The sequence below is a fragment of the Mustela lutreola genome, chromosome 4 (assembly GCF_030435805.1).
Source record: "Mustela lutreola isolate mMusLut2 chromosome 4, mMusLut2.pri, whole genome shotgun sequence".
Classification (NCBI taxonomy): domain Eukaryota; kingdom Metazoa; phylum Chordata; class Mammalia; order Carnivora; family Mustelidae; genus Mustela; species Mustela lutreola.
The window spans coordinates 18,203,177-18,325,072 of NC_081293.1; the positions used below are offsets into that span (position 1 = coordinate 18,203,177).

At 38.4% G+C, this 121,896-nt stretch overlaps 1 long non-coding RNA gene across 1 annotated transcript; it reads left to right on the forward strand.

The window, feature by feature from the left end:
- Positions 1–60,199: 60,199 nt before the first annotated feature.
- LOC131830271 (uncharacterized) lies at positions 60,200–113,983 on the forward strand. Its single transcript, XR_009353091.1, has 3 exons — positions 60,200–60,329; positions 62,872–62,914; positions 113,888–113,983. It is a non-coding gene; the product is annotated as an uncharacterized LOC131830271 (long non-coding RNA).
- The last annotated feature ends 7,913 nt before the right edge of the window (positions 113,984–121,896 follow it).

Genomic DNA, 121,896 nt, shown 5'->3' on the forward strand with positions numbered 1-121,896 from the left:
TCTGGAAAGTAAAGAGATTGGCAGAAGATATCCCATATTCTTGCCTAATAATATACAACTCAAATGAGTAGAAGCTGCTCTTATTAGCTATTAGAAGTGCTCTGGAGTTGCCACACCCCCCACTAATCCCTATTGCTTGTTTCACAGACCAGTTTTAACTATCCTTCATTTCCTGCTGGATCCACTAGTCTCATGTGTTTGTAAATCCTGATCCATGTCATAACATTTAACTAACTAATCATTCATACAGCCTTATCATATTCTGGCTTATGTCATAGTTATTAGTCTATGCATCTCATCTCTATAATCAGACTGAAGCTACTAGAAATTTCATATTATTATTTTATATATTCATAGCATAATATGTCTAGATATCCAATGAATAAATAAATTTAATTAGTTGACTAATGAAAAGTAAAATGGGTGGTTGTTAAAAATGTAGCTGGTGGTTCTAGTCTTAGTTGATATCAGAAGACTTCTAAATGCTCATTCTAATGAACTATTATGTCTTCCAAAAGGAGAAGTAAGTCACTAAAAACAGGACTCAGATAGTGGGGTTCTTTGTTGCATAGTAGAAAAAGTTGGACTGAAAATATAGACTTAGATAATGGGGTTCTTTGTTGCATAGTAGAAAAAGTTGGACTGAAAATATAGACTTTTTATTTTTGAAAATCCCATCTTATTCTCAAAATCATCATTCTTCATGGAACTTTTATTTTACAGCTGAAATAATCAGTTTCTGTGGGGTGTTATTACTTACACTATCTTTTCTGTTGAGAGAAAACGTGTTTTCAAAGCACAAGTTCCCAATCTTTCAAAATAAGTCATCTCTAGAAAATGAAAATGTAACTTTAGTATGTCCAAATGTCAGCATATAAAAGGAATACTTTTCCAACTTTTGTAGCTACCTATTGGGAGCTATTGTGGGCATTTCCACAGACCAGCTGCCCACAGGGATGTGTAGAACAGACAAAAGCTTTGAATGGCCCAGACCTAAGGAATGATATAGCCAAAACACAAGATAAACACAAGGAATCTCCTCACTTGTCTGCATTTTTTTCTTTTCTCTTCCATATGACATACTAGAAACATTTTTTTTTCTATTTAAAAAAATTTTAAACATTCGCTTCTTACTGTGGCTAGAAAATGACTGGAATTAAAAGCCCAGTCTGTCTTTTGGGTGGTATAATTTAAGTCCTCTCCTCACAGAGAATTTTCCAGGTCCAGCTCTGCAGTTGAATTCTGAGATCTAGGTAGGGTAGAGAGCAAGGAATATCTCCTTAATCATCCTCAGTGTGCAGAGTCAGACCAGGATGGGAGTGAAGTCGTAATGAAACGCAGGACCAGGAGCAAAGATCTGGCTTAAAGTGGCTAAAGTTTTGGTATAAGCAAGGAGGGTCTAATGATTACAGCCCTGGATATTGTAGCCACCTTTGGAACACAGGACCATGGTAATGGGTACCAGAATGAAAGAAAGCAAGGAGGCATTTCCTGGGACCCTTGGGATCGTCAGGACACTTTCATAACTTTCATATCAAAAGATGGTATAAGGACTTGGCCAATTTGAGCAGACCTCTTGACCTGGTCTTCTCTTCCAGATATTAGATCAAATTTTCCATGACATTTTGGCCCTTACTTATCTGATTCTAAGCTACTTTTACTGTCTTATTATTGATTTCTTCATGCTCACCATTTACATACATGGCAGTCAAACCAAACACACAAGCCCCATACATTCCCCCATATTTTGTTTATGTTTTCTCTTTGGGATGGTTCTTTTCCCCATGGAGTATTCCTGAAATTCACCTTTTCCCTCTGGATTCTCATGCTCATCCCTCTTCTTCCACATTGCCTGGCTCCTAAAGGCCAAGCTGAATCTGCCTGATTTCTTGTGCCCTGCAAGACCAGGCACATGTCTTGACTAGAACAGACACACCAGAAAAGAAAGAAGTTCAGTCAGAATGAAGCTAATCCATGGGGCACCTTGCTTAATCACAATAGCCTGAAATCAAGTGAATTTGGATAATTCTTCCCTTTCTTTTATTACAGTTCCTAGTTTTCTTATCTTTTTTTTAAGATTTAATTTATTTATTTTAGAGAGAGAGAGAGAGAGAGAGCACATGAGCAGGGGTAGGGGCAGAGAGAAAGAGAGAGAGAGAGAATCCTAAGCAGACTCCCTGCTGAATGTGGAGCCAGTAGTGGGGCTTGATCTCAAGACCCTGAGATCATGACCTGAGCTGAACTCATGAGCCAGACACCCAGCTGACCCAACACCCAACTGACTGAGCCACCCAGGCACCCCCCAGTTTTCTTATCTATTAAAGACATTCAGTCCTTCACCTTTTTTCAGGTCTCAGGTTTTCATGCTGTAGACACAGAGCTCTAAACAGTCCAAGGAGGTCTCTAGAAGCCAGCAAAGAAAATGAGTTTTTTTTCCCTAAGGTGCATTTCAAGGTTTTTTTATTTTTTTAATTTAAATTAAATTAGCCCATATATAGTACATCATTAGTTTCAGATGTAGTGTTCAGTGATTTTATCAGTTGCGTATTATACCCAGTGCTCATCACATTATGTGCCCTCCTTAACGCCCATCACCCTGTTACCCCATCCCTCACCCACCTCCCCTTCTTCAACACTCCGTTTATTTCCCAGACTCAAGAGTCTCTCCTGGTTCCTCTCCTTCTCTGATTTCTTCCCATTCAGTTTTCCCTCCCTTCCCCTGTGGTCTTCTGTGCTATTTCTTATATTCCCCATATGAATGAAACCATATGATAATTGTCTTTCTCTGATTGATTTTTTCACTTAGCATAATATCCTCCAGTTCCATCCCCATTGATGTAAATGGAAGCTATTCATCCTTTCTGAATGCTGAATAATATTCCATTTTATATATATGAGCCACATCTTTATCCATTCATCTGTTGAAGGACATCTCGGCTCCTTTCACAGTTACTGTTGTGGACGTTACTGCTATGAACATAGGGATGCAGGTGCCCCCTTCTTTTCACTACATCTGTATCTTTGGGGTAAATACCCAGTAGTGCAATTACTGGATTGTAGTACAGCTCTATTTTTTTTTTTTGTTATTATGTTATATTAGTCACCATATAGTACATTATTAGTTTTTGATGTAGTGTTCCATGATTCACAGTTTGCATATAACATCCAGTGCTCCATGCAATCCTGCCCTCCTTAATACCCATCACTGGGCTCACCCATCCCCCCACCACTTCCCCTCTGAAGAGAGGGTGAGCTTCAGTAACACTTTCATCTTGCTATCTGGGTATTGACTGTACTTCTCCCATACCCAATCCCAAGAAATTAGGCAGATGCAAAAAGTACATAAATTCTCCATATGAATTCAGAAAATGGTTTGAAGCCTCTTTTTAAAAAATTATGGATTAATTGAAATAATCATCACCTTAATAATATCATATGTGAAATCTCACTGTAAGGAAAAGTCAAAGGTAAATTTTCATATAAGATTTGCTGATGTCGTTCTGCAGAAGGAGAAAGAGAGAGAGAGAACTCAGACCTCTATTACTAATGAATTGCAAGCTATTTGCCACTGGACATGACTTAGTAAGGGGATGGATCAAAGAAACTGCAGGAAGGGAGAATACTCTCTCTAACCTTCAGGGTCTTCCAGTTGCACTAGGAATTCAGTTTACATGAGACAGATTAACAGGAGGAAAAATTCCAAAGTCTTGTTATGTGTACACAGAGCCCAGTACTGAAATTGAGACCCAAGAAATGACTGGGGCAGGTAGTTTTTATATATTTTAGACAAAGAGACAATAACTGTGAAGAATTTAGACAATAAGGAAAATAGGTACTTGAGAGCTTTCAGAAGTAAGGAATTCTAAGTGGAATTTGGGCTGAAGCAGTATATTACTAAAAAAAGGAACAAGGTTCATTTCTGCAGTTCTCTCAACTTTAAAGTTCCTATCCCTGGCGATAAAAATGTCTTTTTACTTCTTTAGTACAGGGAGGGTGTTCGTCATATGGGAGATTTGGTTCCTGCTTTCAGGGGGACTGGAGAGGATTTCATAGTCCTCCCATCAGTTGTTTGCCAAGTAACTTCAATTCAAAAAAATCAATATGCTATTGAGGTACATTTTGGGGGCAGCCTGTCCTACAAAGCCAACCCGAGAAAAAAATCATCAAACAAGGAGTAGAAAACAAATATTTTTAAAAGTACACATCATTCAGTTGGACATTAGACTTCTAAAATCTCTTTTTGTTTGATATAAATACTCAATTTCAACCTGATAGATTGTCATTTTGCTTAACGGTGTCCTTGTTTTAAGATGTCTTGTGTTCTGGGATGCATCTTAAAGATAGTCAGCATAACCAAAAGCCTTGTCTGTGCAGGCAGTGTTGCTTTGCTCCATTTGGAAATAAGAAACAATATACAGGTTTGGGTAAAGGAGGAAGTAATGAAAAGAGCATAGACCTCAAAATTCTCAGGTCTGGGTATTGCCTACCCAGTTCTACCACTTGAGATGTGTGGCCTTAGGCAATTTTCTTAATTTTACTGAGCCTTGATTTCAATAAAATAGGTATGCTAGTAACTGCCTTGAAAGATTATTATTATACATGTACACTGTATGTGATGCTTTCTTTTAATTTAATTTTATTTTTTCAGTGTTCCAAGATTCATTGTTTATGCACCACATCCAGTGCTCCATGCAATACGTGCCCTCCACAATACCTACCACCTGGTTCCCCTAACCTCCCACCCCCCACCCCTTCAAAACCCTCAGATTGTTTTTCAGAGTCCATAGTCACTCATGGTTCACCTCCCCTTCCAATTTCCCTCAACTCCCTTCTCCTCTCCATCTCCCCTTGTCCTCCATGCTATTTGTTATGCTCCACAAATAAGTGAAACCACATGATAATTGACTCTCTCTGCTTGACTTATTTCACTCAGCATAACTCTTCCAGTTCTATCCATGTTGCTACAAAAGTTGGGTATTCATCCTTTCTGATGGAGGCATATACGCCATAGTGTATATGGACCACATCTTCCTTATCCATTTGACCATTGAAAATCATCTTGGTTCTTTCCACAGTTTGGTGACCATGGCCATTGCTGCTACAAACATTGGGGTACAGATGGCCCTTCTTTTCACTACATCTGTATCGTGGGGGTAAATACCCCGTAGTGCAATGGAAGGGTCATATGGAAGCTCTATTTTTAATTTCTTTTTTTTTAATTTTATTTATTTATTTGTCAGAGAGAGAGGGGGAGAGAGTGAGCACAGGCAGACAGAATGGCAGGCAGAGGCAGAGGGAGAAGCAGGCTCCCTGCCAAGCAAGGAGCCTGATGTGGGACTTGGTCCCAGGATACCGGGATCATGACCTGAACCAAAGGCAGCTGCTTAACCAACTGAGCGACCCAGGCATCCCTGTTTTTAATTTCTTGAGGAATCTCCACACTGTTCTCCAAAGAGGATGCACCAACTTGCATTCCCACCAACAGTGTAAGAGAATTCCCCTTTCTCCACATCCTCTCCAACACATGTTGTTTCCTGTCTTGGTAATTTTGGCCATTCTAACTGATGTAAGGTGGTATCTCAACGTGGTTTTAATTTGAATCTCCCTGATGGCTAGTGATGATGAACATTTTTTCATTAGTCTGATAGCCATTTGTATGTCTTGATTGGAGAAGTGTCTGTTCATATCTTCTGCCCATTTTTTGATATGATTGTCTGTTTTATGTGTGTTGAGTTTCAGGAGTTCTTTATAGATCCTGGATATCAACCTTTTGTCTGTACTGTCATTTGCAAATATCTTCTCCCATTCCGTGGGTTGCCTCTTTGTTTTTTTGACTGTTTCCTTTGCTGTGTAGAAGCTTTTGATCTTGATGAAGTGCCAAAAGTTCATCTTCGCTTTTGTTTCCTTTGCCTTTGGAGACATATCTTGAAAGAAGTTGCTGTGGCTGATGTCAAAGAGGTTACTGCCTATGTTCTCCTCTAGGATTCTGATGGATTCCTGTCTCACATTGAGATCTTTTATCCATTTTGAGTTTATCTTTGTGTACGGTGTAAGAAAATATACAGTGGAAAAAAGACAGTCTCTTCAATAAATGGTTCTGGGAAAATTGGACAGCTATATGCAGAAGAATGAAACTCCATGTTATTCTTTATGCTCCACAAGTAAGTGATGCTTCTAAAGGAGCTGCTTTTCAGTGAATAATCTTCCTACCCCTCCTCCACACTTCCAAAGGGGAATATGAGATAACAAGAGTTACTAAATCAAAAACAACATCAAGTAAGAACTTCCCATTTTTGTCTATAGATTTTGATTAAAGAATATCAAGAAACCATCTTCATTTCATCTCATGCATTAATTCATTATTGTGGAAAGGGGGGGAAAAAGTGTATCTAACTTCTCCCCATTCTGATCTCTGATCTATGAGCTTCCCCGGATCCAGGCTGCTGTGAAGTTCTGGGCTCTGGGTTCTGGCCTTAGCAAGGTGAATTTAGGAGAGAGTCTACAGCAACTTCAGAGATCCCTAGAGAACTGGAATGTTGTGCATTCTGGGAAAACTTTGGCCCAAGAAAATATGAACCAGAGGTTAATACATTAGTATTTCTGGCATCCTTTTAGTCATCAAGAAGCTAAAAGCACATTGAGCAACTGGATAAGCCTTCTCTGTTTTTGAGGCTGTACTTGCTCAAAGACATGGAGAGCATGGCAGCCCACAGGGCATAAACTAGTTCACTGCCCATTCCTTTCAAGATTGATGTCACAATGTGAGACCTGGTAAGCTAACAAAACAACTCCTCTACAGGGACACAAGAGCCAGGGAAAGAAAGGTCAAATGGAATCAGTATATAGCAATATGGTGCTATGGGACAACAAGGTGAGCAAAACTGAAATTATTTAAGGAGCTTCAGATACAGCACAGAAAAACATGATGAATTCATAAGTTTTAAACTAAAAATTTCAAAATATGAGCTGAATTATCAACAATGACCAAATAACTCAAAAACTTGTATAGACCCATGGCCGCAGAGATTGGTGAAGCATGCCAAGATCTATTGTTGAAAAGGTACCCAGAACAGATGGGCTCAAGAGTGAGTGCTCTTTAACTTAAAAAAAGAAATAATTCTAAAGTTATTTAGGCTTTTCTTTTATAAAAATGGAAACGTTCCCACCTCATTTTATGAAACCAACATTATATCCAACATTCATACCCAGCCCCCAACATTCATACCCAGCCTGATAGATACAGAACAAAAGAGAACTCTGCAGGCTAATCTCAATCAAAATTTAAAATCTAGTAACTCTAAATAAGCTATTAGCAAAGAGAATCTGAGAGTGTAGCAAAAAAACACTACAATATGACTAAAAAGATTTATTTTGGGAAATGTGTGGAAAGTTCAAGCCAGAAAAGTCTCAATATGTTTACCATATCAACTAATAAAGGATAAGATACTTATAAAACTGCCAGTGTCAGATACAGGTATTTGGTAAAATATAAAGTCCTTTCTAAAACTTACTGAGTGTAATAGAAACTAGTTAATGAATCAACTTAAATAAAATACTTCCCCAAACCTAATAACATATAATAGTCTAAAGAGGAAAATAACAGACCATTTATAATAATAACAGGAGATAATACAGTGCCTATTCTCAAGATTATTGATCAACATTGTCTTGACAATTTAAAAAAATACCATAAGAAAATAAGATAATGGATATAAACATTGGAAGAGATACAGCTACCTATTTTTTGCTGGTAATGTGATTGTGATAATGTGACCCAGAAAATCCTAGAGACTGTAGGAAAAATTCTAAAAGTAATGTGAGCATTTGGTAGGCACCTAGATATAAGATAATTACATTCATATAACTAACGCATACACACACATACACACACAAACTGACACACCTACATAAACATATGTGTGTGTATCTCCCATAAGCTGAACTTAATGTCCCCTTCATGAATAGATAAGAGTGGAAGGAACATCATTCCAGAGAGTCATTCAAGGAACTCAGGCTGATAGAGTTCCTGCCAACTCTATTTCAAGGCTCTGAGGGTTGCTTGAGGTATTAAAATCTAAATGATGGCTAGAGAAAGAGAGAAAGCCTGCGATATTTTTGAGCCAGGCCTGAAGCTAGTGAACAACACTTCTAACATATTCTATCTGCCTAAAATCAGTCATTTGGAACCATGCAGATAGCAAGGAATTATAGTCCTTGCCCAGATGGACACCTGTTCCCCAGGGATAACTTTTCACTCTGGAGAGAGAACAGATATCTTCAGGGGATGACTTACCTCTATGTTTTAGGTAGGCACTATTATTTCCATTTTACAAGTGAGAAAACAGAGGCACAGGAAGTTCAAATAGCAAGTCCAAAGCCATCTAGTCAGTAGTAGTAGATACAGGACTTGAACCCCAGCAGTCTCGTTCCAGAATCCATGGTCTTAACTACTATGTTACTTTAGACTATATCATAGGGCTTTTGTCTATTTTAGAAAAAGGCACCAAGAAGTAGAGGTAGGAAAAAAATCATCTGCACTAGTGGAAGAAACTACAAAGGCATATGTTTAATAAAAAAGACAAAGGTCCTGTGTCAAGAAAACTATAAGATGTCACTGAAGGACATAAAAAAATGAACAGATAAAAAAGCACTGCATATTCTGGGATAAAACTTAATAGCATGAAAGTGTTGATTCTCCTAGAATTAATAACCCCAAAAATTGCATTTAAAAAATTAGATAGACATTTTTATGAAATAACAAATTTCTCAATATTAGTCTGCAAAAACACAATACTGGGGTGAGGGGGGGAGATTGCCCTGCCATCAAATTAAAATGGAAATATCAGAGAAATGGGTAAAGTAAAATAGAGAATCCTGGGAAAAAAACTCACTATATATTAAAACTTGATAGATGTTAAAGATAATAGTTTGATTCAGTGGGAAAGGATGAATTATTAAACAATGGTGATAATATCACTGTTGTTCCATGATAAAGAAAATAACATTGGACCTTTATATTTCATCCTCCCTGAAAATAAATTCCAGATGAATGAAAGTCTTAAATGTAAGTAACAGAAAGGTTAAAAAAAAAAAACAAAAACCAAGTTAGTAAAAATCAAAGAGATTATATGTCCCATCTAAAACCAAGAGAAACTTTGTTAACCAAGGCAAGAGATCACAACTGTTAAAAAAACAAACAAACAAACAAAAAAAACCCCCACATACTTGCCTATATAAAAATAATGTGCAAAATGCTTCCTGCATAGCAAAATATAGATCAATAAACAAACTGTGTGGGAAGGAGCAGCAGGGCAGCCAACCAAAAATTGACAACCTTAAATATATGTAAATAGGTCTTACAAATTGACAAGAAAAACAATTTGCTTGAAAAATCAGGTAAAAAAAAATATGAATAAACAGTTCAAAGAAAGAGAAATCCAAATGGCTGGCACACACATTTCAGACTTTTCCCACTTGCTAGTGGTCAGAGAAATACAAATTAAAGTAACATTGAAATGTCATATACCTATCAAACTGACAAAAGTTGTAAAAGCCTCTATTTCTTATTCCTGTTGGAGAATTTAAGTATACATTCATCCATTGCTGATAGAAATCTGAATTGCTCAGTCCTTTGGGGAAAGCAATCTGAAAATATTTATTTAAAAATACACCCTCTGACCAGGCAATCCCATAGAAATAAGCAAATCACGTCTCAAGATATAAGTGGTTCAATCCATCATAAAAATAAAGTGAACTTGTGAGCGATAATATTTTTGAAAAATGAAAATGATACATTTATTTAAGTGATTGCTCTCCTTTTATCAGTGAAGAAGATCTGACAGTCATCAGTGCCATCCTTGTTCTAAGTTTGAAGTGTCAAAACTAGTGTACCTCTGTGGTTCAGTGGTCAGTGCTCCATTAAGGCAAATTTAGGATAGGTCTTCCATGTTTGGCTTAATCTCAAGGCATCTAGACCTCTAGGTCCAAGCTGAAATGATGAGAAAAATGTTTTCCCTGTTAGGTTTGGGACAGCATGGAAGGATGTGTGCAAGGACTACTCTGAACTGTCTCCATGGAAAGTGCCGGAAAGAGGTACATCAGGAGGTGAGAACAATGTAGGAATATTACGATAATAATTTACCTTGCTGTTTGTGGTCCATTGTGGCAGTATTGGGCCCCACTTTGTTCAGACTGCCCTTGGGTAGTCTCCCCCAACACCGACTTTAAGCTTGGTCATGGGCCTTGCTTTGGTCAAGCAAGGAGAGACTTGAAAAATGCTTGCACATTTGGGCTTGCTTTCTCTTGTGTCCCTTGGGAGCCCTAAGACCAACACAGTGTGAATGTGATTGATCCAGTCCACTGAATGATGAGTGACATTTGGCCTTGTTACCCTAACAGCCAGCCAACCACCAACCAACTGCCAAACATATGAATGAGGCCATCAAACACTAGCTGATGAAAGATGCCTGAGTGAGCCCAGATGAGATCATCACAACTGCCCAGGGGGGCACAGCTCAAAATGTCAACCCACTAAATCTAGAGCTAATGAAATGGATATTATTTTAAGGCACTAACTTGGGGAATGGTTTGTTACACCACTAAAGCTGCCATACTACCAATGGGCCAGGAAACAAAAATGTCATACAACTTGAGAGTCTCTCAAACATCCATGTTTTCAAGTGAGAAGCTTATGTGAATATAAGCAAGTGTAAGTCTGTAGAGATGTATGTGAGTAGAGAGATGGTAAAACAGAAGGGAGTTAGGAAAGAAAGGCAAAGCTGACATGAAAATAAGGATATCTAATGACATAACACAACAAAAAAAGAATATCTAATCAAGTTGATTCAACCTGTGAAAGAAAACAAACTGACATATAAAAGCATTGAAAAAGTGTGAATGCTTAGATTGTATGAATAATGGAGTTTGATTATAAGCATATCTAATTCTCTAATATTAAATTAAAGTAGTTATAAAGACATATGGTACACTAGATGTAAAAACAGGAGAACTGAATTATTTTTTTAATTGAATCGTTTTTGTAAAAATCCAAGCAATACCTAATTAGTCTGAATGAGTGCTTATGAAGTACAGCTCGGAAAGAATTGTTTCAAATATGAGGCATATAGCAAGGAGCTGGGGAATGCTGGTCAGTGGAGATCAACCCAAATGAAATCCACTGCCCGCTGAAACAGAATTATCATCATGAATTTCTCCTGAGCTTTGATTTTCGTTGCTGTCATCAACGAGAAATAATTTACTTCTCTACCCAACTCCTTGTCTTATTCTCCAAGGATCACTTTCAAAAGCCTTTAGTAAGTACTTCAGGTAGACTCAGAAAGATAAGACCTGTAGTTGAAGGAATGGTGTCCAACCTGTGGTGGATATGGAATCACACCCTGTCCACAAAAGATTTCTCAGGAAAAACACCACTCTCCAGGGACATGTAGGTCAGGCATTTGAAAGCACCGACAGTATGTTATCTGTGGAAACTTCCTTGACGTCCTGGGAAGGTAGGCATTCTGCCTTTGTGTGGATGAAAAACTTCCGACCCTGCAAACTGGCCAGCACCCTGACTCTTGCCCCCTAGGTGTTAGTGGTTCCAGATATCAGGGAGCTGCTCCAATTGCTAAGAGGCTGGAAAACTTGCTCTTAATTCTTGATTCTCCACTAAGACATTAGTTTGAAAAGCTTGGTGAGAAATTCTATTGCTAAGAGAGGTTCCTCATCCCAGATATCGCCTTTAGAGCCTCCCAGCAGATCCTAGGCTTTCCCTGTGCCTTGAATGTCATTGCAGAGATGTCCCTGCCTGCCCTCACTACTAACTAACACTCTCTTCCATTTTTATCAGTCCACTTGCCCTTGCTGTCCTGGGCTCCCAATAGCTCTATGACAACAAAGTCAAACGTGCACTTTTATAAATCTGGGGACAGTTGTTTTGCTAAATTAATTTGTTCTGCAACTGCAGACCTAAAAGCTCCTTTGAAGGAACACAAAAGAGCACAGAGAGCTGGATTTTAATTTTCAGACACACAGACCATGTTCTCCAGAAATTTAATTTTCTAGATTAATGAATCATATCAGATATTGTAAATTAGAAATTCCTTTTACAGCATGGAAAACAATGCAAATAAATTGAATGTACTTACTGATGAAGACATTGCAGTAGCCATGTGTCACACACACTTAAACATGGCTTTGTATATTTTAGGCTGCGTTGAATTGGTTCTTTGCAATTAGAAATCCCCTTTTGAGCTTCTCATCAGATTAGTCTCTAAAATGACTAGGGTTTCCTCACTTCCGCCCCGCCCTCCCCCCCTTTTTTAGAACCTAGGAAGGATCTCAACTATCTGGAAATGCTGAAATATCCAAAAATCCAGTCCAACTTTACCCAGGCTCTTTACGCAATAACAATAATATTTTACATCTATTATCGTGTCATTTCCAAAGCATGACTACGCATGTGATTTTATTTGGTCTGCATAAATTCCTAAAGCGTGTTCAGAGAAGCAGTGATTAGGAAAACTAGCATTTTATCTCCATTTCAAGAACAGGAGCCTTTAGGAACAAAGTTTATGGGATTAGCTGGCCACCGGTGGAGAGATTGCAGAGGCAGCCTTGTTCCCTCCAAGCCAGTTTACTCTCTCCTACAGCCTGCAAATTAGGCTTATCAGAGTTAATAACTCATTGCAGGGAAAAGAGCTTCCTACCACCTTTCACAAGCACTTCTGCTCCCTATTGGAGAGATAGTGGGAAGTGCCAAGGGCAGGATCTCAGAAGACCTGGCCCCACCCTCAGCCTGTCCTGAACCACCTGTATTTATTTTTAGACCCAATGTCTTAATAAGGAATAAGGTTACCTCCTGTATTCATTAGCTTGTTTTGATGAAAAAAATAAATAATGGATAATAAAGCCATCTGTGAACCATAGATTACTACATATATGTCAAAGGCAGGACAGAAAATCTGGAAGGAGGGGAGGCTTCCTTCTCTGAGGTCCTGGTATAGGCACTGGAGCCAGACAGTACACGGATGTTTTAGAAGTAGTATCTCATTTAACCCTTACATCAGCCCAGGGAGCTGAGTAGTATTAGTATTAAGGCCCCTAATTTCCTTCCTAATTATTTTAAATTATGAAATAATTTAAACATTTTATAATAAAAAATATACTAGTTCAAAGAATATCATACAAACATCTTCCCCACCCAGATCTGCAGATGTTAACATTTCACAAATAGTCTTGAGGTGTCTCTTTTTCTCTCCAAGAAATAAAATGTCTCTTTTTCTCTCCAAGAAATAGACTGTCTCACTGAGAAGCTTGCTTCTCCTTCTCCCACTCCCCCTGCTTGTGTTCCCTCTCTTGCTGTGTCTCTCTCTGTCAAATAAATAAATAAAAATCTTTTAAAAATTAAATAATTTTTAAAAAAGAACTGGGACCACCAGTTTATAGAATGTGAACATCTCCACCTTTAAAAGGTGTTGCCAATTTCTGTCCCAAATGTAATAATCACTCAGTCACATTTCTGTCACCAGGTTTGAGTTCCCACACACCACATCTGTGCCCACACTTGGGGTTATCAGAGTTTTAAATATACATCCGTCTGACAGACATGAAATGGCACTTCATTGCTATTTTAATTCCTCCTCTTTTTCTGTCCACAAAAATTCAAAATTAACTTCTCCAAAGTCTATCTATGGAGGTTCCAGACGATGAAGGCATTGAGAAGTTCAGTTCTGGTCTGATCTAAGTCTTCTGCAGATCCAGGAAAGTCTGGCAAAATGGAACCTGGGAAAGCCCTCACTTACATCTATCTGAAGGTTCAGTGTTACTTTCTCTTCTCAAAGCCTTGAGCCTGATCACCTACTGCCTGAAGCACCATAGAAGCCTCTAGACTGGTCCCCTTGCTTCTAGTCTGTATCACTTGGTTTGGACACAGGACATTCAATGAGTGTTTAATGTAGGCTGAATTGTGTTTCCTCACAAGTTCATATGTGGAATCCTTGATGTGAGGATTATTTGGAGATGGGGCATCTGGGAAACAATTAGGTCTTAGATGAGGTCATGATGATGGGATCCCTACAACGGCATCAGTGCCCTTGTCAGAAGAGACACCAGAGAGCTTGATCTCTCTTTCTCTCTCTGTCTGAGGACACAGTGAAAGGACCCAGTTACAAGATAGGAAAAGAGTTCTCACTGATGGACAAATCAACCCCAATCTGGGTCTTGGACTTTCTAGCCTCCAGAAATGTGAGAAAATCAGTGTCTGCTGTAGTATTTTTGTAGTACTTTTTGTAGTATTTTGTTATGGCCCTCCAAGTGTGCTAAGATAGGGGTTAAGAACTCAGACCCTGGAGCCCGATTAGTTGACTTAAATTGCAGTTCCCCAATTTACCAAACCTGTGTCCATAGGCAAGTGTCTCAAGTCTCCTGGCCTCAGTTTCCTTATCCATAAAGTAGAGATCTTAATAGTTTTTATCTCACAGGATTGTCAAGGTGTTAAAATGAGTACCAAATGTGAAGTACTTAAACCAGTGCCTGGCAGTTTAAAGACTAAATAAATCATACCTAAGGTCATTATTTACATTTTTAGACAGGAGCTTTTGTTATGTGGTTCCCATGCTTAATTACTTCATGTTTCCCCATTAATACACTATCAACCATAAAATCAAGGCTTCCTAGCATCTGAACACACCTTCCTGTCTAGATTTATGTGTCATAATGACCTCCATGAGCCATGTGCCAATCACACCTGTTTGTACACTGTCCTCCACAGTCTGTGGGCTTCTCTGCATTTGTCTTTGAACTTGCCAACTCTGCTGCCTAGAATCCCTTGTTCTTCATGCTTTTCTCTACTCACCTAAGTCCTATGCAGCTTTTGAGAGTCTGGTCCAAATCTCCTGTGTCAGGTAGAATAAGGCCCCCTTTACTTGTCCACGTCTTCATTCCTGAAACCTATGACTAGGTGGCTTTATGCTGCAAAATGTGATTAAGATGAAGGATCTTACAATGGAAATATTTTCCTGGGTTATCTGGGCGGCCCCAATGTAATTAAGTCAGTTCTTATAGGGTGGGAGGGTCAAATCAGGAGATGTGATGACAGAAGCAGAGGTCAAAGTGTCACAAGACCACAAACCAGCAATGTCCGTAGCTTCTACAAGCTGGAAAAGACAAGGAAACAGATTCTCCCCTTAGAGTTTCTGGCAAAAAGGCAGCCATGCTGATCCATTTTAGGCTTCTGATCTCCAAAACTGTGAGTTAAGACTTCTGTGTTGTTTTAAGCCACTAAGTTTACAGCAATGACAGGAAACTAGTATTATCTCTCCTTGACCATGGAGCCTACCCTAATTGTTTCTCTTAGTTCCCTTGGCAAATGTTGTCTTTATGGCTTGATTTGAACCCATGCCAGTCATTTATTTTCAGCCTTCTTTCCCACCCTCAATGCTGACTTCTATGACCAGTAAACAACGTACCTTCGACTCCCTTGGGACTGGGTTACATTCTGCCTATGGGGGTGCAAGGGGCAGGGCACAGGTGGGAAGATGGAAAGTGGCTCTTGGCCATGTCTTGCAGCAGCATCGGGAACCACACTGGTTGCTGGAGCTGTGTTGGCAGTGACAGTGGCAGCTGTAGCAGCTGCAGTCCTGGGAGTTATGCTCAGGCAGCTGAGCTCTAGCAGCAAGAGCTTCAGCAGGACCGCACACTGGCCTCCAGGCTGAGTTTTTGCTCTGAAGATCTGGAAACATCCTTCTTTCTTCCAAATACTATGAGTAACTTAATGTTCTCCTCTTCTAATAACTCCAGCCCTTGAGATACCCTTGAAATCAAATCCATTCTTAAAGATCTTCTGTGCGTCGCCTGGGTGACTCAGTTGGTTAGGTGTCTGCCTGAAGCTCAGGTTGTGATCTCTGGGTCCTGGGATTGAGTCCCACATCAGGCTCCCCGCTCAGTGGGGAGTCTTCTTCTCCCACTCCCTCTGTCCCTGCCCAAGCTCATGCTCTGTCTCTCTCTCAAATAAATAAATAAATAAATAAATCTTTAAAAAACTATCTTCTCTTTAACCTACCCAGAGTTATTTCTGTTTTCCTGATTGGTTCATGATGTATAGTTCTTCACATATTCTTTGATATTTAAGATGTATTTTTGTGTGTGCATGTTTTATATCCTAACACTAGTTGATAAATTCTTTAACAACAGGGACAGTATCTTTAACAACAGGGACATAACAATGAAATGGGAGAGGTAGGATATATGGCGTTAATGATTGTTAGAAGCCACATCATACCCCAAAATCAGAGTGGCTTAATGCTGTAATAAAGGGTACTGTGCCACTTAACGACTAAGGGATTCAGTCTCCCTCAGTCTGTGACACACCATATCAGCATATGCTTTCCATGACAGTGCAGAGAGGCATGAAGAAGTCTCACCAAAGCATAAGCATTCTGGTTCAGAAATGACTCATCATTTCCTGTTCATTTGCCCCAATGCAATGGCAAAGGACTTTAGGAAATATAAGGAACACATTTTTTTTTTTTTAAACTTAATGTCTCAGCCATTTTCAAGCCAGACATATTTGGGTTTAAATCTACATTTTGTCTCTTACAAGCTTGGGTTTAAATCTACATTTTGTCTCTTACAAGCTATGTGATCTGCTTCGGTTTACTTAAACCCTCTAAACATTGATTTTCCATCTATAATAATTCCCAGCCTACAGGGTGGTTTTAAGTTTTCATTGAGGGGATGGCCCGGGTGATAGAAATGATGATGAGGAGGAGGAGGAGAAGAATTGAGAATGCTTACAATATGCAGGCACATGTGCCAATAACTTTATATATATAACCTCATGTCATTCAGTTCTCAAAATATTCCCACAAGATACTAAAATATCCCCATTTTACAGAAGAAACTGGAGTACAATTGTGAACTTGCTTAAGAGCGCACAGCTAGAAAATGACAGCTGCTATTTGAATCATAACTATCTGACTTGAAACTCCTTGTTCTTTCCATGATGCTTAAAATATGAGTCATAAACTCTTAAACTTTTAATCCATGTCAATCTGGATTCTGCAACAACACTCAAAACAACCACAATAATCAATAGTCAATAATCAATTATCACTTGCATAGTATTTACTATGGGCCAGGCATTATACTAAGTTTTATATATATACACATTATATATGTATATACACATATATATACATATATACACATATATATACATATACATATTTTATGTATATATACATAAAACTAAGAATAATGTATATAATATATATAACTAAGAATATAACAAAGTTATATATATAGTTATATATATATACATTTAATCATCTTAATTTAATTATCTTAATTTCCCCATTTGAAAAATAAAAGACATAGTTGAGTAACTTGCCCAAGGTCACACAGCTCGTAAGTGACTCTTACAGAAGACTTAGCAAGACAATTCTACAGTTAATTATATTGGAGAACCACCATTTGCTGGATGCATAATTTTGGAGATTCAAAATTTACAGTAATGTATTTTCAGCTCTCAGAAACCCTGTGCTCATGAAACCCAATTATGTCCTAAACATATCTGTCATGGAATACTTTATCTTTTCTTCTAGCATGTAAGGGACTCATTCCTTGGACCTCTACCTGGGAAAGTCTGGACTAAATTGTCCAAGTCAACCTGTCCTTCTAGTGCTTTGAGGAAAGAACCTGGTGTTTGCTCTTCCAAAAAGCCTCAACCAGAATGAGACCAGGGACGACAGCCTGGGTGACTAGTCACCGTCTCTCTGCCCTTTCTTCTGTACAAGCCCAAAACATTACCTTCTCTCTTTTTCCCAATGACCGTGTCCTACCATTTTGTGAAAACTCAATCCATCCTCCTGACAGGTCAATTCCATGAGACACAGGCCTGCTGTAACATGCTGTTAGCAGGAGTATTCTTGGGTAAGAGGTGATTTGGGGCAGCTCCCGACAGGGTACCCTCATGCTTCTGTGGGGCCTGTAGGGCACACATGACTCTCAGTTTGCTTCAGATAAGCCTGGCCCTGAACTACTGATCATTTCTAACTGCATGTGCCCCTCAGCCAAGAATGAGCATGAGGAGGAGAAAGTTTGCTCAGGACCTTCATCAAGTGGAAGGGCGGGGACTGTAGACATAATAAATGCCCATGCATTATTTATCACTATTATTGCTTATTGCAAACAGCTTCATTCCATTGACTTCTCACTTTTAAATGAGCTGGGAAGAGGGCCAAGGTTGTTTTTCAGATTCCCCTGAGAGAATGTGAGTGAGTCCGTGGCGCTTGTATTTTATTAACTCAGAGTTTTTCTTTTGTTTCTTCCAAATAATACTGGGAGAAATTAGACTCTTATTTTAAGTTGAATTCAGGGAAGCCAGCAGACCCTTAATCATACACTAATTATTTCTTTCACTATAGAAGCAAAAGGAGCCTCTGAAACCAAAAAATCTCAGCAAGGAGAAAGCAGAAGATAAAATGTCATCCCCCAATGCCCCCTGGAAACCAGAATATATAAAAGCAGTGTCATTAAACATTATAAAGGGGGAATTAGTCTTCAAAGTGGGCATGATTCCTTTGTTTCTAGGTACATTTTGAGAAGAGGGATATCAAAAAGGCTCTTTATTGAGACAACTGCAAGATTGTTCTGTGACCATGTTCTGAACCTACAGAATGTAGATTTTGAATATACACTAGAAATTTTTAGGATATTCATAATGTATTCTGATAGCCAGGCAAAGATACAGAAAGTAGATCAGCCAAATGCTAATTCTCCACACATTCAAAGGGATTGGACTTAATCCTCTGAGAAATAAGATATGCATGGATTTTGCAAGTTTAACTATTTGCAAATCAGGGGAAGGAGAAGCCATGTGGCTTGTGGCATGCTGGTCTCTGGCTTTCTAATGACTCCATGTCATCCAAGAGAGTACCCTGGGTACAAAACCCTGATCTAATTAATGGGGGTGGGATTAATGGGGTGGGTGTGTCATAACATGCAGGGTAGGAGATCCCTAATAAATGCAAGAAAAAAGAAAAGAGAGTGAGAATTGGAGGGAAGGTGCCTGCAAAGAGAGTAATAATAGATAAAGGTGGCTGATTCTTTCTGCAAAAAATTTTATGGAGTTTTTGATTTCCCAGCAGTCTCAGGGTATTCCCTCATCTCAGCAGACTCAAAAGAGCTTCTGTGTTTCCCCTTTGGCTTTACACGCCCACAGTACCTGCTTTTGGCTACCAGAACTGAAAAGATGCTGGCGAGAATATACAAATTTTTCCAGCACCAGGTAAAGAACCATCTAGGGAATCTAAAGTGAAGACCAGGGGCCTCCCAGAGGCTCCTAGGCTGGCATCTCAGAGAGGGTATGCTCTGAGACTCTTTCTCTTGACTCAGTTCTGAGTGGCTGAGAGTGTTGGGGAGGCTGGAGAAGAGGCAAAGGGTAGAAGAAGAGGGGTGTGATGGAAAGAGCAGAAGTCCTGTTGCCAGTCAGACTCTAGCCGAACCCCAGTTTCATCACTGACTAGCAGTGGACTGTTTTCTCCTCTGTGAAAATTAGGGCAACACCAGATACCTCATAGAGTCACTCTAAGTTTCTCATTGAAGTGTTTTGTCTCGTTTTAGTTCCAGTGGTTCATCAGTTGCATATAACACCCAGTGCTCATCACATCATGTGCCCTCCTTAATGCCCATCACCCAGTTACCCCTTCACTCTCTACCCACCTCCCCTCCAGAAACCCTCAGTTTATTCCCTAGAGTTGAATCTCTTATAGTTTTTCTTGTTCTCTGATTTCATCTTATTTTATTTTTCCTTCCCTTCCCCTATGATCTTGTTTTGTTTCTTAAATTCCACATATGAATGAGATCATATAATTGTCTGTCTCTGATTGACTTATTTTGCTTAGCATAATACCCTCTATTTCCAACCAAGTCATTGAAAATGGTAAGATTTTGATTTTTTGATGGCTGAGTAATATTCCATTGTATGTATGTATATATATATATACACTTTAAATCACTATGTTTGTATCCTTTGGATAAATACCCAGTAGTGCAATTGCTGAGTCATAGAGCAGTTCTATTTTTAACTGTTTGAGGAACCTCCATACTGTTTTCCAGAGTGGCTGTACCAGCTTGCATTCCTACAAGGAATGTGAGAGGGCTCCCCTTTTTCTACATCCTCGCCAACATCTGTTATTTCCTGACTTCTTAATTTTAGCCATTCTGACTGGTTGAGGTGGTATTTAAGTTTTAAATGAGAACACGTGTAAGTGTCTAGCACAGTATTTCGCAGCGTTAGCCCTGAATTCCTCTCTACCAGCCCACAGCCTGAGTCAGGGCATAGGGGGGTCCTACACATTACAATTATGTTATGTAACAACATAGCACACTGCAACATAACAACCCCCTGCCCAACACTGAGCTTGTAGACTGAGCAAAACATGCAGTCTCCATTCTTACAAAGCATAGTCTGATAAGGAGATAACCAGGCACCACAATCATGGAAATACAAGAGCATAAATCAGGAGAAATGCAATAAGAAGGGTCAAGGTGCTGTCCTGGCCCAGGGCAGAGCACAAAAGGGCTTCTGCTGGCCAAGGGATAGGTTGGCAGGAGCAGGGAAGGGTCTTATGTCCCCAACGATTTTGACCAACTCCTACTATCTAGATTCTCCTTCCCAGGGCTCAAAGACTCTTCTTCCTTAGTCAGCTTTGAAATGCAGCTTGTCCAGGGAGAGGTGAAGCACTGATTTATAATTCCAGTTGAAATAATTTCCTTCCTGGAATCAGTGATAAAGGGACCACATAGGTTTGGGGGTTAGAAGGAAAAAAAGGCAAAAACCAACCAACCAACAGCAACAACAAAACAATTCCAAAGAAACACTGTGACAATTTCAAAGTGCTGAACCAGTCCTTAACTGTCCTCCATTTAAGGCATTTATAGGCTAACATGTGTGGTTCAATCAATATGCCAAGCACTGGTCAACCTATACCAGCTCCAGAGGCCAGTCCTGACCTTACAAAGCATAGAGAAAGATGTACAAAGTGTAAACTGTTATTCAGCACAGTAAGATTTAAAACAGAGGCATAGGGACTGTGTTATAGAAGATTGGAGAACTACTCTAAGAGGGATACCTGAGCAGAGAAAATTCTGGCCACATCTTCTTCTTTTAACCAAAAATAATAATTAAAAAAAAATCAGTGAGATATAGGGATAAGGTTTGAGTACACTCAACCATGCAGCACTTACAAATAAACCCAGGTCTCTATGACTTAGCCACAGATGTTCAGAAAGTTAGGTTCCTTTAATTTTGTAGTGCCTCCATATTCAAAATGTGCCTTCCAAAGTCACCATGGAAGGAAATAGGAGCATTGAGCATGGGAGGTTTTTATGGGCCAAGAGTGGCTCCCACTGCTTCTGACCTCATTCTATTTTATCTAGACTCAGTCATGTGGCCCATCATATCTCAAGGAGTCTGGAAGTAAAGTTTAGCTGTGGAACTAGAAGGAAAATGAAATGAGTTTTGCAAACACATAGCAGTGTCTCTCACACAAGGGACAAAGCCCACACTGGGGAGGCAATGAGGTGTTCTACATTTGAGAATCTACTTGGGTGATTCAGATAAGGCTGATTTGAGTTTGAATCAAGAGTTCCACCTCCTCCTATCTTTATAAATCCAGGCAGTTTCTTTGCCCATAATGATGAGGTTAATAACAATGCCTAGTCCACAAGGTTGTCACAAAGATTTGACTGATATTGTTCCTGCCATGCTCAATCAATTATAGTCATCATTTCACAGTGCAAATTCCTTGCCATGACCTACCTGCATTTACATCAAATGGTTTCTCAGTGTAAATGTACTTGTGATTTTTACATAATATTCTGGCTTCAGGGTGAATGTCAATTGCTTTTCTCATAAGGTAAACCTCTACTCCTCCCAGCTACAGCTAAGACTGTTGAAGTGAGCTTTCTCCCTCCTTCCTGCAGAATCTCTGAAGTTTGTGAAATACTGAATAAAGAACTTCATACATTGGAAATGTAAGCATCTGAATCTCCATGAACCTTAAGCTTTCATGTTTTCATTTAATAGTGTGGAGATATAGATGCTAGATTTTCCAATATAGTAGACTTATCATGATGAGCACTGAATAATGTATAGAATTATTGAATCACTATATTATGCACCTGAAATGAATATAACACTGTATGTTAACTATACTGAAATTAAAATAAAAATAATAAAATTTTAAAAACATTTTAAAGAAATAGAGCATCAAATTTTCTGCTAGCAAAAATCCTGTGATTCTCAGGAGAACTTATCATCATAGAAGACAGGAAGTAGTTGTACCTGTCTCTTTCTTTCCTGGAGAAAAAAGAAGCATCAATGAGAACAATGTATAAGTACAATTTTGTTCCATGCCTAATTCTGTGTTCAAGCAGATGTGAACATGACCCAGTGGTATACTAGAGTATCATATAAATGCTCACAAAAGTGTATCGTGAGTATATTGTCCTAAAATCTTGTTCCATGACTTAATTTTGCTGGAATTGCCTTTACTGTTCTATGTATTAAATAACTGTATTTGTAAGGTTTCTTTATTTATTAACTTGGGGATTATGAATTTTGTATTTTTTAATATGTGAGGTACTATGGTTAGTGGCATTTTGTTAGTAGCTTGAAATTGCCACAGAGGAAGTATTTATACCATGGAAACTGACAAACACTGAAAACTCAGGCTTTTTTTTTTTTTCTTTTCGGACAGGAAAACAGATCTGCTTGTTAAATAATTGTTAAATACTTATTAGCCCATCACTGGTACAGCCCTCCAAAAACCACACACCCCCACTATACAAAGGGGATGTAGCCAGCTAGTCAAAGGGATTTCAAATATTTTGGTGACAAGGTTGATATATCTATGGGTAATTGCATTTATTCGTTATTATGCTCTTTCTAAAAAAAAAAAAAAAAAAGGATTTATTTATTTATTTGAGAAAGAGAGAGAGAATGAACAGGAGGGACAGAGGAAGAGGGAGAAGGAATCCCAAGCCCGGAACCCTGCTTGAAGCTCAATCTCAGGACCCTGAAATCATGACCTGTGCTGAAACCAAGAGTCAGACATTGAACAGACTATGCCACCCAGGCACCCCTTGTTATTATGCTTTAAATATAACTTCTGTTATTTATATCTTTTCACAAAAATGACATGTTTATTGTATAAAAAGAAGAAAGTACAAATTGCCCACAAGTCTACCATCCCAAGATAAGCTGTGTTAATATTTTTGTTTCCTTTCATTTGTGAATAATAACATCAAAAATGGTGTTATATCATACATATGGCTTTCCCACTTTATAAAATATTTTGATCACCTTTCCAGGCAATCATGCATTCTTCTGCAATACTACTTCTTGTGGTTGTTTGGCATCAATGGGGTGTGTATTAATTACAAGCATTATACATAGTGTCAAACTTTTTATTGGAAAGAGAAGTGTCTCTGTTAACTACTGAGGGATGGAAAATTTCGCATGACCTTCTGCCACATTCCTATGGACAGGTCATAATAACAAGCCGAGTGGCACTCTTTTGGCCACCTGACGTCTGATGATTTTTGAGATTTCTCACAGCTGCTTCCCACCCACTCGGCTCAGCCAGAGAGGATAAATGAGAGGATGTTTCTAGGTAAAGAGAACTGCTCATGATCACCCGGAAGGGTTACTTTGCATCCAGAAGAGAGACATGAAGGGAAAATCCACTTCAATAAATGAAGTCAAACATCCTTGAACACAAACACACTTTCTCATCCCACCAGTCAGTTCACCATCTCTCTGATTCTCAAACACCAATTAAAATAATTATTCTTAAATTATCATTTCAATCCACTTTTCACACAAAGCAGCATTAAACATCTGCAGATTCAGCCCAGAGCTATTATCTCTGAGGTGATATTAATTATGATGCTGGTTGGTGAGACTGTCTGAAAGCCAGTTTAAAAGTTGTCACACTCTAGGGGCACCTGGGTGGCTTAGTGGGTTAAGCCTCTGCCTTGGGCTCAGGTCATGATCTCAGGGTCCTAGGATTGAGACCTGCATCAGGCTCTCTGCTTAGCAGGGAGCCTGCTCCCCACCCCCGCCTGCCTCTCTGCCTGCTTGTGATCTTTCTCTCTCTGTCAAATGAATAAAATCTTAAAAAAAAATAAATAAATAAAAGCTGTCACACTCTACCCCTTCCCCCAGGCTCCCAATCCCTTACCCCGATCTCTTTTCATCTTTATTCCATTGCACTTTGATCATTTTCTCACATGCTATGTAATTTACTTATTTATCCTTTTTTTTTTTTTTTTTTTTTTTTATCTTTCCCTCTGCTGGATAGTAAGCACCACAAATGTAGGGAAGTTTGTCCTTCTTGTTTGCTGATGTGACCTCACGCTTAGAAGAGTGGCTGGCATATAGTTGGTGCTCCCTCAATATCCCTTTTAAGAATCTTATGGACCTGATAGAAATTTGGAGGTCTTGTATCATAGCATTTTTTTCCTCTATACCTGTGAGAAAACCTGTGAGTTGGATGTCAACATCAGTCATTAAACAGGAAGGCAGGAGAACTGGGTTCCAGGGTGTCTCTCCTTTTGTCAGGAACAAATATAGTATATTTGCTTTGAGAGAATTAAAAGAAGAGGAGCAAGAGATGATTTCAGAGCCTTCGAAAAAGTCTATCTAGGCCAATATTCTTTTCTCGAAACTGTCTAGATTCATTTAATTCCAATACACCCTTATCATTTGACCCTTCTTTTTTTTTTTTTTAATCTTTTTTTAAATTAATTTATTTATTTTCAGAAAAACAGTATTCATTATTTTTTCACCACACCCAGTGGCTCCATGCAATCAGTGCCCTCTCTAATACCCACCACCTGGTACCCCAACCTCCCACCCACCCGCCAATTCAAACCCCTCAGATTGCTTTTCAGAGTCCATAGTCTCTCATGATTCACCTCCCCTTCCAATTTACCCCAACTCCCTTCTCCTCTCTAACTCCCCATGTCCTCCATGCTATTTGTTATGCTCCACAAATAAGTGAAACCATATGATAATTGACTCTCTCTGTTTGACTGATTTCACTCAGCATAATCTCTTCCAGTCCCGTCCATGTTGCTACAAAAGTTGAGTATTCATCCTTTCTGATGGAGGCATAATACTCCATAGTGTATATGGACCACATCTTCTTTATCTATTCGTACATTGAAGGACATCTTGGTTCTTTCCATAGTTTGGCGACTGTGGCCATTGCTGCTATAAACATTGGGGTATAGATGGCCCTTCTTTTCACTACATCTGTATCTTTGGGGTAAATACCGAGTAGTGCAATTGCAGGGTCATAGGGAAGTTCTATTTTTAATTTCTTGAGGAATCTCCACACTGTTCTCCAAAGAGGCTGCACCAACTTGCATTCCCACCAACAGTGTAAGAGGGTTCCCCTTTCTCCACATCTCTCCAACACATGTTGTTTCCTGTTTGACCCTTCTTGACATCAGATTATAGTCCATGTTCTTATAAGTACCTTTTAATGTACATCAACTAAAGGTCAGGAACTGACCTGGACACTAGACATACAGTAATTATTTTCTTTTAATACTGACAAGCCCAAAGGTATGAATTATTATCTCCATTTTACAGATGAATGCATTGAGACTGATAGGTGCTGAGTAGCCTGTTCAAGATGACACAAGGCAGGAGGACCATGTTTGAGCTGAGCTGATCTAAGTCCAAGACTGTGATCTTACTACTGAATGGCTCTGCTTTGCTACAAGACTCTGGGCACCAGGTTCTTTCCTCCTCAGCTTTCTAATCCATAAAATGAACATAAAACTGGGTTCTCTGAGGGTTTGGATTAAAGATTAAATGAGATATGCATAGAATTTGATTATTATAGTGCCCGATACTCAGTAAGTACAAGTTTCTTTCCATATTTCCCTTTTGATAAACAGAAAAACCAAGACAGAACTATAAAACAACTTAGTACTGCTTACAGTGGTCAGCTGTATGAGATATGAATCCAGGCTCCTACACAGGTCCATCTGTGCTGCTTCCTGACCCATCCAAATCCAAATCCTGACAAATCACAACTTTACAGATTCAACCAGGGTAGCAGGTACATCTTCACTGTGACCATCCTTTCAGATTCATGACAAAACAGGAAAAACACAAAAATAAATAAATAATGCACAGAAAATAATGCCCACAAAAATAAATTTGCACAATAGCAAAAATAAATTTTAAAACACTTGGCTCATTTTCCTAGTGCTGATTAAAGTCAGAAAAAGGAATAGCTATTATTTATTATGTCCCTAACTACTGGACCGCCTTGCTAAAGTATCACACACAGTATGTATTACTTACCTTGTTTTGCAGAATTAGAAACTGAGGCAAAGGAAGTTAAGCAAATTACTCAAGGCCACAAAGCCAGGGAGTGACAGAGGTGGAAAATGAACCTAGCTCTGTCTGGGCTGAACACCCCATGTATAATCTGTATTTTGAGTTGCTGATGGAATGATTTCTGGTTTCATGACATTGACTCCCCAGTGGTACGCTGCTTCCTTGGGAGTTTAGCCGTCTCAGCCATGAAGGTAATTGTGAGTATAAGCCTTTTAAAGATGAGAACTGAGCCGTATTATTACACATATCACGGGTTACACGTACAATGCTTTATTCCTTATGATATGAATAAATATTTTTGGTTAAATAATTCATCCATAAAAGACCTCAATTTGAATCCTTTGGGGGAAACATTGATCACTCAGGGCTAACTCTATAGTAAATAAGACCCCCTACTGTGAGAAGACTAGAAATCAAAAGTTTTGGGATCACATTTCACAAATGTTGCATTTTGTAGTTGATTCTTAATGACAACAGCTTCCTATTTTGCACAAGTTTATTCTAACACTTCCCCCACTTGCTTAATTCCTCCCAGGCTGCAATAGCTCTAGTGTCTACGTAAGGACCCACATGGTACTTCAAGCTCTTTGGCCACCCCAGGAATGTGCTGTGGTGTCATTTGTAGCCATAACCTGGGTGCATCTACTGAGGCGATGACTTTCAGTTTCTGCTGGAGATGCATTTGTCTTTGTTCTGCACCTTTATCTAATAACAGATCCCTCTTAATCATGTTACAAAGACAGACAAAGTTTAATCATGCCATTCATCATGATTGGGACGCAATGTGCTAAGAAGGGTACTTTATTGCATTGTCTAAACTGAGTTTTAATACAACCAATTTTGACAACTAGGAGATGCTATTATTTATCCAATCAGGACATTACTACAAGTACAAATCTGTTGTCAATTCTGAATTGAGAGTAACAAAATGAGTTCTATTTAGTCTCAAGATGGCTTTCTTGAGCCTTTGAAAAGGTTCCTAGTTTTGACAGCCAGGACTGTAGATGAATTCCTCCCTTGGATCTTGAGCTCACCCGCAGATGGAGACGTGAGTCCACAGCTGTATCTTTACCGCTCACACAGGGTCTGCTGTTGGCAGGCAGCGCTTTTGTTATATCATGACTCATCTTTTTGTCACCTTTGTTATTGCAAAAGAGATAGAGAGATAGTAGGGAAATCCTTCTCCTACCCTCATTTCCAAAGCCAGGGGGCTGTGAACCCCAGTAATTCCATTTAGGAATACCAGCTACTTGCTCTGCTCTCTTCATTCTCTCCAAATCAGGAGGCATAAAGAAATAAAGAACCTTCCATGTGGGCCCCAGTAACTGACTGTGAGAGAGGTGTGAGGTCATATTGAACTCAGTAATCACTTCCTGATGTGAGGTCATATTGAACTCAGTAATCACTTCCTGATTATGCAGATTTCAAGGAAAGGGAGAATCATGAACAGAACAATTCTGGAATAACCAAACACAGTCCGGCAGGAAGCCTACCCATTTCTTGGTTTTTATGTGATTCTAATATATGCCCTTTGACCATGGTAGTGATGAAAATGATGATGAGGGTAATACCACCACATATGATGGTGATATGTACCAAAGAAGTGGAGTTGCAGAGACCGCATATTACACGTAGGAGATTATACACATTAGGAGATTATACTTAATCCTTACTCTTCATGTTTCCTAGAGGGGAAAAATTTTTCTCCTTGATTCTTCTCAACCTCTATCTCACTCACTCTTTTCCAAAGTATTGGAAGGCATGTATCCAGCTAGCAAAATTGGGAAGCAGAGATTGAATAGACTGGCAGAAACTGTCCTCTTCTTTCAGAGCACTCCATTGGTGGACTTGTGTATCTGTCTTTGCTCCTAACTTCTCTACATACCAAGGCCAAATCAGGTCCAAGCCTGGCCTTTGAGAGAGAGAGAGAGAAAGAGAGAGCTTGTGGGTTTTTTCTGTCCTTCTCTCCTATGGAAAGAAATGAAGACCAGCCAAATGAGAATAAGCAAAGGCTATTTATTTTAGAACTTGCTACAGCAAGAAAGTCAGTCCCCTTTACATGGTATTTTGGCAGATATTTCAAGACAGGGGAGTGGGAAAGCTTTATACTGAAAAAAAGAGAGGCTCTAGGTGTATTCTGATTGGAGCCTGTTATTGTTGGGAGGCTGTAAGGGCACTAATGACCTAAAAGTAGAGCATCCTGTGTGTTCAATTAGGGAGGCATATTTGGCTTTCTCTGGTCCTAAATTGGAAGTGGAGACAAAAATGGGGAAGCTGTCAATTATTAATCACGTTATGACCACTTTAGGCCAATTGCTACAATTGTTTGGTTTCCTGGTCTGGTTGCTAAAGATAGTGGACTGACTTCCTACAAGTCTTATAGATAGCAGTCTGGTTTCCTGGGCTAGTTACTGTGGATAATGGGTTGGTTTCTGTTCTTGTTGCTACACATTATAGATAAGAGTTCTATTATATATATTGTCTGGCCAGTATCCACTTTTATATTCAGTCTCATTCTCTACTACAGAAGTGAGGAGTAGCAATATGGAATGTGTCTTCTTCTATTTCACACTCTCGGGTAAAATCTTTCCGAGATAATTTCTTGGTTTGAGAGACAAATATTAGGACACCATATGGTGTTCATATATCCAAGCCACATCTTGTAATCAACTTTACTGCTAATATGGCTGATATATTGACTTCCATCTGTCTGACCTCTGGGTTTTTCAAATTAGTACTAAACTCAGGGGTGAAGACATGGATGAGGTCAACAAATAAGCCTCTAGCCCTATGGAGGACTAATATTCAAACAGAATTGAGGAAATATCTTAATGGGCAGAAAATTCTTAAATCCATTCCCTCTCCTTTTGTTAATACCTGAACTATGTATCTAACACACTTTATTTCAAACTTTAATCCCTTTACGTTTTATTTTCATTTTCTTTCCTTTGTGTTTACAAATTATTACTTTAGGGTGCCTTAGGTTACAATTTTTCCCTTTTTTATGACCCTATTGATGGGGATGTGGTTCTTTTTGTTCCTGTATATAAATTACATGTTACTTAGACTTGGGTTACAGGATGCAGACATTAAGAAGACACATAAGGCTATAAAATATTATGGGCATCAAGGTGCCTGGGCAGGGTGATGAGCCTGAGCTCTCTTTTCTTTCAGCTTTATTGAGATATAACTGATATTACATATGTCATAGGTAAATTTAAAGCATATAATACAGTGAATTGATTTGTTACATGTATATATTGGAAAATGATTATAATAAGATGAGGTAATACCTCTACCTCTTTATATAATGATCATTTTTTTGTGGCAGTAACAGAGCTTTTTTTTTTTTTTTTCTTTTTTTCTTTTTAAGAGAGGGAGGAGGGGGAAGAACAGAAAGAGAGGGAGAGATGGAAACTTAGGTAGACTCCATGATGCAGGACTTGATCTCACAACCCTGAGATCATGACCTGAGCTAAAATCAAGTCAGATGCTTAAGTGACAGAACCACCTTGATGCCCCTGGAGTGGCATTAACATTAAAGATCTACTCTTCTGTTACCTTTCAAGTATACAGTACTATACCATTAATTATCATCACCATGCTCTGTATTAGATCCCCAGAACTTATTCCTCTTATAGTTAGACGTTTGTATACTTCAATCAACATCTCCTATTTCCCCCATCCCCATTCTCTGGAAAGCCTCATTCTACTTTCTAGTTTTATGATTGTGTCTTTTTAAGATTACACATTTAAGTGAGAACATGTAGTATTTGTCTTCTTTTGACTTACTTCACTAGTACAATACCCTCAAGTTCTATCCATGTTGTCACAAAAGGCAGGATTTCCTTTTTTATGCCTAATATTTATTATATATATATAATATAAAATATGTTATTATATGTGTATATTACATTTTATTTTATTATATATTATATTATTTTTAATATATTACATTATATGTATATATAAATATTACATTTCTTTAATCCGTTTATCCATTGATGAACACCATTTGTTTCCATTCCTTGGTTATTATGAATAATATTGCAACAGACATGAAAAAATATAGATATCTCTTCAAGATAGTGATTTTATTTTTTTCTATGTACAACCAGAAGTAGAATTGCTAGATCTTATGGTAATTCTATGTTCAATTTTTTGAGGAACCTCAAAAATAGCCTTTACCATAGTGGCTGCATCAATTTACATTCCCACCATGCACGAGGTTTCTCTTTCTCCATAGCCCTGCCAAAACATTTAATGTTTTTTGTCTTTTTGGCAATAGCCATTGTAACAGGTGTAAGTGATATCTCATTGTAGATTTGATTGTATTTCCCTGATGATTAGTGATCTAGAACCTCTGTTTATTTACTAGGCATTTATATGTCTTCTTTGGAAAAATATCTATTCAGATCTTCCGCTCATTTTTTAACCGGGTTGTTTTATTTTTCTGTTTGTTTTTGCCATTGAGGTGTATGAGTACTCTATATCTTTTGGATATTAATATCTTACGATATTTTGGATACCTTATCAGATAGATGGTTTGAAAATAATTTCTCTAATTCAATACTTTGTCTTTCATTTTGCTGATTGCTTCTTTAACTCTACAGAAGCTTCTCAGTTTAATGTAATCCTATTTATTTATTTTAAAAATTATTATTGCCTTTGATTTTGTCATCATATCTGAGTCTAATCTCTTATATATTGTTTTGGGATGGGTGCATTGAAGAGATAAATCTGAACAAGTAAAACACCAAAAACCTTAATTCCTACCCTTTCCTGTCAGGCATATTGGTTATGGCTTATTATGCTGATGGAAGAAAGAGCAGGGCTAGATTGGAAGCCAACACAGAAAGATTCTGAAATGAATTGGGAATCCCATTGAACTTCTTTGTGATGTGAGGCAGACTATGGAGTCATCTACCCTGAGAATTTGTGATTCAAAATTTTCTCACTTACACTAACCTTGAACTCCAAAGATCTATGATAATGAAGGGGAGGGAGCCAGAGAGGACTGCATATTCCTTGATATAGTTACTGAAATAATGTCACATACTGATTAGCTGACTAGTAAATCCTTATCATAATAAGGATTATCATAATCCTTATCATAATCCTGTGAGGTAAAAATTATATCCATGTTTTCCAAACCAGGGAGCTGAGGAACAAATAGGAAAACTACCTTGCCCAAGTCCCCATGACTTTCACAAAGGAAAGAAAAAATGAGAGAAAAGACAGAAAATAGGTAGAATTACTGAGGTGTGGAAATAAAAAGAGTCTAGAAATCAAATTATTTCCACTGTATCCATGTGAAAGGGGGAAACTGTGAATGAGTTAAAGCGGATATGTGAGAGAATCCAAGCTCCCCCCCCCTCCCCTCGATTCAACACTTGACTCCTCTCCAACTCCTACTGCTTCCTCCCCAAATCTTGACCAACAGCAAAGCACTTCCGAAATGCATTCTCAAGCAAACTGTTCTGAGAGCTGCCAGGATGGAATTGTTCCAACAATCCAGACAAGATTTACAAAACCTAGCATGATCTCCGACCAGATCACAAATTTTGTAGGAGTTACAGATGAAGAAAACTGCCACCTAAGCTAGACTGTGAGGACACTATTCCTTTCTCCCCTCGCTCTATGAAACTCCAGTCTTGCTTTGATTCAAAGTTACCTGGTCTTAAGCTGCTCCCGGATTCACATCAGCTGAACAAAGCCTTGAATTTCTATCTGAGTCACTAAAACTGTTCGTATTCTTTGATGAATACATAAATTATTTTTGAATAGGTGACACCAGACTGAGAAGCTTATTTGATTGGGGGAGTTAAGGCTCAAAGGACATAAGGAGACAGCAAAACAGAGATACACAAAAATTGTTCTTTAAGAAACTAAGAGCGTTTTGGAAGACTGCAGATAAATCAACTCAAGAGCTCATGTATAACAATGTCAGAATTAACTTGTACCTCCCCTGAGTGGAAAAAAAATCACCAATTAGATTAAAGTGTTCATGTCTTTTTTTTTTTTTTTTTTTTTTTTTTGGCCCAGACTCTCTGCATTTCCAAAGTTACTTAAGTCAGTGTACCTTTTCCTCCCAAGATTGTTTCATTCATTTCATTCTGCATTCCATTCCATCCCAGGATCCACTGACTTCCTAAGTGATATTTAAATTTTGCCTGTAGTAAAGTCTGCTCTTTCTGCTGTCAGGTTCAATGGGTTTTGATGACCGTATTGTAATGCATATCTGCAAGAGTAGTCTCATCTCCCTAAATTATCTCTTGGATTTCACTGCCCCCTTCCCTCAAATCCCTTAACTACTGATCATTCTACCATTGCTGTAGTTTTTCTGTCTCTGGAATGTCCTATAATTGGAATCATAAAATATGTCCTTCTAGTCTGTCTTCTTTCATGGTATTTATTTAAGGCTCATCCACGTCATTTCATTGTTTGATAGCTCATTTCTCTTTATCATTGAATGGATGTACCACAGTTGGTTTATCTAATCATTTTTAAATTTGTAGTTTCCTCTAGTTTGGGGTGATTATAAATACAGCTCCTATAAACATTTGAGTTCAGGCTCTTGTGTAGACACAGGTCTTCAAATGAATTAGGCAAATGGATAGGGACATGATTGCCAAATCATATGGTAAGGTTGTGTTTAGCACTGTAAAAAAACTGCTAAACCATATCCCAGAGTGGTTTTTCGGTTTTGTTGCTTCCTGTAGTGTCAGGTGTTTTTTACTTTGGCAATTCTAATCGCTGTGTCTCATTCTGGTTTTGATTTGAAGTTTTCTACTGACAAGTGATGCTGATCATCCTTTCATATGTTTACTTGCCAATTGGTACATCATCTTTGTTGAGCTGTCTCTTTAGGTCTTCAGCCCATTTTTTTTTTTTTTTTTTACTGAGTTGTTTTCTTATTGTCGAGTTTTAAGGTATTCTTTGTATATTTTGAATACAAATCCTTTATCAGTTGTGTGTTTTGCAAGTATTTCTCCCAATCTGGGTCTTGTGTTTTCATTATTTTAACTGTGTCTTGCAGAGTAGACATTTTATATTTATTAAATAGTCTAATTTTCTAATTTTTCTATCATGGATTATGCTTTTTGTATTATACCTAAAAATGTGTTGCTAGGCCAAAGATCAAGTATATGCTACCCTCTCTTCTAGAAATTTTGAGATTTTGCATTTTACAGCTAGATCTGTGGTCCATTTGAGTTAATTTTTATGAAAGTCATAAGGGCTATGTCTAGGTTCATTTTTTTTTGCATATGGACATCCAATATTCCAGCACAGGTTGTTGAAAAGAATATCTTGTTTATGTGGAATTGCTTTTGATTCTTTGTCAAAGATTAGTTGACTATATCTGAATGGGTCAATTTCCTGGACTCTCTGTTCCATTAATCTATGTGTTTATTTTTTTTCCAGTTACATGTTGTCTCAATTATTGTAGTTCTATAGTAAGTATTAAGTTGAGTGGGATTTATCCTACAACTTTGTTCTTCAGTATTGTTTTGGCTATTTAGGGTCTTTTGCCTTCTATATAAACTTACGAATCAGTTGGTATCTATGAAATAGTTTGCTGAGATTTTGATTGGGATTTGTTGAATCTATAAATCAAGTTGAGAATGATTAACATCTTAACAATATTGTCTTCTAATCCACAAACTTGGAATATGTCTCTATCTTTTTTTAAATTCTTCTTTGATTTCTTGCATCATAGTTTTATAGTTTTTTTTTTTAAGATTTTACTTATTTGAGAGAAAGAAAGAAAAAATACATGCAGGAGGGAGAGGTTGAGGGAGAGGGAGAAGGAGGCTCCCTGCTGAGCAGGGATTTTTTTTTTAGCCCATGCAAGACTCGATCCCTGGACCCTAGAATCATGACCTAGCTGAAGGCAGATGCTTAACCAACTGAGCCACCCATGTGCCCTGTAATTTTATAGTTTTTCTATACAGATGAGCATATATATTTTTTATATTTATAATTAAGATTATTACCTTGGAGATTTTATTGTAATGATAACTTTTAAATTTTAAATTCAAATTGTTTATTACTGGTAGATATGAAACCAATTGACTTTTGTATATTAACCTTTATTCTGTTACCTTGCTATACTTGGCTGTTAGTTCCAGAATTTTTTTTTTTTAAATCAAATCTTCGGGTTTGTATACAGATAATCAAATTATCTGCACAGGCAATCTTATTACTTCCTTCTCGATCTGTATGCCTTTTATTTTTATTTATTTTTAAATAATTTAAATTATTTTTATTTATTTTTATTTCACTAATTAGCACTTGCAGTATGATACTCAATAGGAGTGGTCAGATGATAAATTCTTACCTATTCCCAGTCTAAGGAGGAAAGCATCCATTTTCTCACCATCAGGTATGAAGTTATTTGTAGGGTTTTTTGTACATATTTTTCCTCAAATAGAGGAATTTCCCTCTGTTCCTACTTGCTGAACAGTTTTATTATGAATTGGTTTTGGATTTTGTTAAATGTTTTTTTCTACATCAATTGACATGGTCATAGGATTTTTCTTCTTGAACCTATTAATGTGGTAGATTAATTTAGTTAATTTTTGAATATCAGGTCAGCATACCTGAAATAAATCTTGCTTTGTAATGGTGTATGCCATTTTATCCATTGTTGGGTTTGATTTGCTCATATTTTATTGAGGATTTTTGCATTCATGTTCATCAGAAGTACTGATCTACATTTTTCCTTTCCTGTAATGTCTTAATCTTGTTTTTATTTCCACTTGTATTTTCTGGAAGAGATTGTGGAGAACTGGTTTAATGTCTTCCTTAAATATTTGATTGAATTCCCCAAGAAAACCATCTTGGCCTGGTGCCTTCTTTTAGGGAGGTTATTAGTTGCTCATTCAATTTCATGAATGGATATAGACCAATCTGGATTAGCTATATCTCCTTCTGTAATTTTGATAGTTTATGTCTTTCAAGGAATTGGTTCATTTCATCTAAGTTATAGAGTTTTGGGGCAGAGAGTTGTTCATACAACTGTTCTGTTTTTATCCCTTTAATATCTATGGGATGAGTGTGATGAAGCTTTTTCATTTCTGCTATTGGTAGTCTGTATTTTCTCTCTTATTTTCTTGTTTAACCTGGATAAAGGTTTATAATTTTCACTAATATTTTCACAAGGTAAGAATGTAGCCATAGCCCTAGACTATCTTCTCCTAGGCTTCTTATTAGATAAGAAAAATTCCAAAGCTTTACTTTGTTTGAGCCATAACTTTTTTTTTTTTTTAACAAGCAGATGAACTTAATCCTTAACACTACCCCCTGCACCTCACCTCTCATTCTTTGTCAATCTACTGTCTGTTCTAAAGTTTAAGAGTTGCACTCCCTCTTTTCTCTTTCTTCCCTCCTCCCTCTTGTATTTGTCCTATCCATTATTTCTATCAATTGGCACCTAACAGGGTAGATCCTAAATAAACACTGGTTGAATTAATGAATAAGTTACCTTGATTATAACAATTTCTAAGCATGTAAGAGGGGTAAGAGCCCACTCACAAGTCCATCTCCAGTATCTGTACCATGAAACAACTCCTAAGAGAAACAGACATGTATGTCTTTACCTTACCTCAAGATTAGAAAATTTCCAAAGCAAAACTAAGGTTTGAATGATTACCAGGATCATTTGTCAAAACAAGTACTTTAGCCAAATACTCAGTCCCCAGCAGGACATATTTCTGCCCAAATTATCTGGATAATTAGTTTAGTCTTCCAGTTGGCTTTTCCGTGGCCTCCTATGGTCCTTGTAAACTCCCAAAGCTACGGTTATGCCAGTGCTTGGCTCAGGGGTAGAATGCAGGTAAGTGAGGGTGGAAAGCACTGAAAATCCAACAGCAAGGTCCAAAGGCACTTTTTCTGGGTAGTCCTATGTTTTGTTTCTTGTGGGGATTTTTTTTTTGTTGTTGTTTTGTTTTGTTTTTTGTTTTTCCCCTGGGAAGGCAGGGGGAAAATGTCAAATGAAAAGAGAACTAACCTACTTAATTGCATTTCTCTTCTTGGCACTTTTCAATATCTGAAGTTATATTTTGTTTTTCTTTAAGTTTGATTTCTTTCCCCTCCCTTTGGTTGTGAGCTCCACGAGGGCAAGGGCCATCTCTGTCTTGTTCTCTTAACATGAAAACTTGGCACATAAGGGATGACCAATAAATATGCCTCAAATGAATGGATGCATCAGTGAATGCTTCAAAAATAAACCAAAAGCCTCTGAGGCAAGCACAGTTCTCTTCTATGGAGGTTCCCCCCCACCACCCAAGAAATTGGTAACTTTCTTTTTTAGTTTAATTTATTTTATTTTCAGTGTTCCAAAATTCATTGTTTATGCACCACACCCAGTGCTCCATGTAATAAATGCCCTCCACAATACCCACCACCAGACTCATCCCACCTACTACCTCCTCCCCTCCAAAACCCTCAGATTGTTTCTCAGAGTCCATTGTCTCTCATGGTTTGTCTCCCCCTCCAATTTCCCCCAACTCCCTTCTCCTCTCCTTCACCCAATGTCCTTGTGTTATTCTTTATGCTCCACAAGTAAGTAAAAACCGTATGATAATTGACTCTCTCTGCTTGACTTACTTCACTCAGTATAATCTCCTCCAGTCCCGTCCATGTTGATACAAAAGTTGGGTATCATCCTTTCTGATGGAGGCATAATACTCCATAGTGTATATGGACCACATCTTTATCCATTCGTCTGTTGAAGGGCATCTTCTATGGGGTTTTGTGTTAAGATCTCTGTTTGGAATCAGACTGCCCAGGTTTGTATTCTTGTACTGTCTATTACCAGCTTGCAACTGGTCTTATTTTCTTCATCACACTAAACTTATATCCTTATCATAAAATGGAAGCAATAATTATGCTCTCCAATATGCTCAATATACTACCAATTACCAAGTCCAAATTTATTTTTGCTCCAAAAATTGTGTTGAAAAGATTCTGAAAAGGAAGTACCCAGGATCAATTTGCAGTGTATAAGACTAGAGATTCATACCTTTGTGCTAAGCATCATGACTTCTAATTAGTCTAATTTCCTAATCCATCATGTCTAAATTATCTCTTAGGTTTCCTCTTGCTTCAGCATCCCATAACTAGGTGACCAGGTGTGCAGTTCTGAGGGCCTTCCCTATGCTACTCCCTTCTCCTCTCCCCAGTGAAGAGTTCCTTGACACGTCTTGCTTTCTGAGAACCCCATCATCTTTCCTCATAGTAATAGGCCCAAGTACAGAGCACATGGTTTCTCTTAACTTTGCAGCATCTTGCAGAGCGTAGAATGTGTTTGGCATACCCAAACACGTTTTGTTGGGAAAGGCCAACAAAACAAAGTCTAATTTACCTCTTCCAAGTCAGTATCAATGGGGCTTGGAGGAGAGTGAGACATTATTGTTTTATGTTCATCAGAAAATACTGAGGCCTGGCAAGGATTATCTTAGTGGCTAATGTAACACAGAAAAACACTGTAACAGTCACTGAGTTGTTCAGAACATATTCATGTTTCCCTCTGTCTGGGCATAGGACTCACAGGTTCCCCATAAATAAAAGGCAAACATAAGTTTCTCAGAACTTGCTCATTTTTATGCAGAGGTATTCCTAATAGCAGCCAATGTTCTGCTAAAACCAGAGGCTTTATAAATCCATTCTTCCCTACTTGCCTGTGCTCTGATAATCAGCAAAACAAGAGTTTTATTCCAAAGTGCCTAATAGTGTTCATTGAAATACCATCTGCACATAGTGAAGTAGTTAGTTGGTGGGTTTTATATTTTCATCCTTCTGGAAAGGACTCCAGGATTTTAGTTGTCTCTATCACTATCTGTATGATTGCAGTATTTTGTTCAAGAATGACAACTCCACCCCCACTGACAATGAATCACAACTTTCTGTATCTATGTTCTTGTATATCTCTCCCTTCTGTGTTGGATTTTGCTTTGGCCAATGGATCATCAGCAAATAGGACTCCAGCAGAGACTCAGTAAGCACTCATACATCCTCATGTAATGGAGTCCAGAGCTGTGTCCTTCAGATTCAAAAGCCATAGGGACAGAGAAGGACAACTATCTGGTATATCCTAATTTAGCCCTGCAGCACTTCTCTAGCTGCATTCAATCATATGAACAAATTCAGGGAAACCAATGGAAAATCCAACCAGCTAACCCACAGAAATGTGAGAAATGGCAAATTATTTTAAGTCCTTGTTTTTTTTCCCCCAATGCCAGTACGATTAATGTAAAATGTTACATTAGTTTCAGGTGTACAACATAGTAATCCAGCAATTCTATGCATTACTCTGTGCTTATCACAGTAAGTGTACGCTTAATCCCTCCCCTTCACCTATTTTACCCAGCCCACCCACCACCTCCCCTCGGTTACTACCAGTTTGTTCTCTATATTGTGTTTTGTTTGTTTTCCTCTTTTCTTCTTTGTTTATCTTTTTGTTTCTTAAGTTCCACATATAAGTGGAATCGTATGGTATTTGTCTTTCTCTGGCTTATTTCACTTAACATTATATCTGTAGATTCATCAATGTTGTTACAAATGACAAGACTTTCTTTTTTTATGGCTTAATAGTATCCCATCATATGTGTGTGTACATATATATAATGTATATATTATACATATTTATTATATATATAAAAATACAATTTAAGTAGTTTCATTTTAATTTTTAAATATAATTAAAATTATATAAATATAATTTAAATGGTATAAAAATATAAATCTAATAAATATAATTTATATACCTATATACATATCTTCCTTATGTATTCTATATATGGATACTTAGATTTCTTCCATAATTTGACTATTGTAAATAATGCTGCAATAACTTTTTCAGTTACATATATATTTTTCAAATAAGTGTTTTTATATTCTTTGAGTAAATATTCAGTAGCAGAACTATTGGATCATATGGTAATTCTATTTTTAATTTTTTGAGGAAACTCCATACTGTTTTCCACAGTGGCTGTACCAGTTTGCATTCTGAACAATACACGAACTTCCCTTTTTCTCCACATCCTACACTTGTTTCTTATGTCTCTTATTTTATCCATTCTGACAGGTATAAGGTAATATCTCATTGTGATTTTGATTTGCATTTCCCTGAGGATGAGTGATGTTGAGCATCTTTTTACATATTTGTGGTTCATCTGTATGTCTTCTTTTTTTTCTTAAGATTTTATTTATTTATTTGACAGATCACAACCAGGCAGAGAGGCAGGCAGAGAGAGAGAGGAAGGGAAGCAGGCTCCCTGCTGAGCAGAGAACCTGATGTAGGGCTTGATCTCAGAACCCTGAGATCATGACTGGAGCCGAAGGCAGAGACTTTAACCCACTGAGCCACCCAGGCACCCCAGTATGTCTTCTTTGGGGAAATGTCTGCTCATGTCTTCTGCCCATTTTTTAAATTGGATTATTTGGGGTTTGGGGGAGTTTTTGTTTTGTTTATTTTTATGTTATTGTTGTTGTTGTTGTTGATGTTGAATAGTATAAGTTCTTTATATATTCTGGATACTAACCCCTTATCAGATATATTATTTGCAAATATCTCCTCCCATTCACTAAGGTTATCTTTTGTTGATTGTTTCCTTTGCTATGCAGAAGCTTTTTATTTTGATGAAGCCACTGGGTTTTGAGAATTTTGGTTATGTATTGACAAGTAGCTGGTACTGTGACTTTGGGCTGGTTTCATAAGCCTTGGAAACCTGAGTTTCCTCTTCTATAAAATGGGAATAATGGCATTCACCCTACAAGGATATTGTGAAGATTAAATATAATGATAAATTTGATTGTCCCTAACACTGAGCCTGGCCCATAGTAGACCATAGGTTTTAATACATTACATATTTTTATTACTACTTTTGCTGCTTCTGTATGTGTAGCAGAAAAAATGAATTGCTTTTTATCATAAAAATTTAGTGTATTTTCCAGAAAAATTATTTTATAGGTACATCAGGGTGACTAATCAAGATGAGAAGTTTCCTTATAAATAAAGGAATTATTTTATTTGAACTTAAAAAAGGGGGGGTACTTTTAGAAGTTGTTTCACTTAAGGAAAAATGACTTTTTGTCAGAGCAGCAACATTCATCTAGCTAATGTTGATTTTTTTTTTTTTTTTGCAAATATTTCAGTGGACTATAAACTTTGACTAGACAGTAACCACAAGGAGAGACTGTGTGGTGATACGAGTTTAAAAAGACATATAACAAACTCAGAACATAATTGGGGGAAAGAGTTTATTCATCTCTGAGACAAAAAACACCAACCATCACATACCTCGATGCTTACCGAAACCAAAATATGGCACAAATGATTTGTTATGAATATAAATCTGTAGAAAAATAAATCTAATGGTATAATTATAGATAAAATCACAGCCCTGTTTATCAGGCATTTTAAACAAAAATTTTCTAAAAAAGTGCAATGGTAGATCAGTATATTTGAAAAGATGATGTACTTTGAAATAGCTGAAGGATTCAGAGTGGTTCAGTCCATTGAAAATAGATTTACAGCCGTAGAAAACATCATTAGGCCCAATGGACATTCATGATGAGATAAACAAAACAGAAAGAATATATGATGATGAAATTACTTTGGACCTTTCAATATATTGTGTAATGGGATTCTCGGGCTATTATTGACTGGAGTTGGTGAAAGCTAGAAAATACATACAACATTACCAAAGAAATTATCAGTATAAAAACACAAAACAATCCAGAAGCTAATTTGGGTCAGACTTCCAGGGAGGTTAGAAATGACTTAAACTATTTTTTGATTTGATATTTTTTTTAGGGGGTGGAGCTTTATTTTGGAAAATTTTTGTAACTTTCCTGTGTTCCAATAATAAATATTTATGATAACTTGGATTATGGATTACACTTTAAAATGCAACAGAAACATGGCAGAGCAGCAAGGGTACATTTCTTGGACTCAGAGGCCTTATTTCAAGTTAATGATTATGTGATTTGAATAAGCCACCTTATTGGATCTAAGTCTCTACATCTTCAAAATGAGGGTACTGGAAGTTAGTTATTAGATATTTTTAAGATCTAAAAAATACCTGATTTTCCCTAATTTTGTGTTTTAAAGTTAGGCATTTGTGTTATGCTAATCAACTGTCCCCAAAGATATCCAGATCCTAATCCTTGGGACTTGTAAATATAACTTCTTATGACCAAGGGGACTTTCCAAATGTGACCAATTTAAGGGTCTTAAGAAGGAACAATTATCCTGGATTATTTGGTTGGGTTCTAAATATAATCACAATCATCCTTATAAGAAAGAATCAGGGAGATATTTGACTACAAATGAAGTAGGAATCATGACAAAAGATGCAAGGGGTTACAGGGGTCATAAGTCAAGGAATGCAAGCATCTTCCAGAAAGCAGAAAAATCAAGGAAACAGATTCTCCCCTAGAGCCTCCAGAGGCTCAGTTTTGCTGATACCTTAACTTTAGCCTAGTGAAACTGATTTCAGACTTCTGGCTTCCAGAACTATGAGAAAATAAAAGTGTGTTGCTATAAGCCACTAAGTGTGTTATAATCTGTGATGGGGATATCAGGAAACTAATACAGTAGTTGAAAACCCTAACACCTCTTTAAGATATAAATGACTTAAATCATGAAATAGTAACTACAGATTTGGTCGTTTATTAAGGGACTTATTTGGTGCCAAGTATGGAACAGATATGAAACCTGATCCTGGGGTTGAGACATAAGTCAGAGTTGTATTAGTTAGGATGTTTTGGCCTTGAGTAACAGAAAACTCAACCCAGGCATGTTTAAACATTAAAACAGATTTATGAACATGAGTTCATGAACTGAAAAAATGCAGAGGCAGGACAGAGTTTGGGAATTGGTACTTTTCAAAAATGGGAAATGGATTCTAGGAAAACAGCCTCTGCAATAGTATTCACAAACATCATGAACATTTGAAGTGGCAGAGACAAAGTGTAATCAAAGAAGTGTAAGATACTGTGATAAACTCTATCCTAAGGATATCTTTTAAAATGCTGTGGATACAATAGCCAAACTGTAGAAAGAGCCCAGATGTCCATCAACAGTTGAATGGATAAAAAAGATATGGTGTGTGTGCGTGCGTGTGTGTGTGTGTGTGTGTGTGTATACACATATATACAATGGAATATTACTAAGCCATCAAAAATGAAATCTTGCCATTTGCAATGATGTGGATGGAAATAGAGGGTATTATGCTAAGTGAAATAAGTCAATCAGAGAAAGACAATTCTGTGATTTCACTCATATGTGGAATTTGAGAAAAAAAAACAGAGGATCATAGGAGAATGGAGGGAAAATAAAATAAGATGAAATCAGAGAAGGAGACAAACCATAACAGACTCTTAACTCTAGGAAACAAACTGTGGGTTGCTGGAGGGGAGGTGGGTAGAGGTATGGGGTACCTGGGTGATGGGCAGTAAGGAGGGCACTTGATGTAATAAGCACTGGGTGTTATATGCTACTGATGAATCACTGAACTCTACCTCTGACACTAATAATACAATATATGTTAATTAATTGTATTGAAATAAAGTTAAAAATTTTTTAAGTGTGGACAAATATAGAAACAATGTGGAAGAATGAAGAAATTTGACTGGGATGCTTTAGGGTCAGTTTCTTGGGGGAGTAACATATAAACTGAATCTTGAAAGATGAGTGAGTTAGTCAGATGGAGAAGGGGGGTGGTATTCCAAGAAAAGAATACAGATCGTTCAAGACTAAGGAAGGATGAAAACATGAGCTCAGTGAGAAGTGCAGTGTGGTTGAGGAGTCCATAGTGGGACTGAAGGGGTTGAAAGGTTAAGAGTGCCATGGGACGTGAAGCAGGAAAACAGGACTGGGGCCAGAACTTACAAATTTTAGTTTCTGTAGATCTCACGGGTCATTGTGAGGAGTTTGGTCTTCATCCTGATAACAAGGGAATCAGGGGCCTTGTTACTGATCTACAGAATAAGGAACTATAGAATAGACAGAACTTTGCAATTCCCGGACTTAGAAGCTAAGGAAGAAAGAGCTGCGTGCGGGATTACTGTGAAGGATCTGGCATAAGTGAGAGATGTTTAGGTAGCCAGGAATGAGTCTGCAGTGTCCCAGACCCTGAGACAGGCATATGCAGTGCGCTGACAGAGCTGTGGGAAGTGTCTGTCTCTCCCTACATGCACGAGGATAGGGAGGTGTGGAGATATAAAAGAACTTGTCCAAAGTCACAGGACAGAAAGTTTCCGATTCTGCCAGATTCACTCAAAAAATATGCAAGATTCAAACCCAGGCCCCCAGACTCCAAAGCTCATGCTTTAAACACTTCTGCCACATGGCTTCCAGTGGCTCTTTCTATGGAGGTTAAATGAGTACTTGTTTTACAGATGGAAGCGGAAGCTCAGAGAAGTGATTTGTTCAAGGCTATATGGCCATTCAGTAGTAAATCTTGGCCATGCAAGATGGCTTTTTTCATTGAAAATCCATTGCTATTTCCATTACAAGGCATTGTCTTTCTGTAAAATTTTGCTCTCCAGGGACCTTTTTAATTTTTTTCTCTAGAACATATACAGGCAATTCTTTGATGAGATTGGATCAAGTAAAAGTCTTCAGAGAGAAAAACAAAATCATACTGGAGTAATTCCCTTTGGCAGTAGAATTCAACATGGGTAGCTCTGATCCCCAGAGGACATTTGGCAATGCTAGGAATGGTCTTTAGTTGTCACAACTGGGTGTGAGTGATGCGAGCATCTAATGAGTAGAGACCAGATGTGGTGCCCAACATCCTATAGTGCATAAGCCAGCCTCCCACAGCAAAGACTTTCCCAACTTCAAATGTCAATGAGAAATTCTGGCCTATAGCAATAATGCTTTTGCTTGGTATATGGGGTCATTGTGGATCACCATCTGTCCGAACTTCCTAAGCACAGAAAACTCTGCTTTCCCTCTCCTGTTTGAGCTATTACCCTGATTTTGGCCTTTATGCTGTCCCTTGACCATCATTTTAAATAAAGCAGAATATTAAAACCCATGTCCCGAGAGGCTGGCTGGATATATTTTCAGAAGGAAACTTTCTAGGAAATCTTTAAAATAGTTTTAGTCTTGAAAGTTGAGTTAGGCACCTAATGACACCATACCTAAAGGAAAAGCCTAGATTTTAGTTGAAGACAAGTGGTTTAGACAGCAGTTGTAGAAGATGCATAAATAATTGGATTGGTACGCTACCCTAGGGCAGGTTCAGTGAAGGGTTTCACCCTTATTTCCATTTGTCCTTTCTTCTTGTCTGTCTCCCACAGGGTCATGCCTCCTCCTTCTGTTCCCTTAAAGAAACTTGGCAAACTCCTATGAGCTCTGAGGAGACACGATTTTGGTCTATGTTTTGGTTAAGTTCTTCCCTTATTATAGTGATTTTTTAAAATTTGAATTGGCAACATTATTCATACTCATTTTCAAAGTTATCAACAGCACTGAAAAGGGTAAAAAAGCAGAAGAAAAAAAATCATCCAATATCTCATAGCCCAGTAGTAACTGTGGGTGAGTTCAACATTTTTAAATATTTTATTCTTTTTTTGATATAGATGATTTAATGTTTTAGCTTCAAAGTTTTGTGCCCTTTTGTTTTTCTTAGCATTATTTTATAAGCATTTCCCCATCCCATTAAAAATTCCTTGGCAATCTATGATTAATGGATAGAGTCTTCCATTTGTGGGACATATCTTTTTTTTTTTAACTAATGTTCCATTGATGCCTATTTCCTCTTTTCTCCCACTATTATAAATAAGTCTGCTATGAATACCTTTGGAAATAAATCTTTCCCTGTATTTCTTTTTTTTTTTTTTAAGATTTTATTTATTTATTTGACAGAGAGAGACACAGCGGGAGAGGGAGCACAAGCAGGGGGAGTGGGAGAGGGAGAAGCAGGCTTCCTGCTGGGCAGGGAGCCCAACGCAGGGCTTGATCCCCAGACCCTGGGATCATGACCTGAGCCGAAGGCATTTGACACCTGAGCCACCCAGGTGCCCCTTTCCCTGTATTTCTGATTATTTTTTCAGGTTATATTCCTAGAAGTGCTCAAGCTTTGGGTCAAAGAGCATGAGAGCTTTTATGGTTGGCCAAATCACTTTCCCAAATTATATTAAATTGCTACCACCCCAGCATGCATAAGAATGCTTAGTTTTGTAAGCATCCCCAGATCAAAAGAAAAAGTTTCTTTAAAGAAATACCTAAGTAGAGTATAGTGGTATGTACCAGAGTTTTTAGATTGAAGAACAGAACCCTAAAAAAAAAAAAAAAAATCTTAAGAAATAGATCAGTAGCAACTAGCTTGGGAAAGAAGTTAAATGCAGTTGCCCACCTTCCTTTTTTTATTACATAGCCAAAAGGGCAGTAACTGACTTCTCCTTTTCCCTCATCAGTCTGTCAGCTTTGTATCTGAAAATATTTGTTAACTTTAAACCAAAAGTTTATTTTAAACAGGTGGAATTTTCCAGGAGCTGTCTTCATATTTCTATCTAGCTCCTTATACTAGGTCAGGGGTCAGCTAGGTTCACAAGCAGAATTAGCTGAAACAAGCCAAAGGTATTAAATGACAGCACTCCTAATTTATAAAGTAGATATTATTCTGATTGGAAGTATCTATAAATGGTTCTTTCTTCAGTGTCTTTCAGTAATGGGCTTATTGTAGATAAAAAAGGAGCATTCCTTGAGGCCATAGATGTGCTTAACAAACCAGTGGAGAATGTAGAACTATTGCCAGATAGAAGATGAGGAAAATGAACTGGCCTCTGTGTGACATTAGATGGGGGCATGAAGACGACTGCTGGGGATAAGAGGAGGGAGCACCAACCCTGGGAGACTATGGTACCTGGGAAAGCTGAGGGTTACTGACATTTAAAAGGAAAATTAGGACACACTTAACATGTGCATATCAGGGCTGCTTAAGGGCGATCCCTAGACTGAAGAGTAGAAAGAGAATGGAATAAGGATATCAGGAAGTGGACCTCTGGGTGGCTCAGATGGTTAAGTGTCTGCCTTCAGCTCAGGTCATGATCCCAGGGTCCTGGGACTGAGCCCCTCCCCGGGCTCCCTGCTGAGTGGCGAGCCTGCTTTTCCCTCTCCCTTTACAGCTCCCCCTGCTTGTGCTCTGTCAAATAAATAAATAAAATCTTTAAATAATAATAATAAAAAGGAATATCAGGAAGCGAGGTGCCAAAAGAGGCAAATGTCCACTCTGTTGACTTTATTTGACTTGAAATTGTACCCAATCTCCTTCTGAAAAGACAACATAGCTACAGATGAAAAGCCTAATCGAGGTAAGACATATTAAGTCTTTGACCCAAAGTAGGAAATGTACATTTCTAGGCTACATGGCAGGAGATAATCCAGCCAGTGGAATCCAAATAGGACCTCTCTTCCTCTACCACCACTGCAACCACAGAGTTTAGCTGAACTCACCTTTCAACCTTTCTGTATTTGTAGCAATGTGTGCCGTACTCAAGCTTAAAACCAAATACTTAATAGATCTCATGAGTACACAGAGTTTTCACATACTGAAGGTTTATAATCAAGAAAAAAAAATGGAACTACTGTCCAATATGCTGCTTGTACAGTTCCCTCTGCTTGCAAGTTTTTGTGCTGTACATGGTCCATAAGAGAGCTTGACAGTTATTCCAAAAGCATGAAGTGAATGCTAATAAGAGGTAATAGATACTGTTGTTCCCCAGCCCCTGTGTGGAAGGTGTAGCTGAGGCTTTGCAGATGCCATATACGCATGCAGAGTGAACAATTAGGGCAATTATCCAAAAAAGCTTGACTACAGGCTCACATTCACTTGACAAATCCCAATTGTTAATGAGAAACAATGTGCGTATGGTTTTTCACCCCTTAGTTGGATTCACCTTGAGGGCGTTTACTTGAGTCACTCATCTAGATAACTTGTTTCATTTTTCCACCTTTCCTGGTTCCTATAGTCACAACCCTCACATGTCAGAGTTCTGAGGGGTCTGAAAGAAGCCCCTGCCTCAGGCTAGGGTAGGAGCTTCTTTCCTGTGCCAGACCCATTGATTGGTCTGTTTCCCTGTTCAGATTCCATTCTCAGGAGAGGAACTTGAGGCCAGAGCTCTGTTGAGATTGAAACTCAGCTTTTCTCTCTTCTTCCAGCAACTTTGGAGATTTGGGAATTATTTCCTTTGGTAGACAGGAAGCAAAACCCAGCAGGAACCCACAGAATCAGGGCCCGGGACGTTGCCGCCATAGCTTGAATGCTGCTCTCTCAGAAGATGACACTCATTCTGTAGAGACCTGGAAATGTACATTTCAATGTCTCCAGGTTTGCTTTGAGGGGGAGAAGCAGAGGGAGAGGGGAGGATGTTGGTGACTTCTGCTTTCCACATGGGTTAGATGCCTCGTTGTGCCGTGGGTATGAATCCCCCACCACATTACGCTTAAATGTAAGAACCATCATATAACTTCATTTTTCTTAATAAAATAAAACCTAGTGTGAGTTTCCATCCACAAGAACATGCAAGAGTTTCTATCTTTTGCTATGTTTTGGGTCTCTGCTATGTATTGGGAAGTTTGCGGCCAATGTGGGGCCATGACAATTCTGAAGGGTTAATGTGGTACCCAGGAAAGGAATGAAGGGCCTTAGTGATGCCATTTTGCTCATACGCCTGTTGTGAGGTCCTCACATTAGAGATTATGTTTCTTGCTATTACTTTCACGACTTGGCATTTAAGGTCTATCCCCTGAAGACATCCCACGTTGACGTGCCATTTGGGAAACTGCTGGCTGGGCCTGGTCTCTGCCATTCTAAGAAATACTGCAAACTGCTATACCTCTCCTAGTAGGTCTTCCCTATCTGACTCAGGGCACCTGAATCCCAGCTCTTCCTCTTCAGTGTCTTTGAAACAAACAAAAGTACCTGTTTACTTCTCCAGGTGTGTGTATGTGTGTGTGTGTGTGTGTGTGTGTGTGTGTGTGTGAGAGAGAGAGAGAGAGAGAGAGAGAGAGAGAAAGAATAAAGAGACTTAGTTTCAGATTTGTGGGGGAAGGAGGACTGGCGAGGCCTTAAGAAATACAATTCGTACCTCTCATCCCCAGAGTGAATGTTGGGATGCAGATACAAAAAGGTTGTGTATTTTTTGTTTTGGTGAGATCATGGCGGCTTCCCCCAAAGCTCTGAAATGCTTCTGGTAGGTTTAATTGCAGGGGAGAGGTAGGTGGTGAGGAGGGTAGCAGGCATTTTAAGCGATTCTCCTTAATACTTTACCATATATTTTTGTTAAAAAACAACAATAAGAACCGGAGCAAAAGTGAGTGTAGGAGGAACTTAAGAAAAAAGCATTAGCATTGTGGTTCCAAGATGTCTACATGTGTCTTAGTCCCTTCTGGACCAGCAAGTGAGCCATTTCTAACTCTCTTTTCAGGAATAGAAATAGGGTAGTTCTTTATGACTTCTGGCTAAGGCAGGAGATCATCACCAGCCTCCTGAGGCCCACTTCTCACACTCTCCTTATAAGTTCAGAACCGAATCCATGATGTGAAGACCTGCATCTGGCCCCCCCATCACCCATGGCTTCAACGCCTATCAATACTCTGAATTTCCTCTTCCTTTTTAGCACTGTAAGAATCTCTTCCTCTTGATTTTTAAGCTTGCTTATATACCCAGCCATTATTTTGTTCTGTTGTATCCAGGACTTAGAAGTGCCGGAAAGGTTCATTTGTTGCGCAAAGTTCTTTGATAATATATTCAGTTTCTTTAATAGGTAAGGCTAATCACTTTTTTAAATCAGATTTTCTCAATTGTGTTTTACAAGGATTTTTTTTCCTTTTCATTTAAGTTGTTGAATTTGCTGGTGTATAGTTGTTCATAATTTCCTCATTATACTCTTATAATATCTGTAGAGTTTACAGTGATACACCATTTTTGTTTCTGGTATTGGCATTTTGTGTTTTTCACTCTTTTTAAATTATTGTTCTTGCCAGAAGTTTCTCAATGTTTTAAGTATTTTCAAGAATGAAAATATCACTGTCATTTTTTTCTGCCTTTTTGTCTGGTTTATAGCCAATTGATTTGTTGTTACCTTTATTATTTCTTCCCCTCTACTTATTTTGGGCTTGCTCTACTTTTTTAGCTTCTTAGGATAGAAACTTAGATAACTAATTTTAAGTCTTTCTTCTCCTCTAGTATATACATTAGGAAGGGGAGGTGAATCATGAGAGACTATGGACTCTGAAAAACAATCTGAGGGGTTTGAAGTGGCGGGGAGGGGTGGGAGGTTGGGGCATCAGGTGGTGGGTACTATAGAGGGCACAGATTGCATGGAGCACTGGGTGTGGTGAAAAAAATAATGAATACTGTTGTGCTGAAAATAAATAAATTAATTTTTTTAAGAAAAGCCATAAATTTCCCTCTAGGCACTGTGCTATTGTATCTCATGTGCGTCCCAAAATGTTTCATTATTGTTCAGTTTCCCACATTTTCTTATTCCCCTTCTTTCTTTCTCTTTTTCTTTCTTTCTTTCTTTTTTTTCTTTCTTTTCTTTTCTTTTCTTTTCTTTTTTTTTTTTTAAGAGAAAGAGAGCCAGTGGCAGGGGAGGGGCAGAGGAGGGAAAGGGAGAGAGAGTATCCTAAGCAGGTTCCACCCCCTGGGCAGAGCCCTATGCGGCTCAATCTCATGACCCTGAGATCATAACCTGAGCCAAAATCAAGAGTCAGGTGCTTAACCACGGAGCCACTCAGGTGCCCCTAATTTCTCTGATGTTTCTCTTGGACCTATACGTTTCTTAGAAACCTATTATTTAATTTCTAAATATTTGAAGATTTTCATGATATCTCATTGCTACTCATTTCTAGTTTGATTCCATCATGGTCAGGGAATATATATTCTCCAATATCTCAACCTTTTGGAATTATTGAGGTTCATTTTATGGCTCAGGACATGGTCTATCATGGTGAATATTCTATGTGTCTTTGGAAAGAATGGATATTCTGCAGTTGTTGGGATGTCTGTTTCTCCATGATGACTCCAAACAGCAGTGGGGAAGACCCTTTCTATCAGCTGAGAATGCTTGTCATGCATACTTGCTCATGTCAATAAATATTAATTAAAATATTCAGTGTAGTTTACCACAACTTCTGCAACCACTTCTTTTTTGCATTTACATTGCTTCTTCCTCTTCTTCTTTCTCTCCTCTTACCTTGTTTTATTTCTTCTACTCATCCTCTACAAGTTCAAAAAACAACATTTGGCGGGGCAGCGGGGGGGGCTGGGTGGCTCAGTAGGTTAAGCCTCTGCCCTTGGCCCAGGTCATGATAAGGCTCTTTTAGTTCCTACTTTCAATTCTATTCCTCTTCCCTTCACTCCAGAGGCACTGAATTTAATATATATTCACTTATTACATCTTAAAATAATTTGGCTTACATGTATATAAATCAAGAAACTATATATGGTGTATTTGTAAATAAAATAAACTTATAAAATAATAGGGTTAAAAATAATACGTTAAAAATTTATAAACTTTATAAAATAAACTATATATTTATTTTAGTACTTTAAAATATACATAAATGGTATCATACTGTACATCTCACCTTGATTCTGGGTTTATTCATTATGATTTTAACATCTGTCCATTGACATATACATACATCTAGATCATCTTGACAGCTGTATAGTTTTCTATTTTACAAATAATATATTATCTTATTCAATCTTTCCATTATTGTTAACTATTTAGGTTGTTTTCACTTTGTTTGTGATTACAAATAACATTGTAATGAAAACCCATTCATATTTGCCCTGCACTCAGATTCAAATTTTTTCTTGGACTATATTTCTGAAAATGAATGTTGAGCCATATAGGGTATTACATTTTCAATTTCATGGATATTGCCAAGTTGGTCTTCATGCAACTCTAACAGTTTGACCTTCAGTTAGAATATCAGAGGACTGTTACTTATGTCCACATCAACATTCACTATCGTTATAGTTAGATACTAACATTCTGATGAGTAAAATGGTACATCATTATTCTATCAATTTGTAATTTGCATTTCCTTGGTTATTGGTAAAGTTTAGCACCTTTTCATATGTTTATTGGACACTCATATTTCTTTTCCTGTGAATTGCTTGTTCATACTCCTTGCCCATGTTTATTTTGAGTTTGATTTTATTCTTATTAATTTCTAAGATTTCTTCAGCTATTCAGAGTATTTTCTATTCTTACATATTGCAAATTTCATAATGTTCCATTGCTTGCCACTGAGCCTGCTTAGAGATGTACTTTCCATATTGAGAATTTTAGTTTTGAGGTAGTCATTTTTACCTATGATTAGTTTTCTAATAAAAGCTTAGTTTTCTAGTAAAAGCTTAGTATGTTTCAAGAAATGTTTGATTACCAGAAATTATATAGTTTATACTGTCCTCTCTGAGAGTTTTGAAGAATTCTTTTTCATGTTATTTTTAAATTACATTTGTAAATTATTCTTTTGTGTTTGCTCTAATGTAGAACACTGTTTTTATTCTAGCAGAGAGTCGTTGAGAATTCTGTCTATTCCTCATTATCCTCATTGACTTGTGATAATCCCTCTACTCTATACTCTGTCATTTATGTGTAAGTTTATTTCTGAGTTTTCTGTTCTCTTCCAATTATGTACTGTCTATTTTTGCATCAGCTTCATGTACTTTTAATTATTATGGCATTACAATAAGAACTCTGGTAGGGCTAATCTTTCTCCTTGTCATCTTTGTGAAATTTATTCCTCTATTCATAGGAAGTTTAAGAAAATGCCTGTCATATTTTGTATCACAGTGACTTAATTGGGAATTAAAGGGCATGTTAAACAAATAGAGTCTTCATCTCAAGTAACAGAATATATCTCCCACTTTATTGAAGGTCTTTTCCTGTCTTTCAGAAAAGCTTAATACAGTTCCCCATAGGTTTCTAACTTCTTTTACTAGAGTTGTTCCTGATAATCTTATAGTTTTTGAATGATATGAGATCTTTTCTTCTCTTAACCTATTATTGAATTTGGCTATTCCTAGTTTAATGGAACACAGATAGTTTCAGTTAATTCCCTTGTTTTGAATATTTAAATATAATGTTGAATTATAATAATAAATAACAACTCTACCTTCTTTATGATCTCAGATTTTCCATATTGGGCTCATATCTATTTTGAGGAGTATAGTTGGCATAAAAATTAGCTATGTTAGAAACTAGATGATCCCTAATATCATGTATATACCTTAGCCTATTTTGAACTTTGTTGAGGTCATGTGACCACCATGCTGTCAGATGTAATTAACGTAGGTTATTTCTAGCCCTGGCTATAAAACTACCTGAAAAATCCTCCTCAGTCTTTTTCTTGCTTGTTGGCTGAATGCAAGAAATCCAACCAAGGACTCTGAGAAGTCCTAAAGGAATAGAAGATTCACAAAAGGGCAAGAACTTCATTTCCTATTTATTTTTCAGAGGAGAGCCACCAAGGAGAATTGCTTGATCTTAGTAGGATATGACAATTTTCCTTTATTAAGCCACTGAGATTTAAGACTATTTCAGCAGCTGGTGATAGTCATACTAACTGATATACTAACCTTTGACAAATATCTTATCACCAACTTCTAGAAAGGATGCAGATTTAAACTCTGCCCATGATTAATGACCCAAACCTGAAGAAGAGCCATAGGACTGACTATTTAGCTTGGGTGCAGACTCGTGGATAAAAATCAAACATGAGGACATGCTAAGAAACAAAAGGTCATTTTGAATTGTCTGGTCTGGTGGATCAGCGTAGCAGTGAGGGAAGGAGGATGACCTTTGTTGGAGTAGATCCTTCTCCCAAAAAACCTGGAATTTTGAGAGAAAACAGCACAGTCTCTGAACCATCAGACTCCTGTATGCCATGCAGAAAAAAGAACCCATTGTCTTTATGTTATTTTCATCCCATTCAGCAGACACTCACTGAGCACCTCTTCTGGATCATGCTCTTCCCTGCACACACACACATTTTTAACACAGGATACCCAAATACACACACACACACACACACACACACACACACACACACACCAGAATCACTTCTTCCTTAGAGTTAATTTTTTCTAAGACCCCAGGGAAGATATTCTCAGAGTACAGTTATTCTAAAATTGATTCTCTAGACTTTAGTTGTATGAGAAAGAATTCATCAGGCCCTGGAGACATTCTTGTCTGTATAAGCTGATACCAAAGTTGATTAATACACAGGAGAGCCTTTCCTCTTTAGGAAGATACCAGTCCATTAGTGCAAACGAAAATAGTGATCTTGGTTTATTGTGTGTGTAAATTCTGGTCACAGAAGGTCAAGTTTCCCATGGAAGTATTTAACCTTTCATGGTCAAAATTATTATAAGGAGTATTAGGAAAATTGTGTTTTCCTCTATCTAAATTCTATAAGTGTATATTTAGGTAGAAGAAAAATCAAGAACAGGATATGACCTTAGGCAATGAAGTCATGTCTTATGAGGGGGAAATATGCTTTATTCATACCAATTAACCTGTTTTTGATACTTTGGCATCACAAAGTAAAGGTCAAATTAATGTTTGTGTCCTGTAATATTCAGGATTGGCTGCAAAGCAAACTTTTTGGCCTCCAGAACATTGGGTTCAGTGCTTTAGCGGTCATTAAGGATCAAGGCTGAATGATAAAGTATAATGTGCCTCAGAGGTGAAAGGGAACAAATTATTAACCATTTGGTAAAAATTTATGGCACACCTCAAATCTGTACTAACTTATTAACTGTTCTGTATATTTTGCATCTTTTCTGGAAAGTAATATAGCAGCCCATACAATAGGAAGCATTAAATGGTCCAGATCTTGGACCGAGCAACCCAACTTTTTCTAAAATGATTCAGAAAAAAATACTTGGGGAGACAATATCATGCATTTTAATTAGTTAGTTTATTCTACAAATGTTTGTATCATATCTGATCCATGTCAAGCACTGTGCTAGGTGCTGAGATGCAGTAGTAAAGAAGAAAGCCAATAGTAATGGTTTCTATTCTGGAAACATGACTGTGACTGAGAGCTAGAATCTCTCTTCTTACAAAGAAACTAAAAATGCCACATAAAATGAAATTTTAAAGACTGTTTAAATAAATGAGTGAACTTGGCAGAAAAGTCCGGGCAAGAACAGGACCATCACTCAGCGGAGGTGAGAAAAGAGTGAAGCTTCACATAGCCCTGCGGTGTATGCTAACACATATGATTGGCTTATAATTTTAGTTTTAACAATCTCATTAGTAAGAGACAGGTGACAAAAACATTGGCCCAGCAAAGGGCATGCAGTCAGACTAGACACCCTCCTTCATGGATAAAGTATAAAACCACAAAGAATGTATGGAAAAAAACTAGTTTTAAAAACATGCTCCACAAAAGGAGAGAAAACATTTTCAATTTCAGCTTTGGCTCTGGTTGAAAGTGGAGAAAAAGTTGCCCTTGAGAATTTGTGGTTTAAGGTCACCCTTCATGAGAGACTAGGAATTGAATTCACACATTTGGAACCTGAAAAGCCACAACCTGAGACTTTTACTTTAAAATAAATGAAGATAGGGGTGCCTGGATGGCTCAGCTATTAAACGTCTGCCTCTCCCTCTCCCTCCACCCCTCTTCCCTGCTCATGCTCTCTCCTTCTCTCTCAGGTTCTCACTGTCTCTCAAACAAATAAATAAAATCTTTAAAAAAATAAATGAAAAATAAAATAGATGAAGATACTACTGTCTCAAGGCATCTAGCAAGAACAAATGCAAATATTCTCTAGGGAAGCTTAGAATATATGAGATTCTTAAAGAATTCCTATAAGTAGAGATGTAAGAATATAAACTACTACTACTACTACTACTATTAATGATTTCTACACAAAGTTCCTACACATGAATGAAAGGCAATAGAAGAAAAAGGAAGGAAAGTAAATGGAGAGGAAGACATTCTCTCTCATAGAACCTATAGTCTAGCAGGATTTATAGGTGAGTCATTAAGGTATTTGGAATGTTGCATACCGAGTGCCATGGTTTGGTGGGCTGATAAGTGGGCAATGGCCAACAGTCCTGACACCTAACCTCCAGTATAAGCGTTCCAAAAAGTTTCCTGGAGGAAATGGTATCTAAGTTGAGACTTAGAAGATGATGAAGAGATGAACTGACAAAGACGATGGGGGGGACCAAGAAATCAGGAGCTAATGAGCAGAAGTAAGAACATGTACAAAAGGACAGAGAATGGACCACACATAGCAATTGGGTTTCTTCAAGTATTAGCGTGACCTAAGTACAGAGTTTGAGCTTGGGAGATGCAAGAGAATCTGAAGGTGTAAGCAGGGGCCAGGTTGCAAGGAGCCTCAATTATTTATTTTTTGGTATTATCTATATACCAAAAAAAGGAAAGAGGAAAACATTTTTGAAAAAGAATCTAAATAATCATAAATTGGAGAAAGACAAATTAAGAATGGGATAGATGGTTAACTATAGGCAAGTATTAAAAAGAGATGATTATGAACTTTGTAGAAAACTGAAAAGATCTTTATCATTCTAGTGAAAAAAAAATCAGAACACAAAAATTATACTTTACCATTTAAACTGCAATTATAAGTTTATAAAATATGTATGCGTGAAGACAAAGACAGGAGGGAAATATACCAGAAAGAACATTGTGTTAGGAGATGGTTGAATTTTATTTCCTCTTTTTCAAAAATGTCATTTAATATCTTCTCATTTAAAATTAAAATAAACAGAAAGACAAGAACTTCAGTGAGTACAGGGAATGAGGTTTTTGCTCATTATTGAATCTGTTACATAGTAAAGACTGAATAGAAATACTTATCAAATAAATGAAAGATGGGCATTGTTTCAGGCGTTCTAGAAGAATTGCTGATAGTAACCTAACGCAGTGTCAGGTCGGTCAGAATTAGGCTTCAGTGCCAAATCAGACACAAGCAGATTGAACTTGAGCATTTTGAAGATGGACAGCTACTTGACCTTGTATACCCAAGGAAGATATACCAGAAAGAGAAGATAACACTTTCTCAATATAGGGAGTAGAAATAAAGGAAGAGTTGAAAGTGAGATTGGTTTTTTCCCTTTTGGGAAGAGGATGTTTTAGTTACTCATTTTTTTTTTTAATTTAGAATATACTCAAATAAATATAAAACATTTAAGAGAATATATTTAAATGAAGGGGAAAATCTACAAAAACACAATTTTTTTCTGTGAGTTCTTCTTGAACTTTTTTCACATGTAGGGTCATAATTACTGTATATCTATTATTTTCTGTTCTATTTTTTCCCATTTAATGTTATTAAACCCATGTAAAAGTTAAAAATTCATTTGTCTCTTAATAAATTGCGCAATATTTCAACATTTCAATCTGTAATTTACTTAACCTCAGCCCTTTGCTATACATGGAGGTTTTTGTTATTGTTTATTGGATTTTTTTCTTTAAAAAGAAAATCTTACTATCTATATTGTCAATTTTCTCCTTTGAGTGATTTTCTTGAAATAGATTTTTAAGAAGGAAGGAATTTTGAAGTAAATAATTTAATATAGTATTGTGATGGTTTTCTCCAAATTCTGAAAAAGAATAATAGGAAAAAAAGTTTTCTTGTCTATTCTGCTAGAATGGAACAGGCTTACTCAGTCAGGATTCTAGGAGGTGGTTGTCTTTCTCAGCATGTTGAGCTCTACTGTCTTTTTGGGATGGATGAAGACAACCAAAATAAAAGCAGTAATAATTCTTCATATTGTTATCTCATTCATTTGCCATAAATTATGGTCTAGTAGTATTATACCCATCCTACTAGTGAGGAAACTGAGGCTCATTGAGATTAAATAAGTTTTTTGAAGATACTCAGAGAGCTAACGGTAGGTCTTAGCCAGACTTTAAGGCTCTGAATTTCTGAACGGTACCAGGGTAATCATATCCAGAAACTGCAATAACTATGGGTTTCTCTCAGTAGGGAGGTAGGGAGTAATGGAGGAAGTTTTTATTGCCTGGGATGATACACGGACTAATCTCCAACTGTGTGATCTTGATCAAGTTCCATAAACACTCTGTCCTTTGTTTCTTCAACTAGAACATGGCAGTGATAACAGGACCTGCTTCATCAGGTTGTTGTGAAAAGTAAATGAAGCAATTCATGGAGAATATTTATGTAGTGCCTGCACATACCAACATTTAGCAAATACCTATGAGATGGCCAAGGTCCAAATATTTTAAAGTTGGCAAGAAAGTCAACCTAACCATTATCCTCCATCCTTTCCTTCAGGACAACTGTAGGACTTAAGATATACCTTAGAGATTTTTTACAATTATAGTTTCTATAGCTAGAGCCCAGATCTATATCTAGGCTATTTTCTATATCTAGACACTTGTCTTCCTTTGGCCCTGGTGATATTCTAATTTATTAGAGAGGAAAATATTTCCTCATGCTATTGGTGTGTGTTGCTGCGTTCCTGACCACGCTTTCTTTCAGCTCTTTATTTTAGATCACAACAAGATTTCATTGTTCTTGTACTCTACCTTCCCGCCTTGTCTATGCCTTCTGGATCCTTTGTCGTGTTACGGCATTCTGTGACTGTGAATTAGGCAGGACTCATGAAAGCAATATTGTATTGGTGTGTTCATAGCACTTCAGGCTTATTTTTCTGTTTTAGACAATGATATACTTTGTTTTACAAAGTTTCAATGAATGATTGTACAAATAGATAGTGTTAGTCATGAAGTGACCTTGTAATAACTATTAATTTTAGTTATATTGTGTGGTTGAGGAGAACAATGATTTTTAAATGAAAGAAAATAGTCTTTTTCTGTCTATGATCTATATTTATGTGACTCTGTACCTATGATTCAGAAAAATGTCTGGGACTTAAAAAGTTTATGAAGCTTTAGTTATTCAACTAATTGCAATTTTGTGAACCTTTAATATATTCAGGAACAGAGTAAACAGGGTACTTGAAGTATTTTGTCTTTGAGCTTAGAGGCTTAGTATTAAAACTGTCATTGTCATGCACATCTTCATTGGCAATTCAGTGGACCACTTTAGAAAAACGCTGCATCAAAAACTAATGATGTATTTTATGGTGACTAACAAAATACAATAAAAAATTTTAAAATAAATAAACAAATAAATAAATAATAACTCATATTTTAAAAAGTTGGAATTCCAGAGAAAATGAGCAACCATTTATTCCTTCAATCAGTCATTCTTCTCTTCCCATTATCTTCATCCCCACTCCAAGGGCTTTTTCTTCCTATGACTGCACTAACAAGTCTCAAAATCAGCCATTATCTACATCTTGACAAAATCAATTGGCACATCTCTGATTTTATCGATCTTGACCTGTCAGCCATGTTACACAGGGTGGGCCCCCTCTCGCTTTCCTGAAACATGTCCTTTCCTGGTTTCAGGACACCGCCTTTCCTGTGTTTTCTCTCATTTTCCACAGCCACCCCTCAGGCTAGTTTGCTGGCTACACAGAGTCTTTGCTGGCTACCAGACTTCTAACTGGGGGGTGTCCAAGGGCTTGCTAAGGTTATCTGCTCTATTTTTCACCCACTCCCTAAAAGATCTCATCTTGAACCTCATAGCTTTAAATACCATATGGGTAGTTGACACTCAAAATTCTGTCTCCAATCCAAGCATCTCCTTGTGAGCTCTAGCCTTGCACACATGAGCCTACTCATCTCTCCATTTAATATGCTGTGATAGAATTTTGTTGTCTCCCCATCAAATTTACTACCCTGCCTGCCCTATACACCTGACCACCTCACCACAGGACACCAGCATCATGAACTTGTTTATGCCCAAATCAGGAATTTTGCCTTCATTTATTTCCTTTATTCATTCCCTCTATGTAATGTGATTATCCACATGCTTAGTTTTAAATCTCACTTGTTCCCTTTCTATTGGTCCCATTCAGTGTTTCCCCCCCCTTTTTTTCCCTATTTCCTATCTTATTTTGAATCAATTGAGTATTTTTTAATGATTCTATTTTACCTCGTCTATTAGGTTATTACTATAAACCTTATTTCTTATCTTAATGGTCACCTTTGCATTTACAGTAGTAGTAAATCTTTCCCCTTGGCATATTAATTCCACTGACTCTTTAAGGGCTCCATTCTGGAAAAGACATAGGGAATTTGGTTATAATAACTTCGTCAGCTGATGTTTACATCTGTGCCATTTCAGGGTTGTTTGTAGTTCATTGATTTTCCTTCCTTTGGCAGATTATATTTTCTTGCTTCCTTACATGTATAGTATGCTACATAGTGTGAGTTTTGTGTTATTGAATGCTGAATATTTGTGTATTCCTATCAATATTCTTGTACTTTGTTCTGGGATGTGTTTAATGTGCATGGAAAGTTTGATCCTTTTGAGGTTTCTTTTCAAGGTTTGTTAGTAGAAGCAGAAATAAAGATTGTTTCGTAGCTAATTTATCTTGAACATTGAGGCAAAATCCTTCTAAGTATCCCCCCCCCCCCATGCCATTTGCATTACAAGTTTACCAGTTTGGCTGGTACTATTCCCAGACCCATGCGAGCCTCAGTTATTTTTTCCTCTGAACTTTTCAGGTAGTCCTTTCCCTGGCCTTGGGTAGTTTTCTCGCCTGCTGTAATTAGTATTTAGCTAAAGACTCTAGGGGAATTCCACACATATCTCCAGCATTTTTTCTTGTGTGTGTAACTCTCTCATCTCTAGTAACACTGCGCTGTGATTTCTGGCTGGCTCGGCCTCTCTGGGCTCCCAGGTCTGTCCTCTCCACTCACAGAGTCTGTCCGACTTCACCTGGGCTCCTCTTCCCTGTGTGGCAACTTGGATATCCTCTCCTAAGGCAAGAAGCCAGGACACTTGTAAGTTTACTTGACTTGTTTCCCATGTTTCACGGAACAATACGTGTTGTCTGATGCTAGTTGCCTGATATCAAGTGTCTTTGAAGTATTTGTTTTATAAATTTTGTCCAGTTTTTTTTTTGTCCAGTTTAAAAAAAAAAATTAGTCAGAAATGTATATCTGGTCCTTCTTACTCTATCTTGGCCAGAAACGGAAGTCTCTTGATTCCTGCCCTTGTTTTTTAATGGGTGTGGGCATTGTATTTGCACATTTTTGTAGAAATAACTTGAGGCTTATGATGTTGTTACTGTCCTCCAGAAGGGATTTGTTTCTCTAGGTATCTGAGGGCACTGGCAATCTGAGATCACCTTAATCAAACCTCAGTTGTTGTGAGGATTTTTTGCTGGATGTCAGTTCCTATGATGGCTCATCTAATTCTAGTCCAGTTTTAATCCCACGGTGCTGCCTTTTAGAGTCACGACCCCATGGCAGGTTTGTTTACTAGCTTCCTGATCCTTTGAAAACATCTTTTGAAAGACCTATGGGCCTTTCATTTCAACTCTTGGTACCCAGTGTTATTGTATTTGAAGTAGGTTTCTAAATGGACGGTGCATGGAAGAATGGGGGTGGATTCTTAATCCATCCTGCTAACCTCTGTATTTTAACCAGTGTACTGAAATAATTTACATATAATTATGTATTAATATATGCTAGAGCTTAGGTCTGCTATGTTACTTGTTTGCTTCATTTTTCTTTCTTATGTTTATCTTATCTTACCTTCCATTGGTTATTTAAACACCTTTTAGGATTCCATTTTGCTTTATTTATGGTGTTATAGAGTATATTGCTTTATGTAATTGTCCTAATTGCTGCTCTAGGTATACACACACACACACACACACACACACACACACACACACACACACCTTAACACTGTCTCCTGGTATCCATGATCTACCCCTTCAAATAATATGTAGAAATCTCATTTATATGTAAATTCCTTTACTCTCCTCACTTTTTAGGAAATTTTTAGCCAGTAATTCTTCACATCTTTTTTAGCTTCAATCTGGTTCTACTGGGACTCCGATGATACAAATGTTAGATCTGTGTTATTGTCTCACAGATCTCTGAGGTAACGATGATATCTTTTGTAGTCTCTTCCCTTCACTGCATAAACTGGCTTCTTTCTATTGTCCCATTGCTTTACTTTGCTGAAGCTGCCATGTGATGAGTGACTTAAACAATACAAATTTGCTGCCTCACAGTTTGGGAGGCTAGAAGTCTGAAATCAAGATGCTGATAGAGGATTCTTTCTGAAGGCTATGAGAAAAGATCTGTTGATAAATCTCCTTGATTTATAGATGGCTATCTTCATGTTCACATGACATTGTCCCTATGTACATATCTCTGTGTCCAAATTTCCCCTTTTTTATGAGGACATTAGTCATGCTGGATTAGGATCTACTCTAACCCATTTTAACTTGATTATGTCTGTGAAGTCTATCCCCAAACAACATTACATTCTAAGGTCCTGGGGATTAGGATTTCAACATACAAATTTGGGAGGCACATAATTCAACCCATGACATCATTTTCAAGTTCACTGATTTCTTCCCTCTATCCTATTGTGCTATTGATCCTTCTGGAGAGATTTTTAAATTTCAGCCATTGCATTTTTTATACAATCTCCACTAAGTTCCTTTTTTTAAACCTTCTTTGATGAGGTTTTTCCATGGTTTTTTGTTTGCATCAAAGGAATTTACTTGTACTTGGTTTTTTAAAAGATTTTATTTATTTATTTGAGAGAGCATGGTGGGGGACACAAGTGGGCAGGGAGGGGCAGAAGGAGAGGGAAAAGCAGACTCCTTACTGAGCAGAGAGCCTGATGCAGGGCTCAATCCTGGGATCCTGGGTTCATGACCTGAGCCAAAGGCAGATGCTTAACTGAGCTACCCAGGCACCCTACTTTTACTTGTTTTTTTGTTTGTTTGTTTTGTTTTGTTTTCAGATTTTATTCACTTATTTGACAGACGGAGATCACAAGTAGGTAGAGAGGCAGGCAGAGAGAGAGGGGAAAACAGGCTCCCTGCTGAGCAGAGAGCCTGATTCGGGGTTCAACCCCAGGACCCTGAGACCATGACCTGAGCCGAAGGCAGAGGCTTTAACCCACTGAGCCATCCAGGCACCCATACTTTTACTTGTTAAATCACATTTATGTGGCTGCTTTAAAATGGTTGTCAGTTAATTCCAACATCTGATTTATTATGATGGCATATGATAATTGTCTTTTCTTATTCATGTTGTGATTTTTCTGGTTGTTGATATGACGAGAGCTAGTCTATTATATCCTGGACATTATATTAAAAGATCCTGGCCCCTATTTAAATCTATTTTTGAAAGCTTGTTACCTTGTTTAGATTCAGCATACAAGTCATAGCCCACTTTTGTAAGCTACAGGTCCTGTGGTAATTTAGTTATGAAAGGTTTTTTAGTGCTATTTTGGTTTGGTTGGTTTGTCTAATGCCACTGGGACTTCTACTAATCCTTGCTGGTTCCCTTGCAGGAATGAAAGGCACTTCCTCTGACCAGGATTCTGATGACTTTAGGTGAGTGATGAGGGCATCTAGGATTGAAAGTACTTCCCCAGGGTGAGTTGTTTGTCAACAGCAGGTCCCTTCTTTGATCCAAGGGAGGAAGGTACCTGGGATGTCTTCTGCTGCTAGGCTGGAAGTTAGGAGATTCCAGATCTGGACCATCCGCTGCTATGGATATGTGTTTGTGATATCCTGCCACAATGCCTTGTTTCTCCAGCTCTGATGTACCTGAGCAGAAGGACTATCCCTTCTCACCTTTGAACTTTCCTATTATAGTCTGTTGCATTATTTCTAGAGTTTGCGGCTATATTTAATAGTGTGTAAGTCAGGATTCACCTCCAAAGTCACAGAATCAAGAGCAGAGGTATGTAGGTATAGATATAGATACAGATAGAGATACAAGTGCAGATAGAGATATATAGATCTGGGAACCAGGGGAGTCAATGGTATAAATCTCAGTCCAAGAGCAGAAGACAATGAGATGCTCCGGTTCCAGCAGTCAAGTTTATGGGAGGAACATGGGGGAGGAAGAAGGAGAGTCATTTATGCTATCTTATCCAGATCAGAAGTCATATATTTATTCTTTCAAGAAATATATTTTCTGTTATTTATATGGATTTGGGGTGGTGGGTAAAATACATACAAATGCTCTATATTCTGTCTTCCACACCACATTGGAGGCTGAGACTTGAGATCTTCTCTAGTGCATTTTTTCCACACTGGAGTTGCTTGGGAGTACCTATTTGTACATTTGTGTGATGTTTTAGTGGAAATTTGTTGTTGTTATGGGGAATAAGTGGGGGAACTTCTGTGAGCATCCAGTTGTGAACTATTGAGAATTTGGAGTGTGAAAAAACATAATTAATGAAGGAAGTTTGCAAAGTAAAGGGATTAAGGATTCCCTAGGAATGAATAAGATTATGTTATGTATTCTTCGGGGTGTTTTATTTTCTCTGTCTCTTAATAGTTCCGGTTAAATATATTCACTGCTTCACTAGTAGGAATGTAAACTCCTATGTCTTTCTCTTCCCTAAGTATAAAGTATATTATTCATTTTATTAAAATGTAGAATTTTTTCTTTATTAGCCAATATTGGTGACAAGGCTATTTCTTGTTTAGAGATGTTTAATTTTATTAAACCGAATGGAATTATCAGTAAATTCCTGTTCACAATAAGCAATGTAAAAAAAAAAATTTTTGAATCATTCCTTGAGCTCTAGTTACATATAAAATATCTCACCTGACAGCAGCTACCACAAATGGCTCCTGTATTTAATTTTAACATCATGGGATTGCCTCATCTGTCAGTGTTTGGAATTTGATCACGGAGAAAGGAATTTAACAAAGGTTGTTATTAAAGTCACTTATGAGTTTCTGAGATAAATAGTTACATGGATTTCATTTGGAAAAGCAGCATCCCACTTTTTAGTGGTAAGCTTTAATTAGCAGAAATACAATTTTATATAAATCAATTAACAAATGTGTGAATGCCTCTTGTGCCTTGCATTCTGACAGTCTGTGGGAAATGTTCATAAGGCAAAGAATGTTCCATTGCTCACAGCCTGAGTTTGGAGACCAAGAATGCACATATGAAATGGTTCACTGAGAATCCAGGACACTGACTATCATAAAGAATGAGTCTGGGACACCCGGATGGCTCAGTCAGTTAAGCCTCTGACTCTTGATTTCAGCTCAGGCCCTGATCTTGGAGTTAGTGAGATTGAGCTGCATGTCTTATTGGGGTCTGTACTCAGCAGGAAGTCTGCTAGAGATCCCTCTGCTCCTCTCCCTCCCCTCATCTTTAATAATAAATAAATACATCTTTAAAAAAAAAAGTAAAAAATAATAAGTCCAGGGAAGGATATACCAAGTAAATGCTGGCTGGAATAGTTAAGAAAGTCTTTTAAGCCTGAGACATGTGAGCTGGTATTTGAAAGAAGATGAGTTTTGTGTTGGTGTAAGGAAGGCAAGACACACCCCAAGGGAAGAGGGACAGGCTATATCTATCTAGAGGTGAGATGGAATTTGATTGACATTTCCTAAATTTAAAAAACCCAGAGTACTCAGGGAATGGGTGAAGATTTGGGGAAGACAGATATGAATGATCATCCTTAGGATGAGTCGAGTGGGGAAACTCAGGTCTGAAAAGAAAACAGCAATCACGGTTATCAATTGAGTATGTGTTCCTTGAGGATAAGAGTTGACTTTCTGGTTTTGTATTCTCAGAATCTGGCCCTCAAAACTTTTACTGAGAGAATTAATAAAGAATAATGGAGAATCTAAGCTTAGTCATTTCTTCGCCTCACGGAGAGAATGATCAGGTTCTTCTCCTCCCCCTCCTCGTCCTCCTTTTCTTCACCACATGTTCTATTTCCTGCTGCCTTGAGCCCAGTCTTTCCCAGTCTTTGTACTGAATGTGCAAAGCTACTTTTAAGTGAGACAAGCTCTTTCATGTCGGGATTTTGAGCCAAAAGTTCTCTTCTACAATTCTAATATGGGTTTTTACTTTTCTTCTTTATGACTCATTTCCATGACAATTTTCATTTTGTCTCATTGTTTTATGGAAAATCCTTGCTCGGAAACTCAGTTCTGAAATATTTATTTTTTTTTTTAATTATAAGGTCTTCACAGGTTTAGGTTCATAGTAATGTAGAGTAGAAAATGCAGAGTTCCCAAATATCCCCTCCACACACACACTCAAAGCCTCCCCCACCATCAGCATCCCGCACATGGGTAGTACGTTTATTACAACTGATGACAGATATTGACATATCATAATCACCCAAAATCTATAGTTTACATTAGAGTTCACTCTTTGTGTTGTACCTTCTCTGTGTTTTGGCAAATAATGATCAGTATCCATAATTACGGGATGGTACAGAGTGGTTTTATTGCCCAATAAATCCATTGTGCTCCACCTGTTTATTCCTCTCTCTTCCCAAACCTCTGGCAATCACTGATATTTTTACTGTCTCTATAGATTTAAATTTTCCAGAATGCCATGTAATTGAATTGTACAGTACAGAGCCTTTTCAGATTGGCTTCCTTCACTTGGTAATATGCATTTAAGTTTCCTCTGTGTCCACTAAATAGTATCCCATTGTCTGGATGTATCACAGTTTGTTTATACATTCACTCACAAAAGACATCTTGATAACCTCCAAGTTTTGGCAATTAAGGATAAAGCTACTTAAACATCTGTGTGAAGGTTTTTGTGTAGACAACTTTCAACTTCTTTAGGTAAATACCAAGGAGTGGGGTCACTGTATTGTATGATAGACTTGCTTAGTCTTGTACAAAACTGCCAAACTGTCTTCCAAAGTGGCTAACCCATTTTTGCATTCCCACCAGCAAAAAAAAAAAAAAAAAAAAAAAAAAAGACTTTTTCATCAAGTATTTTGGTATTTAAGAAATCGGAAGGAGGAAAGGAAAGCTCCTTTCTCATAAATAAATAAATAAATAGATAGATAGATAGATAGATAGATAGATAAATAACAACAGTTCCTTGACCTTGGAGATAAGGCATGTTTTAGCATTCTGATCCTGGAAGTCTGCCAGACATCTGGTGGTTGTTTGGTGAAGTTTGCTGGTTTGAATTCTTCCTTTCCCTTTGCAGAATTTTTTCTTTTTTTCTTCTTTAAACATTACCAACACAAGAGTTGATGGGCTCAACTTTCATTGAGTTCTGCTGGTGTGTCTTAGCATAGCATAGCTTTGTTTTGCTAGCTAAATTACCTCCTTGCTAATTCTATACATCTACAGTACTCAGTACCTTCAGTTCACTCATCTCCAAATTGCATCAATTGTTTGGAGCTTGTGTGGGCGATGCATTCATGAGAAGCAATGCCTAGATCCAGCTGTAGACAGGAACCTGAGTTCAAAGGTAAGGATGTCCCTCCTAGTTTTATGCAGAACTGTAAGAGCATAATGCTGTGGAATATGTAAGCCATTATTATAGCATTATTTCTGTCTATCTTTTTTTGGAAGTAAACCTGATAATTTAGTTTTAATTTGAAATGATTGCTTCTAGAAAGTTTATTTTATACCTAACCACATAGGCTTAGCTTATTTCATCTTCTGTTGCCATAGGAGCAAATAGATTAATACAATTGTCTGGGCATGGTGCAAATAATTTCTTTGATGTATTGTTTTTCATTAGAAAATGGAAAACTTGTCAATTTGAAGTACTAGAATTCTCTCACCAACTTAAATATCATAATTTTGACACCACATAATCCATCTATCATTATTTTTAGAGATATTTGGAAATTTTAACTTGATTCATTAGCATAGAGTTAGAGCTGTGCAGAGAACATTGGTGTTTTATTTTCTTCCTCATGAATCTTATTGTAATCAGATGACTGCTCTGTGTGATATTGATTTTTAAGTACTATATGTGCAAAAAAGAAACTGAGGACTTTTTTTCCAACAAAATCACAGGGAATCTTCAACACACTGGCAAAGCTTCTCAAATTAACTTAGTTGTCTAGATAAAATCCTTCTCCAAGTTTGAAGTAGAAACTCAAGTTAAAGGTTTTAAAGGGCTACCTCTACTGATGGCCATGTAGTGCTGAGACTCCAGAATCTGGTTCTTTCTTTGTGAATCTTGCAACCAAGTCCAATAGCCCATGCTTGGAAGCAAGACCAATTGCCCAAGAATGGGAAAACCCTCAGGAAATCTTGACCTATCTTCAAAGGCATCAAGTAGAGAGAGGAAGGAGAGAAATGTTAGGGCTATTTTTAATATTATTAAAAATTAAATGGACTTCCTTGTAACACATCTGCAAGACCAGAAACCAGATATGGATTAAAAGTGTGGAATCAGAGGTCACACTTCCTGAATTTGTATCTCAGGTTCACCTCCTTGTTAGCTGTGGAATTCAGACAAGTTACTTAGCCTCTCCAAATCAACTGCCTCTTTTAGAAAGTCGGCTATTTCCTAGAGTCATAGAAGGATTAAATGAAAATGAAAAACATAGAAAGTGTTTACCATAGTATCTGACCAAGAGCAAGTATTCAACCAATATTCATGAGTACTAGTATTACCTTAACAGGCTGTCACATCTATGTGTTGTTCCCTGAAATTCCATCAGCTTTGTGTGATAACACTGTTTATCTCATTCTGATTAGAAGCTGTGACTAGCAATTAAAGATGATTTTAATTAAAATGGGATAATTAATGCATGTCTTAAAAAGTGCTGTGTATTTGAAGAGATGTGTCAAAACAAAATTTGAAAAAACGAAAGTGACAGAAGCAGAATGAAAAGAAAGGGAGATTCTTGGTGGTGAGAAGTTTGAGGATTTCTAGAGTGGAGACTGAGCACAGGAGAGGGTAGGAAAAAAGGGGGGGAGGGGGCAAGAGGAATGGAACAGTCCTTGCCCTCATGGCCCCATTTCCCACCATGCTGCCCATCAGGCTCTGTCCTTCGGACACAATGGCCTTCCTTCAGTTCTTCTAACACTTTATCTTCCTCCACTTTGGGCCTTTTCATTTGCACTTTCCTTTGCCTGGAACATTCTCCCCACTCCTGTTCATCGAACTAATCCTTCTGTCTTTTGGTATTAATTAAAGCATCACTGTCTTCCAGAAACCCTGCTGATACCCTAAACTAGGCCAGGTCCCACTGCTAAATTCTGCCATAGCACTGAGCTCTTGCTCTGCCTTCATATTGCTGTATCCACTTGTTAAACACTGAATGTTTACCTTCCTTGCCTACTTATAAGCTCCATGAGAACAGAGGTTGCTTCTGATGCATCAGGCAGAAGGCCTAGCACATGGTGGTGCTCAATAATTACAGATTGACTCATTGATAGGGAAAGATAAACTCCAGGCCCTTCCATATTTTTCTCCATCCACCTGTCTCCATTTCTCTTGATGGCAACGGTGTCCAGAACAATGCTCATATCTCATAGGCTGGAGAACAAAGCACAGTGCCTATTCAACAAGTCATGGGCAAAATTTTCCCTTTTAGTATTCTCCATGTTTTTCTCTTCTATTCATAACACAAGCCTATCAATGGCCTCTAGATTTCCCATTTGTGGTGCTGAGGATCTCCCCCAATGGCTTCCAACAGCACTGGAAACTACCATGGAGAGCAGCTCCTGAGAACTCTGAGGTCAAAGCAGTGATCAGGGACTTGGCAAGTCTGTAAGGACATTCATTCATTCATTCAGCAAAAACTGAATAACAACAAAAACAACAACAACTGGCACCTATGGGGTGCTTATCTTGAGCCATGTCAGTGAATCACCACCACAACCATATGAAGGAGGTACTATTAATTCCCCTCCTACAAGTAAGAAAACTGAGGAAAAGGGCTGCAAAGCAACTTTGCCAATGTCCCATACATAACAAGTTGTGAGGCCAGGATTTGAAACTGAACTCTTAACCATGCTAAAATTTTGCCTCTCGTGGAGCTTATTACAGGCAATTATGTGCCAAATATGAGACCAGATGCTGGGGACCCCAAAACAACCAGGTCTCAGACCCTGGTGTTGGGGAGCTTGAAGTTGGCTGAGGAAATTCAGTAAAAATCTTGATGGCACTGTACTGAAGACTGGGCTAGTGGAATGTCTTACATGATGGGATATACAGCAAGCCACCAGGAGGGTGCCTGTCCTGTTGCTTGGGGAGACATCACTTGGTAGACATTTTGATCCAATTTGCACCTGCACAGCCACAGGCATTCAAATAAGGGCTTGTGGCAGTTCAGCAATTTCTGTTCTGGAGACATAGGAGGCAAGTTAATCCTCAGCACCCCTGGGGTTTTTCCCATTGGCCCATGGCCAACCCCTTCTTGGACATGGATATGTTTCTTGCACTTAAAAGGGAAGAAGATGGACTTCAGTTTTGGGAGCATATGGTGTAATTTTAAGTTATTAGACCGTTAGTAATGTTCAGGGCAACATTTCCAAAATGTTCCTCCAAGCCTTTGATTAAAAAACAACAGCTACAACAACAAACCACTATTCTATTAAACTGCTTAGTGTTTTCTACCTAAAAAGTGGCTAGTTTGTAAATTTTGAGTTTAACAATAACAAAGACTCTAGTAAGGGGGATATTTATTACCCATGTTTTGCTAAATGTATTTAGTGCTGTTTTTGTTCCTTGTTTTGGATTCCAGAAAGGTTTTTCTATATAAATCTGTAGTATATCTTGGTGATGCCTGCAGAAACACTGTAGCTCTTATGTCTCCTCTTTGAGCTCCATAAACGTGTATATATGGGTTAATGGATGTCCATGATAAATATAGATTTTGTAATTTAGAAATTAAAAACAAATAAATTGGCAATTGGTTGACCAAGCAATACAGAATAATGAGTACAGTGAGACCAGATATGGATTTTGAGCTCTTGATTATCTCTTAGTAGTTATTAAAAATCTACTTATTGAGTTTCTGCTATATACTGAGCATTGGGCTAAGCTCTGGAAATGCAAAAGTGCCCAAGACAATACGTTTTTTTGCCGTTTGTGGAGCTTACATTTCATGGTATGAGAAAGAGGACTAAAGAAGAGCAAACTGGCTGAGTGTAATGTAAAGTTTGGGGAGAGCCAAAGATGAAGTTACAGTGGAAGTCTGGGGTGAGGGATGCTTTTTGACTATGATAAAGATTTTGGCTTCCATTCTGTGTGCAGTTAGGAAGAAGCTGTCAGTAAAATGGATTGTTCCAATTCAGGCTGCTGGCCGTGAGTAACAGTAATCCACATGAAGTAGCTCAAGTAAAGAGGGTTTATTATCGGGCAAAAGATGTATCTTACAGAAATTCAAAGCTGAAACAAAGAGCAGCCAGCCCTACAGGAACTGAAAATGGGAACCAGAAATGCCTTACTACTGAGGCTCTTCTTTCTCATGCTTTCTCTATTTTCTTTTCTTTCTTTTTTTTTTTTTTTACAAACAACCTTCCTCTATCTATCCCTATTATCTATCTATAGGGATATCTATCTATCCCTATTACACCTGTCCCCTGTGGGTGCCACAAGTCCCAAGTCCAGTTGACCTTTCAGCTCAGCTACTCAGAACTTAGTGCCTTGGTTTCCCAATTTTAACTTCCCTAGGGTGAAATCTAATAGGCATCAGCTGATTTCCATTTGGAGTGAAGTTCTTCATACAAGGCTTTATCACGGGCATTGTGATAAGCTACCTAAGGCCACTCTCCATCCTTGACCTAGACAGCTAGGGCTAGCAGGATGATGTTTGTCAATCCCACATGGTTTAATGAGAGTAAAATGAGATAAGATTTTTTAAAAGTTTTCTGTAAACTGTGAAGGTCTGGTAGAGGTTAGTAATTGTTTTTGCTCACTGCCAGACAGTGAGTAATAATAAGTATATATACAAGAAAATATATTAAGGTACACAAAGAGTCTAGTAAGTAATTTAGAGAGAAAATTATCACAATTATTTACCAGCCATATCTCCTAAGACCAGCTTCTTGATGATCCTGAATACAGGTGGTTGAATCGATAATTAACTCTACAAGTTCTAGTTGGAACTAATTTTCAACTGTGCATGATGATCCTTTCAAAGCCCTGTAACATCATTTTGGGCAATAGAGAAGAAGCATCCAAAATGTGATTTGGTGACTAGAATATGCCCTTACAAAAGGGAGGACAAGAAGTTGATGCTGTTAAAAGGATAAAGGCACTTCTTCCTTTGCTAATGAAAGAGATCTCTCCCAACAAGTAGATGGTAGTAGCTGTTATTCTGAAAGGCAAGCTGTTCTAGGAATTGAACTACCTGTTCAGCTTGAGACATAACCAGAGCATATCCTTTATAAAAACATTTCAAAGATTTGTTTTTTAATTACCCCATCAAAGCAGAGAAATTGAGAGCAGAGTTGGTGTAACAACTTGCTGCCTGAATGTTAAGGGTTGGTCTTAGGAAGCTGAGGTGGGCAGAAGCCACAGTTTGATAGGTATTCTTACTTTGTTGGGTTTGTTTTGTTTACTTGTTTGTTTGACTTATACCTTCTGAAGTTTCTACCATGATGTAATAGAAGAAACCATGTACAGGAAAACTAGGTCCAAATCCCTGTGGTCTCTTATCTATGGGACTTTGATCAAATGACTGACCCTCAATCTGGTCAATGTATCTTGTAGGAAGTTCAGCAAGACTTTTCCTATTGTGATGGAATTTGGCTTGGGTACCAGAAGGTGGTAAACAAAAGAGATGAAATATTCATGCATAGTTAAAAAATGAAGTTTAGGCCATGTATATAGTATTTCCCAAAGGATGATATTTTCGAATCATTGTTCATCAACTACTTTAAGTATATATAAGAGGCTATGTAAAGGAAACAGAATTTCTTTGAAAAAAAATAGAGAGAGAGAGAGAAACATGGAAGAGTGTGCTTCCCTGGCTTCAAGCCCACCACTTGTGGAAGGGAATATACAGCCAAGAGGGGGTCGAACTGCTCACCCCACCTGGAAGTTGTACAACTAGGGCCCCAGCACTGCTAGGAGACTGGTGTCAAATCTGGGGAAAGTCTTTATCAGACAAGCATGCCCCCTGCAATTCTCCTTGGTGACATCTTCCCTGATCATTCAAAATTGTAATCAGTGATCCCCATCTTCTCCCCTTGCTTCATTTTCCTCCCTAACATCAATAATAGTCTAATTCATCAATAATGTATTAGTTCTTTAGTGAATTGTCTACCTCACTACTCTACAATGCCAATTCCATGGGGATGGGGTCCTTGTTTTGTTCATTGCTATAATGAGTACCTAGACTAGTGCTGGGCAAGTTGTAGGAGCTCAATAAATTCTTGAAATGAATTAAATTGTGAAGATCCACAAGGGTCCTTTGGAGTTTGGGGGCGACAGGGTACCCTCTCTCAAGGGGACTTGAGAGGCGATTGGTATTGGGGGGGGTAGATCCAGCCCCAGGGGACACTAGGATAAGCATGTGGGTCCAGAGTGTGAAGAAGGTGGTAACTGGCTCAGGTCATCTCAAAAAGGGGCCCACCAAAAGGATAGCTTGGAACGCAAGCCTGTGGTCAGAGCAGGGCCCAGGAAGGAGTGGTCAGTGACCGAGAGAAAGGGTTAGTGACCAACATTGGGAAACAGAACACAATGTGGTATCAGCAAGGAGGACTCTCTGAGCTAACATTGGGCATCAGCCACAATCAGTGGGTCCCAAAGCCAGATTAAAACTGTACCAATCTGACGAAATATTCCCTGCCCCTCCCTGTCCTCCTCCCTGCTCTGATGCTGGGGAAAAGGGAGCCAGTTAATGACCAGGAAGGAAGGGTGGAAGAGAAGGCAAGGGCACAGTGAGAACACTGAGCTCACCACAACTTCCCCCTGCAGGTTTCCAAGCTCGGGTCCAATGGAAGCTCAGGGCAAAGAGTTTAAACTATTGAGAGAATAAAATCTTGATATTAGAAAACACTGGGCTTGTAAAAAGTCTCCCCAAATGAGACTTATTATAAGTGAAAGTGACAAGAGAAGTGGGGAATCCACTTGAGATTTCATGTGAGGTTTAATTCTAAGTGGCAGGTTTAAGGGCCATGACAAGGGAAAAAAAACTCCTCCCTATTTGCACCCTACTGAGTCAATACTTCTAATACACCTAGTGTGTATGTCAAATAAGTGGAGTAAGTCCACATCCATAGTAGACCCTCAATATATATCTGTAGTTGGCAGTGATGCCATTCCAAGAAACCTGCAGAAAACATCCCCAGCTGGGCTTCCAATCTCTGTCACATTTTCTTACTCAGTTTGCCTATTTCTATATCAATTTGTCTTCTCCATGGAAATTTCTCTGACATCTCCATTGATTCCAAATCTTCCAAAGTAGAGACTATAATTCTCCCAGGTAAAGACTATACTTTGATCTTCTTTCACAGTCTCACAATTCCTAGTGATAATGATGATTTTTCAAGATAACCAAAATTGTTGAGAATTTATTAAAATACTAGACACCTTTCTAAGCACTTTGCACATAATATTTCATTTAATCTTCATCATGACCTCGAGAGGTAATTATGGATATGAAAACAAAGCTTTTCAGAGTTTATAGAACTTGCCTGAAATCATCCAGCTGGCATCAGACGTGACATTGAACTCAGGGCTAAAAGCAAGTAAGGGGAACTAGTTGGGGCTGGTCTACATCCTGATAGGAGAGTCACGCACACGGTGGGAACATGCATTCATCTTCTACTCCAGGCCTCATCCCAATATTCTTTTTTGTTGTGAAATCAGGAGGGTTAATGCAGCTCCTTTCACTGTGTTCCTTTCACGGAAAGTATATTTTGTAATTTCATCACATGCCTATAAGATGAAAACCAGCTTTCTTGGTTCAGCAGGTAAAATCAATGTATCAAATAAAAAGCTTTGAGCCTCAATTACTGAATGCAATGGTCCAAACAGAAACCCTGGTTGTCCAGGCAAAAATATTAACAAGAATCCCTTTGTCTGTTTCTAATTAAGCATATCTCCAGATCCTCTGCCTTATTCATCCCATTTGGATGAGTACATGATGAATCAGCAGGCAGGATCCAGTTGCTTTTGTTTTGTCTTTAAACCCTCTGTGGTCTTATGTTTCCAAAGGCAGACCATGACCCTGGAACTGATGGCCATCAGCTTGCTAACTCATAAAGGTGAACAGATTGCGTGGCTTACCTATGGGTGAACACAGGGCTTGATAGAGGTCTGCACACCTTGATACTATGCTGTACGTATCCCTCTTCTAGAATTCTCACCACCGCATCCTCCCAATTAGTGCTGTGTGAATTAATAAGGTGCTACTCAAGTTTGTGAACGTTCCCAGAGAGTGAGAAAGTACTGCTGGCAAAATATTTCCATGGCCCTACCAGGGTAGTAGAATTTTCTTGCTTAGAATGCCGCATTTTACCTAGTGGATAAAACCAAGTTGTTATGGTTTGGCCAGCTGTGGGAATGTAGAATTTTTGTTAGCTGTGCCTGTGTAAGTGATTTCCTAGAACACTGGTGCACTGATACATATAAAAGGCACATATCTGGGAAGAATATAAATAACAATTCAGATTTTTGTTTGCTTATTATTTATGGATCTGCTCACACGGTTGGGGAGATGCTGGACCACAGTCTGATTTGAAAATGCCAGTGTGGGGACTCTTTCTTTCCAAATCCTTCCTTTAGGCCAGGGCCTGGAGATTAGATTTGGTTTCATGAACTACTGCTTCTCATCCCTTCCTGCCTAAAATCAGAGTACTCATAAGGTGGCAGAAGAGGCCTGGCAATATAGACCCATATTTTGGCTGCAAAATGGGGATGGGACGGTGCAGCTTTCATTTCATCTTGGCTTTTACACAGACTGCCATGGTGATTAAGAAGAGAAAACTGCTAATCCTCCGGAAATAACCTCTGCTATGTTTCCTATCCCCCAGGCAATTGTGTTCAGAACACAAGTACATTTCAGGGAAAGCACATGAGAAGTTATTCTCTAGATTTCGGGAAGCATCATGTCCTAACCACTCTGAAAATTCCTTTTAGGTCTAGCTGTTCTGAATATTTCACGGTTGTATATATTTCATTAATTTACACTGCTTTTCTGGCATCGTTCTTAATGCATTCATGATATTTGTTCTGTTAGGTAACTCTTGGTTAATGATGTCAGTGGCAGACTCAAGGCAAGCTAGAGGGCCATGTTGGATTTGGCTCATAATGAGAGCTCCTGTTTGCTGAGCCCCGTGCTCCGTGAGACCCAGAGCTAGGCCCTTAAGTATGTTACATCTGTTCCCTGTTCCCAGGCCAAGTGTATGATTACCCACAATTTACTGAGCAAGAACAGTCATTCAAATTGTGCACGTTGCTTTAGCAAACAACCACAAGTAAACAGGCAGAGGCATGGTTTCATTTGAGTCTCATCAGAGAGTTATCACCTGTTAAGCCCCAGAAAGTTTTCTGAATATTTGAGCCTCACTTTTTTCACATGGACAGATTAGAAAATAATACCTGTGCTATTTATTTTCCTGGGATGACATGGAAAGCCACTGAAGTAATATACGAGAAAATGCTTGGTAAAGTAATGGCGCCATAGATAGGCAAGCTACAATTGTAATGGAAGCATGAGAGGCACACGTATAGTCCTCCAGGAGCTCAGATTCCAGAAGCTTTATGACTGACCAGAACAAGGAGATCAGCAGGGTAGCTAAACATCATGTCGCCTTCCACATTTGGGCTTGAAACAAATGTTTTTCCTTCCTTCTCTGTCATGCCTACCATAGGGATTAAAACTTTTAGAGTTAATGTTGCCAGTTGTGTTGGTGACCTTCTAGCTGATTTTCTCCACAGTTCGCTCCTTCCACATTTATAGAGGTCTTTTAATATTCCACTTGAACAAAAGATAAAAATAACTGAAAGTATTATCCATATCCCCACTGTAGGTGAGGGACACCTGGCCACCCCCTAGGTCCCCTCCCTCTCGGAATGTTATAAGCTGCTGGTGACTTCTGGAATATTATCATTCAGAAGAGCACTGTTACTGCCCATCCCCCACTCCCCCAGAATCCATAAAACATGAACCGGCTGCATAATCTCCTGCTTAAATCTATCACTTCTCTAATCACATTTCTCTTTAACACATTCATCAGGACACTGAGCAGAGAGCCGGATATTTCTTTGGTCTTTGATTTGCACATTAAACTTTCCAGCCTTTGAATTTTTGAAATAAATGATAATGAATGGTGATGCTTGGGGAAGGATTGAGGAGGAGGAACTGGCATGGCTTCACACAGACGCCTCTTATTGGACCTCCGTGTCTGTTTGCGGCTGTCTGTAGTCCCTTCAAACTTGTAGCCAGTGGCCACAAGCACCATTGAAGAGAACCTAGCGTAGGCATGAGATGTGGTGTATTTGAGAACAACTATTGTCACCTGGGAGAAAGTGGGATTCATCAGTCAACCACTTCTTCCCCCTACAAGTCCTGCTACCCCTAATCTATGCTGACCTTCAGGTGTGGTCATGATATGGCTTCTAAAAATATATATATTTTTTAAAATATATATAATATATTATATATTTGAACAAAAATGCTGGACACATATGTGGCTCAATCAGTTAAGTGTCTGACTCTTGATTTCAGCTCAGGTCATGATCTCAGGGTCATGAAATCAAGCTAGCCCCCTGTCAAGTTCTACACTGGGCTTGGGGTGTGCTTAAGATTCTCTCTCTCCCTCTCCCTCTGCCCACAAACCCCTCCCCCAACGCACACTTGTGCTCACTCTCTGTCTTAAGGAATAAAAGCAACCAAGAAATTAAATGCACAATACAAAAGAAGATGTAATTCTAATGTAGGAAAAATTTTAGAATTACAATGTTAGAAAAAATTATGCCAGTAAATTTTGAAAATTAAGATAAGTGGACAATTTCTTAAAAGAAATTAATTACCAACTAAGTAAAAAAAAAATTGGGAAAACCAAGTAGACCTATAAATATTCATAAAATCTATATGGAGGGTGACTCCAAAGCTCATGTCCAATATTTGTGTGCAGTACCTTATTCAAAGAGAATAAGGAACAAAAAATCAACAGCGTTGTCCCTATTCCCAAAGGAACTAACATTCAAAGAGACAGAGTAGATGATATACACATCCCAGCATGAAAGGTTCAGCATTACCTGGAAGAGCCTCCATGTCAATCTGGTAGTAAGTCTCAGCATCAACAGTAACTATAGCAGTAATGAGCATTCCCGTCATAGTAGGTATCAATTCTTGGGCATTTTACCATGATTTGGGCACTTCATACACATTATCTTATTTCCTTTCACATCAAGCCCATGAAAAAAGTAATATTATTCCTATTTTGTAGCTGAAGAACTGATGCTAAAGGAGATTAAGGCATTTGCCCAAAGTCATCTTGCTAATAATTGAAGGGTCTGGATCTGGACCCAGACTTCACCCCAACTTAGAATTTCAGGCTGGGTGATCTGATTTAGAGGCAATGTTCTCTTCAAGACATGAGAAGGCAGAGCAGGCCACACCATACAAAAGTTTTGATTTGGGGCAGCTGAAAGGAAATGCATCTAATCGGGTTTTGTGACTGAGAAATTTTTCAATATATTACTTTCACTGAGGATTGTTATATATCATATTCCTGTTACAACTGGGATGTAATTTCATTTAAATGTGATTCAATGACCTTTTGCACAGAACACTGAGTAAATATGCTTTCTCCCCTACCTCCAGTGTCAATTAATATAGACTTTATTGCTTTCCTCTATGTTTTTGTCACCAGGCCCTTACAATACCTCATCACCTGGATTACACAATCCTAAAAGCTTGCAGTAGCACCTATCTGTTTTGACTGAATAATATTTATTTCATTATTGCTGTGTGTCCCAGAAATGCAGGGGCTGGAAACAATCCCATCCCTGTTTCCCTAGTGCCTACGACCAAGCCCAGCACATGATAGATGCATAGTAAATGTGGGAGGAATGCATGCATTGCCTGGTATGACGCTGAGTTTGACAGTCACATGTCTTATCATACCTGAAAGAGACAGAAGTCCCAAACACAAGGAAGGACAAAAGTTTTCCCCAAGAGGGCTGTTCTTCTGTTCTGTATCCATCACCTACTTTGACTTCTCCAAAGATAGAGCCATCTAAGAGAGTACAGAAGCCCCAGCATTTTGATTGAGGTGTGGAGAAATTGGTTAGTGGAGAGGGAGGATTTCTGATAGGGAATTAGGGTCAGTGTTGCCTGTGTCATGAAGACAAAAGAGAGTATAGAGAACATGTTGGCTGTTTTCAACATTTTGTAATATTTCTTATAGTTTTGTATCCTACTAGATTATGGACTTCTTAATGATAGGATCATACAGTTAGTATAAAACCTTGCCTTAAGGATGCACTAATTAAATGTTTGTTCAAGTAGCATGAGACATCCACGCAACATTTCCTTAACCACCCATTCTGCACTGGTCTCTCTGCCATGGTCACTGACATTGGGGAGGTCATTGTTCAGTAAGGAGCTAATTGGTTACTGCATATGAGAATCAATTACAAGTATTGGAAGAAATTTTGGATAGAAGAAAGATTTAAACCAAATGTTTTTAAGTCAAAAATGGTAAAGAAGTTTTGGCAGATAGGCCGAATAAGGACTTCAAAATTACATACTTTCTGCTTTCTGGAATGAAAATCTACCACGTCATTGAATCTTCTACCCTCCTCCCATCCTCTTGTATGATTGTCTTCTTCCTTTGTCCCTCCAGGACACTATGGATCCTAATGGGTTCTTTTTTTTTTTTTTTTTTTCTTTTAAAGATTTTATTTATTTATTTTGACAGAGAGAAATCACAAGTAGATGGAGAGGCAGGCAGAGAGAGAGAGAGGGAGGGAAGCAGGCTCCCTGCCGAGCAGAGAGCCCGATGCGGGACTCGATCCCAGGACCCTGAGGTCATGACCTGAGCCGAAGGCAGCGACTTAACCCACTGAGCCACCCAGGCGCCCCCCTAATGGGTTCTTAAACACTTTGTGAGAGTCTTAGAAAAAGAATCCCAGAATTTTTAATTGCCTTTTTTCACTCAAAGAGCATGAAAAAATTGTAAATGAGCCTGTGCAAACATCAAAATGAGATACAAAAACGAAATAGGAGAAAAGGATGGAAGGGAGAGTAAACAAAGACTTAGGGGCGCCTGGGTGGCTCAGTGGGTTAAAGCCTCTGCTTTCGGCTCAGGTCATGATCCCAGGGTCCTGGGATCGGGTCCCGCATTGGGCTCTCTGCTTCGGCGGGAAGCCTGCTTCCTCCTCTCTCTCTCTCTGCCTGCATCTCTCCTACTTGTGATCTCTGTCTGTCAAATAAATACGTAAATTAAAAAAAAAAAAAGAAAAAGAAACCATGTCTCCATTAGAAGGGCCACTTCTTTTAAAACAAAACTGGATAGAAGTGGTAAGCATGGAAGACCACTGTTTGATAGTCCTGAGTTATCTACTAGATAAAGTTGTTAACTTTTTTTTTTATTCTGTAATCTTTCTCCCCAAACTTTTCTCCCTTTCCAACACACACAAGCCCATGACCCTAACTCTGTCCGGATGAAGACCCTACGTAGTACAAGAATGGTGTACATGGCCATGAAGTATAGAAATTAAAAACAACACTCAGCAATAAAAAATAAAATGTAATTTTTCAGAATTTCACTAAATGTATATGTAAACCAATATTAAAATATATCTTTTCCTAGTCTTCCTTGACTTTTTCTATTTTTGGTACTCCTTCCCTAGTTCCCTAAACATGTGGTCCATTTGACTGTCAGGTATCCTTCCACTGTTTTCTGTGTTGTTCACCATGCTTCCCTACTTTACATGTAAGGCCATCCATGTACATTACCTCCTTTCCTTTATTTACTGATGTCATCTTCTCTATCCCACATTTAATTTCCCTCTCTTTCAAAAAGGCAGATGAACTTGGTGGGTTCTGAGTTAGGTTACTGCCATATTTGAAAGATTTGCTTTGTGCCCTCAACCTATTACATCTTCTAGAATACAAAGATAAATCCCCCTCCTTCAGTCGGGTTTTTAATCCTTGGTGAATCCTTGGAGCACACGTAGAATCAGTTTCCATTGAGTTCAGGTACATATATGACTGAAATAGATATGGCTATACATACACACCATGTAATGAAGTTCTTTGCTGTTAGGGATAAACTGTGGGCCAAGACTGGTTTTATACTACCAGATCTAATTTTTTTTTTAAGATTTATTTATTTGACAGACAGAGTTCACAAGTAGGCAGAGAGGGAGGCAGAGAGAGAGGGAGAAAGCAGGCTCCCTGCTGAGCAGAAAGACCAATGCGGGCCTCGATCCCAGGACCCTGAGATCATGACCTGAGCCGAAGGCAGAGGCTTTAACCCACTGAACCACCCAGGCGCCCCTATACTACCAGATCTAAAATGTCAAAAAATCCCAGTCCTGTCAGTTTCAGCTGGATGGGGGTTGATAGAAAAGTCTAATGCAACCTGAGGAAGGTTCTGGCCAGTTGGAGAAATGGTACTTCTACTCGATCCCCACTGCCTACAAGAACATTACCTTCTCTGGCTTAGGAGGCAGCTCTTCAGAAATGAAATGAACTCTTTTTCCACTGTTTCCAACCAGTTTTGTTTTCAAGGAAATGGCCCTTCCACAGAAGCCATGGTTTCTAACTCTGTTTATTCTGCCTTTCATCCTGGCCCTTTGCAAAAATCTCTGCCTCTTCTTGCTTTAGAGCAGGATTTAAAAGAAGTCTAAAACTATCTAGTGATTCTATCCTGCTTTCCTGTTTATTAAGTGTGTTTATATATATTATTTGATTCTTGTGATGACTATGAGTCACTTTGATATAACCTGATACCTTGGTACTTTCTCATAAATCTTCAGTGTTTTGTCAGCTCCCACGTATTTCCTCCAGTTCATCAGGAACTCTTAAGTTTCAAAGAGACCTTGGGAAATAAGTGTAGCACTAATGCTTTGGGGAGACTTACCATAGACAGCCCTTGCTGGCAGGTTCTGGGTAGTATCTATTGTTCAGTTTTTTCACTATACTTGTTATCTTGACTTTAGTTCCCTCCAAAACATTTCCTGAGACAAGGTTTCTAGTGTAAGCAGTGTATTTGAGAGGTGAGCAGGCAACATTGGAAGTGTGAGGGAAGTGAGTCAGGGAAGATAATGAAGCCAAGAGAAGCCATGATAATGAGCAGCTACCATTGCTGGTAACAGGACTTGGAAGACTGTAGAAGATACTCAGGACTGACCCACTCGGGGATAAAGAGCCTGAGATATCTCTCCTTTTTGCATTTTGTCCCTTGTCAGTTATGAATGGCTCCTGGGAACTCTAACTGCCTTTCTGGCTTTCTATGGGGGGTGGGGAGTAATCAAACAAAGTGAACTAGTGCTTCAGAAGGGAAGCCTTCACACTGGGAATTGTCCATCAACACTGCAGTTGACATCTGGAGGTGGACCAGGGGCATTGACTTTTAGCACTGCCACTTAGTTTCTTGAGAACCTCTGCTAACTTCTAAGCATCTCCCTGTAAAAAAGAAAAAAAATATGATATAGCTTTATATTGCTTGCCTTTTAAAAATATATTTTATTTTTCCAGTTGACATTCTCCCTGTAGTGAGCTTCCAACTCATTCCAAACTTCTCTCTCTCTCTCTTTCTCTCTTTCTCTCTCTCTCATCAGAGTTCTAGGGTTGTAGCACCATAGAACTTCAAAGCTAAAAAGGACTTTTCGGTTTTGGTTTTTGTTTTCTCCATTAACAAATGCAGCTCACCTAAAGTTTTACAACTTGTCCTTTGTCACAGAAATCCCCCTTACAAAGGGAAATTAACTTAAAATTCAAAACACAGTATGAGTAGAATAGTCCATTTTTGAAACAGAACTATAAGGTGACTGTATTGTATGGGTTACAGATACTATTGTCTGCCTTGCTCTGGGCGTTGACATGTATCTTTTAGGGTATTTCTCTAATTAGAAGTAAAGGGAAGGGGGAAAAGTGGGTAGGAAAATACATTCCCAGTGCCTTTAACATCAGGATATGGATATTTCTTGACCAATACACCTAGAGATTCCTGGGGATTTCCTTGCAGTGAGACAAGGAATGAGAGGTCCAGCATTACTTGGTGATATATTGGGCAGGATCGTCGAGCTTATGATTTAGAAGAAAGGAGATGTACAATCTGTTCTTCAAGGCTACCCAATTGATTTTTTTGCCTAGCCTGCAACTGAGCTGAGTCAGTAGGTTGAGGAAAGCACACATCCTTGCAAAGTCAGATGCCCCTATTGGCTTGATTTATCTCCCAAAGAAGAAAGGGGGTAATTTAAATGGTGGATTTTCTTGTCTTATGCATGTTCCTCTATCTGCAGTGGTTTTAGATCTTGAGAAGATTGCTATAGAATGCAGACTTTTTAGATCTCAAGTTCATCTTTGCCTTATTTAAGATGTTGAAATAGTAAAAAAGGATAGGTGAAATCAGTAAAAAAGGAGGTTCTTGCAGCTCTCAGGTTTAAAGGAACTGGGGGACAATACACCCGGCACATTTTCAATGGGGAGGGGGGAGTTCATTCTGTGTCCATCAAAAAACAGGAATATGTTTGTTTCCTTGCTATAGAAATTGGGCCCAGGATCCTTTAGAGAAATGACAAATTATTTTTCAAAATTTCCTTCTTGAATTACCAAGTGTAGCTACGTGAGCACAGCCACTGAATCACTGGGTGACTAGGAGTTCCCATTAGAATGAGAAGTAAAATTATTAAATTCTCACCTCTTTTTCTGTTTTAAACTAATTTGCTATTTCTTTTTGTAAACTATGTGTAGTATATTGATAGTAATAACAGATTACACTTGTATTACCAAATGATGATAGATAGATGATAGAAGATAGATAGATAGATAGGCAGACACTTAATTCCCATGAAAACCAATGGGATACTATTTTGTTCCAAGGTATTGATTAAAAAAAAAAAAAAAAACTGAGACCTGGAGGAATTAAGTATTCGAGTGAGTGGCTGGGAGGGAAAGCAAGGAGCCTCCCATTAGAGTCTGTACTCTTCCCCATCCCACCAAACTTCCCTTTGTCTGTTAGAAAACTGTAAAGGCAGCACACAAGGCTCTATTACATGTCATCAAAGTTTATAATCTGCCTATTATCTAGTTAGAGCAGAAAATCTTCACATTTATAAATTAGTAAAGCAAGAATCAAAATGGCCAAGGTTTGAGAATGCTTACCAATCCCAGTTGAGCAGTGGTGGCTGCCTGGAGGTCTGGTGGAGAACCATCTTGGAAAGGACACCTCAGCCAACCCTGTCAGGACCCCTCCATGTGTTCCCCTAGCCCTGAGACGCTCAGTGCTCCTAGACAGCCAGCTGCAACCTTCTTGCTTATGGACTTTCTGTGGCCTCTAAACTTGGCAGGTAGTGTGGGCCAGCCAGGCAGGTGGGCAGAAAATGTCTGGTCCCTAATACTCCTAGAAACCGGGGTGCTTGGGTGGCTCAGTCAGCTCAGGGTCTGACTTCGGTTCAGGTCATGATCTCAGGGTCCAGGATGGGCTCCCTGCTCAGCAGAAACCCTGCTTGTCCTTCTTCCTCTGCCTCTCCCCCTGCTTGTGCTTGCTCTTTCTCTCTGTCTCTCTCAAACAAATAAAATTTTTTTTTCAAAAAATATCCTGGAAATAGTCGAGGACTGGCTAGAATGGATGGAAAATATCCTTGTAGAGTTTCAACACCAAGGGCATGCTCTACATACTCTCCTAGGGGTCCTGAGTGGGCCTGAGCCCCACCTGCCCACAGAGCTAACCTGCTTATTAACGTTCCAGGCACTGGCTTACCTTAGTTCCTTATCTTGACTCCCCATTCCCTTGTTATGCAATCAACTCCCAAATACATTTCTTGTATTCAAATCTTTATCTCAGGGTCTGCTTCCGGGGGGAAGCAAACCTAAGACAATTGCCATGAGTGATGTTTGACAGGAGCACAAGACAAGGGGGTGACTGCTGGCTTACCAGGCGTTTGGCAGCCGCTCCGTAAGTGTTGAGAATGGAAGACTCAGGGGCATGAAAATACTACATTCTGTTGTTCTCTGTAAGAGCGGCTAATCAGAGCTGCCTCACATGTTTGGGGGGAAGATATATATGGTTCTCTTACGTGTGCTTATCTTTCAGTCACATCAGGTTGTGTTAATAAATGAAATTGATGAGAGGTGAGATAGGCGCATCTGTCTAAGCATTGGGTGGCAGAAAATCACTCTTCCTCAAAAAATAATAGAAGAAGAGCCTCGCCAGTACCAGCAGCTCTCACTCCTCAGGCCTCCAGGGACAATGATGAGATCGAAAAAATAAGGGTGGATTAAGTCATAACATACATTCTAGGTCATTCTCAATGTAAGAGTATTTTTCAAAACCTGAAGGGTGTAGATAGCCTATTATTGGCCAAGTACTAAGGTTTTCTGAGTCAGTCCAGTGACAGAGGAGAAACAACATACAAAATGTGTTGGGATGCAGACGTTTTTAATCTTAATGACGTCCCAATGGTTCCTTTTGCCTTTGTTTCCTTTGCCTTTGAAGACGTGTCCAGCAAGAAGTTGCTGTGGCTGAGGTCAAAGAGGTTGCTGCTATGTTCTCTTCTAGGATTTTGGTGGATTCCTATCTCCCATTTAGGTCTTTCTTATATTTTGAGTTTATTCCTGTGTCTGGTGTAAAAAAGTGGTACAGTTTCGTTCTTCTGAATGTGTCTTGGGTGTTATATGCCATGGATGAATCATTAAACTCTACCTCGGAAACTAATAATACACTACATGTTAATGAACTGATTTTAAATAAAAATTTTTAAAAAGGTGTTGGGAGCTGGTGAGGGTAGGGAGAGAGCTCTAGAAACAAGCAAACAACAACAAAATGAGAAAGAGAGCAAGATCTAGTTATTTAGCTTCGTGAAGCCTTAGTTTGTCCATCTCTACAACAGAGATAACAGGACTTCCAAGGCTGTAGCAAAGAATAAATGTTAACATAGAAACGGATACGTCATGTCCACTTCAATGCATGCAGGCTCTATTGCTAATATTGCTATTATTTGCCTGAAATTCTGTAAACTGGCCTCATATCATCCACCAGATTATAATGTAGTTTACATAATTTTATCCATTTATTGGCATGGACCACTGTAGTCTTTTTTTTTTTTTTAAGGATTTTATTTATTTATTTAACAGAGAAAGATCACAAGTAGGCAAAGGGCGGGGGGAGCAGGCTCCCTGCTGAGCAGAGAGCCTGATGCGGGGCTCAATCCCAGCACCCTGGGACCATGACCTGAGCTGAAGGCAGAAGCTTTAACCCACTGAGCCACCCACTGAGCTGTAGTCTTTTAATTATGCTCAAGAGTGCCAGAGCTCAACAGTTGGGTCTCATTGCTCTGGAGTTCCATGAGCTGTGGCTGCAGGATTTACTATGGAGGAATCCAGTGTGTTTTCTCCCATTGAGGACTGTCATGAAAAGTCTATTCATTTTGCACTACTGATGCAAGACAACATCTTTGGGAGGAAGATACGGAGTTCTGCTTTAAGGAAGTTGGCTTTGCAAAGTCACCCTTAAGAGCTACTGGAAATCAATTAAATTGGGTCCTCCCTGTGGAATCTGAAGATGCCTGTGGTTGAAGTGGCGGCTTGGGGCAGAGTAGAGAGGTTAATGTTTGTTCTGCTGCTTCCTGGAACTCACTGGCTTCAGACAGTTTTCATGAAGCAAAGAAGAAGAAAGAACCTGAGGAGGAGGTTGGGATTTTTGACAGTCTACCAATATGGCCCTCTGCTTTTCAGGATGAGGACAGCACAACTCATGAGATCACCAAGGGAAAAAGCTTTGCTGTGAAACCAGCTGTCGTTGTGAGGACCCACTGCCTCATGGGAGCTCAGCTTGTGTACCACAGAGCTGAGCTATCTCTCAGTGCTATGGTTCATGGGAGTTTCTTGCAGCAAATATTTTAGGACCATTCTCAGGGATTTCATTTTCTAAATAACATTTCTGTAAATAAATCCATTTTTGTTACGTTTTCAAAATTAAAGTATAAATTATTTTTGCTATTTCTTTCTCCCTATCTCTCTACACAATCTCACACACACACATCTTTTTATAAAATATAAACATTTGGAAAAGATGAAGAAAAAATGCCCATAATCCCATGACTCTATAAGAGTACCTTTCAGTGTTCACTAGATCTTCTTTATGTGAATTTTTGCAGTTATAGTTGTAATATACACATGATCTTTTGTACCTTGATTCTAGGACATTACATCATAGAAATTTGTCATGTTCCCAGACAGATTGCCTAGTTCTCAATCTTTTTAGCAGCATAATATTCCACAAAGTGAATGTCACCACCAATTTCTGCACCATTCCACCAGTGTTAGATATTTAAGTTCCTTCCAAATTGCTTGTTAGTGTAACTGCGGCAATGGGCGTGTTTCCCAGTGTGATTCTTTCCCTACTCTTTGGGCTCTCCTCCTTAGGTGAGATCCTATCAGTTGGATGATAAGGCAGAATGTATCACTGTCTAGAAAATGGGAATGAAGACGGATCTAGTGAAGGAGACTGAGAAGGAGCAGACATGGGGGCAGGGGGCGCTGCTGAGCTGTGGCATGTCCCACAGATGGAGGGGTGTCAAACACTGCTGAGAGGAGAACAAAACAAAACCAGAAAGTTGGCGGTTGGCCATTTCAGGCCCTGCATCAGCATAAGCAACCATGAGCTTGACGGCCACAGTTCCTACTACCCTGGAACAGCCTGTCTGCTAGGAGAGACATGGTCCATAACCATGAAGTGGGTGTTTAATTGCCATTTGAGACAATGGTGCTGATGGAAAGGAATATTAAAAAAAAAGGAATCTGGCTTTCAGTTGTAGGTTTAGGAGTACAGTAGACAAAGGGGACAGTATATACGAAGGCCTTGCAGAAGCAGACAGGGTGACACAGTGGAGAATTGAAGATCGAGGAGCCTGGAGCCAGAAAAAGGGCAGAGTCATGCTAGGTGAGAATTGAGCTGTAGGTGGGGTCCAGATTGCATACAGCTGCACATACCATATTGAGAAATTTGACCTTTACCATAGGGAAGGACATGGTCAGGCACGTATTTTGAAAGCTGACCTGGTAGCTCAGGAGGCTGAGGTATTTTACTGTCATGGAAGACCCTGCATCACATCCGTGAGCACAGAGATTGCCATGTGTATCTCTCAGAATAGCTTCTATGAGCACCATATCTGAGGCTACCAGTCACTTAACAATAGTGTAATGGTCATGCAATTGGTATTACTGGAAAGCCTGTAAGGACTGTGCTTAGAGTGATTTCTTTGTGGAAACCATGCCGCATATACTCAAAAGATTCTTCCTTTCATCTCAAACTCCATAGCAACCATCCTAGCTTTTTGCTAGCTCTTTGCAGCATGTTGATTTGGAGACAGTAATTTTTCTGTCTTTAAGTTTCCATTTAAGTGCCCGAATTTGAAAACACAAATCTTAGGTAAACTTTTTCAATTATGGTCTGTTAACTGCAAGAAAATGGTCAGGCTGAAACAATGATGGGGAATATTGAGGGTGTTCTGAAGGAGATTGCTAGGGACTCTGAACAATTTGACTGCTCAGATTTCCCTTAACTTAATATTTCACTTTATACTCAGCAAGAGAAAAATCAACAGAAATATTAGTACTTGAGGTGGGATGAAAGTCAAAACTCTTTATCTGTTGCAAAGAACTCAAACTGACTTAACTGAAAAGGAGGATTCGTTCCTAGACAACAGTAAAGTCCCAAAGCAGGCCGGCTCTCCTTTCAGGATTCAGGAGCATAAACATACAAGCTCAGGTGTTCTCACTCCTCTCAACTTTGTTCTCAGGTTCTCTTGCCACGTGGTTTTCCCTAGACATGCCAAACCTGCGTCATACTAGTTTAACAACCTAGCAGAAAAAGCACCTCTCCCCAGTAATCACACCCAAGTCCCAGCTGAAGTTACAAACCCATGCATGAACGCATCACTGAGGCCAGAAATAGAGAAAGGGCTCTAAGCTGGCTCAGATGTCCAGGAGCCAGGAGTGGTGTCTTTTCCACCAAAACCTCAAGGCCTGTGTTTGGAAAAGGGATGTTTCCCAAATGAAAACAGATGAATGGGAGGCGGAGTCAAGATGGCGGAGAAGTAGCAGGCTGAGACTACTTCAGCTGGCCGGAGATCAGCTAGATAGCTTATCTAAAGATTGCAAACAGAAAAACAACCACTTTCTGAAAGGTAGGACTGGCGGAGAAGTGAATCCAAAGCGACGGGAAGATAGACCCCGGGGGGAGGGGCCGGCTCCCGGCAAGCGGCGGAGCAACCGCGCACAAAATCAGGACTTTTAAAAGTCTGTTGCGCAGAGGGAGGTCAGGCAGACGGGAGTAACTGGGCGCTGTTCTCTGAGGGCGCACTGAGGAGTGGGGCCCCGGGCTGTCGGCTCCTCCAGGCCTGAGACCAGGAGGCCGCCATTTGTATTCCCGTCCTCCGGAACTCTACGGAAAGCGCTCAGGGAACAAAAGCTCCTGAAAGCAAACCCGAGCTGATTTCTCACCCGGCCCCTGATAAGGGCAGTGCAATTCCGCCTGGGGCAAAGACACTTGAGAATCACTATAACAGACCCCTCCCCCAGAAGATCAACAAGAAATCCAGCCGAGACCAAGTTCACCTACCAAGGAGTGCAGTTTCAATACCAAGGAGAGCAGCAGAATTCCACAGGAGGAGAAAGCAAAGCACCGAACTCATGGCTTTTTCTCTGTGATTTTTTTTAATCTTGCAGTTAATTTGATTTTTTTCTTTTTCATTTTCTGGTTTTTTTTCTCGCCTTCTGGTAAATTTTTTTTTTAACTTTTACCTTTTTCTTTTTTAACATTTTTTAACTAGTTTATCCAATATATATATTTTTTCTTTTTTATAATTTTCTTATTTATTTTCTTTTTTTAAATTTTTTCTTTTCTTTTTTTTTTCTTTCTTCCTTTTTGAACCTCTTTTTTTTTTTTTTAAAGATTTTATTTATTTATTTGACAGAGATCACAAGTAGGCAGAGAGGCAGGCAGAGAGGGAAGAGGAAACAGGCTCCCCGCTGAGCAGAGAGCACGATGCCAGACTCGATCCCAGGACCCTGAGATCATGGCCTGAGCCGAAGGCAGCGGCTTAACCCACTGAGCCACCCAGGCGCCCTTGAACCTCTTTTTATCCCCTTTCTACCCCCTCACAACTTGGGATCTCTTCCAATTTGGTTAAAGCATATTTTCCTGGGGTTGTTACCACCCTTTTAGTATTTTCCTTGCTCCTTCATATACTCTTATCTGGACAAAATGACAAGACGGAAAAATTCAACACAAAAAAAAGAACAAGAGGCAGTACTGAAGGCTAGGGACCTAATCAATACAGACATTGGTAATATGTCAGATCTAGAGTTCAGAATGACAATTCTCAAGGTTCTAGCCGGGCTCAAAAAAGGCATGGAAGATATTAGAGAAACCCTCTCGAGAGATATAAAAGCCCTTTCTGGAGAAATAAAAGAATTAAAATCTAACCAAGTTGAAATCAAAAAAGCTATTAATGAGGTGCAATAAAAAATGGAGGCTCTCACTGCTAGGATAAATGAGGCAGAAGAAAGAATTAGTGATATAGAAGACCAAATGACAGAGAATAAAGAAGCTGATCAAAAGAGGGACAAACAGCTACTGGACCACGAGGGGAGAATTCGAGAGATAAGTGACACCATAAGACGAAACAACATTAGAATAATTGGGATTCCAGAAGAAGAAGAAAGAGAGAGGGGAGCAGAAGGTATACTGGAGAGAATTATTGGGGAGAATTTCCCCAATATGGCAAAGGGAACGAGCATCAAAATTCAGGAGGTTCAGAGAACGCCCCTCAACATCAATAAGAATAGTCCCACACCCTGTCACCTAATAGTAAAATTTACAAGTCTCAGTGACAAAGAGAAAATCCTGAAAGCAGCCCGGGAAAAGAAGTCTGTAACATACAATGGAAAAATATTAGATTGGCAGCTGACTTATCCACAGAGACCTGGCAGGCCAGAAAGAGCTGGCATGATATTTTCAGAGCACTAAACGAGAAAAACATGCAGCCAAGAATACTATATCCAGCTAGGCTATCATTGAAAATAGAAGGAGAGATTAAAAGCTTCCAGGACAAACAAAAACTGAAAGAATTTGCAAACACCAAACCAGCTCTACAGGAAATCTTGAAAGGGGTCCTCTAAGCAAAGAGAGAGCCTACAAGTGGTAGATCAAAAAGGAACAGAGACCATATAGAGTAACAGTCACCTTACAGGCAATACAATGGCACTAAATTCATTTCTCTCAATAGTTACCCTGAATGTTAATGGACTAAATGCCCCTGTCAAAAGACACAGGCTATCAGAATGGATAAAAAAACAAAACCCATCTATATGTTGCCTCCAAGAAACTCATTTTAAGCCCGAAGACACCTCCAGATTTAAAGTGAGGGGGTGGAAAAGAATTTACCATGCTAATGGACATCAGAAGAAAGCAGGAGTGGCAATCCTTATATCAGATCAATTAGATTTTAAGCCAAAGACTATAATAAGAGATGAGGAAGGACACTATATCATACTCAAAGGGTCTGTCCAACAAGAAGATTTAACAATTTTAAATATCTATGCCCCCAATGTGGGAGCAGCCAACTATATAAACCAATTAATAACAAAATCAAAGAAACACATCAACAATAATACAATAATAGTAGGGGACTTTAACACTCCCCTCACTGAAATGGACAGATCATCCAAGCAAAAGATCAGCAAGGAAATAAAGGCCTTAAACGACACACTGGACCAGATGGACATCACAGATATATTCAGAACATTTCATCCCAAAGCAACAGAATACACATTCTTCTCTAGTGCACATGGAACATTCTCCAGAATAGATCACATCCTCGGTCCTAAATCAGGACTCAACCGGTATCAAAAGATTGGGATCATTCCCTGCATATTTTCATACCACAGTGCTCTAAAGCTAGAACTCAACCACAAAAGGAAGTTTGGAAAGAACCCAAATACATGGAGACTAAACAGCATCCTTCTAAAGAATGAATGGGTCAACCGGGAAATTAAAGAAGAATTGAAAAAAATCATGGAAACAAATGATAATGAAAATACAACAGTTCAAAATCTGTGGGACAAAACAAAGGCAGTCCTGAGAGGAAAATATATAGCGGTACAAGCCTTTCTCAAGAAACAAGAAAGGTCTCAGGTACACAACCTAACCCTACACCTAAAGGAGCTGGAGAAAGAACAAGAAAGAAACCCTAAGCCCAGCAGGAGAAGAGAAATCATAAAGATCAGAGCAGAAATCAATGAAATAGAAACCAAAAAAAAACAATAGAGCAAATCAACGAAACTAGGAGCTGGTTCTTTGAAAGAATTAATAAAATTGATAAACCCCTGGCCCGACTTATCAAAAAGAAAAGAGAAAGGACCCAAATAAATAAAATCATGAATGAAAGAGGAGAGATCACAACTAACACCAAAGAAATACAAACTATTATAAGAACATACTATGAGCAACTCTATGCCAATAAATTTGACAATCTGGAAGAAATGGATGCATTCCTAGAAACATATAAACTACCACAACTGAACCAGGAAGAAATAGAAAGCCTGAACAGACCCATAACCAGTAAGGAGATTGAAACAGTCATTAAAAATCTCCAAACAAACAAAAGCCCAGGGCCAGACGGCTTCCTGGGGGAATTCTACCAAACATTTAAAGAAGAACTAATTCCTATTCTCCTGAAACTGTTGCAAAAAATAGAAATGGAAGGAAAACTTCCAAACTCATTTTATGAGGCCAGCATCACCTTGATCCCAAAACCAGACAAGGATCCCATCAAAAAAGAGAGCTATAGACCAATATCCTTGATGAACACAGATGCAAAAATACTCAACAAAATACTAGCCAATAGGATTCAACAGTACTTTAAAAGGATTATTCACCACGACCACGTGGGATTTATTCCAGGGCTGCAAGGTTGGTTCAACATTGGCAAATCAGTCAATGTGATACAACACATCAATAAAAGAAAGAACAAGAACCATATGATACTCTCAATAGATGCTGAAAAAGCATTTGACAAAGTACAGCATCCCTTCCTGATCAAAACTCTTCAAAGTGTAGGGATAGAGGGCACATACCTCAATATCATCAAAGCCATCTATGAAAAACCCACCGCAAATATCCTTCTCAATGGAGAAAAACTGAAAGCTTTTCCACTAAGGTCAGGAACACGGCAGGGATGTCCATTATCACCACTGCTATTCAACATAGTACTAGAGGTCCTAGCCTCAGCAATCAGACAATAAAAGGAAATTAAAGGCATCCAAATCGGCAAAGAAGAAGTCAAATTATCACTCTTCGCAGATGATATGATACTATATGTGGAAAACCCAAAAGACTCCACTCCAAAACTGCTAGAACTTATACAGGAATTCAGTAAAGTGTCAGGATATAAAATCAATGCACAGAAATCAGTTGCATTTCTCTACACCAACAGCAAGACAGAAGAAAGAGAAATTAAGGAGTCAATCCCATTTACAATTGCACCCCAAACCATAAGATACCTAGGAATAAACCTAACCAAAGAGGCACAGAATCTATACTCAGAAAACTATAAAGTACTCATGAAAGAAATTGAGGAAGATACAAAGAAATGGGAAAATGTTCCATGCTCCTGGATTGTAAGAATAAATATTGTGAAAATGTCTATGCTACCTAAAGCAATCTACACATTTAATGCAATTCCTATCAAAGTACCATCCATCTTTTTCAAAGAAATGGAACAAATAATTCTAAAATTTATATGGAACCAGAAAAGACCTCGAATAGCCAAAGGGATATTGAAAAAGAAAGCCAACGTTGGTGGCATCACAATTCCGGACTTCAAGCTCTATTACAAAGCTGTCATCATCAAGACAGCATGGTACTGGCACAAAAACAGACACATAGATCAATGGAACAGAATAGAGAGCCCAGAAATAGACCCTCAACTCTACAGTCAACTAATCTTCGACAAAGCAGGAAAGAATGTCCAATGGAAAAAAGACAGCCTCTTCAATAAATGGTGCTGGGAAAATTGGACAGCCACATGCAGAAAAATGAAATTGGACCATTTCCTTACACCACACACAAAAATAGACTCAAAATGGATGAAGGACCTCAATGTGAGAAAGGAATCCATCAAAATCCTTGAGGAGAACACAGGCAGCAACCTCTTCGACCTCAGCCGCAGCAACATCTTCCTAGGAACAACGCAAAAGGCAAGGGAAGCAAGGGCAAAAATGAAATATTGGGATTTCATCAAGATCAAAAGCTTTTGCACAGCAAAGGAAACAGTTAACAAAACCAAAAGACAACTGACAGAATGGGAGAAGATATTTGCAAACGACATATCAGATAAAGGACTAGTGTCCAGAATCTATAAAGAACTTAGCAAACTCAACACCCAAAGAACAAATAATCCAATCAAGAAATGGGCAGAGGACATGAACAGACATTTCTGCAAAGAAGACATCCAGATGGCCAACAGACACGTGAAAAAGTGCTCCATATCACTCGGCATCAGGGAAATACAAATCAAAACCACAATGAGATATCACCTCACACCAGTCAGAATGGCTAAAATTAACAAGTCAGAAAATGACAGATGCTGGCGAGGATGCGGAGAAAGGGGAACCCTCCTACACTGTTGGTGAGAATGCAAGCTGGTGCAGCCACTCTGGAAAACAGCATGGAGGTTCCTCAAAATGTTGAAAATAGAACTGCCCTATGACCCAGCAATTGCACTATTGGGTATTTACCCTAAAGATACAAATGTAGTGATCCAAAGGGGCACATGCACCCGAATGTTTATAGCAGCAATGTCCACAATAGCCAAACTATGGAAAGAACCTAGATGTCCATCAACAGATGAATGGATCAAGAAGATGTGGTATATATACACAATGGAATACTATGCAGCCATCAAAAGAAATGAAATCTTGCCATTTGCGACAACATGGATGGAACTAGAGTGTATCATGCTTAGTGAAATAAGTCAAGCAGAGAAAGACAACTATCATATGATCTCCCTGATATGAGGAAGTGGTGATGCAACATGGGGGCTTAAGTGGGTAGGAGAAGAATAAATGAAACAAGATTGGATTGGGAGGGAGACTAACCATAAGTGACTCTTAATCTCACAAAACAAACTGAAGGTTGCTGGGGGGAGGGGTTTTGGGAGAAGGGGGTGGGATTATGGACATTGAGGAAGGTTATTGCTTTGGTGAGTGCTGTGAAGTGTGTAAAGCTGGTGATTCACAGACCTGTACCCCTGTGGATAAAAATATATGTTTATAAAAAATAAAAAATTATAAAAAAAAAAAAAGAAAAGAAAACAGATGAATGGAGCCTGCGTGGAAAGATAGACATTCATTGCAGGAGATGGTAAGACTCGACTTAATAATTTCTACAAAGTCTTAGATGAAGATTTATCATCAGCAAGCATGTGTTTGGAACCTGTTCTATGTGCCCCTCCTCTACTTTTAAAGTAATTCATTCATTCATTCATTTATTCATTCACATTCTATTTTTTCTCCAGAAAAGACTGTGAAGAGCTTGCAAGGGTACAGTCCACATACAAGGTGCTATGAATTAAAGATTGGACAAAGAAGAAAGACAAAGAGAGAAAAGTGGCCTGATGATATGTAAATGTCCCAGGCAAGCTACAGATCTAGCTGGGGCTCTTCGGAAGTCTAAGAGGGATGATTTGTCAGTTACCCTGTTCACACAGATCGTGATTTTATTTTTTTTTTTTAAAGATTTTATTTATTTATTTGACAGAGAGAAATTACAAGTAAGCAGAGAGGCAGGCAGAGAGAGGAGGAAGCAGGCTCCCTGCTGAGCAGAGAGCCCGATGCGGGACTCGATCCCAGGACCCCGAGATCACGACCTGAGCCGAAGGCAGCGGCTTAACCCACTGAGCCACCCAGATCGTGATTTTAAAGCGATCCCCATACTCTTCACCATTCCTGGAAGCCAGATCAGCCAGGAATTTTTCTCACAAGATGGAATGACCAGCCTCACAAGCAAACAGCACTGAGAACAGTGGCACATTTCTCAGCGCTCCTTTGCATAATAACCCCTCCTGTAATGATGCTCCTTCTCTAGCATAATTCGCTCAAAGCAATTCTGAAGGGACCTTTTAAAAAAATAATAATAATAATGAGATTTTTTTAAAAAATAGCATTGCACTGAAGAGAAATTTGACAATTGTCCTTGAGATGATAAATACTAGTAATAATAATGGAAGTAGCTGGAGTAGTAGTGTTAATAACAATGTAATTATTAAACATTGGGCCCAGCGTGAATTTTTTTTTTACATATACATGGATTATCTTCCTCAGGAGAATACCATAAATTCAGAGTATTATTATCATTACTATGAGGCTCTACTTTATGCAAATTGGAAATAGAAAGGTATAAAAACTATATGCACAAAATTTGAAATAATGTAAATCCTGCTTTACATGCATCCCTGTGGGATGTGAATGAAATGCGGGAAAATGAGTTTTGAATTATGCAAATTTTGAAATGTGAGAAATCTTCAGGAATTCATCGCTTGTATAAGATATTATAGGCTTATATTATCATATCACCACGACAGACACTTAGGTGTAGTGAAGTCAGAAAGCTGTCCAGTTAATGAAGGTCTGAGCTGAGCCTTGAAGCTGTGGTTCTAGAATTGCCTTCCTCAAGGACGGTGTGTTTGGAGAGACTATTGGCCAAAATTCCTTTTATAAGCCTGGAGCATCCTAACATTCATTGCATAACAAATGGTTTTTTTCAAACTGGACTATTGGGCCGGTTGCACTGAGATATATGTGTCATTTTCTCAGAAATACACATTTCGCACACGGTGACAACTGGAACATGCAGTGACTATAAAAAGCTCTGTGCACAATTGTGCATGCTTGCTTTTCAGAATCATTTGCAAAGAGCAGAGAAGGCAAACCCACAGCACTCTCCTCAGATGAGGAAAAGGAGAAGGCTAGGATTGGCACTGCCCAACACTTCCGCCCAATGGACAATGATGAAAAAGAGAGGGACACTCCCCCACCTCTGGAGTTTCATGTTTACTCCAGAACAGGTGGAAAGTCTGCATCTGTTGAGGCTTGAGTAAAAGAAAATAAAATTTGTAATAAAATAAAAATTTTGTATTAAAATAAAAATAAAATAATAAAATAAATAAAATAAATTTAATAATAATAAAATAAAATACAAATTTAAAAATTTGTAATAAAATAAAAATTGTAAGAGCTAGAATCAGGAAGTGCTGACAAAAACCTCAGAGCAGAGGTGATGCTTAGCTTCTCAGGTTAATGTTTTCCTTCATTGCTCATCTTAAAAATCAAAATTAGGCCCAACCCAGAGAAGGGAGTGACCTCTGGTTTAGGTCAGGGCCTGAAGCTGTATTGTTTTTACTCTGCTGATCAGTGAGTGGAGAATTTGTTTGGAGTCTCTAGCTCTGGGTGGTGTTTTTGTTTGTTCATTTTTGTTTTGTTTTGCTTTTAGCAATCTCTCCAGAAAAAAAAAAAAACACACCTAAATCTCAAAAAAGAAATGCCTTCTTCCACTGGCCACCCCACAAGCTGAAACATCATTTCTCTGCTCACCGCTCACAGAGAACCTAAAAGATAGGAGATGTCAGTTAAGCGAGAGGACCATTTCACTGTGGCTCAATGTTGGGATTTCGTTCTTTTTTGCATGCCTGTGGGACCAGCTCAGTCATTTTAACCCAATATATTTCTGCCACTAAAGCCATATTCTTGTTCTGGCAAGTTTCCTGCTACCCAGCAAGAGAACAAATTGAAGGTAATGGAAGAGATGAGAAATAATCATACCCTTGACATTCTAGCTTTTGTCTGACTTTTCTTGGTAATTTATTTGGCTGAGCATTTTGTAGCTGGTCAAAAGTAAAATTATGTCCCAGGTCCTTTTCATCCATCTTCAGAAACATCGGAAGGAAAGCCTTGGTTTTTACTTTGTTCAAGAAGTGATTCTGCTACCCTGATGTATCTTGGCCTTGCAAGGCAATTACTTTAGATAAAGTAAGGTCTACTCAAAGTTTGAAAATAAAAGGATAAGGGAATTGATTAATTGTTCTAGGAGTACCTCTGCAGCAAAATAAATGTTATGGTCATTTAAAAGCAACAGGCTTGCACCCAGTTTCTCACTCCTTTTGGATCATTGCCCAGTACACTGCTTTAATTAATGACGGATCTTCACTTTCCAAATGGTTTCATGTCTTTGAAATATCCTAAGTCCAACTGCTGAATTTTATGGCTCAAGAAAGAGAAAGGAAACAACCCTACCCTTTAAAACCAATCTTTTCCTAGAGTCACAGGGAAACATGTATAAAGCATCACAATTTTTAATGTAAACATATATCAGAGAAGAATGATGGAGACTACATTTTGCTGGAGGTCGCATAAGTTCAAGGGAGTTTTTGGTCAGACTGACCTGGATCCAAGTTCCTGCTCCAAACTTAATGACTGACATTGAACAAGCTTCTTTCACAGTTATCTACTGGATGTTTGTGACTACTGCCACTATTTTTATTCTAACATCTGGCAGTTAATAACTGCTCAGTAAACAATAGCCGTTGTTATCATATCTACTATCTTTTTATTATAAAGTGTGACTGACTGAAGACAGAGTGAAAAATTTCCTATGGCCTTAGGAAACATTCGTTCTTTTAATGAGAATGCATTTTTCTGATTATCCCTTACCTTTCCCACATCTGGAATAGAGGATCATTACAATGAACTACTTGTATCCCAACACCTCCAAAAAGCAGGCATGGAAATGGAAACCTGCTCTTCTGGTTTACCTGGTACTGGACTCTGTTCCTGCTCTCTAGAAAATTCTTGACCAATATAAGAACTTGCCATGCAATCATACATACCAGAAAACTGTAAGTAGTCACTAGATTACTCTGGAAGTCCCTGATTATTAAACTCAGCCCCTCTTAGGGCTACAACATTCTTCTTTCCTCCGTGGTGACTCTCCCCTTGGAATTGTGGTTGAGATGCTGTCATCTGTTCATTTTGTTTAAACTGGGAGACAATGGGTTGGATCCTTAGCCCCATAACCCTCAGAAGCATCCATGTTACTGAAACATAATGATGAATATTGGCTTACACAATAAATAATCTATTATCTGATTATGTCTGTATTTGTGTCATTTGTGTAATCCAACTAAGCTTTGGCATGGGAGGGAAGAGATGAATAGGTAGCCCTATTTTCTGATGAATCACATGACCTTAGGTTGACCTTTTCTCTGGCAGAGACTTTTTATATTGCAAAAGTGGAGTTGATGATGGTAACTTCTGGCTCTGACCTGTCACAATGACCCTGAAATAATTGCAGATGTTTTAATCTCCTCAAAAATCATTTGTTATGATTCTAGTCATTAGTGTCTTTCTTGGAAGTTTTCAGATTCAAATGGACAGTCCATGACATTTTTTGGAATGGTTTTTCAAATGTTTCCATGGTTGCCAAAAAATGCATGTTCAGCTGAGTTGAAATGATATGATATGACTCATCAGGGCTCAGCTTTGTCTGACACCATTGTCTTTGATCTACTTCATTTCTTGAAAGTCATTTTTAATCCATAAGCATTTCTTCTCCTTCTGGTACACTTGCTCCATTAAGTACTGAAACGATGACTTTGTAAATAAAAGATAGTACTGATCACCATAGCAACTTCTGTTCATTTATTTAACTTTGCTAATTAATTGTTAGTTCCCAGAGAATATTTTATAGATAACATTAGGTGGTCCTGGAAGGTATACTGAAGGATAAAAGCTTTCATAACCTAAAAATGTCTTTGAGGACTTATTTAATGATGCTTTATTTCTTTTTTATCCTTCCTCTTTTCTTAAAGATTTATTTATTTATTTTAGAGAAAGAGAGCAAGAGTGGGAGAGAGCATGGAGGAGAGGGGAAGGAGAGAGAGAGAGAATCTTAGGCAGAGTACATGTTCAGCATGGAGCCCAAGCTGGGGCTTGATCTCATAACCACAAGATCATATCCCAAGCGGAAACCAAGAGTCAGATACTCAGCTGAGATGTCCCTTTTTTCGTCTTCCTTGTCTTCTTCTCAGCCAAAGATAAAGTAATGAAGGTTTATATTTTCATGCTATTTATTTTGTATCCCTTACTCTAAGTAAGATAGCTCAAAGACACTCAATGATCTTTTTTTTTTCATTTTCAACACAATTTTTTATTATCATATTATGTCAGTCACCATACACTCAATGATAATTCTTTTGAAAGCTCACAGTCTTTAGAATCAAGCAGACTTGATGTGAAATATCACCTTTGCCATTTTCTACCTTTGATTGACCAAGTGACTCAAACTCTCAGGCACTAATAATTCCTTCATCTAAGAGCTGTACTCAAAAATAAAGCACCAGACATAAGACTCACAACACCTTATAGATGGTCAACTGACATGAGTTTTTTGGAGAAACTTTTCCTGGGAAAGTTGAAGGTATTTGGCTGAATTGACATCTACAGCTTTTGAAAGGTTGCTTGGGACATGCAAATTAAATTATTCCATTTTTTAGGATCAGAATTTCTTCACTCTTGAATTTTATTTTAGGAAGGATTTGTTTTACTTTTTAGGGAAAAGGCTAATTAGAAAGCTTTCATATCTTTAGCAGTCATTCTGAAAACTTTGTATTGAATTTCCCTTAGAATATACATGTGTTTAAAATTTTGAAAAGAAGGGGAGAATATTTGGCAATAGTATGTTTAGAGATTTGATCAAAACCCCAAATATTTTGAAATCTAATGCAACCCATACCTAGATTATTTTTAGTCCTCCCAAGTCCAGTAATTTAATCTCTTAATCAAACCTCTTGAAGTTTCCATTTCTAAGTAAATGAAATGATAATAAATAATGAGCCAAAAAATAAAGTGTACCCATTTAAGGAAACAATGGAGGAAATTTGATGGGAAATGAATGTGAGTTTGAAAAAAAATGAAAATGTTATTTGTCTCTTTTGACTTTCAGCTCTGAGTAAATGAAGGGCTGAAGTGGGCATCAGCCTAAGTGCTTGGGTTGAGCTCTTCAGTTAGATTTCCTTGTCCACAGCATTCATTCAGGGATGAAGGGAGACTTGGGGAATTTAAGGTCTATTACCCTGACCATGACTGCTTATACTGGGATAAACTCCCCCCCAAGGACTGTTCTATTTTATCTCATGCTGCCATTATTTCTGCCTTACATGGTCTGAAAAAATGTAATCTGGAGAATGTGTGGAGTAATTGATTTGGCTGATTGAGTCAGCTAGCAGTGACACTGGAAAAGCATAGAGTGCGTCAGGCCTTGGTCAGGTGAGACAATCTCTATTCCAAAGAAAATCACAGTGCTACAGGGTGACAAGTAACATTTAAATAGTGAGTGAACAACAAAGCACAGCAATTAAAGAATGGCTGTTACAAGATCGTGGAACAGCTCAGTGCAGGAGGGAGAGCACAGACTGGCAATCACAAAATTGGATTGTAATCTGAGTTCTATCACTAATTATCTCAATAGATTTGGATACCTTATCTTCTGTTTTGCTTCTCTGTCACTCCACCTTGAAAAATGAGTAAAAAGAGGAAAGAAAGACCAGGCAACCTCGAAGATTTTTCCAAGTATTTTCCATCTGTCTTTCTATCTATTATCAATATGTATTTTTTCTTGATAAAAATAATTCTGTAGTAGCCCAGGAGATCATGAAAGTGGGATTGAAACTCCTCAAAAGATGGGCTGATAAGAAGGGAAAGTTGTGCAGATGTATCTTGCCAAGATAGAGAACCAGTCTTCTCAAGTTGTCAGTTTTGATCCTATCCATGACAAACCATCGCTGCCCTCCTAGACATGGCACAAATGAATTGGAACTAATGAAGTCATGCTACACTAAGAGGAAAGAGAACCCTACCTTCCATATCATCCCAAGTAACGGTTTTCACTGAACTCACTCCCTACTCTATGTACTTAGCAAGAAACAAGGCCCTAGATGAAGATACAATGTTGTGTACAGTATCTGCTCTTGAGTCAAACAGAAATTTATCCATAGGGCCATATATCACTTTTTTAAATTACTTTTTTATTGGAGCATAACAAGCATAATGAAAAGAACACAAATCATAAATGTATACTTCAATGAATTTTCACAACGTGCACGCATCAATGCAATCAGCACCAAGATAAAACATAGACTACTACCAACACTCCACATTTCCCCTTAGGTCTCTCCTGGTCACTGACCTCTACCCACTCCCCAGACTTCTAACATCCGAGATTTGTTTTATTGATTTGGGAAGTTTATATAAACAGAATCAGACAGTGTGCACTCTTCTGTGTCTGTAATCTCTTTCTTGTTATCATCTTTGTGAATTTCATCCATGCTATCCCATAGAGAAGTAGTTTGCTGTGGGCATAGGTACCAGTTTCAGGTAGCTGTATATCTTGAAATGGAACTAATTGGTTCTAGGGTTCAGCTTCAGGGACTGCTAGTGACTTCTGACCACCAAAGAGTCTTCCAAAGACAAATGTTAGCATTTGTCATGTCAAAGACATCCAACATGTCTCTGGAGCATATGGAACAACTACACATTTCATATGCTGCTGATGAGAGATAAACTAGTTACTCCATGGATGCATTATTCAACTGGACATGCAGTGGTTTTGCATTGTGATGTTAATTTTCTTTTCTCTGATGGCGAAAAGTGGAACACCTTTTCATATGTGTATTGGTCCTTTCTGAAATGTCTTTGACCTATTACCCCCACCACTACTGGGTTAGCTATATTTTCCCAACTGGCTTGTGGGAGTTCTTGATATAGTCTCCTTTGTCAAAAAGATGCATTGTAAATATATTCTTTCACTCTCTCATTTACCTTTTTATATTTTCATGGTGTCTTCTGATCAACATAAGTTCTTAATTTTAATTAAAAATAAATTTAAAATAAATTTAAAATTAATTAATTTTAATTAATCTGATTAATATTTTTCCTTGATGGTTAGTGCTCTCATGTCCAAACTAAAAATTCTTTAACTAGCACAAAATTGCATTATTATATTCTCTCATGTTTAGATTTTCAGTCTATCTGGGATTGATTTTGTGTATTGTGTGAGATGAAGGTCAGATTTATTTTTTTCCACGTATATGTCCAATGGACCTATTAATTAAAAAGACCATTCTTTCCCCATTACACTGTTTCACCTTTGTTACAAATCGGTCTGTACCTAGATTCTTAATCCTGTCCATTGATCTATTTGTCTATGTCTATGCCGGTGGCACTTTATATTAATTACTGTAGCTTTATAATAAATATGATTTCTGATAACAGAAGTCTTACAGCTTTGTTGTTGTTATGAAGAACAAAATATTTTTTAACCCTGTCATTCCTCATAAATTCTAGAATCAGCTTGTCAATCTCCATTAAAAAAAAATCTGGGGTTTGATTAGGATTGTATTGAATATGTTGATAAGTTTGAGGGACCAATATTTAAATAACAAATCTTCTTATTTATGATCCATAAATCTCTTCATTTGGTCTGATTTTCTTTCATTCCCTCAATATTAAAAAAAAATTAATATAAGAATCTTTCATATCTTCCATTAAATTTATTCCTATTTATTTCTCATGATGTAAATATTTAATTTTATATTTTGTTTGTTGTTAGTACATAGATTGTAAGTTTCATTGTATCTAGGATCTTGCTTAATTTATTTACTAATTCCAACATTTAATATAGATTTAATTGACAGTTTAACTGAAGTGATTCACATTATTCAAGGATTTTAAAGAAACAACATAAATTGGTCATCTTTTAAGACAATGCAATTTGGGACACCTGGGTGAATCAGTTCGTTAAGCGTCTGCCTTCATCTCAGGTCATGATCCCAGGGTCCTGGAATCAATTCTTCCATAGGGCTCTCCCGGTGAGCCTGCTTCTCCCTCTGCCTACCACTCCCCCTACTTGTGCTCTCTCCTCTCTCTCTCACTCTGACAAATAAAATCTACCAAAATTTTTTTTTTAAAAAGACAATGCAATTTAAAAGCAGATCTGGTTTTTAGCTCCGGCTTCTACCATTTACAAGCTTGGGAAAGTCATTTAATTTTCTCATCTGAAAAGAAGAGGTAACAATGGTGCCTACCATATAGTTTTATATTGGAATATAATTAAATAATTTGTATTAAGTGTTTAGCACAAGACCTGGCAGGTTGGGCTTTTGACTCAAGTAACGTGAGCTCTTAGAAATAAGTATTAAAGATCATTTGACATTCAGTGGTTGTAGGCTCCTTTGTCCCCCTGTTGCCTGCATTGCTTTCTTTAAAGCATTTTTTATATTATAGGGTCAGTCAAAAAATATAATGTTCTTAGGCCATGATAATTTTGTAAGCACACACCCATTCTAAAACTATACCAGTTGTGTCAAAAGAAAAAGAAAGAGCTACCTTTGGAACATTACTACCTCCCTCTCTTCGCTTCTTGCCCTTCAAGTCTGTGAAGGAGAGTGCAGTGTATTTTTTCATTTAACTTCTCCTAGCTCCTTAGGTATCAGTACATTCTTGTCTCAATCTGGTCCTATTTCCTTCAGCACAGGGCTCAAAATTCTTGGCTTTAAATTTCCTCCCTATTTAAATGGCATATCAGAGAATTCCAATCAAGAGAAGAGCCTGAAGTTTCCCGGATTCACTTTTCTAGTTACCTAACTATTCTTAGCATCAAATGACTATTCTTCAATCTTTACTTAACTGGACAGATAAATGCATAAGATTAGTAAGTAAAGCCGGTCTAGAGTTTAGCACATCAAAGTTAAAGTGTTTCTTAACTGTTACCAATTCCAAGTTTATTATAAATTTTCAACCTGTAATGGGTGTACGTTGGGGGGGCACAATATATATAGCCTGTATATATGTACATACACGGAATATACATATTATATATGTATGTGTGTATATAAAGCCATCTCTGCTGATAGATGGAATTTGAAAATCACCTGTGATGATATTTTGTCACCATTCTCTTTTTCAACTCCATTCAGAAGATGCAGAAGATGCAGTCCACCATATTTCCTGAGCATTTAGGATATCAGTGGAGATATAGCAAAGACAAGACCCAAATCACTACCACCCTCACCCCCTGCCAATTTTTTTTAAAAAGCAAAAAACAAAAACAAAACCCATATTGATTTCTCCCAACCTTTACACACACACACACACACACACACACACACACATACACACACACACACACACACACAAATTATACAGACTATGTAGATAATGTCATTAGTAAAAAGAAAAATTATAACCCAAGTTGAATTTCCTTTAGGAGATCACTACATTTATACAGCAAACACAGGGCCTATGAATTTGACCAATGGCTTGAGATACACTACAACATTAATGCAGAATAACTAAGATTTTTGTCTTACAAATCTAGGTAAGATAAGATGATGCAAACAGACCCTGCTAATGACCAGTCTGTGCTGAGTTAGAAGAGTAAGCAGATGAAACCTAGTAAAAACAAAACAAAACAAAAGAGCTTTATTGCGCTATAACTCGCATACTTTACAATTCATCTATTTAAAATGGACAATATGATGGTCTTTAGGATATTCACAGATAGGTCCAACTGGCACCACAGTCGATTTTAGAACATTTTCATTACCTCAATTGGACACCATGTACTTTTTTATTATTATGTCCAGTTAGCCAACATATAATACATCATTAGTTTTTGATATAGTGATCAACAGTTCATTAGCTGCGAGTAACACCCAGCGCCCATCACAACATGTCCATATACTCTTTAGAGATTTCCCCCAGGCCCCAAGCCCTACCCCAACTCCAAGCAACAACTAATCCCCTAACTCTATAGACTTCTCAGTTCTAGACTTCCACACAATCGGAATCCTCTAACATATGGATTTTTGTGACAGGCTTCTTTCACTCAGTATAATGTTTTGAATGTCGGAGCATGTGTGAGCACATCATTCCTCTTCAGTGCCGACTAACATCTCAGTGTCCTGATGTTACACATTCTGCTGACCCGTTCATTCTTTGATAGATATTTGGATTGTTTCCACCTTGGGCTATTGTGAATAATTCTTCCATAAACATGTGTGTGCAAGTATTTGTGTGGACATAGGCTTTTATTTCTCCTGGGTGTAAATCTAAGAGTAAAATTGGTAGGTCATAGGGTCACTCTTTCTGTTTAATCATTTGAAGGAATGCCAGACTCTTCTCCAAAGCAGCTGCACTATTTTGCATTCCTGGCAGGTTTACTCTTATAAAGATCTCAGAAAGAATTTTTCTTTCAAAACCTAAAAAAAAAAAAAAAAAAAAAAAAACCTGTAATGTAGCCAGAAGACACTCTGAACTGTAAAGTCTACCCATCACTGTTTAAATCATGTGCCAGTAAGGTTAGATGAACTGAGAGCCAAAGTCTTGACACATGGACTTCTGGAATACATCCTTTTTAAATGGGGACTCCCTGTATATGGGTGATGTATTCATTAAAAAACACCACCTGAGAAAAGCCCTATAGCTGCAGTTAGGTTAAATATTCCAGACTTGTGAATTTTAGGGTAAGAACTTCCCCATTTCATATGGGCTTTGGGTGGTGGAGGGTAAGCTAACATCTTTTTCAGAGAAATAAACTTTCAAGATGAATGGAGAAACTTGTGAGCAAAATGTGAGCCCATGCTAAGATTCCACATAAGCTCAACATGTCTGGAACTGTGCTCTGGAACCATTACTTCTTTTGTGTGTAAAGGAAGTAATCAAATTTTAAAAGTATGTGGTGGAAAGAGGGTGTGATATAGAAAATTTGCAGTAGGAGGGAACATTACAAGTCAAATTGAAGCTACAACACTTTCAAGAATCTTTGCTCATTATGTTTGACTGGGATGATGGTTGTGTCTTCCTTTTTTATGACATACAAAAAGGAAGGTTTTGAGATCAAATGTATTTGAGGTGCACTTGTTCCTCTTTCTGTACTTTTTTTTTAATTTGCAATAATTTGTTCTTGGATATTTTCATATCTTACAAGAAGATAAATTAATTATCCTCTTTTTCCCATAAATCACCATCTCCTATGATAAGAAAATTGGTTTCCCTCCCGTTTCATGTTTGGATTAGAGATGTAAATGTAGTCAATTATTCTAGTCTTTTTTTTTTCTTTTGTGTGAAGAGTGAATTATGCTCCCAATAAATGTCTCTTCACTATTACTTAAGACTGATTAGAACTGAAACACTACAGAAAAGGGATTTACTTTCATTGCTATATTAAATAGAATTTCACTGTTCTCCAAAGCAACTGTTTCTGTCATATTTCTTCAAGAAACAAGTTGAGAAATGATGCTATAAAAAAGATGGAAGCCTTTTCAGATGTCAAAATTTGGATTTCTTCTACCCATCTTTAAGAAAAAAAAAAAAAAAAGTTTTCGAGGATATATTTTACCATTGTCTAACACCTTGAAGTCATCCAGTGCAAAAATCTGCAGTTTTAGACAACATCGTGCTAAAACTAATCTTTCTTTTTTTTTTTTAATTAAGATGTTCGGCTCCTGTGGTATTATAAGCAGGGTTCTGAGGAGGGAAAGGAATTTAAACTCAGTTGTCCTCACACTGCCCAGAGTCAGCAGGGAGAGTTTACTGCCTGGGATATGAAAACAGGCTAGACTCCCTGCAGACTGCCCAGGCAGTGACAAAGCATCCTTGCCAGGACAAGCTCAAGGACCAGAGGGCAGATTCTGAATGGTATGGAGAAAACCTTTTTTTCCTACTAAGACATACCTTGTGAAAGGGATTCTAATCAGGAAAGAACTCTCTCATTCTTGTGCAATATTTATTTTTAAATTATTAAAAAATATATTTATGCACTCAATATATTCACTTATTTAAGCAGAAGAGAGGAAGGAAGGAGGGAAGGAAGGAAGGAAGGAAGGAAGGAATGGATTTAAAGATGACTATCCCTTCCCCACCTCCTGTGTTCACTTATCCTAGTTTCTGTATGTTTAAATAAGGCCTAAAGCATATAAAACAACAAGGCTCCTGGCTTGAAAAAACCCGGTCTTTCATTGTGTCTTTGGGGACCTTTATAAAATTATGTTGGTGATAATAATTGCTACAGTTTGATGAACTTATGATGTGAATTAAACTGCATGTGTATAATCTTATTGAGTCCTTACAAGAGCCCTGAAATATAAGTACCTTGATTTCCCCCCATTTCTAGATTATAAAACAGATGATCATGGAGGTTAGAGTATGTGTAAAGAAATACAGCAGTGAGTTGGCGTGAGGATCCTGGATCCTCTGTCCCTGAAATGCATCATCTCAATGATTCCAATATGCTTGTATTAGATAAGTAGTTTCAAAAGAAACAAATAATTCAACGTCTTTATTCTTTTTTTTTTTTAAGACTTTATTTATTTATTTGACAGACAGAGATCACAAGTAGGCAGAGAGGCAGGCAGAAGGAGAGGAGGAAGCAGACTCCCTGCTGAGCAGAGAGCCTGATGTGAGGCTCAATTCCAGGACATCAAGATCATGACCTGAGCCGAAGGCAGAGGCTTTAACCCCTTGAGCCACCTACATGCCCCACAACTTCTTTACTCTATCAATAAATCTGGAAATACCTATATTCAGAGATACAGTCCAGAATACAGTCCAGAAATGAGGACTCTGCCAATGAGGGGCAGAGTTCAGGCCTTAATCAGGTTTTCTGACCCCAAGACCCCACCCCTCTTCACCCCCCAAATCACTTCCTCATCTCCATCCTCCATGGAGATACTTAATGTTGATTTCCTCGGTTTGAATCTATAATTAATATGAAGAAAACACTGCCAAACTTTCCTTGTTGAAGCAATCAACTCTTATTTTTAAGAACTCTCTTTGGGCTTAATCAGCAGGGAGATAGGAAGTTGCTTTCAAGGGCTCCTTGGTACAGTTGGGGAAAGTTTAGCCAGCTCATTCCCAGCATGGGCACCAAGGTGTCTGATGATTACTTTCTTTAAGAATCAGAACAGCGGTCTCTTCACCTTGATTTTGTAATAAAACAAAAGGAGAGGCAGAGCTGAGTGAGTATGGTTGTTCTCAGGAAGTGGTGTAAGCATAGGAAATTTGATTTGAAATGGAAGATTGTGATTCTCTACAGCCTTGACTTCTTAGAACCAGTGCATTTTACCTCCATTAGCGTCATCCCAGTTTTCATAGCTCAGCAGCAGTCGAAGAGGCAATACTGTAATAATCAGGACCGTTTGACTTGCAAGTGACAGAAAACACAATGTAAACTGGTTTATGCAAAAAGAGAAATTCGGAGAGCCCATTTAGGTGTCACCTCCAAGGATGGGGTCCTTTATAAGGTACAACTTGACACATGGCTCATCTTGTGAACTAAAGAGTTAACTTCTCTCTGCCTTTTGCCTTTGTTTTCTACTGTGTTAGCACCATTCTCAGATGAATTCTTCCTTTTTAAGAGTATAATGATCATAGCAGCTCAAACTCAAATACAGTGCATACAGGGATTATGCTTCGCCAATACCTCAAACAAAGTCCTGGAATTCAGTCTCATTGTTTTTTGTATGCATAATTCAAACCAATCACTATGGCCAAGTTTCACTGGCTGGAAGACCAGCGATGAAATGTAGTGAGGAAATAGAACATTAAATGAGAGGCTCATAGAGTTCTAGACTGGCATTTCCTGATTTGCTTGTACTGTTGTGTGATCTTGGATGGTTAATTGATCTTCTTAGGACTAAATTTTGCTCCCTGTGAAATGGGGGATGAAATCACATCTAAAGGATGTTCTAGTTTTCATATGTGGTAGTTTTTGATTTGTGGAACATTCTGTCATTTGAGAGCTAAAGAGACTCCATTGTATCATCCACAAAGTAATCTAAGAAGGGTTTGAGGTACAAATTCCATGTTTCACCTAGCAGAAGGAAGGCAGAGGGGGCAGCATGACCATCCCAAAAGGGATTTTAACTTAGGGAGAACTGTCTGGTTGAGGGAAATCGGAGACTGTTAACAGAAGTTTGATGAATGAATGCTGAACAGCTTAAAATAATAAATTTCACTTAAAAAAATCAGAATCCAATTGATATTAATGACCATGCCTAAAATTGATATCACACTATTATACATTTTCATAAAGGGATTGGGTCTCTAAAACACTGGAATATTTATTCAACATAGCATTTCCTTCAGCATAGCATTTCCTTGATGAATAATGGACAACCATTATTCATCAAGAATTAACTCATACCCTACCTCTTCTGGGAGAAAAAAAAAAAAAGAAACAACAAAAACTTCTTTATGACTTTTAATTGGATTATGTTCTGCATTTTGTCACTCTTAATATTGCCTCTCCTTTGTAATTTAGTTCTTTGCAACATGAAGTCTTTCTCTCCTTCTTTGCATGGGTATGTTTTATATACCTGTAGGTATACTCATATCTCACGAAATCTCATAACATCATTATCACTGTAGATGATTCCTTCCATCTAAAGTATTCTCTTCATTACCTAGTTCTTATAGTTTACCTCTGGGTGTTTCCTTCATTCTGTTTTATATACTCCTCTTCATCTGCTTATCCTTTCATTGCTGCTAATTTTCAGGTTGCGGTCCTAGACCCATTTCTTCTTTCAGTTTCCACACTGTCTCTATATAACTACACCCACCCCTGTGGTTTTACTCATTCATTTTCTATGGCCTCTTGAAGCTATGTTTCTGATCCTGGTCCAATCACTTCCCCAAATTCTACGTGTATTTACATATCAGATTTCTCTACTTGGATCTTTTATGGACACTTCAAGCTTCCAAAATGAAATTAATGGGTTCTTCTCATCTCTTCTTCTTCTTTTTGTTAAGGTTTTATTCATTTATTTTAGAGAGAGAGAGAGAGAGAAAATGAGAGGGAGGGTGAGAGCATGCAGAGTAGAAGGGCAGAGGGAAAGGGAGAAAGGGAATCTCAAGCAGACTTTGCACTGACTGGGGAGCCCAACGTGGGGCTCAAACTCATGCCCCTGAGATCATGACCTGAGCCACAATTGAGAGTCGGATGCTTAACTGAGTCACTCAGCCTCCCCTCTCCCCATCGCTTTTTAACCACCCCAACCTGGTTATAGTCACCCAGAATTTCCAATGTATGTAAATACCATTCCCATCGAATTGCCCAAGTCAAAAACCTAGAAGTCAATCTTACTGCTTCTCCCTATAGTATATATCCAATCAATCACCCAATTTCGTGAATTCTGCTCCACACATCTCTCTTAAAATTCTGTGTGTGTACATTCCTACTACCAATACACTAATCCAAAGCCACTGTCTTCTGTAGCCCCAAAGGAGCCTACCAACTGTAACTATTCCTCCGTGTCATCATTCCTCCCCATCCGCAGGTCCCTCAACTACTCTCCTTCCTCCTCCCAGAAAGTGCTTCCACGAATGCTGGCAGGAAAGAGAACTCTTTCTTGAGAATGATCAGCCACTGCCTATTGTTGTTAGTACAAAAAAATATATTTTTACAGTAATCTTGCATGGTTTATTCCCCAGTTGTCTCTCTTGTACCCCTCATACCTCCCTTCTTTCACTCCCAACTTGGGTCAACTCAGACGTGGGAACCGTATTATAAAAAGTGGAAATGCCAAGACAAATGGGCCCCTAATTTAAACACACCAAAGGGCTTGAGGAAATATTTTTCATTTTTTATTGAAGTTAATAGCACATTTTAAGATCATATTTTAATCAATTTTTATTAAAACAACATTTTAAGGGCTATTTTCCTCCTGTCATGATTTTATGACAAAATGACCTTTCTCTTGACTTGACAAAGATCCTCAAAATTTAAGGTGTGAAAGAATCAACCAGGAAATTCATATATATATATATATATAAAACCTCTAGTGTCCAACCCTATATAGAGATTTGTATTCAATGAACTCCTAGGTACAGCCTAGGATTCTGCATTTTAGTAAGCTCCCAAAAGACTCTGACATCAGAGGTGTGAAAATTACAGTCTGAAATCGTTTCAAGGGTCCAGTATTGTCCTGCTACATGCAGGTGGGTTCCCACTTCCTGATAGCTCAGTGGGGTCACTAAATAAAACATGTTTTTTAAAGGAAAAAGGCAGCACTCCCTCAGAGGAAAAAAAAAAAAGTCTTTTAAGCTTTTTATCCAACTTTTTTGTGTATGTTTAACCAATTTTTTTGGATAAGGAGTAAATTCCTTACAAGCCTACCTCTATTCTTGTCTCTTGTCCCAGTGTGGTGGTCAGACAGTATTTCCTGCTCCTGTAACTATGTTCTTTTCTGCATGGGCTCATACCCTTTATTTGTTCTCTTACCCTCAGGATAAGGGTGGTTTTATAAAATATCCATGATATATATATAATATTTATGTGTAATATATGTACAAGTTATATATAGAGGGAGAGCTATATATATATATCTTGTATTATTATACAAAAATATTACACACACATCATAGACATTTTATATATGTATACATACGTATAGACTATATATGTATATTATATATAGCCTATATATATTATACATATATTTGGTATATATATTATACCAGTATAGTACATAAATATTATATATAATGTATATATATAATTTATAATATATTTAATTTTCTAATTCTGAACATTTTTAGAAATGTGCTTCCTTCTGTTCTATCTCTTCCTGTCATTCATTCAGCAACTATTTAACAAGTGCCTTCTATGCTCCCAGTTCTGTGAGGGCCACAGGTGAATCTAATAATGAGTAAGTCAAACTTTGTCCCAGATACCACGGGGCTTCTAGTCCACTGACAGAAGAAGCCAGGAAATATGAACATTGCACAACGCCTTCTTTAATTATAGTCGTGGAAGTCCTGTGAAGAAGAAACAGAGTGCACAATACTAGCAAACACCATGGGGGGTCATGCACACGCAAACCCACCCACATACTATTAGGTTTGTCTTCTTCTTTAGTTTCCACAGACTTTACAGGGAAAAAAAAGAACCTCTTTGACCCAAACACTGGATGTTGTTAGATCTGGAAGTTGATCAAGAATATTATTAGTTGCATGGGGTTGTCCTGGGTCCTACAATAATATTTAATATTTAAGGAGAAGTTTAAGATGGTGATAGTTTTATCAAATTTGATTTAAAAGAAATAATATACAGTAAAACCACTTTTTTCTCTTATAAGATTCTGTAAAATGAAGAAAATATCTTGAAACTGTGCTAGGTGTGCGTTCTGTCACCTGAGTCAAGAAAGAAACATGTGTTATCTGCTATAGAGTCTAACTGTCCACATTTAACTGTCTACACATTTAACTGTCCAGTTAAAATGATGGCTCAGAAGGGTACATGGAGCATATGTATTGCATTTGGGGGGCACTGTGGATGGGTATGGTGCTTTTATTCCTTTTGGGTATACCCATTTCCAGATTGCAAGGTTCATGATGAGCTCTCCTGGAGTTGACCTGCCTCCCCCAAACCCCTGAAGAAAAAGGGCTATTTTGGGGGTGGGTGACTTAGTCATCTTTGAACCTTTGCAATAATGCAATAAGAATTATGGTGATAGTGATAGGGAAAGTGCAATCCATCTTGCCCGAATACGTTTTTCATGACCATTTTGACTGTGCTGAAATCTACGCATCCCATGCTGATCTGTTCCCTGCTGAACAGTGTGGTTCCAGCTGAGGCTGTGGAGAGAGGGCACGCCAGCCACTGTGCTTGTCCAGAGCGATGACTCTTTCTTTTCAGCTGGCTGGCTGCCAGGCTCAGCAAGAAGGCATGCTGATTTCCCAAATATAATGCTTTGCTGGGGCTAGAATCAAAGCCATCAGGAGTAAAGAGTTTTTTCATCTTTCTTTTCTCCCTGCTTGTATATTCAGTGGGGATTCAGCAGTGAAAACGTGATCAGCAAAAGGCAGATGCCCTGTTATGATCTTTAAAACTCATAAAGATAATTTTCAGGTCTTGATTGTCTAAAGATGATGTGCATATTGATGTAAATATTGGAGTAGGCCTGCAAATCACTTACAATAACTTTCTCACCTGTCTGTTAAGTTTCTTATTTTCTGCCTCTGCAGGATTATGGTTTCTATCTGAAAGACTTGTTGGAGCACTAGAGGCATCCCTGATTTTTCTAGGAAATGTGTTATCACTTTCTAGAAGTTATAATTCAACTGTAACAGTGATGTAGTCCTGTGAGTTATAAAATACAAAAGCCTTTTAAAAATGAGCCAGCACTATTGTGTTGGTCAGAGATCTGTTGATTGAAAGTGACAGTAAGCCAACTAATGTGGCCTAAACCAGAAGATTCATTTATTAGAGAGTTTAAGTGTTGAAAATTCCATCAGGTATGGCTGGATCCAGGAGTCTAAATGACATAATCAGTGCTTTGCACTTCTCTTTTCACAGCTTCACTTTTCTTTACTCTCCATTGCCTTCACTGCTGGACATGTGATGACTCCTGGAGGCTCAGGCTTGCACATCCTTACACCTACTAGATGGCAGGTATAGTCTTTCTGGGTCCCAGGATTCACTCTGATTGGACTAAAATAGGTAACGTCACCAATCTCTGAGCCAATCACTGTGGTCAAACAGATGGAATGTGCTCCTTCTCCAGGCCTCAATCCTATGACCACCCTGGAAAATTAATGTAGGGATGAGTTTAGCTGATTGATGCCACCCAAATCACATTAGCATGAAGTTCAGGAAGGATTCTTCCCCAAAGGAAAACCAGGTTGTCATTTTCAAAAGATTAAAAAAAAAAATGGACACTGGAATGACAAAAAAGAATCAATGTGCATTACTTGTATCATCCATAGAACATCCAAAGACCCTTCCTTCCTGAGCATCCATCTCTCCTCTTGACTTCATCAACTAAGTCGAGCCACTCTGCCTTCTTTTAGGGTCTTGAATGCAGTGAGCTTCGTCCCACCTAAAGTTCTCACTTGGCCTGCATCAGAAAACCCTACGTTTTCTGAATAAGCCCTTCATGTGTATGCCTCCAGTTCAGCTCTTCCCTTGTCTCTCATCCATGCTGCTTGTAGTTCTCGTCATCCTCCAAGGCCCAGCCCCATTACCAGCCTCACTTCTTCCTTCCCCAACTGCTCCTCATAATTCCTTTCTCTCTTTTCTCATGGGTCCATTAGAATTGTGGTCAAGTTGTAGTTTAATTAGGGCACTTACGCATTGGTTTCCTCAGCTAGTCTGCAAGCTCTTCGAGAGTCTGAGCTATGTCTTTTACATCTTTATATAACTTGGGTATAGTCATATCAAAATAGCCCATTAAGAGGTTTTCTTAAAAAGGTAACTGTTTTTAATAGTACCTTAATAAGCCCACTGTACTGCATAATTTATCTAAATACTTTACATTTGTTGTTTCACTTATGCCTCACAAAATCCTGTAAGATACGGATTATTCATTATTAAGCCACTCTACAAATGAATAAACTAAGGCTCACAGAAGTAAAGAAACTTGCTCTTGGATCCCCTCCTTATAAGTAGTAAGGCTAGAATTTGAATCCATATCTCACTGACTCCAAACTCTGACATGTTATCCACTGTGCAAACTGTCCCTTAGCCTGACACTGTGTTTGCTAGTGAAGAACTTCTCAGATACGAATGGGCGTACTAAGGAGATGCCACTTGTCCACTCCGCAATAAACTCTGATTTCCACATATGGAATTCTCTACAACATCAGATAAAGTGTTGAGATACTCGTGCCAGTTTTTAAAGCATCTTTATTCCCTGCTTCACATCTGATCCACCATGAGTACCTGACCTACTGGAATGGGATGGTTTTTTTCTGTAAGAAAAGTTCACACCAAAGTTGGCAATTTTTTTTTTTTTTTTTTCCAAAATGTGTGCGGTTCATGGAGATCACAGTTGTTCCTTCTTATGTAGACAGGGCAGTCTGAGTTGCATCCAGTAGGTGTCACTAGGCTTTCCTTTCCTGACCACAGCCAGAACTCACTTAAGCAGCTGCTGAAAGGGACACGTAGAATGTTGCATTGCTTCCTAAAAGTTAAATCATCCTAGTTGGAGCAGGGTTCCTCCCCAGCTTGCACTCACCTTTCTCTCTGCCCTAGAGCATGGCTACATAGATCAAATACCAGTACTAAATACGCAGGAGGGATGGGTACCCAGCCCCAAGTGTGGCAGATTCCATAGACCGCCCTTGCAGGAGTTGGCTCCTTGGCACAGCTTAGAGCTGATGATGGGAAGGAAAAGATACAGATGCATTTCAAGCCCTTAAGAGGAAAAATGCCTCTGGCAAAGGACGTCTAGATTGGATTGATAGGTTGCGCCAGGAAATGTTTTTCTCTGCATTGGTAGGGCTGCTGAATGCTTTGATCTAGTCACTTGATCTAGGTAGTATCTAGCCACTCAACCAACATTACCCAAAACTCTTCTAAGAATCCAAATGACTGTAGAAGCTAAAAAGGATACATAGAATACAAAGGATACATAGCATGGTTCCTATATTCCTAGGAATTTACTGGCTACTAATACCCATTGATTCAGCCAGTACTAATTGGGCACTTACTGAAGAACTGGGAATAGAGTGTTAGACTACACAAGGCATGATTCCTGCCCCAGTGGAGCTTCCAGCTTAGGAGAGAATACAAACATTAAATAAGTAATGACACAGTTCTAGTGTGTACTAGTATGATTAGCAAGTTAACAAATAATGTAGGAATATATAGCAAGGAAGTCATGTGAGAGTGAGTCAAAGGCCTTCCAGAAGAGATTGTTTTTAAGAGGAGATCCAAAGGTGAGTTGGAATTAAATGGGAGATAGGAGAGGGGGAGGAAAAAGAAGAGAATGATGTTAGATGGAGGAAAGAGTCTATATGAAGGTCCAAAGACAGGATGGAATGAGGTACATTGAAAGCACTAAAAGAAAGTCTAGGGGACTAGTGAGCAAGTGGCAGAAGGCGGCACCGAAAAGACTGATGGAGGCATCTGGGTGGCTCAGTGGGTTAAGGCCTCTGCCTTCGGCTCAGGTCATGATCCCAGGGTCCTGGGATCGAGCCCCACATCAGGCTCTCTGCTTCGCAAGAAGCCTGCTTCCCCCTCTCTCTCTGCCTGCCTCTCTGCCTACTTGTGATCTCTGTCTGTCAAATAAATAAATAAAATCTTTAAAGAAAAAAAAAAAAAGACTGATGGATAGGGCTAGAGGACCCACGACCTTCTACACCTCTTCAAGGAATCCAGAATGTATTCAACAGCAATGAGAGCTGCTGATGGGTTTTTAAGAGCGTCCTAATACGAGGCATTCATTTGTTTAGTTATTCAACAATATTTACTGCATAGCTATATGTGCCAGTGTGCCTAGTGCTGGAGACAAATAGAGATATAAACTGCAATGAAAAATTTAAGAAGTAATTCTGATTCAAGGAGGAGGAAGATAGACAAGTCATCTCAGAATGAAAAAAACCTCCCATAAAAAAGCCATTGGGCATCCTGGCATGTTTCAGGATCTGTTCCAAGCCCTGGAGGTTCAATAGTGAATTAGACTCAGTCATCATCATGAAGAATATTTATAGTATACATTTAAGATCAGGAAGAAAGCTACAGTAAGTCAGAGATTAGAACAAAAACTTAAAGTCAATAGAGAGACTTCATCTCATAGATGGACACTGAGAGTATGGCATAGTTAAAGCAAATATAAAGGAGACAGGCATTTTTTTTAAAGGTTTATTTATTAATTTGAGAGAGATAGAGAGGGGAAAGGAAGAGAAGCCCAAGAGAAACCTCTCACTGAGGATGGAGCCCATCACAGGGCTCGATCCCACAATCCTGATATTATGATCTGAACCTAAAGCCAGAAGTCAGACACTCAACAAACTGAGCCACCCGTGTGCCCCACAGATCCAAATGTTTTAGTGTTTACATTTTTATAGTAATGATCCCACTGACTGTGTCACACTAAGAAAAACCAGGACCTGTGGAGAGATGGCTGGTTTCAGGTCCGAGGCAGGACATGTACAAGATCAGCCTGGGCCAGCTCTTCATACCAGATAGGAAAGAAACAACCAAAGATGAATGAAGTCCTATCCAAAGGACACAGGAACAAGCTTGAGAGGTATCTCACTGACCACATATGGGACAATTTGAACATCAAGTAAACCTCAATTGATAATGACCTGTAAAATTATAAAAATCTATAGACTTGTAATCATGGTTAAAATATATAGACCGCTCCCCAAAAATAATCCAAAAATTCTCGTTGGTCAACATTCAAAGTAACTCCTCACTCTGAAAATTGGCAAGTAATGGGAGTTAATTAGATATTTATTCTGCCTTTCCTGGGTAAGCAGTATTTCAACCTAACCCCAGCCCTAGGTGGAGAAAGTACTTCTTTATAGAATTCCAGTAATACATTTGAAAGGATGGAAGAAATGACAGAATTAAGAAATCGACGTTTTACAATTTGTAATGAAATGATTAATTTAGGTACAGGTTATCAATCAATACAAAAACATTTTTTAATACATGGAGGACTTTGTGAAGGAGATATCAGTTTCTTACATCTGAACTTATGGATCCCTCTAAGCATTAAACTGATCCTAGTAGCAAAACTAGAAATTTTTGCCACTTGAGACAAGATGAAAACCATAGCACCACCTGAGAAGTATTGGTGGCAATAAAAGGTCAGATCTGAATAGAACTTAGAGCTTGTTGTGTTTGTTTACAAGACATATGGAGTATGGGGAAGTAAATGAAATGCCACCATGAAGAAACAAGCAGAAAAATTGAGAAGGTGAAATATTTCTAAACCGTTTTCTTCAGTAAGACAATAGACTAAGGTAAAATAAAATAAGATAAAGTAAAATAAAATAAAATCGGCCCTGCTCTACATTAAAAGATTCTAAGAGACATAACCAAATATAATATGTGGGTCTCATCTGAACGCTATTTCAAACAAGTCAACTGTGAAAAGACATTTTTGATATAATCAGGAAATATGAATCTAATGGATCATAAAAAAATTCAAAGAATTATTGTTGCTTTTGTTAGGGCTGATAATAGCATTGCAGTTACATAATAAAATGTCTGTATGATTTAGAAATGCATACTGAAGCATAAAGGGGTGAAATGGCAGGAGTCCTAAAATTTGCTTTAAAATCCTTGGCCAAAAAAAAAAAAAGAGAGCATGGCCTATGAAGCTAATATGACAAAATCTAGGAAACTGTTTAATTTGGGTGTCATTTATGCATATCCACTATACTGTTCCTTCTTTTTTTTGTGTATGTTTGAAATTACTCATGAAAAATAAAGAGGTCGCATGAATCAGGGAGGCAAAGATCCTCAACACGCAGGTGAAGCACTGGAAACCCCACTGATGGCTGGTTGGTAACCCACTTTGGCTGAGGAAGTAATTCTAATGCTGGGAGTAAATAGCCAGCACTGTGCTCAGAAATCTTGCCCATTTGCCTAGAACTGGAGATGAAAGCTGTGGTTTAACAATTGGCTCCTGGAGGGAAATGGTTTCCAACTGCTGAGGAGATGAATCATCGAGTATCAATAAGGGGGTTGTTCACTAGCTAGGAGTATCCAAGGCCCTGGTTTCTGGCCTTTCTCAAGCCACAGGCAAATCTCAGGCTTGTTAATCAGATGAAAGCATCTTTCCACCTGCTCTTGGTTAGGCTCTAAACAGCAGCTACCCTGCCTTAATGATGAGAGTATGAAACCCTTATATTCTCTTATATATGAGGATATAAAATGTTCCTTTTAATGTGGGTTAAAAGAAACTTACCTTGCCAAATAGAAGCAAATCTGTGGGCAAAAGTTCACACTTAGATGGTGTCTATAATTTTCTTTTCCTATATAATTCGGAGAGGTTTTCTCTGGATCAGCAAAGAGGTGGGAGTGCTAACACAGCTGAGACATAACTAGCTCTATTTTCAGGAAAATGACACTAACTGGCATAACTGCCTACTGCATGGCCGTCACCCTGCTGGTGGCTTTCTAAAAGTTAACTCATTCAGTGCAAGGTAAATGTTCATTAAAAGCAGAACAGTCTGGAGAAATAAGTCTAGAAAACTCAAGGACTAAGACAGCATTGAGTATCTACTGTTTACCTTTCCTTCTCCAGGGATCCAGGGAGAATGGCTACAGAAACACCAGGTACTGGTGATTCTGTAATCATAGATGAAACTCCTAGCCAGGCAGTCCTAGAGTTTTCACTTTATGGAGGAGATGTAAGTAAGAAATTACTATTTGCTTCGGTTAATCAATTATAAAAGTGTCTATGCAGAGCTTGTGAGGAAATTCATTAGGAGGTGGTTTTGTAGGCAGTGGATATTGCCAAGAACAAAATATGTTCACAGAATGAGTTATTTGAAGAGGTTAAAATGTGATCACTATACTGTAATTTCCATGAGAAGCCATGTCTATCTTGATTATCATCATATCACCAGTACCTAACACAGTTCCTGGCCCAGGCTCTTCTGGGCCTCAACAAGCATTAGATGGATGATGGATGGGTGGTTGGATGGATGGATGAATGGATGGAAATGAATTTTCTCTCCTTAAAATGTGGTTCAAACACCTGTTTATTCCTTGCCAAGTAGACTAGAGTCAAGCAAACGCTGAGGTGGAATTTTGTTGTTTGAAAATTATAAATCACAGAAAGACATAGATTCTTAAATGTGTTATAAATTCACTGGTCTTTCATAAATACACTTGGAAAGTGTAGCTAAAACCTCTGCATTGTTCTTTTGATTCATCTTCTGAATCCAATTTGTGCTACAGGTTTCCTCTTCTCCCCAAATCATCCCATTTCCAATCCACACGTTCACCTGCTAAGTTTGGGATTTTGAAATCTTCTCTAAACTTGACCTGTTCTAGACTTCTGTGTTTCTAGAATGTCCCACACACTAATCTGCATTTATCTAATTATTTTCTACCTAACTCTAAATTTCCTCAGATTCCCCATTATCCACAGATTACTCAGAACTGTCCAGTCTTGCAGACTCTGTCATTGGAATCCTCTCTCCTAATGAAATTGGTCTTCCCAGTCTGCCCCAGTAAAAGTCTCTGCTCAAGCTAAAGTAGTACTTAGTTCTGATTTTGGCACGCCATGAAAGACTGAAGCAGCTGTACTCAGTTCTTTTGGTTTCCCAAATGTTTAGGTGTTCTGTTGAGCCAGAAATGCCACTTGTGATGAATCACACATACATACACAGTATGTATACAGTCTTGACAACACAAGCTCTTTGCTAACCTCTCTATCCTAACTCCAATGATCTGAAAGGATCTGTGCATATAAGGAGAATAAGACTGCCTTAACCTCCTCATTTTCCACACTTCCTTCCATGTTAGTGAACGAGGCTGCCAACACAAAATACCATAGACTGGTGGCTTACACAACAGAATTTTATTTTCTTACAATTCTGGAGCCAAGAACTTTGAGATCAGGTGCCAGCATGGTCAAGTTCTATTGAGAGTTTCCCACCTTGTAGATGGCTGCCTTGTTACTGTGTCCTCATGTTGCAGACAGAGTTCTAGTGTCTCTCCTACTTATAAAGTCACTAACCCTATTAGATTAAGGTGCGACCTTTATGACTTCATTTAGCCTTAATTATCTCCTAAGGGCCCTATCTCCAAATAGAGTTGTACTCAATGTTAGAGAATTAACATATGAACTTGAGGGGGACATAATTCAGTCTAGAGCACCTCCCTACCACTGTGCCACCCATTATGCTAGTTGTGTGTATGTCATTTTTGAGCCAAAGCTTAAGTTACAAAATGCCTCATGCATTATGGTAATTAATTTAGAACCAGAAAGCTCAATATCAAAAATTTCTGATGAGTTTAATTTTTTGGATAATCTTTTATTTTGTTTCCCAAGGACTCAGAGATACCTGACACTTCCATAACACTGAATAACAGTCGAGTCCAATGATTTGGGGAGCCTACAGTAGCATCAAGCTTGGGTTCAAGTCATGACACTTATGAAAGACCTTGAGTAAATTACTTAATGCTTTGAAATTTTATTTTCTTATCTGACAATGGAAATAATACCTAATTATTATTAAAGGAATGAAAAATGTACATGCTATGAAGAGCTCAGCATACATGCCCAGCATATAGCATATAGTATAAATTAATGGATGTAAAAAAAAGTCAAATTTATTGAGAATTGACCATGAGGCAGATACTATACTAAGCCATTACTTACATTACGTCATTTATTCTTTACAGTATATGCCTACAAGGTAAGGGCAGTTATTAATTCCATTCCATTTATTGACATTTAAACCCTAGCACCCAGTTTTGTTTTGTTGTTGTTGTTGTTGTTGTTGTTGTTGTTTTTTAACCACTCTATCATGTCACCTCTTAATTAAAAGGTTGAACTAGATGAGCTTTTGGAGCCCCCACCCCAACCTGGACTACTCTAGAATTCAAAGATT